General features: G+C 37.7%; 5 protein-coding genes across 9 annotated transcripts; 2 read left to right on the forward strand and 3 right to left on the reverse strand.

Annotated features, from left to right (window-relative positions):
* The first annotated feature begins 38,945 nt into the window (after positions 1-38,945).
* LOC127091403 (uncharacterized) lies at positions 38,946-42,841 on the forward strand. Its single transcript, XM_051030033.1, has 10 exons — positions 38,946-39,087; positions 39,482-39,562; positions 39,748-39,867; positions 40,007-40,074; positions 40,337-40,445; positions 40,536-40,604; positions 40,750-40,807; positions 41,129-41,364; positions 42,305-42,356; positions 42,454-42,841. The coding sequence occupies exons 2-10, from the start codon at positions 39,560-39,562 to the stop codon at positions 42,519-42,521; spliced, it is 783 nt and encodes a 260-aa protein (XP_050885990.1). The 5' UTR covers positions 38,946-39,087; positions 39,482-39,559; the 3' UTR covers positions 42,522-42,841.
* LOC127091402 (uncharacterized) lies at positions 38,973-105,130 on the forward strand. 3 transcript variants are annotated; one of them, XM_051030032.1, is made up of 10 exons: positions 38,973-39,087; positions 101,771-101,851; positions 102,037-102,156; positions 102,296-102,363; positions 102,626-102,734; positions 102,825-102,893; positions 103,039-103,096; positions 103,418-103,653; positions 104,594-104,645; positions 104,743-105,130. In XM_051030032.1, the coding sequence occupies exons 2-10, from the start codon at positions 101,849-101,851 to the stop codon at positions 104,808-104,810; spliced, it is 783 nt and encodes a 260-aa protein (XP_050885989.1). In that variant the 5' UTR covers positions 38,973-39,087; positions 101,771-101,848; the 3' UTR covers positions 104,811-105,130. The 3 variants fall into 3 exon arrangements, with proteins under 3 accessions (XP_050885989.1, XP_050885986.1, XP_050885987.1); XM_051030029.1 differs by lacking the exon at positions 38,973-39,087 and adding an exon at positions 101,227-101,376; XM_051030030.1 differs by lacking the exon at positions 38,973-39,087 and adding an exon at positions 101,328-101,476.
* On the reverse strand, positions 45,610-48,525 carry LOC127091401 (protein LEAD-SENSITIVE 1-like). Of its 2 annotated transcripts, XM_051030028.1 has the most exons (4): positions 48,295-48,459; positions 48,116-48,189; positions 46,618-46,693; positions 45,610-46,471 (listed from the first exon to the last, which is right to left on the reverse strand). In XM_051030028.1, the coding sequence occupies exons 2-4, from the start codon at positions 48,125-48,127 to the stop codon at positions 45,771-45,773; spliced, it is 789 nt and encodes a 262-aa protein (XP_050885985.1). In that variant the 5' UTR covers positions 48,128-48,189; positions 48,295-48,459; the 3' UTR covers positions 45,610-45,770. The 2 variants fall into 2 exon arrangements, with proteins under 2 accessions (XP_050885985.1, XP_050885984.1); XM_051030027.1 differs by lacking the exon at positions 46,618-46,693 and having other exon boundaries at positions 48,295-48,525.
* LOC127091398 (uncharacterized) lies at positions 69,249-76,145 on the reverse strand. Its single transcript, XM_051030023.1, has 3 exons — positions 75,413-76,145; positions 73,522-73,586; positions 69,249-71,144 (listed from the first exon to the last, which is right to left on the reverse strand). Exon 3 carries the CDS (start codon positions 71,096-71,098, stop codon positions 69,395-69,397), a length of 1,704 nt encoding a protein of 567 aa, XP_050885980.1. The 5' UTR covers positions 71,099-71,144; positions 73,522-73,586; positions 75,413-76,145; the 3' UTR covers positions 69,249-69,394.
* Positions 105,131-107,898: 2,768 nt separating the features above from the next.
* On the reverse strand, positions 107,899-110,814 carry LOC127091399 (protein LEAD-SENSITIVE 1). 2 transcript variants are annotated; one of them, XM_051030025.1, is made up of 4 exons: positions 110,584-110,775; positions 110,405-110,478; positions 108,907-108,982; positions 107,899-108,760 (listed from the first exon to the last, which is right to left on the reverse strand). In XM_051030025.1, the coding sequence occupies exons 2-4, from the start codon at positions 110,414-110,416 to the stop codon at positions 108,060-108,062; spliced, it is 789 nt and encodes a 262-aa protein (XP_050885982.1). In that variant the 5' UTR covers positions 110,417-110,478; positions 110,584-110,775; the 3' UTR covers positions 107,899-108,059. The 2 variants fall into 2 exon arrangements, with proteins under 2 accessions (XP_050885982.1, XP_050885981.1); XM_051030024.1 differs by lacking the exon at positions 108,907-108,982 and having other exon boundaries at positions 110,584-110,814.
* Between the last annotated feature and the right edge of the window lie 33,365 nt (positions 110,815-144,179).

The raw sequence follows: 144,179 nt of genomic DNA on the forward strand, positions 1-144,179 counted from the left end.
AAGATCTTTTTAAAGACTTTAAGCTCTTTCTACTATGAGAGGACGATAGTTAGTGCTCCCTCATACTTCACTGAAATGGTGAACATGGGGATGAGGCTAGAGGAAGAAGTCCGTGAAGGACGTCTGGCCAAAGATGAAGGCTCTTCTGTAAAATGTTATGGGACGTTTGCAAAGAAGAAGGAGGGAGAGGCATATGTCGTGTCCTCCCACGTCAAGAGAAGACCATCTGTGAAAAGGAAGACTGTGCGCCCTGCCAGTAACCAGCACCAGGTGGCTCATATAGCACCTGCCTTCAGGGAAACCCAACATTATCAGTAACAACAACATCAATAATATCAACAACAACACCATCGTCAGCAACAGCAGGCCTACCAGCCTCGAAACAACAACAATACCAACACTAGCTATGATAGGAAGAGGGTCACTTTTGATCCAATTCCAATGACATATGCTGAGCTTTATCCTTCATTGATAGACCGGAAGCTGATTACTACACGTGACCACCCGATGTACCGACCAACCCTCAGTGGTGGTATAAGCCAGAGCTTCATTGTGTATATCATTCCGGTGCTCCCGGACATGACATGGAGAACGGTTATCCCCTGAAGACCAAGGTTCAAGACCTTGTGAGGAGCGGGATTTTGTTTTTCGAGGATGTAGGTCCGAACGTAAAGAAGAACCCATTGCCCGAGCATGGGAAATCTGTTGTTAACATGGTCCAGGGTTGCCCTGGCAAGTACAAAGTCCGGTATGTCAGTCATATCAGACAATCGTTGGTCGAGATGCACAAACTGTTATGTGGATACAATCATTATGAGCATGACCATGATAGTTTCCGAGTGTGCACTGTCAACGAGAGAGGATGTCGCCAAGTCAGGAAGGACATCCAAGAGATGCTGGATCAGGGTGTGATCGAGATACTTCAGAATCGTGATGAGGATGAAGTGAATGTTATATCGCCTGTATTCAAAATACCAGAACCTGTTGTTGTCAGATATGATGGCAGCAAGAAGAAAGTTTCTCCATCTCTTATCATCAAGCCAGCAGGCCCTGTTCCGTACTCTTCAGACAAAGTTGTTCCCTACAGATATAACGCAGTTGTGTTAGAAGATGGGAAGGAGGTGTCGTCGCCCTCCACTTATGTTACAAGCATATCTGATGTCAGTGGTGTGACCCGCAGTGGTCGTGTTTTCTCGGCGCCGCCGAAATCCCAAGACGACATGAGAAGAGGTATTGTTGATAATTCTGCCACCCCTGTGGGTACTTCTTCTTCTCCGAATCTGGCACTTGTTGTTGATAAACCTACTAAAGCTCCTGTCCCTGTTGGCCAGAATGGCATATTGAAAGAAGACTGTGATGAGATGTTGAGGCTCATCAAAAGGAGCGAGTATAATGTTGTTGATCAACTGCTTCAAACTCCATCAAAGATATATGTCCTATCTTTGCTGATGAATTCTGAGCCACACCGCGAAGCTTTGCAGAGGGTGTTGGACGTGGCATATGTGGATCACGGTGTCACAATTGAACAGTTTGATAGCATTGTTGCAAACATAACTGCTTGTAACAATTTGAGCTTTTGCGATGTTGATCTTCCCGAGGAGGGAAAAGACCATAATTTGGCTCTACACATTTAATGAACTGCAAGGATGATGCCTTGTCTAATGTGCTGGTAGAAACATGATCATCGCTAAATGTGTTGCCAAAATCCACTTTGGCGAAACTTTCATACCAGGGGCCTCCCATGAGGCAGAGTGGAGTGGTAGTCAAGGCTTTTGATGGATCCAGAAAAACTGTGATTGGCGAGGTTGAGCTCCCAATCAAGATCGGACCTAGTGATTTCCAGATCACTTTTCAGGTTATGGATATCCACCCATCATATAACTGCTTGCTTGGAAGACCATGGATTCACGAGGCAGACGCCGTGACATCCACCCTACACCAAAAGTTGAAATTCGTTAATAATAAGAAGTTGGTGGTGATAGGGGGAGAGAAGGTTATCTTGGTAAGCCATTTGTCTTCCTTTTCTTATATAGATGCTAAGGATGAGGTTGGGACTCCGTTCCAAGCCTTATCAATTGCTGAGCCTTTAAGAAAAGGAACTTCTTCATTTGCGTCCTACAATGATGCGAAGTTGGCCATTGAGCATGGCGTAACTACTGGTTTAGGACAAATGATTAAGCTGGAAGATAATAAATCCTGGGCTGGCATATGGTATTCTTCAGGAACTTTCAACGAGCATGGGCTGTTTTAGAGTGGAGGTTTCATCCACACAGTCGAAGACCAAGAGGCTGCTGCTATAGTGGAATATGATGTAGAGGAAGATTCTGGCAACTTTGTCATCCCAGGAGGAGTCTGCAATAATTGGGTCATTGTTGATGTTCCAACAGTTGCCCATAAGTCCACGTAATATGTTCACTTTTGTTTAAAAACCCTTCTCCCATGCCAAAAGGAGAAGTGATGGCATTGTTGACACATTAATACAATGATATTCATTCAATAATTACATGTTAAATGTTTATTTTTCCAAATTATTTTCCCTTTTTGCTTTTTTGCATGAAATTGGTGATCACTAAAAAAACCCTAAAAGAGAATAAAAACAATCTTTTCATCTGCATAATGATTTGCTTTGTTTGAAATCTGAAATCTCTTTTATATCCAAAATCATTATGCATGTTGATCAAACCCATTGAACATAATGATCCAACACCATCTCCCAACTTTGAGTTCCTTGTATTTGAGGCAGAAAAAGATGATGTTGAAGAGATTCCTAATGAGATTACCTGTCTGCTTGAGGACGAGGAGAAGATCATTCAGCCGCATCTCGAGAATCTAGAAACAGTCAACTTGGGGTCTGAAGATTGTGTTCGTGAGGTGAAGATTAGGGCACTTCTGGAAGAGTCTGTAAAGAAGGGGTTGATTGAGTTGCTACGAGAATATACCGATGTCTTTGTCTGGTCATATGAAGACATGCCTGGTCTAGATACTGATATTGTGCAACATTTCCTGCCTTTGAAGCCTGAGTGTGTGCCTGTGAAGCAGAAGATCAGAAGAACTCATCCTGATATGGCAGTGAAGATTAAAGAAGAAGTTCAGAAGCAAATTGATGCGGGGTTTCTGGTGACTTCTACATATCCTCAATGGGTGGCCAGTAACCGGTAATACCTCGTTTTGTCGTTTCCTCAGCTGAGTCCCTTAGTGGATTTCCCCGCCTGAGTCCGGATTTTTATCCGAAGTATCCTTTGTGGATAGTTTTGTTGTATTGGTATATTCACCAATACATGCATCTTTGCGTCAGCTCGAGTCTTTCCATTTATTTATTTTTCATGGAATCCCCTCGTGTCTCCCAGCAAGTTTCAAGGCGTGACCTGCTCACGCATTTTATTCCCTTTATCCCCTCAGAGTCTCTGTCTCCCAGTGAGTTTTCCTTATGGAATGTATTATACTCCCGCGGACTTTTAGTTTCTCCTGATTTCTTTTTCCTTTGTGGCTATATATCCCCACAAAGTATTAACTTTTGCATGCATATATCTGCATCATGAGGTCTCTTAGGGACCAAAATTCGTCTCTTTGTTATTATTTAAGCCCATTCTACCTCGTCGAGACGAATATTTTAACCTTCATATCTCCGGCTAGAATAACCTTAAATGGGGGCATCTGTAAGACCCTAATTTTGACCCTAAGATCCCTCATGGTATCATAACATTGCTTATTGCATTTGCCTCAAGGATCATAGTATCTTGGTGTTGGTGTAAGCCTTAGAGGCCAATACTTTTGGTACTTGTATCGAATTATTTATTAATAACTAAAAGGCTTTTTCTTTATTATGTTTGTTTAATAAAGTCCCTAGAATAGCTAGTCCGTTTAATGTATCAAGTATGACTTAATCATGAGATCACATTAAACATAAGAACACTATTCTTAAAGTATCCATAGTCGATCTTTATTGTGAAGTGGGATAACATTAAAGCATTAAGACTATTATGTTTGTAGACTGATGATCACATCTCATGGATCATGTATAAAGAGTTATCAAGTCTCAAACATAGGTATGAATATTAAGAGTAATACTTATACCGGATTGACCCGCTATGAGAATACTATATAGAAAGTTATGCAAAGTGTCATAAGTTATTCTCATGGTGATAATGGTGTATACCACTCTTCGACCTGAAACCACTGTGGACCCTAGATGTAGAGTCGAGTGCTTTATTGCTGATCCAACATTGTCCGTAACTAGATAACCATAAAGACAGATGATGGGTACTCCACAAAGCATGATGAGGGACATGAGTGTCCTAGATGGAATTTGCCCATCCTGCATAACAGGATAAATGTCTATGGGCCCAATATTGAACTGGACAAGGATGACACGGTTTATGCCTTTGTTCAATATAGACATAAGGGCAAAAGGATAATTATACACATAATTATTATCACAGAAGGACTTGTCAGATCACATGACATTTTCGTGTCTTGGGTAGCAGTGATGTGTTGCTAGATACCGCTCACTGTTTATTATGTTAAATACGTGATTTAATATAATTGCCAACGCCGCGAAAACCTATAGGGTCACACACAAAGGACGGATTGATGAGAGATAAAGTAACTAAGGAACACCGTAGGGTACGGTGCACTTAAATGGAATACGAAATATGGTAAGGTACCACACGCTTAAGTGATTTTGGGCATATTATAAGATATGGGGCAAAATACACTTAAGTGGGCTTTTTAGCTTGAAGCCCAAACAAGTGGTTCTATAAATAGAACCCTTGTGAGAAGCATTGAGAGGACTCCTGCTAGAATTTCATTTCTCTCTCTCTCACTCAAAGCCTTCATTCGTAGCAGCTAGCACTGAGATTGAAGGAATCTGTTTGTGTGGACTGAGTAGAGGCGTTTTCATCGTTTAACGTTTGTGATCGCCACAAGAGGTAACGATTCTATCACTGATCATGCCCATTCGTAAGGATCACTAAATGAAGAAATTTTTAAATTCCGCTGCGCCTTGGATGGCAATTCTCCTTCAGTGGTATCAGAGCCACTTACGAGACCATGAATCTGATAACTGTTTATTTTCTGTATTAATACGATTAAAGACAGAATGAATCAAAGATTAAATTGAGATCGATCAAGTTATATATATGATATAAGTAATCCTGATGCAAAATACATTATATATGATATAGTGTTCTCGTTTCGTTCATTCAAACACTCAATGGTTGTTTTCCTTTGAGAGATCAATGGTCGTTTGCTTCTTGATCGGACATTAGTATGGTGAAGCAATGACGTGTTGATCAATCATACTGAATCAACAATCTAGATGTGTTTGACGGTCTGAAATTGGTGCATTAGGGTTAGTGACGGCACAAGGGTTGTGTTGTCAGAGAGTTATGCGATTGGGGTTGTGACTACACAAGAGTTGTGCTTTCTAACACTTTTTCAAACAGTGTTAACCGATTAAAGCATATGGTTAACCGGTTAACGCAAGACGGAATACTGTTTTCTAAAGGATTTTCAAACAGTGTTAACCGGTTAACGCATTTGGTTAACCGGTTAACGCAAGACGAAATACAACTTTCTAAGTTTTTCAAACAGTGTTAACCGGTTAACATATTTGGTTAACCGGTTAACGCAAGATAGAAAACAAATTTTGAACAGATTTTCAAACAGTGTTAACCGGTTAACGTATTTGGTTAACCGGTTAACGCAAGACAGAAAGAAAATTTTCTAACAGTTTTTCAACAGTGTTAACCGGTTAACGCATTTGGTTAACCGGTTAACGCAAGGTAAAATTCACCCGTTCAGCTAACTCTGCGTAATGTGATCGGTCATCGAGATTTAATTTGGTTTTAATTGATTAAAATAATTAAAATTGATAATAATAATAATGTGTTTACTATTGTCTTGTGGTGATCGGTTATGGCCTTAGTTTTCTTTTATTTTATTTTGGGTTTTAAAATACGACCTGCGTGTCGTGCCTCTCTTTTAATCTCCCAATGTAACTTCTTTTCTCATCTCACTCCCTCGTATGTAAAACGAGTTTCTTTATGTAATGTAATGTAATGAAGAAAGCAAAGAAGTTAATGCCAAAGAAGGACAACCTTGAAGATCTTGCTTGGGGAAGCTTAGATCGTTATTAGGTTAGCTTGGGTTCTCTCATTGGCTTGGGAGAACAACTGCGCTAGGGGCCATAACTGTTTCATTACGTATGTATGTATGTTGATGCATGTGAGAGACGATTTATATGATAAATAAGCCGGTGAGATCAGAAGAATTGCAATTCCCTCAAATTAAATATTAAGTTTATGCTTTCCAAATTTTAACACTCATCAAGACTAGTATCGGATAATGTAGGTTTCGCCTACGCGAGGTGGATGTTCTATATTAGTAATGTGCGATGGGATAATTGTAATATCCAACTGTTAAAACATTGGGTCAAACTTAACTAAACAAATTATAATAATGTTATATATGTTTGCTTTCCAAGTTTTAGCACTCATCAAGACTAGTATTGGATAATGTAGGTTTCGCCTACGCGAGGTGCATGTTCTGTATTAGTAAGGTGCGATGGGATAATTGTAATATCCAACTGCTAAAACGATGGGTCAAACTTAATTATAATAATATTATATATGTCTAGAAGCAAGAGTTGGGAATGATCCATATGATGGATTGGAATAAGGAGTTATTCACCCAACTGAAATTTTCGAGAGTTGTATGAGATACAATTGGAAGGAGTTCCTACCTAAATAACCTAGTTTTGTGTAATCCGCCTACGCGGACTTAGAACAAAGTGAAATATGGATCTCGACCCACTAGAAAATCTTCCAACGGGATTTTCCGAATCAGATGATGAGGGTCATTTGTTTTGAGTAAAATAGTGGGAGCATATTTAATTAAAGGCCTAATTAAATATGTCAATGATACTTATATTTTCAATAATCCTTATGTAGATTACCATGACAACAAACACCTCTAACAACATCTTGCGATCAATCCTTGACAAAGAAAAATTGTCTAGGCCAAATTTTCTGGATTGGCACCGAAACCTGAGGATTATCCTCAAACATGATAAAAAGTTGTATGTCTTGGAGAAACCTGTTCCTGAAGAGGAACCTCCTAGTTCTGCACCTAAGGCAGAAAGAGATGCTTATAAGAAGCATGTCGATGATGCCGATGAAACTGCTTGTCTCATGCTAGCTACCATGAACTCAGAATTGCAAAAGCAACATGAGAGCATGGCAGCGTTCGATATGATCGAACACCTTAAAATGCTCTATCAAGAGCAAGCAAGGCATGAAAGGTTTGAAGTTTCAAAAGCCCTTTTTCAAGGCAAGTTAGCTGAGGGAGCCCTTGTAGATCCCCATGTGCTCAAGATGATTGGGTATGTGGAAAACCTTGAAAGATTAGGTTTTCCCCTCGGAAAGGAACTTGCGACTGATTTAATCTTGCAATCGTTGCCAGATGGATTCAGTCAATTTGTCCTAAATTTCAATATGAATGATATGGACAAATGTCTTCCTGAATTTCTAGCCATGTTAAGAACTGCTGAGCATAATCTGAAGTCGAAAGGGAAGTCCATTCTGATGATCGGAAATGGAAAGAGACAGAACAAAAGGCCTACCAAGCAGGGTGATAAAGGGAAAGGCAAGGAAGTTGCCAAACCCAAACCCACTGATGCTGCTTTGAAGCCTAGTGGAGGCATAGCAAAATAAGGCACCTGCTTCCATTGCGGTAAGACCGAACACTGGAAGAGAAACTATCCAAAGTACCTAGAAGATAAGAAGAATGGAGTAGAGACTTCAAATTCAGGTATTTTTGTTATTGAAATTAATTTATCTACTTCTGCATCATGGGTATTAGATACTGGATGCGGTTCTCACATCTGTACAAATGTACAGGAACTAAAAAGGAGTAGAGATTTGGCAAAAGGTGAAGTCGACCCACGAGTTGGCAATGGAGCAAAGGTTGCTGCTTTAGCCGTAGGAACTTATGTATTGACTTTACCTAGTGGTTTAATAATTCAGTTAGAGAACTGTTATTATGTACCTGCAATTAGCACGAATAGTATTTCCGTTTCTTGTTTGGACAAGTTTGGTTTTTCATTTATAATAAAGAACAATTGTTGCTCAATTTATTTGAATGATATATTCTATGCTACTGCACAAATGAACAATGAACTATATGTCCTTGATCTTGAAATGCCTATTTATAACATTAATACTAAAAGGATGAAACCTAATGAGTTAAATCCAACTTACCTTTGGCATTGTCGATTAGGCCACATAAATGAGAAACGCATTTCCAAACTCCATAAAGATGGACTCTTGGACTCCTTTTGATTATGAATCATATGAGACATGTAGATCTTGTTTAATTGGAAAAATGACAAAGTCTCCATTCACAGAAAAAGGTGAAAGAGCTAATGATCTTTTGGCCCTCATACATACTGATGTATGAGGACCACTGAACATACCAGCCAGAGGAGGTTTTCAATACTTCATCACATTTACTGATGATTTCAGTAGATGTGGTTATGTGTATTTAATGAAACACAAATCAGAATCCTTTGAAAAGTTTAAGGAATTCAAGAATGAAGTACAAAACCAACTAGGTAAGAATATTAAAACTCTTCGATCAGATCAAGGTGGTGAGCATTTAAGCCTAAAGTTTGATGACCATCTGAAAGAGTGTGGGATCCTATCCCAACTCACTCCTCCTGGAACACCCCAACGGAATGGTGTATTTGAGAGAAGAAATCGAACCCTGTTAGACATGGTCCGATCCATGATGAGTCACGTCGATCTTCCAAACTCCTTTTGGGGACATGCACTATTGACAGTAGCTTACACACTTAACCGTGTTCCATCCAAAAAGGTTGAGAAGACACCATATGAGATATGGAGTGGTAAGAAACCACATATGTCTTACATGAAGATTTGGGGTTGCGAAGTTCATGTGAAACGACAAATTTCAATTAAGCTTGAGCCCAAATCTGATAAATGCTTATTTGCGGGGTATCCTAAAGAAACAAGAGGGTATCACTTCTACAATCCTTCTGAGGTAAAGTGTTTGTCGCTCGAACTGGAGTTTTCCTAGAAAAGGATTCTATTTCCAAAGGAATCAGTAGGAGGAAAGTAGAGCTTGAAGAAATTCAAGAATCACAAAGCATCGATACACCTATGGAGGAATTAGAGCAAGAAACACAAACAGTTGTGGAAGAGCAACCTGCTCAAGTAGAACAAGACCAGCGTAGGTCAGGCAGGATACGTCACCTACCTAAGAGATATTGATATCTCATAACTGATCAAGGTGATGTATTACTCATGGATCAAGTACGAACATGAGCCCTGTGTCTACAAGAAGGTTAGTGGGAGCATGATCGTTTTCCTGGTATTATATGTAGATGACATATTACTCATTGGAAACGATATCCCTACCCTGCAACAAGTAAAGTCTTGGTTGAGGAAATGCTTTTCTATGAAGGACCTAGGTGAAGCAACCTATATATTAGGAATCAGAATCTATAGAGATAGATCACAAAACTGCTTGGCCTAAGTCAGAGTACATAGACAAAGTGCTGAGACGCTTTAATATGAATGATTCCAATGGTTATGTGTTTTGCTTAAATGGTGGCACTGTGAGCTAGAAAAGTTCAAAGCAAGATGCAGTTGCTGATTCTACAACCGAGGCCGAGTATATTGTTGCCTCAAGTGCAGCAAAGAAAGTTGTTTGGATCAAAAAGTTCATTAGTGAACTTGGCATAGTCCCTAGCATTGTGGATCCCATTGGTCTCTATTGTGATAACAATGGTGCTATCGCACAAGCTAAGGAGCCTAGATCTCACCAACGATCAAACACATACTTAGGCGTTATCACCTCATCCGAGAGATAATAGATAGAGGAGATGTGAAAATATGTAGAGTACCTACACTTGACAATATAGCTGACCCGCTGACAAAGCCTCTTGCGCAGCAGAAGCATGATGGTCATACTAGATCTATGGGCATTAGGGGTATGCCTGATTGGCTCTAGTGCTAGTGGGAGATTGTTGGTGTAAGCCCTAGAGGCCAATACTTTTGGTACTTGTATCGAATTATTTATTAATAATTAAAAGGCTTTTTCTTTATTATGTTTGTTTAATAAAGTCCCTAGAATAGCTAGTCCGTTTAATGTATCAAGTATGACTTAATCATGAGATCACATTAAACATAAGGACACTATTCTTAAAGTATCTGTAGTCAAGCTTTATTGTGAAGTGGGATAACATTAAAGCATTAAGACTATTATGTTTGTAGACTGATGATCACATCTCATGGATCATGGATAAAGAGTTATCAAGTCTCAAACATAGGTATGAATATTAAGAGTAATACTTATACCGGATTGACCCGCTATGAGAATACTATATAGAAAGTTATGCAAAGTGTCACAAGTTATTCTCATGGTGATAATGGTGTATACCACTCTTCGACCTGAAACCACTGTGGACCCTAGATGTAGAGTCGAGTGCTTTATTGTTGATCCAACGTTGTCCGTAACTAGATAACCATAAAGACAGTTGATGGGTACTCCATAAAGCATACTGAGGGACATGAGTGTCCTAGATGGAATTTGCCCATCCTGCGTAACAGGATAAATGTCTATGGGCCCAATATTGAACTGGACAAGGATGACACGGTATATGCCTTGTGTTCAATATAGACATAAGGGCAAAAGGGTAATTATACACATAATTATTATCACAGAAGGACTTGTCAGATCACATGACATTTTCGTGTCTTGGGTAGCAGTCATGTGTTGCTAGATACCGCTCAGTGTTTATTATGTTAAATACGTGATTTAATATAATTGCCAACGCCGCGAAAACCTATAGGGTCACACACAAAGGACAAATTGATGAGAGATAAAGTAACTAAGGAACACCGTAGGGTACGGTGCACTTAAATGGAATACGAAATATGGTAAGGTACCACACGCTTAAGTGGTTTTGGGCATATTATAAGATATGGGCTAAAATATACTTAAGTGGGCTTTTTAGCTTGAAGCCCACACAAGTAGTTCTATAAATAGAACCCTTGTGCAGAAGCATTAAGAGGACTCCTGCTAGAATTTTGTTTCTCTCTCTCTCACTCAAAGCCTTCATTCGTAGCAGCTAGCACTGAGATTGAAGGAATTCGTTCGTGTGGACTGAGTAGAGGCGTTGTCATCGTTCAATGTTCGTGATCGCCACAAGAGGTAATGATTCTATCACTGATCATGCCCATTCCTAAGGATCACTAAATGGAGAAATTTTTAAATTCCGCTGCGCCTTGGATGGCAATTCTCCTTCACTTGGCTCCTTACCCTATGGTGGGACTTGTGTGAGTTGGTTTGAGACCACCAAGCATGCTTGAATTGTATATTATTGCTTTTATTATTTTGTTTACTAACCAAAAGCACAAAAATATGTCACTAACTTGTTTTGTTTTGAAGCTTAAGCAGTCATGTGATCCAAGGCTCATAGGAGGCTCCTATGCCCAAAGAAGTGGCTAAATGAAGATGAAAGCAAACATGACAATGGATACCAAAGCTATCAAACATCATATATGCCTCCCAAGTATCTCAATTTTTCATATTTGATCAGGATAAACCAAGGGGCTTGAGGATTGTTTCCCAAGGAAACCCTAATTCAACTGTGTATTGACTGTGCCTTGCTCATGAAGCAACCTCAACCCATGATCAAATTAAATCAAGGGAAGTTATTTCATTCATCATTTTATGCATATATGGGCCTATGTGAGTATCCTCAATCATTTATTCATCAAGATTTGAAGTTTGGACTTGAGAAGTTGACCAGTCAAATCATCTGACTATTTTGAAATCCACTGAGACCTAACTTTTGATTTGTTTGTCAAATTAATCTGACCCCAAGAGAACAAATGTTCTTAAGAACCATATGAACAACTTTCATGTTCATCAAAAATCCATTTGAAACTTGGAAGGTCATCATTCATTTCAAAAACATTATAGGTCATTTTGACTGAAACCCTAATTTTGGATCAATTTCCCAAGGACATAACTCCTTCATCTTTAATGATTTTGAGGTGAGACCAAGTTCATTGGAACGTTTAAGATGTCTACTTAAAATGTTATGTTGGACAAAATTTCATAATCCTAAAAGAAACACATGTGGTAATACAAAACATTATAGGTCACTTTGGACCAAAGCCATTGAATCTTGAAAAAGTCCAACTTCAAGTGCCCATAACTTTCTCATCAAAACTCCAAACGATGCAAAATTTAAGTCTAAATTGATTGTCTTGAAACTATCTACAACCTTTATGTTATAGTTTTTTCCATTTGAATCTTGCATCATTTAAACATAAGGGCTTGAAGTTGGTCCTTTCTGGCAAATTTTTCAAATACAGGTTTTGTACATCAAACTTCATGGCCAGTTTTCACAATGTTCCAAACTCCAAATGGATTTTTGTCCAACATAGATTTTGTTCCTTATGTCAAGACCTTTCCAACCATTACTCACATTTCTATGTTTGGATTTTCCAAATGGGACTTTCTAAGAGATGAACTTTTGTGACCATTTATGCATTTCATAGTGAAACCTTCATGCACAAGCAAATGTCATTCAATCTGCATGTCCAAACTTGCTTCAAATCATTTTAGCATTCATTTGCAATAGCTTTTGGGACTCACATGCGCCTGTACAGGCCCATGCATGGGGGACCCAATTCTCATGCACACGAGCTTGTCACACACTCCTTGCAGCTGCAACTATAAATAAGCATGCTCACTTCATTCAATTCTCAACCTGAAGGCGCCTGAAACCCTACTGGAATTGAATCCTAACCTCTCACCAAAGGAATTTGAATTTTCACTTCTCTTTTTCAACTTTGACTTTCAACAACATCAGTTGAATTTCAATACTAATTCCTAAGCCTAACTCTCATATCATACATCAAGATCGAGCTGCAAGCAAGAGATTGGTTGGATCGTGCTCATCAAAGTTGCACTTCAAAGGTTTCCCTCTCAACTGTTTTGCTTCGAATCTCACTATATATTATGCATTGCTTGTGTTGGTTTGGTTTTCTGAAGTCCTCATGTGAGAGGCAAGTCGATGGTGGCTTTAATTTTGTGAATTGTTGAACTTCAGATCAAGTACCTGGATTTTCCATCTCTGATTTCTCCTTCCATGGAGATCTAGAGCACAATCCAAGGTTACAGGGGTGATGTATATCACCCCAGCTTTAATTTGGTATAAGGATCGCTTATTTTGGTTGAGGTTGCAAAACTTGCAACTGGTGGCCGGATTTAGTGAGCTCGGCGGAGAAGACGGTGGTTTCCACCACCGTCCCCACGTGGATGGTCCCTTGGATCCATTAGCCAAGATCTAATCCTGACCTTTGTTATGTTTAACTTCATTTAATTCATGATACATCGCGCTTGACTCATGTACATGGTAAGCGCGCGCCTCTGATCCGTTGATGATGTCCACGTCAATTAATGAGATGGATCGTGCGCCTCTGGTTTTTTCTATTTTATTAATTTCTGTTTTATTTTATTTTATTCCATTTATTTTCAAAAATTCATAGCTTCTTTATTTGGAATCACAAAAATATGGGACCAATTGCAAAAAAAAACTCTTAAAGTCTAGTTTCATAATTTGATTTTTAATGATTTTTGTGATTCCATTTAATATTTTTTGTGAATTGTTTTGTTTTTAATTGTTTTTAATTCATTTTAAATACTTTTAGATATTCAAAAATGCCAAAAATATTTTCTTAACATCTTTGGATGATGATAAGTCTATGAAAAATATTCTCATCAATTTCTTAATTGATTTGAGATTTATTTGAGATTTTAGTCCAATTATGTTATTTTTCTTCATTTTTAATTGTTTAAAAATAGTTTCTGTTTTCAAAAAAATGTTGAGAAAATTTGTCAAACCTTGTTTGACCATGTTAGACTTATGATGATCCAATTGGACTTATCCAAGTTGATTTGAATTGAATTTGAAGTTTGACCTTAATTTGTTCATTTTATTTCATGTATTATTTTAATTCCAAAAAATACCAAAAACATGTTTGACCTTTCTTGACCTCTAATTTTCATTTCACTTTTGTTTACCATTGATTGATGTTGATTCCATTTATGTTTGATTAATGTGTTTTGATTATGTCATTTAAATTTCCATTTTGTACATTCTATCTTCATCTCATTTCTTCTTCTTTTTCTTTTGACCAATGAGTTAATGATTTGTGGTTAGCTGATCGGTCACCATTTCCATTGAATTCCCACCGTTAATCCGACATATTTTCATCACTTTGGTAAGATTTATGTTTGTTTATAGTTGCTTCAGAGTCATTTATCATGTTTTGTTGGTTTGGTATCGCGTTGCATTTGATTACAAGTTTATGTAAAAAAAGATCTCTTTTACGCTTCGTTTGGTAGTGTTATTGTTACAGGCCATTGCACAGGTTTAAAAGCATTAATAGTGAAGTTATGGATACTCAGAAAGGCAAAAATATGAAGAGACAGCAGGTCAACACAGGCACCCGTGTGCTACAACACTGCCCGTGTTGTTGGTCAGGCAAAATAAAATGGGAGAAGAAAAACAGAGATCAACACGGGCACCCATGTGGTGACACACGACCGTGTTGTTTAAAACAGTGCATTAACACGGGCACCCGTGTGGAGGAACACGGCCCGTGTTGTTGCCTCTGTAGCTTGATTTGAAGATGCCTATTTTGGAGAGCACACACGGGCACCCGTGTGTACACACACGGCCCGTGTTGTTGGGCGCGGCTTGGAAACCTAAACTTTTGCTTTGTGAACCTATTCTGCTCATTAAGGGTAGTTTGGACCTTTTGCTTGGAGGAGATTCATCTGATGCTATTAGAAGGCTTGGAAGGGAAAGGGGAAAACACTCTTTGACGTACGAAAGAAAACACGGCATTGAGAAGATAACTACTACGGAGGATTCGAAGACGGCGAGATTCAAGGGTTCCGACCATTGAAGATCCAAATCTCCTAGTTCTTTGTAATGTCTAATTTTCATACTATGATTTCGTTTCCTACTATGAGAGGCTAAACCCCCTATGTTAGGGGGGTGGTCCTGATTTGATCGTATGTTATGAATTTGAACAAATGATTTCCTTATTACTATGTTACTTATTTCAATTCAATTGTGTGATGTTATTATGCATTTGTATCGGACAAATGCAAATTGATCTATGACTATCAATAACAGGATTGTGATTGTTAGGGTTTTCACACAATTAGGTTTATGATTGCATCATCTAGGACTAGTAACTTTTGTAAGCCACCGCAAACCTTGATATTGTTTATGATTAAAACCAATGATTAATTGAATGGACATTTGAGTAAGAATTGGTAGTTTAATAGTTTCTTCCTTACGGACTTAAGGAAGAACATTCTGAGGTTAGGTAATTGAATGTGTCATATGTATTAAGGAAATCTTGACTGAATTCATAACTGGTTAAATCAACCACTTCGCCTAGCATGCTTTAACTTAATCAATTACATTTTTACTGTCTTTTGTGTTTATTGTTGAAATTTCTAAAACAACCAAACCATTATATTTTTGTTCTGATAGAATCAAAGTTAAATAAGTATTTCCTACGCAATCCCTGAGATCGATACTTGGAAATAAAACTCCTTATTACTACATCGGAAAAAATAGTACACTTGCTATTTTTCCGATCAAGTTTTTGGCGCCGTTGTCGGGGATTGCCAAAATACATATTTTAATTTCTATTCTATCGAAATTTTGTTGCTCGCCAACCAAAATTTTATCTGTGACAATTTTGTTATTCAATTCTAATCTTTGTCTAACTTGTTTATGCGAGGTAAGGCCTCAACGGATTTTCCTTTTGACGCAGATCCAGAAAGAACTCTTCGCGCTAGGCTAAGACAAGCTAAGAGAGAAAAACTGGAATTAGCAGAGAAAGCTGAGGGGGAAGTTGTTTCAGTGCACTCAGAGAATTCAGATTCAGACGCGGAAACAGTTCCTGAAATCATGGCTGCTAATCCACCACCACCACCACCAGAGAGACTCCTCGGTGACTATGGTGGAACAAACACCCCGGGTGGTCGTATGACAATTGTCAACCAACTGGTTAATGTGGAAAAATTTCAGCTGCATCCCAGCACCATTAATCAACTCGAAAGATGATCCTTCTCTGGAAGAGTGAATGAAGATGCCAACAAGCATCTGCAAAGATTTTTAACCATGAGCACAACACTGAAAATGCATGGACATAGCGAAGAAGCAATCCGACTTCGTATGTTCCCATTCACTTTAGCAGATGAGGCCGAAGAGTGGTTCTATTCCTTACCTGCTGGTAGTATCACTACATGGGAGCAAATGGAAACAGCATTCTTGCAGGAGTATTTTCCCGCATCTGTGTCATTGCGAAAAAGATATGAGATCCTAAACTTCAAGCAGAAGGAGGGTGAGTCACTAGGAGATGCCTACAAAAGATTCAAGAGAATCCTAGTGGCTTGTCCTACTCACAACATGGATGAAACTGAACAGATGCAAATGTTTGTCAATGGCCTTCGAATTCAAACGAGACAAATCCTTGATTCAGCAGCTGGTGGCTCAGCCAACTTTGCAACAACCACCAGTATGAAGAAGATAATTGAAGCTATTGCCTCGAACGAGCATTTGGAGTTATATAACAGGGTATCAAGCAAATCTGCAGTTATTGACTTGAAGCTTGAAACAAACAAACAAGTGAAAATTGAAGAAGCTGTTGCTACGGAGGTAGAGAAAAGGTTGAAAGCACTAAACATAGGTGCTCAGAAAGTGGCTCAAGTGCAACAGGCACCGAGTGATGTGTGCGGCATTTGCAATGGACCATACAATACTGTTCATTGCTTTGCAACACCGCAACAGATAGATGATATAAAGTTTTTAAAGCAAAATAACCCCTACTCCAACACATACAATCCGGGGTGGAAGAATCATCCCAACTTTGCATGGAAAGATCAAAGAGGGAACGTGCAACTGCAGGCATCAATATCAAAATCAATATCAGCAGCAGCAACAACAGGTACCTAAGAAGGCAGATTGGGAGATCGCAATTGAAAAGATGGTAGCTCACAACATCCAATTCCAAGAGGAGACTCAAAATAATCAGAAGAACACTACAACATCCATAAAAAATCTTGAAATTCAGATGGGTCAAATTGCTCAACAGTTAGCCTTAAACTCCCAGGCACCTGGCATGCTTCCCAGTGGGACAGTCGTTAATCCCCGTGATCAAAGTCACATTAAAGTTGTGGTCACCAGAAAAGGAAAAGCTAAGGAACTACAAGTTGACGAACAAGTCGAAGAAGATGGATCGTTGGAAGTTGACTTGGAGATTAGAGAAGAGCCAAAACAAACTGAAGAAGTGGTGGTGAAGCCGACAAGCCAGCAAGAGAAACAAAAACCAAAGATCATTCTTCCTTTTCCGACAAGAACAAAGAAGAAAGATCTCCATGATTTTTTTTTTGAGAAATTCTTAGAATTATTCAAGAAGCTCGAGATCAACATACCTTTTGCTGAAGCTCTGGAACAGATGCCGATCTACGCCAAATTCATGAAAGACATCATATCGAAGAAAAGGTCGATCGACGGCGAGCCAGTCATGCTAACTGAAACTTGTAGTACTATTTTGCAGGGCCTAAAAATTCCGATGAAGAAAAAAGATAGAGGTGCAGTCATTATTCCTTGTACCATTGGAGACAGATCATTCAAAAAGGCACTGATCGATTTGGGAGCAAGTGTTAGTCTAATGCCCCTCTCGATTTACAAAAAACTTGAGTTAGGGGAGGTTCAGGATACTCGCATGACACTGCAGTTTGCGGATCATTCTATGAAGAGACCCTATGGTATAGCAACATATGTTCTGATAAATTTGTATTCCCGGTGGATTTTGTGATACTCGAGATGCCGGAAGATGAGGAAATTCCTCTCATATTGGGAAGACCGTTCCTTGAAACTGGAAGATGCATGATAGATATTGAGGAAGGAACCATGACCCTCAAAGTTTATGATGAAAAGCTCAAAATTGATGTGAGGGATACTATGAAATTCAAGGATGACGAAGGGGCGAGTAAAAGTATTGAAGTGTTAGATACAGTTTTTGCTCAATCTATGCAGATTACAACACCCAAGCTTCCTTTGGAGAGAGTTTTGAGTTTATCTATCGTTGAGGGTACTGAAGGAATTGATGAGAAAGAATCCGAAGTGGTAGCAATGTTAAAAGAACAACCGCCTTGGGTTCGTTCCCGACCGCAACGGTGGGAAGAGCTTCGACCTAAAACATCTCCAGAATCAAAACAGGATATAAAAAAAGGGATAGAGTTGAAACAATTACCAGAACATCTCAAATATGTCTTTCTTGACAACCAGGAAAAATATCCAGCAATCATCCATTCAGGTTTGAGAGAGATCCAAGAAGGAGAGCTAATCAAAGTCCTCAAGAAATACAAGGGTGCTATTGGATGGGCGATGGACGATTTGAAAGGAATCAGCCTGACACTGTGTATGCACAAGATTTTGATGGAGGATGATCAGAAACCGGTCGTCCAACCTCAAAGAAGACTGAATCCAGCTATGAAAGAAGTCGTTCGCAAGGAGGTTGTTAAACTTTTAGATGCGGGGTTGATTTACCCAATATCTGACAGTTCGTGGGTGAGCCCAGTTCATGTGGTACCAAAGAAGGGAGGGATAATAACTGTGATAAAAAATGAGAAAAATGAGTTGATCCCCACCCGTACTGTTACAGGTTGGAGAGTTTGCATAGACTATAGAAGACTGAACACTGCAACAAGGAAGGACCATTTTCCCTTACCTTTTATTGATCAGATGTTGGAAAGATTGGCAGGTCATGAATTCTATTGTTTTCTGGATGGGTACTCAGGGTACAACCAAATTGCTGTGGCACCTGAGGATCAAGAAAAAACAGCGTTCACATGCCCGTATGGAATCTTTGCTTATAGAAGAATGTCATTTGGTTTATGCAACGCACCTGCGACATTTCAGAGGTGCATGACATCCATATTTTCCGATATGCTTGAGAAGCATATGGAGGTGTTTATGGATGATTTTTCGGTTTTTGGATCTTCTTTCGAAAATTGTTTGTATAATCTGTCACTTGTGCTGGAAAGATGTTAACAAACCAATCTAATCCTGAATTGGGAAAAGTGTCACTTCATGGTGAGAGAAGGGATAATACTAGGTCAAAAAATTTCCCATAAAGGAATAGAAGTTGACAAGGCAAAAGTGGAAGTGATCGCCAATCTCCCTCATCCTGTGAATGAGAAAGGTATACGGAGTTTCTTGGGACATGCAGGATTCTATAGTAGGTTCATCAAAGATTTCTCTAAGATCGCAAAACCTTTGACTAGCCTGATTGTGAAGGATACTCCGTTTCTGTTTGACAAAAAGTGCAACGAAGCCTTCGACACTCTGAAAAATAAATTGGTGTCTACTCCTATAGTGATCTCGCCTGACTGGTCTCTACCCTTTGAGATAATGTGTGATGCGAGCGACATAGCAGTAGGGGCAATCTTGGGGCAAAGAAAAGACAAATTCCTCCACGTCATCTACTATGCTAGCCATGTGTTGAATCCAGCCCAGATGAATTATGCAACCACAGAGAAGGAGTTACTGGTTGTGGTTTATGCCTTTGACAAATTTCGGCAATACTTGTTGGAACAAAGGTAATTGTTTATACTGACCATGCTGCTTTGAAATATCTTTTTTCTAAACAGGACTCGAAGCCAAGGCTGCTCAAATGGATCTTGTTGTTGCAAGAATTTGACCTTGAAATTCGAGACAAAAAGGGGTGTGAAAACACCGTTGCTGACCACCTATCTCGAATGTCCCCGATTGAAGAGACGGAAGAAGAACATCCCATAAAGGACGAGTTTATAGATGAAAGAATCCTCGCGGTGGTGGGTGTTCCTTGGTTTGCTGACTACGTAAACTACCTGGTGGGTGGTATAATTCCTGACGACTTTGATTATAACAAAAAGAAAAAGTTTCTTCATGATTGCAGGTTCTATTTGTGGGACGAACCATTCTTGTATAAGAAAGGGGTAGACGGACTGATTCGTTGATGTGTCCCTGAGGAAGAACAAAATGAAGTCTTAAAGGCATGTCATGACTCAGATTATGGGGGACACTTTAGTGGAGACAGGACAGCCGCAAAAGTCCTCCAATCAGGGTTGTACTGGCCTACATTGTTTAAGGATGCCCAAGTCATTGTGAAGGAATGTGACAGATGCCAACGGACAGGGAATATTTCTAGGAGGAATCAGATGCCTCAAAAGGGCATGCTTGAAGTGGAATTATTTGATATTTGGGGGATAGACTTTATGGGGCCATTTCCACCCTCATTTGGAAAAAATTATATTCTGGTGGCTCTGGACTATGTCTCCAAATGGGTGGAAGTCGTTGCCCTCCCTTCTAATGATGCGAGAGTAGTGGTAAACTTTCTCAAACAAAACATCTTCTCAAGGTTTGGTGTGCCTAGAGCACTTATCACTGATGAAGGAACACATTTCTTGAATAAGCTCATGGAGAACTTATTGAAGAAATATAATGTGAAGCACAAGATTCCCACACCATATCATCCCCAAACGAGTGGGCAAGTTGAAGTGTCTAATCGGCAAATTAAATAGATTTTGGAAAAGACAGTGAATGCTTCAAGAAAAGATTAGGCGATCAAATTAGATGACGCTTTATGGGCGTACCGAACCGCTTTCAAAACCCCAATTGGCATGTCTCCGTATCAACTGATTTATGGTAAGGCGTGTCATCTTCCTCTGGAATTAGAGCACAAAGCCTTTTGGGCATCCAAGTTCTTAAATTGTGATCTTGCAAAAGTCGGTGAATCCCGAATTCTTCAACTTCACGAGTTAGAAGAATTTCGTAATCAGGCATATGAGAATGCAAAGATGTACAAGGAGCAAACACAGAAGTGGCATGATCAGAGAATCCTCAAGAAAGATTTCTGGGAAGGACAACTGGTATTGTTGTTCAATTCGAAGCTCAAGTTATTTCCTGGGAAATTGAAATCAAGATGGTCCGGGCCATTTGTCGTGCATAAGGTCTCTCCCCACGGAGCAATAGAGATTAAGAACCAAAACAATGGGGATATATTCAGAGTGAATGGCCAGAGGCTGAAGCCCTATTACATAGGCCAAGAGTCTGGATTGATTGACCATGTGCGCCTCGCCTAATGAGGTGGACAACCGTCGAGCCATGCGACGTTAAACGAAGCGCTTCGTGGGAGGCAACCCACTTGTTCGATTGTTAACTTATTTTGTTTTTTTCTTTTCTGTGTGTGTGTGTATGAAACGTTGTTGCAGGTAAGGAGTGGAACTTGGAGAGTATAGTCATAATCACCTCTCAGCGAAAGGATACCATACATATGAAGCATAGCAGAATTCAGAAATTGAGGAAAACAGGTCATCCACACGGCCACCCGTGTGGTGACACACGACCCTTGTTGTGCTGCAAGAGGGAATACTGGGCATCCACACGGCCACCCGTGTTATGACACACGGTCGTGTTAATTAAAACAGTGGATTAACACGGGCGCCCGTGTGCAGGAACACGGCCGTGTTAATTAAAACAGTGAATTAACACGGGCGCTCGTGTGCAGGAACACAGCCGTGTTGTTCTTAACGGGTTGATTTTTGAAATTTTGTGATTTTGGGTACTTTTAATGTTGGGACCCACTTGATATTACATCTCTTCCCCACCACTTATTCTCACTTTTTCTATTTTTTGAAAGCTTATCTCTCCCTCTTCCTCCATTGTTAACCTAGCCTCCATCACTTTAAGCTCCACTTTTCTCATAGCTCCACTCACTTTAACCTCATCTCACCTTCACGAAAATCGTTCCTCTCGCCGTCCTCTACACAGTGACGGTGGCAGTTTTCACTAATCTGTTCTTTGGATTTTGAGAAATTTTTTGCAGGTACCATTATGCCCCCAAAGCGTATAAGCAAGGAGAAGGATGTAGCCACGTCTTCTCGGCCAAAGCAACGGGCTAGACGCTCTCCGAATCCTCATGGCATTTTGTTTGAACAACCGAATCATCAAGAGAGGTATGTGATTCTCGTTAAACGTAAGCTCATTCCGACACGATATATGTGTGATGCTACACTAGATGAGTTAGGTTTAAAGGAAGAGGTGCACTGCATGTTTCACAACATCGGTATGTTAGAATTCATGCAATTCGAAGCACCGACCTTCGCTCGTATCACACTTGAATTCTTAAGTACGGTTGAGTTTAAGACGAGGAGAAGGTGGGCAGGTTCAGAGATGGAATTTTATGGTCAAATTACTTTCCGATTGTTCGATGAAGATCACGAGTTATCTGTTGAGGAACTTGGGAGTATTCTGAGACTCCCGGTATCTGGACCCGGAACCCCTCCGGACACTTTTTCAGCAATTGATTTCTGGAGGGCTATTACAGGTAAAACTGGCTATAACCCTAGCTTGGGAAAAGCTTCTGGGATTCATAACCCTTGCTTCAGATATGCACAAAAAGGGTTAGCCTACACCTTGTTCGGACGGGGTGATAGTACCGGGGTCGCTGCTAAGAGAGAGTTATTTTTTCTTCATTGCATGGCCCACAATGAGCGAATCAATGCAGCTGCTTTCGCCGCTAATCATTTGAAGCAAGTTGGCCATGCAACTACCGGTGATATTTCTGTGGGTGGTATGTTCACGCAGATTGCGGGCCACTTTGGGTATGATCAACTCTTGCTGGAAGAAACTGCAGTGGTGGGAAAGACTAAGATCGACATGCACATTCTAGTCAGTCAGCAAATGATTGCCATCATGCCGACTCATTACTCTCTGGTGATTCACAATGTGGAAGTGCTCGCACTACCAGCACCTGGTTCCATTAGCATTGTAAATGTTGCTAACTGGTTGTATACAGGTTCAGCCCCATCTGTAGGGGACGATGCTCAGTTTGACCATGACCTTTCAGGTGAGGAAATGGAAGAAGATGAGAGGCCAGTTACCCATGGTATGCCACCCCCACATGATTCGAGCCTACATGGTGAAGGATCCTCTTTTATGTCTCAGGACCAGTGGGGTTGGCTCCAAACTGAGATGGGAACTCTCCGCACCGAGCAAACCAGACAAGGTGCGGAATTAGACAGACAGGGTGTGGAACTGTTCCGACAAGGGACAATCATGGATGACATGCAAGCCATGATGCAACGTCTGATGTTGCATTTCCCGCACGATCCTCCGCCTCCTCCACAACAGTGATCACTGTAAGTCCCCTTCGTTTTTGAATTTAAACATTGAGGTCAATGTTTAGTTCAAGTGTGGGGGTGGGGGGGGGGTTCTCTTTTCATGTTTTAATTCTCTTTCAATTTGTTTTGTTTTTATTATGTTATCGTTATATTAGTGTGTTTGTTTGTTTTGTTTGTTTTCTTTTCTTTTGGACTTACTGTGTGTACAGAGTGATGAGAAACGGTTGGACGATCCCGGGATCAATGGTAGTGGATGAATGACACCCCTCAAACTTAGGCTGATAAGGCACCCCGGAAGTTGATGCAACCTTGAGAAAATAAAGTCGGACACAATTTGGGGACACCGGACCAAGAGAGCGGTATGGAAAAACCAAGTCAGAAAAGAACCACATAACACGAGGAGGCTTCAGAGCTTGCAAAGCTAACCAACATGGTGAGATCACAAAAAGCCAAACATTGAATATCAGCATGAGAGTTCAGCCAGGTATGACTCTATCACTCTGATTTTGCGTATGTCCTTTTGACACGTCACAACATGATAACACACACTGAGGCAAGTTGTTTGTTTAGCCAGGGCCTTTCTAGCCATCCTTATCTGTATGTTTCCCTTCGTGAACCCCGTTGAGCCATAGCCTTTTGTTCATCATAAACCCATGTTAACCACTAATCATTCATTCCTTACATCACTTGGCATGATTGTTATGAGTTGCAAGATGTGCATAAAGCTAAGTTTGAGGTACTAATCTAGAAAGATAGGGAAAGTGCATAATAAGAGATCATACAAAAAGAAAAGAATTGTGTATGTCCAAAAAGAAAAAGAAAAAGAAAAAAAAGAAAAACAAAAGAGAAAAAATGCACTTGCCGAGACTTAAGACTCTAACACCTATAAAATGCTCGAAAAATTTGAGTAGAAAAAGAGCCAAAAGAGTGAAATTAACCCCCAGAATATACGTGATGCACGAGAAAAAGAGAAAGAAAAATCACACAACATGACTGCCGAGTTCAAAACCCTTTGTTATCCATTTTTTTTTGTTTATCCCACCGTACCCAAGCCCCGTTACAACCCAAAAAGACCTCGTAAAGTGTGTGGAATCTGCTGTTGTCGTGACATTAGAATGTATTCAAATTTAAGAGTTTGGTATTGCATACTGTGCTGTGAGTGTACAACCCTAACCATGAGAGATGTTGTGAGTGTGTGAAAAGCTTGCAGGTGACGAGGCTTCTGATGTGGAAATGTGGCAAATTGTCTGAGTCGGAGAGACCTGAAACTCGATTGGAAAGGAATAACACAAATTGTGAAAGACTAGGTTGCATTGTGGAAAATGAATTCGTGGGTGACCTTTGTTTGGACTCAATACATCATTTGAGGACAAGCAATGAGACAAGTTTGGGGTTGTGATCGGTCACCATTTCCATTGAATTCCCACCGTTAATCCGATATATTTTCATCACTTTGGTAAGATTTATGTTTGTTTATAGTTGCTTCAGAGTCATTTATCATGTTTTGTTGGTTTGGTATCGCATTGCATTTGATTACAAGTTTATGTCAAAAAGATCTCTTTTACGCTTCGTTTGGTAGTGTTATTGTTACAGGCCATTGCACAGGTTTAAAAGCATTAATAGTGAAGTTATGGATACTCAGAAAGGCAAAAATATGAAGAGACAGCAGGTCAACACGGGAACCCGTGTGCTACAACACTGCCTGTGTTGTTGGTCAGGCAAAGCAAAATGGGAGAAGAAAAACAGAGATCAACACGGGCACCCGTGTGGTGACACACGGCCGTGTTGTTTAAAACAGTGCATTAACACGGGCACCCGTGTGGAGGAACACGACCCGTGTTGTTGCCTCTGTAGCTTGATTTGAAGATGCCCATTTTGGAGAGCACACACGGGCACCCGTGTGTACACACACGGCCCGTGTTGTTGGGCGCGACTTGGAAACCTAAACTTTTGCTTTGTGAACCTATTCTGCTCATTAAGGGTAGTTTGGACCTTTTGCTTGGAGGAGATTCATCTGAAGCTATTAGAAGGCTTGGAAGGGAAAGGGGAAAACACTCTTTGACATACGAAAGAAAACACGGCATTGAGAAGATAGCTACTACGGAGGATTCGAAGACGGCGAGATTCAAGGGTTCCGACCATTGAAGATCCAAATCTCCTAGTTCTTTGTAATGTCTAATTTTCATACTATGATTTCGTTTCCTACTATGAGAGGCTAAATCCCCTATGTTAGGGGGGTGGTCCTGATTTGATCGTATGTTATGAATTTGAACAAATGATTTCCTTATTACTATGTTACTTATTTCAATTCAATTGTGTGATGTTATTATGCATTTGTATCGGACAAATACAAATTGATCTATGACTATCAATAACAGGATTGTGATTGTTAGGGTTTTCACACAATTAGGTTTATGATTGCATCATCTAGGACTAGTAACTTTTGTAAACCACCGCAAACCTTGATATTGTTTATGATTAAAACCAATGATTAATTGATTAGACATTTGAGTAAGAATTGGTAGTTTAATAGTTTCTTCCTTACGGACTTAAGGAAGAACATTCTGAGATTAGGTAATTGAATGTGTCATATGTATTAAGGAAATCTTGACTGAATTCATAACTGGTTAAATCAACCACTTCCCCTAGCATGCTTTAACTTAATCAATTACATTTTTACTATCTTTTGTGTTTATTGCTGAAATTTCTAAAACAACCAAACCATTATATTTTTGTTCTGATAGAATCAAAGTTAAATAAGTATTTCCTACGCAATCCTTGAGATCGATACTTGGAAATAAAACTCCTTATTACTACATCGGTAAAAATAGTACACTTGCTATTTTTCCGATCATTAGCCTTGACATATGAGTGGCTTAACCTTCTTTGATCCAAATCAAATTCAACTTGATCAAAGATCAAGTGAATTGCTTTGTGTCCAAGATAGGTTGCTTCTTGGTCAAGCAAAGAACCTGAAATCCATACAAGGTCATTCTTCTTTTCTTTTGGCATGACAAGTTGTAGGAGCTTGGCTTACTAGTCATGATCTTTAACTTGTGTTTATTTGCCTATAGTTTTATTGACCGGCCTCATATAGGTGTAACTACTACATTAGTCCACTTACGATTGCTTAACATAACGCTAAATTGCCTTATGGCACACTAACACTAACTACTAATTACTAACTTTTAATTCAAGTATTTAATTCTTGCAATTTACTTTAATGCAATTTAATTTCTTGCTCATTTATTCATATTGTCTTTTCCCTTTGCTCATTTGAGCTCATGTTTATGTTTATGCCATTTTCCTTTTGCTCACTTGAGCACATTATTATGTAAATATATTATTGCCTTGTGCTTGTTTTATTTTTGTTTGTGTGAACCCAGTGCAAAAAGGAGAAAGGACTCAGAATTAGGACCTTATCTATGCTTAATGGAGTTCAAGAGCAACTAGGCCTCATGCCTTTAGAATGTTAAAATTGTTGAAGAGCAACTAGGCCGCATGCCTTTAGAATGCTTAATCTTGAAGTTGACTTGAAAGGACCCCTAATCTAAACTCTCTTTGTCCATTCCTCTTATTGCATTGTGAACTTTTTGATTGTTTGTTCTTGTGTGATAGGTGTAACACCCCTTTTTATACCCCAAAATACTTAACATATAATCAGAGTGAATAAGCACGCATATAACAAAAGGGCGTCACGTCGACGTTTTCAAAAACTAAAAGCTTTCAAAAACCAACATCATTCATCATCAATATACAATACACCTGGTCATTTAAAATAACACATTTCAAATATCATGAATATTCAAGAATATGCGTTCACAGCGGAAAATAATGAATACTCATGTATTTCATAAAATGATTCATGTCCCATACCATGATCGTCTCTCAATAATCTCCTCAAGATAAAATAAAACCATATCCAGAATATTTGGCATTATGGCCTCTCAAACAGCAAATTGCAAATAAACATGTTCACAAGTAATAACATAATACATATCCAAATATAAGACATAAGTTTAATACTACTAATCTACCCAGTGTTACATGACCAGAGCATTGACTCACTACCTAGTCTCTAAAGCAAAACACAGAAACTCTCCGGCTAAATTTCGAGTGAGCTACCGTCCACTGACTTCAGCAATACTACTCTTGAGTATCTGCACGATGCCCATGTAGAGGCAACATTCAAACAGAAGGGTGAGAATTCGAATCATTATGAAGAAGTATAATAAAGCATAATGATTAAATCAACACTTAAAGAATTCATCACACTTTGTATAGCCATGTAAATAATACTAACCAATATTTATTTCACATGTTTCAAGCATACATCAAAACTCAAGGAGTATAATATTAGAATCCAATGTTATATTTCCAAATATACACATAACTATAATTATCACATAATCACATATTTCACCAAGTTATGTATCCAAAAATCACCAAATTCAATTACCAAATCTCATACACACATAACAATCACATCAATGCATATATTCAATTATCACATAACTCTAATGTGACTCAATGCAAGACATGTGACTCTATGCATGTGGTACCGCAATGTGAACCCAACGTTTCACCGCTTTCCGATTCAATATCTAGAATCCAAGTCACGCTTCTGATCCGGACAAGATCAAAGCCACTACGTCTATTTCCCATTTAAGGATCAACGTCTTCTACGCCTATTTCCATTCAAGGATCAACGTCTATTACCATGTGAACCCACGGTTTCACCGCTTCCACCATAAAGTCGACCATGCCATGAATGAATGTACAAATACCAACAATATATGCAATTAAGATCATCTCTACCATCTTAACATTCCACATATAACCATAATTCAACTCTATGAATTATCCACCAATGGTACGTATACACATTCATAACGATATACCATTCACAAATATAGACTATTTATCAAATACGCGCACTTAGATTTTATTTCAAAATGGTTACAGCACTTAAAATCCTCAATTTTTCCCTTTTTCAACAGTGGTAACCGGTTAACACATTTGAGGTAACCTGTTAACCAGAAACCAAAACTCAATTACTAGGCAGATTTTTCAGCATGTAACCGGTTAACACATTTTGGTTAACCCGTTAACCAGAAACCAAAACTCAATTGCTAGGCAGATTTTTCAGCATGTAACCGGTTAACACATTTTGGTTAACCCGTTAACCAGAAACCAAAACTCAATTGCTAGGCAGATTTTTCAGCATGTAACCGGTTATCACATTTTGGTTAACCCGTTAACCAGAAACCAAAACTCGATTGCTAGGCAGATTTTTCAGCATGTAACCGGTTAACACATTTTGGTTAACCCGTTAACCAGAAACCAAAACTCAATTGCTAGGCAGATTTTTCAGCATGTAACCGGTTAACACATTTTGGTTAACCCGTTAACCAGAAACCAAAACTCAATTTCTGGGCTCCTATTTTACATGTAACCGGTTAACACCTTTGGGGTAACTGGTTAACACGGTGTAAAATCTGGATTTTTCTTAACATTACTACAGTATAAAACATCAAAATTGGATTCTCCACTTATCCCTCAATTTCACTCATATATCAGTTCCAAACACAATTAACCACCACAAATCACAGATTACTCATCAAAACCTAACAATTTCAAAACCATAAAAATTAGGGATTTCAACCTAAACATATTTCTACGCATTGACCCAATTATACTAACCCATAATAATAAGGATTCTCCCCCTTACCTCTTCAATTTTCTGAAAATCCTAGCTTCTCCCTTGTTCTTCCCCTCTTCTCCTTACTTTTTCCTCTTTCTTTCTCTGTTGCCTTGAAAATGACCAAATGAGTGTTACTTCTCACTCTCCTCACCTCTTACTATTCTAGTATTATGTTTGGGCTTAAGAAATTGATACCTCTAATTTAATTATTATACCCAATAAGACATAGTATTATAATAACTCTATTTAGTTCAAATAAATTAAACCAACACAATATACACACCAAGTTAATTAATATAATCAATTATTATACTACCTAACAACCAATTAATTAATTAACACTCCAAATAAATAAAATAAAATATAATAATAATATAAGAAATAAATACTAAAAATTGGGTTGTTACAATAGGGATCCCAAACTTGAGCTAATTAGAAGGACCATTGTCATAAGCATCCAAGTTAAGAGAAAGACAAGTCAATTGAAAGATCCTAGGAGCTTGATTGAATATTTGTTTGATTGCTTGAGTTAATTGCTAAGTCCAAAGGAAAGGAGCAACTTGAATCATCTTTATGATCTCAAGAAAGGAACTCCAAGGGTTTTATTCTCTTCCCTCATCTTTGCATGTTTAGGACTAGCCCTTCTCTTCTTCTCTCCACTTTAACCCAAGCCAAACTAATTTTGTGCAAATATTAACATTGTTTTCAAAAACTAGAAACCTAGGCATTATGCCTTTGATTTTTAAAACTCTTTTCATAATACTTATTTTGAATTGAACCTTAAGTCAACTTTGACTTTATTTTGTTAATACTTCTACTTTATAAATACAACTCACTCAAATTATTTTTGTGGTTCCAATGACCACCTTTGTTAAAACTTTTCATGAACATTAGCCATAGGTTTGAGTTATCTTAGTGGTTGATGTAAACCTCACCTTATCCTTAGTGATTGGACTATAAGTCTTCCATACTTATTATAGGGTGGATCCCTCACTAGTATGTTGAAGCTCTCCTCACATGGTGGATTGTGGTTTGGGTTGAGTTTTCTCCCTTTGATAACAAAAGACCTTAAGGCTTTTGACCAATCAATTCACCAACTTATTTTTTGAGATTTTTACCCCGAACTACGAGGTTTTGATCCTACCTTTGTGATGGTACGTAGGCAATGGGTTTATTCATTCAAACAACAAAATTGTAAATAATTTGTATATTCTTTTCTCATCTCCCCAATCATGTTTGCACAAATATTTTCACAAATACCAACCTACAATGCACTTTGCAAAAAGGGCTCCCTTAGAGTACTAAGGATGTTTTGGGTGCTTAAAACCTTCCCATTGCATAACCAACCCCCTTACCCAGATCTCTGACATTTTTATTAGTTTTTGATTTGATAAAACTTCTCGGTTTTTGTTCGTTTTCTAACCTTTCCTTTGGATAAATAGAAGTGCGATGGCGACTCGAATTATATGAGTTACTTTTGATTTAGTCAATAAATCTAAAGGTAACGAATACCCCGCTACACGTAGTTCTGGGTAGAAAAATGTTTGTTTGTTGGTCGATTTTAGCGAAAGCTATAATGTATTAATCGACGAAAAACATTGTTTTACCCAAAATAGATGAGGAGAAGACGTATACCACACATTAAATGGATTTACAAATCAACATTCGAAAAAACGTCATTTATCTCAACTCAACAATTATGGACGAAGCATTGTTTTACATCATCTTAAGACAAGATGTCTTTCATTTATGAAAAGGTTTTAAAGATCAATCGCATGGCGGTGAAAAAGAGTTTGATTAGTTGGATGTATTTTTGGGTTTGAAAGACGAATATTTATGACTTGCAAGCTCTTACAACTTGGGTCTAATACTCGGGACTACGTCTGGACCTTTCACCCAGGTAATCTTTTTCTTTCAATTTTATTGAGAGAAGACGTTTGAATATTTACAAATATTTTTGAAAAGAAGACGAATACATATAGCTTACAAGCTCTTACAACTTAGGCCTAATATTCGGGATTACGACTGGATATTCCATTCAGGGTAATCTTTTTCTTCATATTTTATTTAGAAAAAGACGTTTGAATATTTACAAATATTTTGAAGAGAAGACGAATACATAGGGCTTACAAGCTCTTACAACTTGGGCCTAATATTCGGGATTACGACTGGATATTCCATCCAGGTAATCTTTTTCTTTCAATTTTATTGAGAAAAGAAGTTTGAATATTTACAACTATTTTGAAGAGAAGACGAATACTTATGGCTTGCAAACTCTTACAACTTGGGCCTAATATTCGGGATTACGACTAGACCTTTCACCCAGGTAATCTTTTTCTTCAGATTCACTTAAGAAAATGGTTTGAAATTAAATTAAAAATGATTAATGTACAAAGGTTTGAAATTATTAAAAATTAAGTTGGTATTGCTTAAAAGCTCATTGTAAAAAGACCCAAGAGTAAGCCATAGGACAGAAAACCGACCGAAATCGAAAGACAACCGAATTTAGCTATAAACTCACTTAGAGTGGATTAATGCATGAATCACTCTATAAGAAGTCAAGCAACAAAATTTATGCGTCTAAATGATTTTCAAAAATCAAATTGAATTTTAACTCCGAGATCGTAACGCAATAATAAGTCAAACATCAATCAAGCACATTATTATTATTACATAAGTGTAACAATTTTTTACATCAACTAAAAATAATTAAAAAAAGAAAACCAACACATCACACACATGTTGTCAACAATAAATTTGTATTGCTACAAAATCTACATAAAATTAAAAATAAAATGAAAATATATAAAACTCAAAACTGAAAATGTATATATATAAACTAAAAAAAACTAACGTTATATATATAACGTTATACCATAAGACAGAAAGATGTATATATAAATTAAAATCTAAATCAAACAAATATACATATAAAACTTATATACTGACTATCAAGAACAAATATATATTACTTAGAAATAAAAGTAGGCACATGTATATATTTATGTAAAAAAAAACTCACAATCAGACCATATATATATATATATATATATAATATATATATATATATATATATATATATATATATAATATATATATATATATATATATATATATATATATATATATATATATATATATATATATATATATATATATATATATATATATATATATATATATATATATATATATATATATATATATATATATATATATATATATATATATATATATATATATATATATATATATATATATATATATATATATATATATATATATATAAAAGATTCAAATCTAAAAGAATATAACACACCAAAAAAAATAACACAGAGTCCTAAAGATGATATTGGGATCATTAGTGGGATGCTGAATAACGTTAAGGTTAGTGGTTCGATGAATTGAAAATGAAGAGATTGGGGAGATAGAGAGGATAATGAAAAGAAGAAGAGTTTTTCTTTTTACCGAAAATTCAACATAAACAAAATTGAAACTGACGGAGAATATTGAGTAAGAGGATTAGTGCGCCGTCGACTGCTTTTCTTTTTTTAAGATCCCCTTTTCTCATCGGTCACATATAAATATATAGTAGGGACTAGTTAGGGTTGTGTGAGTTTTATAATGACCAAAAAGTCATTAATGAGTATTATTAGAGTAAAAATGAGTTAGAAACATATCAAATTAAAAATAAAATATTAATTTAAATAATCAAACTAAATTCGAAACAAAAATATAGAAACTTCTATTTATTTTTTATAAACATGTTGATAAAAAGATAAAAATAAAAAGACTCAAAATGAATAAAATAGGACGTAAAAGTGCTCGAAAAATTAAAATGAATGCCCCAAAGTGATCAGTGCGAAATAAACTTATTGGAAAAATGCAGCGTTTCTTTTAATTTTGAAATAAATTTTGACTGGTTAAACAGGCTCGAGCTGATCAAAAAGTTGCCGAAAAATTAGCTGAAAAATAAATCGAGCATACCAGATTAAACTATGCGAAACATAGATTAATAAAGTTGATGTCTGGAAGCTTGATTTTAAAATTTTTTGTCCACTAATTTGCGCACATCCGTCGATTAATTTAACAGGTTTGCCTGTAGATCCAAAAAAATCATTTCGACTGATATTCTAGGCACTATGCGGTATGGAATGCATGGTATGCTATGTAGAGATGCAATAACTATGATGAATGTATTGAATCAGCGATTCAGGGTCAAAATTGGGGTGTGACATTATGGCATCAAAGATTAGGACATATCTCCATAGAGAGAATTAAAAGGTTAGTAAAAGATGGGGTACTTAATACTCTAGATTTTACTGACTTTGAAACTTGTGTTGACTGCATTAAGGGGAAGCAGACCAACATGTCTAAGAAAGGTGCCAATAGAAGTTCAAGTATATTAGAAATAATTCATACAGACATATGTTGTCCTGATATGGATGCACATGGTCAGAAATATTTCATCACTTTCATAGATGATTACTCACGATATATGAATATTTATTTTCTTAACAATAAATATGAAGCATTGGATGCCTTCAAAGTCTTTAAGGCTGAAGTTGAGAACCATTGTGGAAAACAAATAAAGATAGTAAGATCAGATCGGGGTGGTGAATACTATGGTAGATACACTGAGAGAGGACAAGCACCTGGTCCATTTGCTAAGTTTCTTCAAGAACATGGGATTGTTGCCCAATACACCATGCCCGACTCTCCGAACCAAAATGGTGTTGCAGAAAGAAGAAACCGAACATTATTGAACATGGTGCGGAGTATGCTTAGCAACTCTAATATTTCTAAATCATTGTGGAATGAAGTACTAAAGACGGCTGTGTATATTCTAAACCGGGTTCCATCTGAGGCTGTCCCCAAGACACCATTTGAGTTATTTAAAGGATGGAAGCCGAGTTTACGACATATGCGCGTTTGAGGATGTCCGTCTGAGGTGAGGATTTATAACCCACAAGAAAAGAAACTAGATCCGATGACCATTAGTGGGTATTTCATTGGATATGCTGAAAGGTCTAAAGGTTATAGATTTTATTGTCCATCTCATACAACTAGGATTATGGAGTCAAGAAATGCAAAGTTTCTTGAAAATCATTTGACTAGTGGGAGCGATCAAATCAAAAATTCAATTTCTGTGCATGGTCATATAGAGTATGAACCTTCCACTTCAAGTAATAGATTGGTTACTATTTACAATATCCCTCAAGTTCAAATGGATGTTGATCAACCAATCATCGAGACTCCACAAGCTACTGATGATCCAGTAAATCAAGTTGGTCATCAAGATGAACAATAGTTGAACAACAAGATCCACAAGAAAATGTTGATCAAACATTAAGAAGATCTACTAGGACAAGAAAATCAGTTATTCCTAATGATTACATTGTGTATCTACAAGAATCTGACTATAATGTTGGAGTTGAGAATGATCCTGAGAGCTTTAGACAAGCCATGAGTTGCAAAGAGTCAAATTTGTGGTATGATGCCATGAATGATGAAATGAATTCCATGAAAAACAACAACGTATGGGATCTTGTAGAGTTACCTAATGGGGCAAAGGCCATTGGTTGTAAATGGGTCTTTAAAACCAAGAAAGATTCATTAGGCAACATTGAAAGATACAAGGCCAAACTCGTTGCTAAGGGATTTACTCAAAGGAGGGAATCGATTACACTGATACTTTTTCTCATGTATCAAAGAAAGATTCTCTTCGTGTCATCTTGGCATTAGTTGCACATTTTGACCTTGAGTTGCATCAAATGGATGTGAAAACAGCCTTTCTTAATGGTGATTTAAAGGAGGAGGTTTATATGAAACAACCTGAAGGTTTCTCTTCTAATAGTGGTGAGCATTTGGTTTGCAAGCTTAAGAGATCCATATATGGGTTTAAATAAGCCTCTCGTCAATGGTATCTTAAATTCCATGAAACGATATCCTCATCTGGGTTTATTAAAAACCCCATGGATCAATGTATATACCAGAAGGTCAGTGGGAGTAAAATTTGTTTTCTCATTTTGTATGTGGATGACATACTACTTGCAACCAATGATAAAGGTTTTCTACATGAGGTGAAACAATTCCTTTCTAAAAACTTTGATATGAAGGATATGGGTGAGGCATCTTATGTCATTGGCATTAAGATCCACAAAGATAGACTTCGAGGAATTTTGGGTCTATCACAAGAAACCTACATCAATAAAGTTTTAGAGAGATTTAGAATGAAAGATTGTTCACCAAGTGTTGCACTCATTGTCAAGGGCGATAAATTTAATTTGAATGAATGCCCTAAGAATGATTTTGAGCGGGAACAAATGAAGAACATTCCATATGCTTCTGTTGTTGGAAGTCTTATGTATGCTCAAGTATGCATAAGGCCCGACATTGCATTTGCTGTTGGAATCTTAGAAAGATATCAGAGTAATCCAGGTATGGATCACTGGAAAGCTGCAAATAAGGTGTTGAGATATCTTAAAGGAATAAAAGATTACATGCTAATGTATAGGCAGACGGACAATCTTGATGTGATCGGCTATTCAGACTCTGACTTTGCTGGTTGTGTTGATTCTCACAAATCAACATCAGGATATAACTTTATGATGGCTGATTGAGCTATTTCATGGAGAAGTACTAAGCAAACCTTGGTTGCTACTTCTACTATGGAAGCCGAGTTTGTCTCCTGTTTTGAGGCTACTTCTCATGGTGTATGGCTTAAGAGTTTTATTTTTGGGCTTAGAATCATGGATTCTATTTCTAAACCTCTGAAGATTTTTTGCGATAATTCAGCAGCTGTCTTTATGGCTAAGAACAATAAAAGTGGAAGTCGAAGCAAACACATCGACATAAAGTATTTAGCCATTAGAGAAAGAGTTAAAGATAAAATAGTAGTTATTAATCATATTAGTACTGATTTAATGATCGTTGATCCTTTGACTAAGGGCATGCCACCAATAAAATTTAAGGATCATGTAGAGAAACATGGGACTTGGGTCCTCCTTATGATTGTATACATACAGTTTATTAATAAAACTCTTATATTGTGATGTTTTCTCATTTTCATGCGCACATCAGTTTGAGAAAATATGTTACATATGGACCAAGAGTAAACATTGGTTTATTCATCAAGTTAGTTACCATATTACAGATATATACTTGAAAATAGACATGTTGTAATACATATATGAGACTACTCACTTTAAGAGGGACTATCTATATGATTCACATATTTATTTCTTGAGTAAGTTTTTCATGACTCATTTATGTCAATAATCAGTTCTATGGACCAAGTGGGAGAATGTAACGGTTTCTTATTTTTATTATAATAATCATTAATAATAAAAAACTAATTTTAATGTGGTCCATAGTTTTGGGATTTTGGTTCTGAAAATGGTATGATTTATTTTGGTTTTAATGTAAATTGATATGACCATTTAATTGGGTGGTAATGAGTTTTAATGGCTTTAAATTCTTGATGGTAGAATCAAGCCTATAAATAGTCTTTGGTCCCCAAAGCTTTCTCTCATCAGAAAAGAAATACACCATCCATATTGAGAGAGCAAGAGCTTGGAAGAATCAAAGGCAGTGCACTCACAACACTGCAACAATGGTTGGAGGTAAAACCTCTAATTCTATTTCCGCATTTTGTTTTATTGATCTTGTTGTTCTTTTGTTATAAGGAACATATGATCAATATATATATTAATCTAACAGTTAGACGATTGATTATGTTGTTATTATGTCAGATGGCTGTTATGTTGCTATTATGTTAGGTGGTTATTATGTTGTTATCATGTTTGGATAGTTATTGCGTTGTTGCTCCATATTGATAATTGTGATGTTGCTATTATATGTGGGTAACTGTTGTGTGGATTATGTGGAGTTGTGTTGTGGAATGGGTGATGTGCATGTGATAATCTGATGCTTACTTATTATCATGATTTCCTTTATATAATTGTGATATCTCACCCCTTATGTTTGAATGTTGCCTCCACGTGGATAACATGCAAATAATCCGCAGTAGGAGCTCAAATGTGAGTGGAAGATGAAGTTTTCCATTTTATTTTAGTGTCGGCGTCTGCTGTGATGTGTAACACCGAAGAATTTGGAATGCAGTGTCTTTCGTTATGTTTTAACATTTCTTATAATAACATGTTATGTTGATGTTGGATATGTGAGTTAACTGTTTGTTATTGTGTGTCCGCTGCTATTTAATAACAGTTAACATTCAGACATGTAGTTATTACTATTATTTTTATAAATGTCAAATGTTACACGTCTTTTCGATTGAGCATGTTGATTGTATGTTGTAGTGTAGTATCTCAAATTGCATGTTGAATTATTTTACTCTGATAGATGTTTTAAATTTATGCGGGGAAATTTAGGGTGTTACACTCCCTATTCAGAAGAGCAACCCTTATTTTCGGAGTCAGCAAACGACCGCATAAGTGACGCACAATCATCTTCCGTATTGTCATCAGAAAAGAGAGTGTCAAAAGAGGAATCATTGGAGAAAGCTCACCATCCAGAAAATCCTTAAAATATATCTCTAAATCAGAATCCTCAGTTATATATATATATATATATATATATATATATATATATATATATATATATATATATATATATATATATATATATATATATATATATATATATATATGACCTCATTGACTGATTTATCAATGACTAAGTGAGAAGGATTTGGGCTAGAAGATACTCATTCCCTAACTAAGGAAGGAGAATCATCACTCCTAGAATGGTTAGACAAACTTATGGGACTATCACTCATATTGACTATGATAAATGAAATGCTGAAGATATAAAAAAACTTACGGTAAATAGGGTACCTTAGAGAATTAAAAGTTGACGGAAAAGGTGAAGTTCAAGTGGGAGAATGGAAGTTTCGTTCAAAAAATAACAATCACTCTGGGAGATACTCCCGGGAAGGAAGAAGGAGATACACTCACAAGTTGAAACTTATTATCAAAGGAAGCAAAAAGTTATCTAAAAACTCGAAAACCCTTATATATAAATGAAGGCAGCCAACATGCCAGACCAGCAGGAGCGGGAAATTACATGACCGACATTTGCTCTTAGGGAACATAAACAAACTCAAGTGCACTACAAGGAAACGTCATGCCCTAAGCTGATAATCTCAAACCACATGTCAAGAAAAATCGGTGAAACGTTTGATGATGGGAAAATATTTAATGTGCTTGTTCCTCACTACTTTTGCAACTGATCAAAAATCTCTCACTTCTCTCTAAGAGCTAATATCATTGCTAGAGTTTGACCACAACTTCAAAGACTTCCCTGACTAATTTACGCCCAACAAGCCTTAGGGGCAACTATTATGGGTTGGTCAGAGGGCAAAAGAAAATGCCCAATCAGATGTAAGCCCAAATCCAAGTGATCCAACGTATGAAATCATCACATATAAAATTCAAAGTACACTTTTATGATCTTCACTTTTTACTATAATTATTTTGTACTCTAAACTGACTTGAGCGTTGAAGTGATAATGTTGCAGATCCATCCCACACCACCGCATCAAAAATCAACCTCACCAATTCATGGTCCTCTATTATCGTTCCACACGAAGTTTGATTTTCCAACGAAACTTATATTAAAATGAATTTCCAACAATTAAATTATTAAAAATATAACATAAATAAAAAAGAGAAAAAAGAATATGCACCAACAGTGTAAAATATTTTTACACTGTCAACCAATCACGGACGTGTATCCCGCTAAGACACACGTTTAATTTTAAAATACTGATATGACATGACAGAATGTTATAATTCTATTAGATGATAATGTAAAACTAGTTTACACAGACAATATTAAATCTTTAATCTCAATAAAAAATATATTACGAAGAGATTAAATATATAAGAATAAACAAAACTTAAGGTAGTGAAAGAAAAAAAATCTTGATATTTATATTTTTCTTTTCGCATATTTAATTCAAAATATTAAAAAAAAAAGTATAAACCCTAAATCCGCCTCTCATCGCAATCCTCTTCAAGCTAGTTTTGCACAGACTAGCGACTCCGCCACCGCCAATCACAAAGGTACTCCCTTTTCGCTTCATTCTTGTAGTATTATTCATCAATCGTTAAACCTAATCCTCAAATTTCTTCCACTTGTATCTACCGTTCCTCAAACCTCTAGGTCTGTGAAACTTTCATTTGCTTTACGCGATTTCTCTGCTGCCTATCTAATTCATTTTTTCTCTGCATTTTGAATTTCATTTTGATATGGTTAACATGACTGCAGTACCGTTCTGTTGTAATATTTGCATCTATTTCATTGAACTTGCAACCCATTTTGCTTTGTTAATCGGTTATGCTCATTCTGTGATTTGTTAGTTTCCCTTTATTTTGTAGAAAATTTTGAATCTTTTTGTTCATTTGTTGTTCTGGTATTATGCTATTATTGATGGTTATAATGACATTCTTCATTCAGGTGAAGCAAGTTCTTCAAAGTTTTCCGCACCAGCTTTGTTTTTAGTAGTTACTTGGAGTTAATTTTCAACAGACAAAGATGGTTGGTTTACTTTCTCCCTTAAATTGTTTAAGATTTCATTCGAACTGACTAATTTGATTGCTCGAGTTTTCGTACCTCTTTATTGGTAGCTGTCAATGTTTTTTGAATTTCACAAGTAATTCTTATTCACCTTTTATATTTTATGTTGTTTGTTTATAGTTTCTCTTGTTTTTGTGTCATTTTAGCCTCAAGGAGATTATATGGACCGTTGGAAACGGGATTATGGCTACCGTCTTGATCACTTTGAGCGCAAACGCAAGAAGACGGCTCGTGATGTTCATAAGCACTCTAAAACGGCCCAGAAGGTTTCGCCGACCCCAACTACCTTTTTGTCCCTCTATCTATAAAATGTTTTAATTAAAATTGTTTTTATTGAAACAAGTTATGTTTTTGTATATTTTGTCGTAAATCTGTACAAGTTTCTGTTTGATTTTTTCGGAACAGACTCTGGGTATTAAGGGCAAGATGATTGCAAAGAAAAATTATGCCGAAAAAGCTCAGATGAAGAGGACGTGAGTTTTCTTGCCGCCTCTTTATCTTGTTACTTTTTTATCCTTGCTTAGCATCTAAAATTTTAATTTTAATTTTAATTTGTTATATTCCAAGTCTTCATGTCAAATTTTTTGGGACTTGATTTCTTTAATCTGGATTATTTATGTTTATTCAAGAGTTGTTGGTTGTTAATAATCAGCACAGTAGGTTTTCATTGATATAGATTTGTTGAATTGTTGGTTAATTGTATGAGAGGATTATTTCACTCTTGTCTGTCAACAGTTTGGCCATGCACGAAGAGTCAACATCCAGGCGCAAGGCTGATGATAATGTTCAGGAAGGAGCTGTTCCTGCATATCTTCTGGATCGTGAAAACACGACCAGAGCGAAGGTATATTATTCATGCAGTATTAAAAGACAATTTTGGCTCTTGATTCTCTTTCACACTCTTGGAAGTAATGTGACTATTTTATATCTTTAGATTCTCAGCAACACCATTAAGCAAAAGAGGAAGGAGAAGGCTGGGAAGTGGGATGTTCCTCTACCTAAGGTGAGATTGCATTCAATACTTTAATTTGCTTCCAATTCCCATTCTGCAATTTGCTTTTCCTTTAGGAAGGAAAAGAGCAGGGGAGGCAGGAGGAGATCTTCCTCTTTGAGTTATAACGTCTATGTTTGACTTTTCATTTCCTCAGGTACGTCCTGTGGCTGAAGATGAAATGTTCAAAGTTGTCCGCACTGGTAAAAGAAAGAGTAAGTATTACATTTATTGCTTCTGGTATTATGAGATTAGCGTTACATGATTGAAATATGTCATTTGTTATATTCAACTTCTCAACTACATGATTGCCATTTATTTTTCTTATGCATATCATGCACCTTTATCATTCTTTGTTTTCTCCCCTTAATTGATGTATCCAGGAAGTCTATATTTTCTTGCTTCATTATAGTGCCTTTATCATTCTTTGTTTTCTCACTCTAATTGATGTAACCAGAAAGTCTATATTTTCTTACTTCATTATGGCGCCTTTCTCATACTTTGTGTTCTCCCCTTAATTGTTCACCATTTTGCAGCCAAGCAATGGAAGAGGATGGTTACAAAAGCTACATTTGTTGGACCCGGTTTTACCAGAAAACCCCCAAAATATGAGAGATTCATTCGTCCTACTGGATTGCGGTTCACTAAAGCTCATGTCACTCATCCAGAACTTAAATGCACATTCAATCTAGAAATTATTGGAGTGAAGAAAAACCCTAATGGCCCTATGTACACCTCTCTTGGTGTCATTACCAAGGGATCTATAATTGAGGTATTTATGTTTCCTGCTCTTGCTCTTCCAAGTAAAGGTTATTTTAATCACAAATTAAAGCATTGAAGTTGATCCCACTTGAACTTTTCAATTATTGATCTGCAATTTGTTACTAGGATTTAGTAAGTATCTGGCATTTTAAAATAGAAAACTAATTCTATCTTCCCATGTATTAACAACTCGTGCTTGTGGATATTAATGTATTCAGAGTAGTCAATAGCGGAACGGAGGCCGACTGCTATGGGAAGAGCCTTAGCAGTGCAGAACACTGTAGCGACCGCCTTAGGGTAAATAGTGGGTAGCGGGCTGGAGCGGTTCCCAACCCGGGGTGGTTTTTGTCCCACTATCCTTTTCCCCTCCTAAAAACCAAAATTACGTCTTAAATTTAAAATGTTAAGAGTAATTTTGGGTTTTTCAATCAAATTTGAATTGAGACTCAACCCTAACCTTCCTTCACGGACGTTTCACTTCAGTCTTTCTAAAGAAAAATCACAAGTTCCTCCTTCACCTCTCTTTGCACTTCGTTCTTCCCTGTGCACTTCATATATTTATAATTATTATTATTGTAGTTTGTCCAAAAAATAATCAAATAGCGGCCATCCCACTATCTTTTTTCTCAAAAAATTGTGGTAAATTTCTCTATTTTTTTTCTCTCTACTCCACTTTATCCAAAGACCTCCCTTATCTCTCTGCTCCAAAGTCACGAAGAACTTCAGACCAAACCAAAATTTGACATCCATAAACTCGACTCATCAAACAGAAGTGGCCTAACAGCATAAGCTAGTTCAATCACTTCTGAGCATGCATCCTTCTCATATACTAGGTTCTTTCTTATACAGAAGTGGCCTCCATTTTTAAAACTTTGGGGGTAGATGTGTAAGTATTGTCCAGATCAATCACTGATATATGCTCATCATTTTCTTGCTTACTGCAATTTCAGGTGAATGTTAGCGAACTTGGTTTGGTTACACCTGCAGGGAAAGTTGTGTGGGGTAAGTTTATTTGCTACTAGCATTATGGTTTTGTCATCATGACTTAAATTTTAACTGATATTGATGTATCTTATTTTTGTTTTTGCCATGAGTGCAGGTAAATATGCCCAGGTTACCAACAACCCAGAAAATGATGGTTGTATAAATGCGGTTCTACTTGTTTAAAGTCAGATCAAGGATTGTAGAACAAGTCCCGCCCCCTTGTTTTTTCTAGTCTCACTTATGATTATACCACCGGCCGCCCTCAAATGTTAGATTAAAGCTGTACTCACCGTTTTTGATACTTTAGATTTTGTCTGGAAACATGACAAATTTTTGTTGTTTGGATTGGGATACTGAATGTTGAAGAATATCATTCTTCTCTTTATTTGGATAATCAATGTAAAAGTGATCAGCTCTAGCACTTTAAGGTAGACTATTGACAAGAATCAGACAATGTTTTATGATTAAGTAATATTTTATTAGCAAGACTTCAAGTGGCTACATTTTTGTTGTGCGAATAATGTTTTCATTGTCATGTATTGCAAAATTTAAATGATGAACCATTAATACATTTGTTAACACGTGATAAGAATGAATATTTGTCTTGAAAAAATTGTTTGGTTTTCAATATTACGTTAGTTGATTTTCCTTAATTGGACACTAATAAAATTTATGGTATCAAGGTGGATCTCTCCAAAGCCTACTAACGGAGATACAATTTCTCCAAATTTATTTGTGTTTTGTTTAGGTAAATTGTCTCCAAATTTATTTGTGTTTTGTTTAGGTAAATTGTCTTATCTTATTTCGCATGTGGCGGTGGAAAGCTCTTAAGGTGGGAAGGAGATGTCTTGTTATGTCTTATGTTAAGGTGGGAAGGAGATGTCTTGTTATGTCTCATCTTATGTTTGCGAATGACTTATTATTGTGTGGGGAGGTTACAGATATTCAAATAAATCATGTTCATATTTTGGATCAGTTTTGTAGAATGTTTGGCCAACAAGTGAATGTGTTATTCGTGATTCTGGTTTTAGAAAAACAAAATATTTGTTTGTCTTGTCTTTGAGTGGTAGAGCGCCGACGAAAGAAGAATATTGCTATATCATTGTTCATGTTAATTCTAAGCTCACATTTTCGAAGGCTAACCAATTGTTGTTTGCAGGGATGGTAATTTTAGCAATTCATTTGTTGTTTCACTAGGGAGCATTGAACATAGTGAGATTTCTTTTCTAGAGCAACCTCTTTGTGAGACACCACATATCCACCCAAAACCTTAAGGTAATAGGTGAGTGGGTTCTCTCACTTATATATGCTCAAGTCTCCACATTATCAATCAATGTGAGGCTATTATCCACACTACTCACACTTGACATATTCTCAGATGTTATAAATAAAGCTTGCTTTTTTAAAATTGGGGTGGAAGCTTCAATCTGAATGTCGAGATTTATCGCGTGAGGTGCTTTGGGGAAAATACCGTCATAGTGATGTTCTTTAAAAGGTTAGTTTGAAGCCTTCTGACTCAAGTCTTTGGAAAGGAATTGTTAAGCTGTGGCCTAAGCTCAATGAGAATTGTTTTTGGTTTATTGGTGATGGTAAAACAGTGGAAGCTGGACGAGATTGTGGATTGCACCAGGACTAAGGATTATTGATTTAAATATCCAAATTCCAAGTGCTTTACAACATGCTAATGTTTCAGAATTGCTGAATGTAGATGGTGAATGGAATTGATCCTTGTTGGATCATTGGCTTCCCGTGGATGTTTTGAGACAATTTGCATGCATTTTTCTTCTTTATGATGATGCAGGTCTAGAGCTGGAATAACAAATGGTAGACACGATTTTCCTGGGATGGACTATTGAAGGAGAGTGGAAGGATTTTTGGCCTATAACTTGTCATTGTATTTGGGGTTTTTGCAATAAAGAAATACAAGAAAGACTACTTCAAGAGACCAACTCAGTCGAATAAAATTTGTTCATTTATTCTCGTACACTACAAAAATAAAAGAATTACTTAAATATAATTTTTCTTTTAAAACTTGTAATTTTCGTGTATATTATATGTTTAATTTTAAAGAAAAATTTGTATCAATTAATGAAGAGAAAAGAATAGTTTTAATATGACCATTTACAAACACTTATATTTCCAATAGGATACAACTTTTTTTACAATTTTTTTACATTTCAAAATATAAACAAATAAAACATAATAATACTACCAATGACTTAAATACAACTTTTGTCAAAACATAATATTAATTATATTTTGGAAATTCTCCAACATGATGTTCCAATTTGTCTCCAAATGCCCTAGATAAAATGTACAATTTGTTTTAATGGAACTTAAGAAAAAGGCCGTTTATATTTATTAGCAAAGTGACAACAATCACATTTAGATTTTGAATTATTCAAATACATAAGGAAATACATTAAACATATGTTTGAGTACATCATATGGGTGATATACCTATGGTTCCAAAGTCTAAAACTATTAGAAACAACATAATTAAAAGAAATGCTATCAGCATTTTTTATTGAAGGCCACAATTTGTTGAGGGGATTGATAAAAATATGTACAAGTTGTTACTGATTTTAGTGCATGAACAACACTTGATTGAAAATCTAAAGCTAATTGACAATTAAGAGACGTAGAAACTTTGCAAGCATAACTTAAGTTGTAATTAATCTTAGAAATATAAAGTTATTAGGCATATTGACTTTGATAGGCTTAATTTGATGACAGGAATGCTCAGCTCAATATTGATTGATCGATCAAAGATACAACTCTAAACAACTAGGACCGATATCTTTGAAAACAGGTGTGTCACATGTCGGTATCCGACACTTATATAATACCGGTATGATGTGTATTATAAAAGTCAATTAAATATAAAAAAATCAAACAAGTATCTTTAAAAAATTGATTTTTTTTCTTTGCTTTGACACATTTTGAATCGATGTCCAATATCTGTGTGACACTTATATAACACGTGTTCAATAATTCAGACAAGTTTTCTTCAAAAATAGTATGTTCTTTTTTCCTCAAACACACTTTATACAATTTTTTAGACAAATCTGATACACTATTAGAAAGGTTAAAGATGTATGGAATCATTGTTATCAATGAAAAATTAAAAGACATTAATTTTGATTTAGAATATTTTTAATTCTTTTGATATTAGATGAATAAATAAAACCCAAATACTATGATATAACTCTGTATCGTGTCGCTGTATCCATGCATCATATCAACTAACAGCTATATCATGTAGACAAACTGAAAACAATGACTTGTAAATTAACTCAAATATCTTGTAAGTTATACAAATTCAAACTACTAAAAATATTTCAAATTGCTTAAACACCCAGATGCTTAAAATATCACTGCCATATACTTGAAATTCAAAGCAAAACATACAATTATACAAAGCATATTTGATTATTGACTAATAATCCGAGTAGATTGAGGTGCAAGATTCATTGAAATTTGAGGCTCAACAACTTGCAGTAAACCAATATTCAACCTACTTGTCAAATCTTCCACTTGTATTTTCACAACATCTCTCCTCATTCCGATGTCAGCAGCATACCTACTAGCACAGTAAACTCCGACCGCAGTTGCCGCCATTCCATAAACATTTGTAGTCACTAGACGAAGTGGCGTAGATAGAACAGCAGCAAGAGGTCCACCTATGATGGAAACTGCTTGACCACTCTGCCCGATTGTTCCTTCGTTGATAACCACGAGTCCGGTTTTGCAATAAATGGCGAAGTCTTCACAGTTGCTCTTGAATATGTTATAGCAACGGAAGCCGTTTTCGAGCAAATACTTAGCTCGATGAACTACGGTATCGTCGTCATCAGAGACTGCAAGAGTGCATGTTCCACCGCGTGCTTTTGCGAGGAAGAGAGCTGGGGAGACGGCATACTCAAAACGATATAAGACACCGCCGGATAGAAAGCAATTCATGCATGAGACGACGACACCATGCTCGTCTTGGGCTGTTGTGCAACTTGGGCAAATTTCTCGGGATCTGGCCGGGCCGGAACTGGTGAGGAGAACATCGAGAACGGTACCGGTTCCTACTTCTTGTCCACGTCTGGTGAAGTGGACGACTTTGTCATCACCAACATAAATGCCTGTCATTCATTTCAGTTCACAGGAGAAAATCCCAGCATTAAAAAGATAGTCTAAAAAATGAGGCATAGTTCAGTTTTGATGCTTATTTGAAGTGCATGAAAGTGCATGAAAGGGTGGAAATAGGCTTGGCCGAACTAAGTCTGACCTACTAAAATTTCGAAGCTTAAGTCTGGCATGTAGCCTGTCAAAGGCCTACTTTTAGGGGAGGGATACATTGATAGCTACATAAATTCAACATCGTTAAAATGAAAAATAACAAATCTGCAAACAAGCTCATAACATCCATGTTAATGGGATAAAACGGCAAAATCAAAATGCTTATAAATGTGACAAAATACGAATAACCCAAATAACCATGTCTCTGGATCTGTCATGTTGATGACAAGTGAACTTTTTTCAAAAAAATAAATTAAAGAGGCTGTATAGCATAACAAGGGTAAGGTAAAAGGATATGACATGGTTCTAATGTATAAAGATACCAATCAGATTACAAAATTGATAGCAGCAAAGCATGTAAATATAAGAGTTGATAAACCATGATAGGTTTCCTTCTTACTCCCTCCCTCCGTCTCATAAAAAGTCTCCGTCTCAAAATAATTGCCTCTTTATATACAAATGCATCATTTAATATTATTTTTTCACTACTATACCTCTATTTATTACCTTTCACTTTATTCAACTACACTATTGACTACAATTATTAAGGGTATTTTAATAAACAATATTAATTTTATCATTAAAATCAACACATCTTATCATTTTCTTAAGAGCCACTTATCGATCAAATAAGACACTTCTTATGAGACGAAGGGGGTAAGTTATATAGAAATCTTCAAATAGAGAGAATCTTAGGAAGATCTATAGTATGGAATGCAGAGTAGTCAATAGCGGCCAATACTGGCACTAATCCGCTATAGCGGAGCGAAGGCCGGCCACTGGGAAGGGCCTTACCAGAGCAGCTCCCGACCTGGAGCAGTTTCTATTCAGCTATCCTTTCCCTATCTGAAAAATCAAAATTACCCCTTAAATTTAAAAGGTTTTAAGGATGATTTTGGGTTTTTCAATCAAATTTGAGTTGAGACTCAACCCTAATCTTCCATCACCGACATTTCCGCAAAGCAAAATCACAAGTTCCTCCCTCACACCTCTCTCTCTCTCTGCACATCGTTCCTCCCCTGCACCTCATGTTTATAATTATTATTCAAGTAGTTTGTCCAAAAAATGATCATATAGCGGTCATCCCGCCCGCTATACACTATCATGCTATCCCATTTTTGAGGTTACACGTTCCGTACCTCTATCCGGGATTGAACTACTCTGATGGAAAGCGCTATATAGTAGCTATGTGGCTCAAGTCTTCAACTACCAAATCTACTGTTTTTCCAGTGGTACATGTTGAATATTTACAATGTCTAAAAAACTACATAAAGTTTCAACAAAATCACGGTGACACATGATTATAGCAAATTCACCCAATAACAACAACACAAAATTCTTCACTTAATAAGATCAATTTATATATCCTCTAAAACTCTTAGCATCTCTTACTTCTTTGAACTACAAACATGAATTGCAAAATAACACAAACAAAACAAATAATTGAAAACTAAATAAAACAGAAAAGAGAAGAAAAAAGAGAGAACCGTGATGAGCATATATATAAGCAGTTCTCCAAGAATAAATATGATCGCCTGCTTTCAGGCTCTCCCTAGTTACCCTGCACATCCATTTTTTCAAACACAAAAAAACAAAACAAAATCTCACTAAGATTTTTCAAAATGTTGTTTTGCAAAACATAGGAAGAATCGAAAATTAAGAATACCTGTTGGAAAGTAGCCCCATTTTTCCTCTCTTCTACAGAGCAACTTGATTCCTTTCCTTCGCCAATATTCCTCTCTTCTACAGTTGTATCCTTTGCTGGATGTAGATTCATTGAAGTAAACTTACATTGTAACGTAAACTGTTGAAATGTTTTATGTGAAATGACGATTGTGTCCTTCGGGGGATGCTTACTTCGCCGTTAAGGAAAAGAGAAGATGCGTGACGTGGAATTGAATTACGAGAAGTTGCGCAAAGATGGGTTGTCTTAAACACGACCACGTGGCAATGAAATTTTTATCTTTACTTTAATTTTTTCATATTCGTCAAAACGTGATTATATGTGTTGGCATGAAATTTTTACTTGGTAAAAAACAACTTAACGCTGGATTGAGAAAATATTGAGTGTTAATATGATTGACATATGCCGACACTAGTGGTATATCGATTAGAGCATTTCGACTTGTATCTTGAGATATGATTTGGAAGAATCTCAATAACAAATATTGAGAAATGAGTTGGAGGAATCTTAGGTATAGATATGGATAATCACTCGACATCATGTCGAGGTTGAGACCTTTGACGAACTCAAAAGACTTGAGGAAACCAAAGACTGAAGAAGGGCCTTAACGCTATCAACAACTGCCTTCGACGAGCAGAAAATTACTACTCGCTAAAGAGAAGTTAGAGAATGTGAGATAATGGTTTTTAGCAGTTTTCAAGCACTGACGGCGTGACAATGCATTAGAGGAATAAGTTGCATGTCTTTGAAGACGTGCCGATTCTTTAGGAGTGAAATGTTGAAACAACTTGTTTTAGTTTAGTATATATAGCAGACTCATATGTTGTAATCAAATTCACAAAATTTATATACTTTCTCTATAGAATTGGAGTACCCAAGCCAAAATGTGAAATAGTTTGTGAGTAACATGTGAGTCTGCGTCCCTTTTATTGTACTACCTTTATGTTTCCTTAATTGAAACACCTTTTCTTTTTGTCATTTACTGCATTCATCTCATATTGTTTATTGCAAAGTTCCTTTACTGCAATTCAAGCTTTATTGTCTTTAAAATTTGTCTTTATCCTGTCTGTACACAGACATTCATAGTCACTTCATATACATATTTTCTTGTAAATGTGTTTCCATAGAATTGCTCCATAGATTTTTCGAGTTAATCTCACAAACTTTCAAACTCGTGATTGTTCGCTAAAAACACATGCGAACAAATTGACACTCATAGTGAGACTATTTTGTGCAAAAATATTTTTCTTTTATAAGAAACTATCCTATTTTACAAATTTTTTTCATTGTGAAATGTTTTCAATGTCCAGAGTCATATGCGTCTAAGAAATGGTAGGATCTTAGAAGAAATGGTTAACCCAAAAATATTTCTCGTGCTCTAAATGATGCTCCAGACCCTGAACCAACAATCACCATGACAATTGGTACAACAGGAACAACAAACCCTATCGGAGTCACATGCTCAGTTCTATCTCCGGTAGCGAATTTGACGTCAATACTAGGAGTAGTAGTTGCTTTATCGTCGGTAACAAGTGTACCAACCTCACACATGCCTACTTTGATAGTTAGGGAAACCCTAATCTCTCTTATGTTCCAAGTTTCACTTTACCCAAAACAACCACCCCGTCAACTAGAAATTAGCCTCTAATGAAAGCATGTTGATTAGATGAAATAATATTATCCATAACAATATCAAGTATATAATATAACACTTTAGCTATCGGCTTGTACAAACACGTAACTAAAGAAATGGGTCTTGTTTCGGGCCGGCCAAAGGTCCATTAATCTCACCCACTCCATTTAGCCAAAAATATAAATACATTTACAAGAGGGTTTCAGGTACACACTTTCGAATATCCATTTTGTCATACTCTTCCTACATCTTGAACTGACTTGGGTGTTGGAGTGCTAATCATGCAGTTTCATCTCGCGCCGATGTAAAGGAGAACGAAACCACCTTTCAAGATGAGTATTATCGATCATCCTTCATTTCTGGTTCCTTCGTGGAGTTAGATCATCCATTTCTAGTTCCCGAAAGGAATTGTGGCGCCATCTTTATTGTCCTACCCCAAAATTTGACCAACATATTCGTCCTTACTACAGACTTAGGATGCAAGCCACTAATGTATTTAAATTCCCATTTATGCCATCTGGTCAACTCCAATGACCTAAAAAGTCAAAGGATGACCCTTTTAACTTTTCCAAACTATTGATCCTATTTTCGGGTAACTAATAGGCTAACATTGTCATTAGATAATGAGGGTTATTTGGTTTCTTAATTTTTGTTTAGTATTAATTAGGTTTTTAATTTTTTTAGGGATGGTATTAGGGTTGATTGGGCTTTGATTAACATTAGTAAAATTATTCAAATTTTATTAATAAAATATCGAGATTATTAGTTTAAGTTTCTCTTGTTCAAATTTCTTGGATTAATTTGGTATTAGCAAGGTTAAGTTGGATACTAATTTATGATTAGATCAATAAAATGGCGATTAATTTAGGTTATTAACTTATTTAGATTTTTAATTGATTAGATTAATAAATTAGTTAGTTTATTATTAGATATGAATTAAGTCATACGTTTAATTGATTTGTTTTAGGGTTAACTTCCTATTTAATTATTTTTTTTTTGTTTTTATTGGGCTCTTGCTTCAATTTGGAATTAGGTATGGCCCAATCCGGCACCCACATCAATTTGGTCAAGTGGATGGCTCAAATTATAACTGGGTCAGGTAGGACCCATGTCCATCCAAATCCGGGACAAAACCCAAAGCCCGAGTTCACCCATTTCTTCCCCAATCTGAAGCCCTAAGTCTGCACAGTGAAGAGGCAAAAACGGATAAAGGCATCAAAATACAAAATCAATCAAAACTTTCTATTGCTGAATACAAATACATTTGAATTACTGATTACAATGGAAATCAGACTAAATACATCACACTAATTTGTTACATTTCAAAACCCTAATTCTATTTTCAGACAATATCAAAACCTAATCAAAATTACAATTAAGCTGAATCAATCAAATTAATAACTTCCTAAAACTACAAATCTAAATAAAACATAAAAATTAAGATTAATCTATATCAACCTAATATTAAAATAAAGATGGGGGAGAGAACCCTAGATAAAAACTTCATTGCCCGCTGTTGTATTCCTCAAACACCACCAAAGCTTTCAGATTAGTACTTAGGGTTTTTTAGTGAAACCCTAACTCTCTGAGCTAAGCTCCATTCAAACCTCGTAAAAACGGTCAAAAGAAACAAGGAGTCGGAAGGAGAAATAGATAGGGATCGAGGAGAGGAATTCAAAAAAGAAGTGAGATTTTTACCTGTTACCGGAGAAGACCTCATCTCCCAAAGTTGGTCCTCATTTTTGTATTTCGATGCTTGAATTATAGTTTTGATGGTTGAATAAGGATCAGAGGGTTGTGATTTAGGGTTTGGGAAATGTTTGATGTGTTTCTGGGTAGATTCAGAGCCAATCTGAGTTATGTTCAGGTCAGGGTTGGAGGAAGAAGATGAAGACTCATCTTCTTCGGGTTATGGTTATTAAGAGGTTGTTAGGGTTTATCTGAACCTAGTTAGGGTTCTTAGGGTAAAGGGCTAGGGTTCGTCAAGGGAACCCTATGGTTCTTGGGTTAGGGTAGGGTTCATAAATTTCTGGGTAGGGTTTGTATTAGGGTTCTTGGGTTTAGGGGTAGGGTTCTTAGGTTTGAAGGGTTCTGGGTAGGTCTTCATCATCCGGATGAACACCAGTTGAAGATCCCGGTTGAACTTCAACCAGAGTTCTAGAGGTTACGATAGTTCTGAGAAGGGAGACAGTGATGGTCGGTTTCTGGGGTGGATGTTCTTCATCTTCATGTTGAACATGAAAAACAAGGTTGAAGGTGGTGGTTCCGGGAATGTTTAGGATGGAAGAAAGGGTGGTCGAGAAAGCAAAGGGAAGAGAGAAGAGAGAGGCTACGAGAGAGAGAAGTTTAGAGAGAGAAAGAAGAAATGAAAGTGAACCATTTCTGAAGGGACTAGGTTCTTAAACCTCGCCCCTGGATCTACCGTTCCCCCACACACGTCCCCATCCAGAGCCATCAGATGAGTTGACCTTGACTCATCTGATGAGGCTAAGTATACAGTGCTCTTTGAGTTGACCTAAGATCCTGCCCTTCCATTTGGTTGCCTTTACATCCAAAGGCCATAGGCCCATTTTGTTGACCAAGTGGTCAGCGCATCTAAAACCGTCAGTAGAGAGTCAACCCTGAACTCTCCTGAGTGCACCATACGCCCTATTGGGCTTCTTACAGATTTGGGTCTCTCCTCCATTATTGTTCACACCCCCAACAATGGCCCAATTGCTAATCCAATATAAAAGACACCCCCTTGTTTTAATTTCTTTTTAGTTAATTAATTACTTAATTAATTATTAATTAAAATTTATCTATTTAATATATAGGGTTAATTAAATTAAAATAAAAATTAGTTTTTTTTTGTCATTTATTTATTCATGATAATTTATTTTGATTAATTAATTATAATAGTAATATTTTAATTAATTAGGGTTATATCATTATTAGGGTTAATTAAATCAGGAATCGTGGGATATAATTAGGGATAATTCCTAGGATTTTAAGGGATAAAAATAGGATAAAATAGAGATAAGGGATATATCTAATTACATCTTATTTAATTTATTTTTCATAATTAAATTAAACTACATGTTCAAATTAACGGGATAAGGATATGAGATACAATTTGGGATAAAACTGAGGGATTTTCAAAGGTTAAATCAGGATTAAAACTGAGATAAAGGGGTTATATCTAATACATAAGTATGACTCCTAATTTATTTTCTTAAATAAATTAAAACAATTTTTTTTGCAAGGGATAAAGGGATAAAATCAATTCAAACTCACTTCAAATCGTAAGACATCTACCCTAGTTTATTGAGGCACTTTCTAAAATCATTTCCCCTCTCCCCATCCTTGAGAACTTTGAAGGGATAAAAACCAACCAACCAACATTTTGAAGAAGAACTACGGTACTTTGATCCTTCGCCTAATGCGAAGGTACGTAGGCATAAAGTTATAAACTCTAGCGAGTACAATTATAAAAAACCTTTTTGGGCCTCCCCGTTAATTCTAATGAAATGCTTTGGTAAATATAATAAATGATTAATAGTTAATTAGTAATCAAGCAAACACCTTAGAAACATACACTTGCCCTAGAATTGTAGGAGGATCTCATTGAATACAATGGAGGTAAGGGGTGCCTAACACTTTCCCCTTACTTAACCGACTCCCGAACCTAGTCTCTCACCATTAGTCATTAGGTTTTACCATTATTTTCCTATTCCTTAGGAACGAATAAACGATGGTGGTGACTTTGTCATTTTTCCATTCGTGATAGCTGGCAACTCTGCTGGGGAAGTTCTTATACTTTCCCTAAAGAGAGTCCATCATAACCTCCGATTTTAGGGTTTGTGTGTTTCCTTGTGTCGCATCCTGCGAAAAATCAACCGGCGAGACTCAAAAATAAAACACACACAGAGCCGCCACTAAACGTTATTTATCCCAAGATAGGGAAAGGAAACGCTCAGAGAAACCTGGAAAGACATGGTCTCGCGACCAGAGAGAAAAGGTTCGGGAGTCGGTTACGCGAGGGGAAGGTATTAGCACCCCTCACGTCCTAGGTACTCCTAGGGATCCACGTTCTAGAAAGATAAGGTTGCTATAAACATACATCACACACATACACAGGGAACGCAGGTGAAGTTAGGAGGAACGGCTCGATAAGGCATCGCACCTTATGCCTACATATCTTGTCTGGAACAAGAATCAGAGCCACTGTAGTTCGGCTTACGCACGCCAAACAACACAAAACAATCATACAAAGGGGGTGGCAAACATGGAGCCCGACAACCACTGGATGGAATTACGTCGGCATCCGAACCAAAACACACTCAAAAGGGCAAACGTGGAGCCCGACAGCCAATCACTGGGCTTACGTCAGCATCCGAACCCAAACATACAGTCAGATAACAAGTAAACACACAAAATAAATACAGGTTGCCCGGAGTGGTCTCGCACGACCACCTGCCTACATACCTCGTCTGGCACGAGGATCAGGGCGATGTAGTTCCCCTGAAAGGGACTGAATTGCTAACCAGAAACCGGGGAAAGATACACAACTAGGGAGCTGAGACTCGAGCCTAATGTTGTCATGCATCGTTAACCCTAAGTTCGGTTTTCTATCCTACTTGCATAAGCAAACTAACCTAACCAGGAAAGAAGCTAGCACACAAGCATACAATCATATATCATCAAATGAGAACAGGTATCCCAAACAAGCATGTCAATCAGATATCCACATAACACGCACTATAGCCAAACAAGGGGCTCAATCAATCAGGTTTGACCGCCGAAGCGAGTCGTCTGTACAGGCTGGTTTTGCTCTTAACCTTGCCATTACGAGGCTAAGGTGAAGCAGATGAAAGGATGAAGTGAGGATCAGACCTCACGGCTCTTATCCCTAACCAGGGAGAGCTGACAAATGAGCATGGGTCCAGAATAGGGGAACCCTTCTATACTCGATGACTCTGACTCAACAGATCTTGGGCTTTTGATCTCAATGCTACAACCATGTAATGGGAGCAAGGAGAAGACTCACTGAATAGTGGGGGACAGGTTGCTTGTCCCTACCTTCCACCAATTGCCTTACTCGAAGGGCTTTTCCTGCTTGGCTTAAAAATAAACATACACAAGCATTGCCTCTTAAGGAGGACTTCAGACATTTATTTGCCCGGCCCGGTAGCAGCCGGGTCTCCAGACTACATGAAGTCAAGAAGACCTACCTCAATGCAAGTTGCTTAAGCAACGCAAAGCAAAAGTTCGCAAGGAATTGAGCAACTAAAGGTACCTGTACAAAAGTCAAACAGAATCAGCATCTACTTTCACAAACAGACAACAATATAATGATCAATTAACCAAGTACAATTATACTCATAATGAGATGCATAGCACAAGGCTCACATGCACCAACATCCTACAAAACAAATACATTAGTCATATGTGTCAAGTAACACAATCCATAATGTGGAGCAAATCTCCTTAATCATTATCTTTAACCTGAAAAGGTACAATCACACTCCAAGGTAAGTACTATGACCACTAGGACTAGCCTAGGGTCAAAAAGATGGAAAAATCCTAAAACAGCAGCCAATTCATGATGAAAACCAAGTAATATCAAATACAAAGGGATCCCAATTGGTCCCATATTCAAACTATGTTCCTATTTTAAATTATGCAACCTAGAAGGCAAATGAAGCAATGTTGAGTCTCATACAAACAACCAGCAAGATCATATCCAACCACATGTCAAAAAGGATCCAAAAAAATCCACAAAAATTCTATCCTAACCAGAAGGCATTCAACAAGTCACCTATTAAATTTCAAGTCATTTGGCCTAATAGATCAATAGGAATTAATTAAACATGGTACAGCATGCAAAAACTACATCAAATGAAGTCAAAATTTATACACCAACTTCAATCTAATGGTAAACAGCAATGGTGCATCATAAATCAGTAGGACCAAAGCCAAAAGCTACATTAATGTGTCAGGAATTATGCTATAAATTTTCATGTCCATTGGATTAATTATGAGGATATGGCAACATAAATGCTAAAGGTTATACCTATGGAACTCTAACATGCTAGGCAGCAAGAAAAAATATGAATCAAATCGAAAATGGATTGCAAAAATCCACAAAAATTATCAGTGATAGCTAACATGTTAAACAAACTTCACGCAAAAAATTAGGGCCATTGGCCAATGGGAAGCATGGTAATCAATTTGGTGAATTCAGCATACCAAACTATGTCACATATGTACATATCCAATTTCAATAATTCATACATAACTAACCATAGGCTAAAAAAATTATGAAATCTATGTCAAAAAATCCAGAAGGATGTCTAGAACAAGTGTCTCAATTTTCAATTATTTTGGATATAGCATGTAGTTTCTATAATTAAAATGATAAAACATATGGAAATATGTATACATTAGAATATCTCTAGGTCAATTTACATTTTTTCCAAGCAACATTTCCTTTTTGATTTTTATAAAATAATAGGGAAAAAATTATGATTAACAAAAAAAAATATGGTATTTTTCGGATTAATTTTGAGCATTATATGGATTTTGTAAGTTTGTTAGATTTATTGAAATTTATTTAATTTGTATGTGGATTAATTAATTAGTGGTACAGTAGATCAATTAGCAGCAACGTTATTACATAATGCCAAGCCAAAACGAAGTGTGTCGTTTTAATGATGTGGCAGCATTCTAGTGGACGAGACCGGCGAAAACACAAATTTGAAAACGGAAATGCATGCTGAAGGATCAAACAGAAAGCCAATCCAGAAAATTCTCTTCTTCTTCGCGCAGCCGGTGTGTTCATCGCCGGCGAATTCGGTTTTGGCCAAATCTTAACAGAAATTCACAATATCCATACCGATCGAAGCGGTTTTTTATCAGGAACACAAATATGCAAACAATTTCTGCTATCAATTCGTACACAGTGCAAATCGACGGAAATGAAAAAATGCTTCGAAACTTCAATTGTAGATTACGCACTCAATTCGCAACGAAAACACAAACCACAAATGGATACATTATCTACAAGCTCTACTCTACACAATCCCTATCACAATTTGACCGATTATTAGTTTCGATTTCCGACCTTTTCTTGATGAGCAGTGATGGCGGAACCGTGCGATCGAGCTTCAAATCGCGAAACAGAAGCAAGATGTCGGTTCAGAAGGTTAATGAAGATGCTAATCCAGCTCCAGCATAGTTGCATCAAGCGATTTCTTGAACTGCAATTTGACGACGCAGGTTTTTTCACAGCAAGAATCAGCCAAGGCTTTGTTTCGATCTCCTTCAACAGAAGCGAAAATGGTACCTGCAAATTGTGATCTAACAGAAAAATCGCACCAGGAATCAAAGAATCTTGATGGATTCTTGGTGAGAAATCAAAAAAGTGAATATGCCAAATGTGAAAAAGTGAGAGAAAAATGAGAGAATTTTCTGAGATTTTCTGTTGAATTGTGATTTGTGATTGCAGAGAAAATGTGATTAGCCTCAATTCTGTTAGAGTTTTAGTTTATATATGGAAACACTAATCCAAGTTTAATTGAAATTAACAAAAAAATGGATGATTAACAAATATGCTTATGTGCATTTTTGGATTTTTTTGCCTTTTTCTGTTAGATGGAAATTGAGATTGTGAAGAACAAAAAATGATTACCCTTGATTCTGTTATGGATTTAAGTATATATATGTAGTACTTAATCCAAGTTTAATTTTAATTAAGCAAAAATGGATTAGTAACAAATATGCTTATGTGATGCATTGGCCTTTTGCTCTTGAAATGGTTAGAAACACCTTAGCAGCAAATTTACACCTTGAACCAATTGCAAATATCATTTTGAAGCTGATTGCATTGGTCTCACTTTCAAATTCCTCATACTTTCCAATTTCACCATGTGATGGCTTAAGTGTCCATTTTTCCAATTCATTTTCAAACCCAATTCTCAAACCACAAGGCCTAGGCAAGTTGTGAATATTCCAACAAATTTCAAATGCCATTTGTGAGGTGTAGAAAAAATCCCCACTCAAAAATTCCAATTATTTCACAAGTTGGACGATTTTGCCCCTGGTTCATTTAACAGTCCAGTTGAAATTTGACCTTTTGCATTGAGCAATTTTGGAAAAATCCAATTATGCACCATGAAAGTACATATCAAATGGAGTTTGTGCATATAAAGAACTTGCAATTTGGACAATCCATGTGGTAGTTATGGCCTCCTGATTACGGGTCTTTTCCGAAATTCACTGAACCATATCTTGCAAACCGTACATTGGATTTTCAAGTTCTTGGACTTTTTGGAAAGGTGAGAACAAGATCTACATCTGTCATGTTGAACAATTTTTCATTTGAAGCTTCCTTGGACTTCTGTTTTTGAGGTCAAAACTTTCCATTTTTGGAAACTTCAGTTACAAGTCACTTGCTATTTTTGGCAGTGTTTGTCCTGACCTGATTTTCTTCAATTTTAAGCTTTGAGATGTCATTTAACACTTGTTCCAACATGAATGAAGTGTGTCTAACTCATTTCCACCTCCAAATTCACCAGATCATGTACAGTTGACCACAGTTGACTTTTCAACTGACAGATGAATCAGGCAATGCACAGATCAATTTGAACCCCAATCTCCAACTGAAATGGCTCAAGGGTGAAACCCTAGCCTCAATAATCACCATATAATCACAAAATGATCCTCATCTCCTTCAGAAACCTCATCTCCTGATCCAGCCCTGATTGGCCCAATGCAACTGATTAGGGTTGACCAGTGGTCAAAACCCTAATCTCAAGGAATCTTCTTCAATCTTCTGATGACATCCAACCATGATGATGATGTATCAATTCAATCAATATGAAGACCAATACCCTTGAGAATCATGAAACCCTAATTCACGGCCCAATCCTCAGATGGCCATGATCAATCAGTACAACCCTAGGCTTGCATTTTCTGACTTCCTCATCTCCTGATCAAGACTTGGGAGGATAGCTTGCATAATGTAACCACATGATATGCAACATGAAATGCCTAAAGTCCTAAAATGATATGCAAATATGTTAATGCTAATCCCAAGAGAGGAGGGCAAATTTTGAGGTGTTACAGCTGCCCCTATTCAATCCACTGTGAACCTGTCGATACGAAATAGCCTCGGCTTTCGGATGATCAGGATGAAGAGTGATTGAATACCAAGAACAGGCGAACAATTTGCACTCTGATGGGATAATAATTAACAACGCCTGTCAGCATCGGCGAAGAAACGAACTTTGAACAAAAATCCGTCTGGTACGGAGAAAATCGGTCTGAACACCGCACATCCCCTCGGGAGTATTATTCTTTCTTCTTATTCTTTTCTTGAACCCCGAAATATTCTTTATCTTTTTTCATTTTCTTGAACCCCGAAACTTTTGATAATTCTTGGTCTGAAAACCCCTTCGGTCTGAACACCAGGACATCGGCCTGATCGCCACTTCGGTCTGGATACCGCCTCGGTCTGAACTCCGGGAAATTGGCCTGATCGCCACTTCGGTCTGGATACCGCCTCGGTCTGAACTCCGGAAAACTGGCCTGAATACCACAAGTACATCAACCTGATCGTCGGAAACTTCTTCGATCTGAGAATCGGAAACTGGGCCTGAATACCACAAGTACATCAACCTGATCGTCGGAAACTTCTTCGATCTGAGAATCGGAAACTGGGCCTGAACGCCACTTCGGTCTGGATACCGCCTCGGTCTGAACTCCGGAAAACTGGCCTGAATACCACAAGTACATCAACCTGATCGTCGGAAACTTCTTCGATCTGAGAATCGGAAACTGGGCCTGAACGCCACTTCGGTCTGGATACCGCCTCGGTCTGAACTCCGGAAAACTGCTAATCGCGTAACGTCCTCTGATTTTATTTCCCTCTCCGCCCGACGGAAACATTTCCTCCAATATCGCACTACTGGGGAACATTGCTGATCTGACGTTCTGATGCTAGACTCCTCAGAATAACACCTTTATCTTTCAGCAAAACCACCCCTCAAACGGTAACCACGGTTTGGGACTAGCTTATGCTTGCAATGATGCATGATTGATTTTTCTGCGTAATGCTCCATAAACATGGAAATGCTACGCGATTATTCATTTTTTATGCAATATGCCATGCTATTTTTTCATGATGAATGCATAAAAAGAAATATCCCCCTCTGGGGAATCCTCTGGGGGACACGAGACTCTCTGCTGAGGCTCTCGTCACTGCTCCGATTTCCACCCTGCCGGGGAATAGTACTGCTGCTGGGAGAATGCCACCCTTGCTGGGGAATACCTCCTTTGCACCCAACCCTCTCGAGGACCTGCTGGGGCAGAAGAACCATCATCGCGCTCTGTGGGGATACCACAATCTCTTTGTCTTGCTGGGGATACACGCCCCAACTCTGCTTTGGGAACCCTCATCGATACTCCCGCTGAGGAAATGGGCAATCTTCAACCTACCGGGGATGACCATCCAGACCATGCTAGGAGAAACGACTGTTACTCCGCTGGGGATTACCCATGCAATCCATAGGTAGAATCGGCTCAGCTGGGGATGCAGAAATTTGTCCACTACGGGAACTTGTCCAATCCACTGGTAGGATGAACACTGTTGGAGATATATTTCTTTGAAAAAGACCCGCTCCACTCGGGGAGAAACAACCTTCAGACCTGACCGCTGAGGAAACACCGTTGTAAACCCGCCGGGGTATAACCATACTGACTCGTCTGAGGAGCTAGTCCCCGGATTCTGCTTAGGGACTTAGCTGGGAAATAAGAATTCTCGGACTCATCCGGACCTTTTCTGCTCCATCATCTTGTATTTCAAGCCGCTCCGTGCTCGACGAGAACGTACTCCTGGGAATTATACAGAAATTTCAATTTTCTGACTTTGAAGAGTCTTCTTGGTTAATTCCAAAGGTCGTCGGACGTCTCTCGTCGCCTCTTCGTCGCCCTCCTTTGTGCACTCGTCCCTGATCGAACTCTGCGGGGAATTACAAACTTTCAAATCTTCCGATTTTGAAGAGTCTTCTTGATTATCATCAAGGATCGTCGTACGCCTCAACGCCTTCGTCATCTTTCATACACTCGTCCCTGACCAGACTCTCTGGGGATTTCTCTTGTCAAAGCTTCCACATCACAACCTGCAAGTGAGTGAAAAGTATCTACAGTTCCTGCAAAACAGATCGTTAGATAAAACCGTGCCCCAGGCGCGTCAAGATTTCAACATTTGGGTCACTCAACCTTCCAAATAAGATTTCAAGCTTCAATCTTATAAACATGCATTGGAAGGAAACCTGTATGTTTTAAAAATGCAAGATTCTTTATCAAAAATATCTGGACGTTTTCGCAATCAAAGCGGTAATGAAAAACAAAAACAAAATTATTTGACTGAATATGCATTTTATTGATTGGAAAAGTGTGGCTCAAATGAGCAATACAAAAGGAAGCAATTCCTGAAAAGAGGTAATTGCGCTCAAAAGGGAAAATCTATCCTAATGGCAATGTGAAACCCGTGATCTCATCAAGTTCCAACTCGGTTACACCCCATATGTCCTCAGACTCTCCATGCTTTCTGCCTTCTGAACAAGACAATTCTGACTGATCCCTACCGGGTATTATCCATGATGCTTTAAACCAAAGCGCAAACGATCATGCTAGGACGCAGTTGTTCGTTTCAATCCCTCTTTTGCCTGGACCGCCCTTTCGGGTTTTCAGTCCACCGGGATACCCCTTTTTGCCCAAGTCGCCTTTTCAGGTCTTCGACTTGCCGGGTGTACAATTTTTTCATTTTATATCCCTAACTTTTGCCCGAACCTTTTTTCTGTTTTTGGTTCGCCGGGATGCCCATTTTTGCCTGGACTATTTTGTTCTTTTCGTCCAGCGGGTCAATTATACGAAGTATTTTTTAACTGCGTCCGCATTCACAGGGGATGGAAAATCCTCACCATCCATGGTCGTTAACAACAAGGCTCCACCAGAGAAAACCTTCTTGACCACTAACGGACCTTCATAATTCGGTGTCCATTTGCCCCTTCGATCGTTTTGAGGAGGAAGGATCCTTTTCAGCACCATATCACCCACGTGATACACCCGAGGTCGCACCTTTTTGTCAAAAGCACGCTTCATCCTTTGCTGGTATAACTGCCCATGACAAATGGCTGCTAGCCTCTTTTCTTCAATTAGGCTCAACTCTTCATACCGGGTCCTTACCCATTCAGCCTCTTGCAACTTCACGTCCATCAGGACTCTCAAAGAGGGAATCTGAACCTCAACAGGTAGTACAGCCTCCATCCCATATACCAACGAGAAAGGAGTTGCCCCAGTAGATGTGCGTACCGACGTTCGATACCCATGCAATGCAAACGGCAACATCTCATGCCAATCTTTGTAGGTTACCACCATTTTCTGCACAATCTTCTTTATATTCTTGTTGGCTGCCTCAACCGCCCCATTCATCTTCGGACGATAGGGAGAAGAATTGTGATGCTCAATCTTGAATTCCCGACACAGCTCTGCCATCATCTTATTATTCAAATTAGAACCATTATCAGTAATGATTCTCTCGGGAACCCCATATCTGCAAATGATGTCTCTCTTGAGAAATCTGGCTACAACCTGCTTCGTCACGTTCGTATAAGAGGCCGCTTCTACCCACTTGGTGAAGTAATCAATAGCCACTAATATGAACCGGTGCCCGTTCGAAGCCGTAGGCTCTATCTTTCCAATCATATCAATGCCCCACATAGCAAACGGCCATGGAGACGACATTAAGCTCAACGGATTTGGAGGCACGTGCACCTTATCAGCATAAATCTGGCATTTATGACACTTCCGCACGAAATTAAAACATTGGGCCTCCATTGTCATCCAATAATAACCTGCTCTCAGCAGCTTCTTCACCATTGCATTCCCACTGGCATGGGTACCGAACGACCCCTCATGAACCTCTTTCATCAACTGGCTTGCTTCTGCATTATCAACACATCTGAGCAAGACCCAATCAAAATTCCTCTTGTACAAAACTCCATCCTTATTCAGGTAGAACACCATGGCTAACCTCCGCAGAGTCTTTCTATCTTTCTTCGATGCTCCCTCAGGGTACTCTTGAGTCTCTAGATAGCGCTTGATATCATAATACCACGGTTTCTCATCATCAGAGGCCGTATCAACAGCAAACACATAAGCCGGTCTATCCAGACGTCCCACTTCAACATGGGGGAACTGATTCCACTTCTGCACCTTAATCAAGGCGGCCAGAGTAGCCAAAGCATCTGCCAAAGGATTCTCCTCTCTAGGCACATGATGCAACTTCACCTCGGTGAAAAACGTCAACAATCTCCTCGTATAATCTCGATACGGAGCCAAATGAGATTGATGCGTATACCATTTCCCGTTAACCTGATTTATCACCAGAGCTGAATCTCCATATATCACAAGGTTCTTGATTCTCAAATCAATAGCCTCCTCAATACCCAATATGCAAGCTTCATATTCAGCTACGTTGTTGGTACACTCAAATGTTAGCCGGGCAGCAAAAGGAATATGGGATCCTTTCGGCGTAACCAAAACAGCACCAACACCGCTTCCATTCACGTTAACGGCCCCATCAAACATCAGAATCCATTCGGGTTCAGGGTCAGGCCCCTCCTCTGGGATTGGTTCCTCGCAATCTTTCGATTTGAGAAACATGATGTCCTCATCAGGGAATTCAAACTTCATCGGTTGATAATCATCAATAGGTTGCTGGGCGAGGTAATCAGACAATACACTCCCCTTAATTGCTTTCTGAGAGGTGTACTGAATATCATATTCAGTCAAAATCATTTGCCACCTCGCAACCCGTCCGGTCAATGCTGGCTTCTCAAAAATGTACTTGATCGGATCCATCTTGGAAATCAACAAAGTGGTATGAACCAACATGTACTGCCTTAGTCGGCGAGCAGCCCAGACCAAAGCACAGCAAGTTTTCTCGAGCAGTGAATACCTTGTTTCACAGTCGGTAAACTTTTTGCTAAGGTAGTATATGGCATGCTCTTTTCGACCAGACTCGTCATGCTGCCCCAATACACACCCCATAGACCCCTCGAGGACTGTCAGGTACAGAATTAACGGTCTTCCCTCAACAGGAGGCATCAAAATCGGAGGCTCCTGCAAATACTCTTTTATCTTTTCAAATGCCGCTTGGCAATCATCATTCCACCTGACCGTTTGATCTTTTCTCAACAATTTGAATATCGGTTCACACGTGGCTGTTAAGTGAGATATGAACCGTGAAATGTAGTTCAATCTACCTAAGAAACCACGAACCTCCTTCTCTGTTCTCGGTTCAGGCATTTCTTTTATCGCTTTTACTTTTGCAGGATCAACCTCGATTCCTTTCTCACTTACAATGAACCCCAGCAATTTACCGGACCGCACTCCGAACGTGCACTTATTCGGATTCAACCTCAGTCTGAACTGTCTCAACCGGTCAAACAACTTGGCCAAATCTACCAAATGCCCCTCTTCTGTCTGGGACTTTGCTATCATGTCATCAACATAGCATTCAATTTCATGATGAATCATATCATGAAACAAAGTCACCATAGCTCTCTGATAAGTAGCACCGGCGTTCTTGAGACCGAATGGCATCACCTTGTAACAAAAGGTACCCCACGGTGTAATGAACGTTGTTTTCTCCATATCATCTGGCGACATTTTGATTTGATTATAGCCAGAAAAGCCATCCATGAAGGAAAACACCGAGAATTGAGCTGTATTATCTACCAACACGTCAATATGAGGTAATGGAAAATCATCTTTCGGACTAGCTCTATTCAGATCTCGGTAGTCCACACACATTCTCACCTTCCCATCCTTCTTCGGGACTGGCACAATGTTCGCAACCCATGGCGGATAATTAGTGACAGCAAGGAAACCAGCATCCCACTGCTTCTGCACTTCTTCCTTAATCTTCATCGCCATATCAGGTCGAGTTCTGCGCAACTTCTGCTTCACTGGAGGACAATCTGTTCTCAACGGTAGCTTGTGCACAACAATATCGGTATCCAACCCTGGCATATCTTGATAAGACCAGGCAAAGATGTCGACATATTCTTTCAACAATGCCACCATTCTGCTCTTGACACTTTCCTCCAAAGCAGCCCCGATTTTCACTTCCTTCTTAGCCTCGTCGGTACCCAGATTTACAACCTCTATCTGTTCTTCATGCGGTTGAATCACCTTCTCCTCTTGTTTTAACAACCTGACTAATTCCCCTGGCAGTTCACAATCTTCTTCGTCTTCTTCTTCGGCAAGATAGATCGGATTGTCGAAGTCATACGAGGGTGTAACAGGATCGTTATCAATGAGATCCGGAGAGGAATGGCATCTGCATGAATGTTGATTCATGCACTGCTTTAGAACCGGTGTGAGAAATCGAAAAAGAAAAATGAAAACATTGCCATTTTTATTTGTTTTTAATTTTTAAACTGCAAAATAAATGAAAAACAGGGAACACCGCTTTTGACTAAAAAACATCCTTTTATTAATGATGCAAAATTCTGCAAATTTAAACATGAGGAGGCCCTTACAATGGACCATTACGTGTCGGGCAACACGCATGGTTTGCATGCAAATAAGAAAGAAAACAAGAAAAATATTACTCTTCGAGGAGAGTGACCCGGATGATTTCTTCGGCCTTCCAGTTGTGGATTTCCATCCCTGGTTCGCACGGCGTTATCCACCGGTCCATGTCACAGTCGCTGTCAGTATCTTCACCCATCGTGCAGATGTGGTCTGGATCTAGCATTCCAGCACTGGTGAAAGTCACAGGCACACGACCCCCTCTTCCTCGTCCCAAGCCTCGGCCCGGTTGATATCCAACCCCAAAACGGTCTTTCTTCTCAGGGACCTCCATTATCCTGCCCCAGCCTGGAGCTTCTCCGCTTTTGACCACCTCAGCAGCTTGCTTGTATGAAGCGATGGATGGTTTCTCTTCCTCTTGCTTGGCGAACAAAGCATTCTCCACCCTGACGGTTTCAAATGCCTGACTCGGCGTTTCCCATATCTCGCCGTCCATCTCAACATACTTGAACGAAGACAGGTGGCTGACAAAGATGTCTTCCTCTCCGCAAACAGTAACGACTTGGCCTCCCCAGACATACTTCAGCTTCTGGTGCAAAGTCGACGTAACTGCCCCCGCAGCATGAATCCATGGGCGACCCAACAAGCAACTGTAAGCTGGTTGGATGTCCATAACATAGAAGGTTGACTTAAACACCTCCGGGCCAATCTTCACTGGCAATTCCACCTCCCCAAATACGGCCCGTTTTGACCCATCAAACGCCCGCACAATCAAATCAGTCGGGGTCAAAATCAGCCCATCACAGTTTAACTTTGCCAAGGCCTTCTTAGGCAACACATTCAACGAGGAACCGGTATCAACCAGCACATGCGAAAGCACGGCTCCTTTGCATTCCATTGCAATGTGCAAAGCCCGGTTATGATTTCTCCCATCCACGGTCAAATCCATATCAGTAAAGCCCAACCCATGGCTGGCATGCACGTTGGATACGACCGTCTCCAATTGGTTAATTGTAATCTCTTGAGGCACATAAGCTTTCTTCAATATTTTCAACAAGGCTTCCCTATGCCCCTCTGAGCTCAGTAACAGTGAAAGAATGGAGATTTTGGACGGAGTTTGCTGCAAATGATCCACCAGCTTGTACTCTGACTTCTTGATGATCCTCAGAAACTCTTCAGCTTCATCATCAAATTTATTATCCGACCCCGCAGGCGCCGGTGTCATCACAGGAGTACTACCATTATCCACCACAGCCTTTCCCTTTGCCCTGGCTAAAGCCTCGGCCTTTTCTTTTTTCTCTTTTTCTTCCTCCCCCCTCCTCAATGCGTCGGGAGCAAACAACCTACCGCTGCGAGTGAAACCGCTGGGACCGGCCTTATCCACCTTTAGCACGGTGGTTTCACTAGCAGATTGTTCTTCCAACCTCTCACCATTACAATATACCTCTCCCCCATAATGCCATGGCACGGCATCCTCTTTGTCGTATGGAATCGGCCCAGGTACCGTGATGGTAACTGGAGCCTCCTCCACCAGGTTAGACAAATCAACCGGGTCATAGAAAATGGTTATGGTGGAGACCTCTTCCTTCTTTCCTTCAGTCCTCTCGACCACAATCTCACCACCGTCCATCAGACCCTGGACATGCTTCCTCAGAAGCTCACAACCATTCGTAGAAATAGTGCACTCAGCACACTCAAACCCACAGCCCGGGTAAACCCCATTCATCAGCAGTTGTCTTTTCAACTCAACCAAAGGCGTCTTCAACTGATCGACCTCAGACAGCCCCACTCTATCTTCCACAGAAATAGCGTTTACTCCCCTCTGACCATGCGCAGGCATGGGATTTGCATTTACGTTGGGAGAAGGCGCAAAGTTGATTGCTTTGGAATCCACTAGGTCCTGGACTACGTGCTTAAAAGCTTTGCAGTCCTCAACATTATGCCCGGGCGCACCCGAGTGGAATTCGCACTTAGCATTTTCATTGTAACTGGGCGGCCTCTGATCAGGTCTCAAAGGCGCCAGCGTCCTCAGTTGCACCAGCCCGAGATCCAGAAGCTTCTTCAACAGAAACGAATAAGTCACCGGAGGCCTGTCGAATTGTCTATCATTTGCTCTGCCCCTGACCTGGTATCCAGCCCTCTGGGGCCTCTGTTGGAACGGTTGTCTTTGTTGCTGCTGTTGTGCTGACTGAGACTCAGCAGGAATTGTTACTGCAGCATTGTGCTGGAAGTAACGGTCCCTACTGGGTCCGCGCTGTGTATAAACTGCACTGGTGTCTCCTTCCTTCTTTCTCTGACCGTTATTACCGAACGGTTTCTTCGTTCCTGAAGAAGACGCAGACGCACCACCCTGGATTTTACCCAGCTTCAACCAACTTTCGATTCTTTCTCCTGCCACCACAATGTCAGAGAAATTGGTGACAGGGCAACCCACCATTCTTTCTGCAAACGGCCCCTGCAGGGTCCCCATGAACAAATCGGACATCTCTCTGTCCACCAGAGGAGGTTGCACCCTTGCAGCCAGTTCTCTCCACCTCTGCGCATACTCCTTGAATCCTTCGTTATGCTTTTGAGACATACCCTGCAGCTGGGTACGACTCGGAGCCATATCAGCATTAAATTGGTATTGCTTAAAGAAAGCATCTCCCAAATCTTGCCAGCTTTTGATATCGGACGATCTCAACTTGGTGTACCATTCCAAGGAGCCTCCAGACAGGCTATCCTGGAAAAAGTACATCCACAGTTTTTGATCCGCGGTGTATGCCGAGATTTTGCGGACAAATGCCTGGAGATGAGTTTCCGGGCAAGAACTGCCATTGTATTTGTCGAACGCAGGCGCCTTGAACTTCTGAGGAATGACAATCCCCTCCACCAGCCCCATGTTGGACATATTTACCACCCCAGGCGTGGCATAGCTCTCCAGCACTTTGATTTTCTCAGCCAGCAGCTGGATTTCCTTATTCTGAGGAGGAATGTCGTAAGGCACAAAAGGCTCATTTCGCATAGAGAACTGGTCAGCCTCTCTATCTTCCTCCTGATCTTCGTCAAACCCATAAAACGGAGGCACAAAGTTGTCTTTCATATTCTGACTAGGCCCAGGTTGACCAGCAGCACCAGCATTATTCACCAGACCAACTGTTGTCCTCTTTCCACCATCACGAGATCCCTGCCCCTGGTTGGAGACTCCATCCAGGTTGACCCCACTGTTCTGAGCAGAAACCCGCTCGAGTTTCTCAACTTTATCTGCGAGAGCCTTCTGACCAATGGCAAAACCTTGCATTATATTGATCAGTTCGGTCATTTTCTCCTTCAGTTCCAGCATATCAGCACTGGGAAGCTCCATGAGTCTGGGAGTGTTTCTTCTTGTGTAATATCGGTGAGGGCGAGTTGAGTGCAGGGGTACTATTCTTCGAGCGCGAGCAATGGTTCCTGTTTACAAACAAGCACGTTAGTAATAGTCACCTGCAAAATAAAACACAAGTTATCATGATTAATGCATGTATGCAGTGTCTATCCATATGAAGGACACTTTGTCTCTCGACCCTGGCATCATCGAGACAAATAATAAGCCGGCATTAACATTCTGATTAGCAGTGTTTGATTTTGTTGTGCAGATCGGAGATATGTGATTTAGCAAGAATACCCCCAACCATGTGTGTGCTTGTGTAAGTGCATACGGTAAAGCAAATAAAGCTTGTCAACCAATCACTGAATAGAAACCATCATATAGCAAAAGTGCACAATCAGTGCAATAGTCATACATCAACCAGATAAGGTCAGATACAATCCTCAAGAATAGGAAAGAAATACAGACAAGTGAATTCCGTCAACAAGCCTGACGGTAATTCACAACGAAAGAAAGATCTAACTGGATGAGGGTCCCGCAGATGGCCCTATCTCGCCCTCCATCCTCGCGAACTCTGCGGCGAACCCGAGCTCTATGTTCTCCTGCTGTAGTCTTCCAACTTCCTTCTGATGAATCTTCATCTGTCTGAAGTAGTGGTCTCTCTCTGCCATGTAATGATCTCTCTCGGCCCTGATCTTTGCTTTCTCCGCCTCCCACTCTGCAGCGAGGACTCTGGCTCTCTCATCCCTCTGATCCCTGACTAGGATTTGCCTCTTCTTCTCATCTTCTATCACCTTTGATGCTCTGAACAGCTTCTCCTTAGTGATATCATGCTCCTTTGCTGAAGATGCCAAAGCCTGACTAACCTTCCCATAGTAGGCTGTATCCATCTCAAATCGCTTGGTCTCCAAAGCATGCCGCTTATCCTGATCTTCCATCTTCGCTTTGAGCTCCTGATTAGCTCTCTGAACCCGAGCAACACTCATCTCCAATTCCGTCTTCTCTGCAAGTAGCTGGTCTCGTTCCCGCTTCATCTCTAAGAACTCATCCATACTAACAGTAGAAGGAGTCTCCTCAACCAACGGATACCACGGATCGACCATAGGAAATGGTAGACAAGTAAGCTCCACTCTCTTTCTGAGCCAATCATCGAACGGAGGAAAAGATCTGTTGTTAGCTCTACCCCAGGAAGCCTTGCCCTTCCTCTGAATGCTGCGCCATGCATCGGATACCTGCTTTACCCTATCCTGGTTACCCTCAACCGGGAAGTACACAGATTCCTGAATCTCACTCTTGTACGGTGGAAGCTCCATAGCGAATCCCATTTGCCTCTTAAGAAGTGTCGGGTTGTAATTGATGCAACCCTGAACCCCTATAAGCGGCACATTAGGAAAACCCCTGCAACTGCAGATAAAGTCCTGTCCAACTCCACTACTGTGAGTCCAATCTATGTCCTTAGCCCTCAAGCCCATCAGTTTGGTCGCCCAAGTAACATTCTGGCCCAGAAGAACAAAAGCACCCTTGGATGGTAAGTAACCCATAAACCACTTGACCAATAACTGCGCGCAGCATCGAATCAAACCCCCACGCCTCTTCTCATTCCGGTTATGAACCGAATAATAGACATCTCCAATCAATGTAGGGATAGGATTCCTTCGAATAAACAGGCGGATGGCATTGATATCCACAAAGTTCTTCTGGTTGGGAAACAAAATGATCCCATAAATGCTCGCCGCAACCAGAGCACAGACAGCTTCCCAATTCCCCAATTCTGACTGCTCTTTAGCCTTAGCCTCTAGGAAACTCAGATGAAAACCAGGCAGCTTACCCTTCTCCTTCAGATTACTCTTCACTTCCTCTGGACTCAGATAGAAAGCACGGGAAATCCCACCAATATCAGGTTCTTCCTTAGTAACACGGAAAGGAACTTGATCCCTGATCTGGATATTCAAAATATCAGCATAATCTTCCAACATCGGCCCTAGCACGTAATCTGGGAAGACGAAACATCTCAGCTCGGGATCGTAAAACTGAAGTAGAGTATGGATGGCGCTCCTGTCTCTGTCCATGAGCCTGAAAACCATCTTCAGAATACCCCCATACACCGCACGAAACAACCCCACATGGTCAGGAGTGATCAACGCTATCATATCCTTCAGCACACTGATATCCGGGTCAAAGAAACTGTAAGCAACATCATCCTTCAAGCCGGGTCTTCTCATCTCTGAATAGAAAGTCTCTCAGCCAAGATCTCGATCCAAAGGGTCCCTGCATATGGGTAAACATGTGTTAGATGTAATTAATGCAAAATGCAATGATGCTGATGAATGAATGCAATGCGTTGCCATCCTCCAAGCCATCTGGTCATCTGCACTGAATCTGGGCTCTGAACTGATCATAACCATCTGAGGAATACACAATCACAATTCTGACCCACGGGTTCCGAAATAAACGGAAGACAGATACATCATCATCACCACTGGTCTCTGATCAGACACACCATCACCATCTGAATCGGCCCAGGGAATCCGAAATAAACGGGTCCCCACTGATAAATATCTCGGCCCGGGGAATCCGAAATAAACGGATCCCCACTGATAAATCACGGACAGCACTCCGGCGTCACGGCAACAAATAACCATAAATCCGACTCATAAATATGTCTCTGAATCACAGCTCAAAAAGTCACCATCTGATTATGCATCTGAACAAATCAACCTCCCCTCACAGGTTAATTCTAAACAGGTCATCCTAAGGCGGATAATAGTCTCAACGATCGGGCGGAGATACTCAATGGGTTTGCCCTTGCGGGTGTGCCATTGTAGCTCCCTTAAGATCGTCTAAACCAAAGATCCGGGAAATGATCGGTCATCAGAGTCAACAGCCCAAAAGAGATAACCCAACCAAAGTGGAGAACCCCACTGGAAGAGCACTTCTCAGATGAACCTCGTCCGACTTGTGGTATGTCACGTCGCAACAATATGCCCAACCGACACATGAGCGACATGAGACCACGCTAATCCTAGGTGTACACTCGGGCCTGGGTTTTAGCCCCACTCAGAACACCCACCCCACACAACAAAACCACCTGCAGAGGACAGCAACAACATGATAGTATGATGCATGCAAACATTTAATGCAAGTATATAAACAATGGTTAGTATAATAAATGCAATAAATAAACAATACAAGCAACCAAACCTATACTAAAGCGCTAGGAGAGACTCGCTTAGGGACCATGGACCAGCATAGGTCAACATGCCAGAGTCCCCAGCAGAGTCGCCAGCTGTCGCATCCTGCGAAAAATCAACCGGCGAGACTCAAAAATAAAACACACACAGAGCCGCCACTAAACGTTATTTATCCCAAGATAGGGAAAGGAAACGCTCAGAGAAACCTGGAAAGACATGGTCTCGCGACCAGAGAGAAAAGGTTCGGGAGTCGGTTACGCGAGGGGAAGGTATTAGCACCCCTCACGTCCTAGGTACTCCTAGGGATCCACGTTCTAGAAAGATAAGGTTGCTATAAACATACATCACACACATACACAGGGAACGCAGGTGAAGTTAGGAGGAACGGCTCGATAAGGCATCGCACCTTATGCCTACATATCTTGTCTGGAACAAGAATCAGAGCCACTGTAGTTCGGCTTACGCACGCCAAACAACACAAAACAATCATACAAAGGGGGTGGCAAACATGGAGCCCGACAACCACTGGATGGAATTACGTCGGCATCCGAACCAAAACACACTCAAAAGGGCAAACGTGGAGCCCGACAGCCAATCACTGGGCTTACGTCAGCATCCGAACCCAAACATACAGTCAGATAACAAGTAAACACACAAAATAAATACAGGTTGCCCGGAGTGGTCTCGCACGACCACCTGCCTACATACCTCGTCTGGCACGAGGATCAGGGCGATGTAGTTCCCCTGAAAGGGACTGAATTGCTAACCAGAAACCGGGGAAAGATACACAACTAGGGAGCTGAGACTCGAGCCTAATGTTGTCATGCATCGTTAACCCTAAGTTCGGTTTTCTATCCTACTTGCATAAGCAAACTAACCTAACCAGGAAAGAAGCTAGCACACAAGCATACAATCATATATCATCAAATGAGAACAGGTATCCCAAACAAGCATGTCAATCAGATATCCACATAACACGCACTATAGCCAAACAAGGGGCTCAATCAATCAGGTTTGACCGCCGAAGCGAGTCGTCTGTACAGGCTGGTTTTGCTCTTAACCTTGCCATTACGAGGCTAAGGTGAAGCAGATGAAAGGATGAAGTGAGGATCAGACCTCACGGCTCTTATCCCTAACCAGGGAGAGCTGACAAATGAGCATGGGTCCAGAATAGGGGAACCCTTCTATACTCGATGACTCTGACTCAACAGATCTTGGGCTTTTGATCTCAATGCTACAACCATGTAATGGGAGCAAGGAGAAGACTCACTGAATAGTGGGGGACAGGTTGCTTGTCCCTACCTTCCACCAATTGCCTTACTCGAAGGGCTTTTCCTGCTTGGCTTAAAAATAAACATACACAAGCATTGCCTCTTAAGGAGGACTTCAGACATTTATTTGCCCGGCCCGGTAGCAGCCGGGTCTCCAGACTACATGAAGTCAAGAAGACCTACCTCAATGCAAGTTGCTTAAGCAACGCAAAGCAAAAGTTCGCAAGGAATTGAGCAACTAAAGGTACCTGTACAAAAGTCAAACAGAATCAGCATCTACTTTCACAAACAGACAACAATATAATGATCAATTAACCAAGTACAATTATACTCATAATGAGATGCATAGCACAAGGCTCACATGCACCAACATCCTACAAAACAAATACATTAGTCATATGTGTCAAGTAACACAATCCATAATGTGGAGCAAATCTCCTTAATCATTATCTTTAACCTGAAAAGGTACAATCACACTCCAAGGTAAGTACTATGACCACTAGGACTAGCCTAGGGTCAAAAAGATGGAAAAATCCTAAAACAGCAGCCAATTCATGATGAAAACCAAGTAATATCAAATACAAAGGGATCCCAATTGGTCCCATATTCAAACTATGTTCCTATTTTAAATTATGCAACCTAGAAGGCAAATGAAGCAATGTTGAGTCTCATACAAACAACCAGCAAGATCATATCCAACCACATGTCAAAAAGGATCCAAAAAAATCCACAAAAATTCTATCCTAACCAGAAGGCATTCAACAAGTCACCTATTAAATTTCAAGTCATTTGGCCTAATAGATCAATAGGAATTAATTAAACATGGTACAGCATGCAAAAACTACATCAAATGAAGTCAAAATTTATACACCAACTTCAATCTAATGGTAAACAGCAATGGTGCATCATAAATCAGTAGGACCAAAGCCAAAAGCTACATTAATGTGTCAGGAATTATGCTATAAATTTTCATGTCCATTGGATTAATTATGAGGATATGGCAACATAAATGCTAAAGGTTATACCTATGGAACTCTAACATGCTAGGCAGCAAGAAAAAAATATGAATCAAATCGAAAATGGATTGCAAAAATCCACAAAAATTATCAGTGATAGCTAACATGTTAAACAAACTTCACGCAAAAAATTAGGGCCATTGGCCAATGGGAAGCATGGTAATCAATTTGGTGAATTCAGCATACCAAACTATGTCACATATGTACATATCCAATTTCAATAATTCATACATAACTAACCATAGGCTAAAAAAATTATGAAATCTATGTCAAAAAATCCAGAAGGATGTCTAGAACAAGTGTCTCAATTTTCAATTATTTTGGATATAGCATGTAGTTTCTATAATTAAAATGATAAAACATATGGAAATATGTATACATTAGAATATCTCTAGGTCAATTTACATTTTTTCCAAGCAACATTTCCTTTTTGATTTTTATAAAATAATAGGGAAAAAATTATGATTAACAAAAAAAAATGGTATTTTTCGGATTAATTTTGAGCATTATATGGATTTTGTAAGTTTGTTAGATTTATTGAAATTTATTTAATTTGTATGTGGATTAATTAATTAGTGGTACAGTAGATCAATTAGCAGCAACGTTATTACATAATGCCAAGCCAAAACGAAGTGTGTCGTTTTAATGATGTGGCAGCATTCTAGTGGACGAGACCGGCGAAAACACAAATTTGAAAACGGAAATGCATGCTGAAGGATCAAACAGAAAGCCAATCCAGAAAATTCTCTTCTTCTTCGCGCAGCCGGTGTGTTCATCGCCGGCGAATTCGGTTTTGGCCAAATCTTAACAGAAATTCACAATATCCATACCGATCGAAGCGGTTTTTTATCAGGAACACAAATATGCAAACAATTTCTGCTATCAATTCGTACACAGTGCAAATCGACGGAAATGAAAAAATGCTTCGAAACTTCAATTGTAGATTACGCACTCAATTCGCAACGAAAACACAAACCACAAATGGATACATTATCTACAAGCTCTACTCTACACAATCCCTATCACAATTTGACCGATTATTAGTTTCGATTTCCGACCTTTTCTTGATGAGCAGTGATGGCGGAACCGTGCGATCGAGCTTCAAATCGCGAAACAGAAGCAAGATGTCGGTTCAGAAGGTTAATGAAGATGCTAATCCAGCTCCAGCATAGTTGCATCAAGCGATTTCTTGAACTGCAATTTGACGACGCAGGTTTTTTCACAGCAAGAATCAGCCAAGGCTTTGTTTCGATCTCCTTCAACAGAAGCGAAAATGGTACCTGCAAATTGTGATCTAACAGAAAAATCGCACCAGGAATCAAAGAATCTTGATGGATTCTTGGTGAGAAATCAAAAAAGTGAATATGCCAAATGTGAAAAAGTGAGAGAAAAATGAGAGAATTTTCTGAGATTTTCTGTTGAATTGTGATTTGTGATTGCAGAGAAAATGTGATTAGCCTCAATTCTGTTAGAGTTTTAGTTTATATATGGAAACACTAATCCAAGTTTAATTGAAATTAACAAAAAAATGGATGATTAACAAATATGCTTATGTGCATTTTTGGATTTTTTTGCCTTTTTCTGTTAGATGGAAATTGAGATTGTGAAGAACAAAAAATGATTACCCTTGATTCTGTTATGGATTTAAGTATATATATGTAGTACTTAATCCAAGTTTAATTTTAATTAAGCAAAAATGGATTAGTAACAAATATGCTTATGTGATGCATTGGCCTTTTGCTCTTGAAATGGTTAGAAACACCTTAGCAGCAAATTTACACCTTGAACCAATTGCAAATATCATTTTGAAGCTGATTGCATTGGTCTCACTTTCAAATTCCTCATACTTTCCAATTTCACCATGTGATGGCTTAAGTGTCCATTTTTCCAATTCATTTTCAAACCCAATTCTCAAACCACAAGGCCTAGGCAAGTTGTGAATATTCCAACAAATTTCAAATGCCATTTGTGAGGTGTAGAAAAAATCCCCACTCAAAAATTCCAATTATTTCACAAGTTGGACGATTTTGCCCCTGGTTCATTTAACAGTCCAGTTGAAATTTGACCTTTTGCATTGAGCAATTTTGGAAAAATCCAATTATGCACCATGAAAGTACATATCAAATGGAGTTTGTGCATATAAAGAACTTGCAATTTGGACAATCCATGTGGTAGTTATGGCCTCCTGATTACGGGTCTTTTCCGAAATTCACTGAACCATATCTTGCAAACCGTACATTGGATTTTCAAGTTCTTGGACTTTTTGGAAAGGTGAGAACAAGATCTACATCTGTCATGTTGAACAATTTTTCATTTGAAGCTTCCTTGGACTTCTGTTTTTGAGGTCAAAACTTTCCATTTTTGGAAACTTCAGTTACAAGTCACTTGCTATTTTTGGCAGTGTTTGTCCTGACCTGATTTTCTTCAATTTTAAGCTTTGAGATGTCATTTAACACTTGTTCCAACATGAATGAAGTGTGTCTAACTCATTTCCACCTCCAAATTCACCAGATCATGTACAGTTGACCACAGTTGACTTTTCAACTGACAGATGAATCAGGCAATGCACAGATCAATTTGAACCCCAATCTCCAACTGAAATGGCTCAAGGGTGAAACCCTAGCCTCAATAATCACCATATAATCACAAAATGATCCTCATCTCCTTCAGAAACCTCATCTCCTGATCCAGCCCTGATTGGCCCAATGCAACTGATTAGGGTTGACCAGTGGTCAAAACCCTAATCTCAAGGAATCTTCTTCAATCTTCTGATGACATCCAACCATGATGATGATGTATCAATTCAATCAATATGAAGACCAATACCCTTGAGAATCATGAAACCCTAATTCACGGCCCAATCCTCAGATGGCCATGATCAATCAGTACAACCCTAGGCTTGCATTTTCTGACTTCCTCATCTCCTGATCAAGACTTGGGAGGATAGCTTGCATAATGTAACCACATGATATGCAACATGAAATGCCTAAAGTCCTAAAATGATATGCAAATATGTTAATGCTAATCCCAAGAGAGGAGGGCAAATTTTGAGGTGTTACACCTTGGTTTGCTTTTATTTATTTATTTATTTATTTGTTTTATTGCTTCTAATTTACTTATTTTATTTTATATATTAAACTCTCATATCATTGGTTAGGATTGATACTATGTGAGAAGCTAAAACCCAGACTTGTGAAAAAATAATAAGGTTAAGTAAGGGGTTGTCCTGTCTTGGCCACTGGGGTTCTCATCCCATGGGGTCTTTGATGACGATCCTGTCTAGAGTAGATCAATTCAAAAGATTTATCACGAGAAGGCCAACACTTCTTCATGATGGAACTTTGAATTTTATCCAAGACTCTAGGGCCCTCTTTTAGAACATCCTTAAATCGGGGTGACCTTATGTTATCAACCCGCCAGGGCCGCTACTAAGGTCCCACCTAGGTGAGACTTATCCTGAAGGATTACCATAGGAAGGCTTGCTCCTTCTCATGGTAAAACAAGGGTATAATCCATGACTTTAGGGCTATTATCTTACCCAAAGCTTTATATCCTACAAGTCAGGGGATTGGGTAGTCTAACCTTAGATCCAACCCAATCTTAAGAAGTTTACCCAATATAAGGCATACTACATGATTACCCCAACCAAAAAAAACTTTAAAGTTAGAAGACATTTATATCATCATGCCATTAGCATTAAAATAAACCTTTTGCATATATTTACCATCATTTGGGGAATTTCAAAATCTATTGTAGGTACTTGGTGGAAATGAATAAAAGGACAACCCTCTGTATCAAGGCAACCATGCCAGATCTCCAAAGCTTAAAGGTTCTTCAAGGGCTGATGCCCAACTCCATCCAGAGAAAGTTCACACTCAAATATGGGGGTATTCTTGGTCTCTTGAGAGTCCCTGTAAAGGTATAGGGAGTCACTGCCTTGGCTTAATTATATGATCCACCTGTAGTGATTCTTGTTTCAAGACTTTCTCCTAGCCCCCAAACTAGAAGAGTTTGGGTTATACTTGGACATACCAAAAGATAGAAAGGGACCCTACATGGGAATGGGGCAAAAAGTAAATCCTAAGGAATTAGTTGTGACTTTAGTGATACCCACTGAGGACCTTCTGTCACACTACAAAGAAGACAGAGACATCCAAGGTCTCAAGAGAAGTTACTTGGAAGGGGAAGCCTGAAGAATGGTTGGGGAAGAAAAGTGGGGGTCTTATGTTGACGTCTTAGCTTTAATAATGTTTGGGATAGTACTCTTCCCTAATGTGAGTGACTTTGTTGACGTCGTTGCTATCAACATCTTTGGGGTTGTGAAGAATCTAGGGGTAGATCCAGTACCCGTTCTACTAGCTGATGTATATGACACCATGAATATCTGCCACAGTAGAGGGGGGATCATTACTTTGTTTCATTCCATTGTTGTACCAATGGTTTTCCTCACACCTTTATAAGGACATCTATATGATAGAGACCAAGGATAATCATGATTGGGCTCAAAAGCTTATGTCCCTCAATGAAGGATCAATCCTCTAGTACCCGAAGAAGACAAATGCCAGGGATATAATTATCAATTGTGGGAATTTTCCAAATGTACCCCTTATTGGTTCCAAAATATGCATTAATTACAATCCTGCATTAGCTCTAAGGCAATTGGGTCACCCCATATGGGAGAGGCCTGAGAAAGACGAGTTAGAGGAGTCTATCTTGCATGGTGGAGAGACTTCACATAAAGAACTGCTTAGGAAAGTTACTCGTGCATGGGAAAAAGTGAATGTCAAGGAAAAAAAGCTAAAGAGGAAGGATACTTCATCCTAAGAATCCTACACCCATTGGGTTAAGGAAAGGGTCTGTTTAATTAAGTTGCCTTTTCTGATTGACCCAACTTATGTCCCATACATGCCTGGTCCTTATTGAGTGTCCATAGAGGAGGTTGATCGTCTCAAAGCCATCATTTCTAGGCTGGAACAAGATAAGTAAAGCTTAGAGAATAGTCTTTATAACGCGACCTATGAAAAGAACTAGATAAACTACGATCTTGAGCAGAAGGACAAACAACTCCTTGAGAATATGGAGGAACTCTAGGCCGAAAGAAGCAAAATACAAAAGGCGTTGGGAGGTTTATTCAACGCCGAAGTTAACATTGAAAATCTCAATGGTAAATTAAAGAAGGCCCAAGCTGAAGGTAAGAGGTGGAAGAGGTTATGGGAGTTAGCCGTATGGGAACAATAGGAATGGGAAAGTACTATAATGAATCAAATACATAGATTCGAAGGGGCACTTGCAAAATCCCAAGCTATTGTTGCTAGGCAACGACAATTAAGGATAGAATCTGAGAAGATGTTGCCACTTAATTGGAGGAGGATCTACCAAGAGCTCTTGAACCTTAGAGAGAAGGTGCATTTTCAAAATCAATATCACAAAGTCCTGACATCCTATGTCACATAGTTAGAAGGAGAAATCCATTACCTAAGGGACCTCTCCACTGCCGCTTAAGTCATTGTCTAGGAACAACGTGACCGAGCTGAAGCATTGAGGGTTGAATATTCCAATCTGGAAAAGTTTCCTAACAATTTAGTTTGAGACATCCCTAGGATGTAAAGAGCTAATGGTGTTGCAATCTTCCACAACACTCCCCAAGAAGTACTTGAGTTCATCAGGTTATGTGATGTTATATTGAAAGAGTTTAAGTCCCAATTAAAGAAAGCCATGGAGACACCACTCTATTTTTTGTTTTCTTTTAAGAATTTGTCTTTATGTTTTTATTTTTTGATGTATTTTATCAGTGGCCATCATCCCCATACAATCTTTTGCTTTGGATTTATGAATAAAGTTATTTTTATGGTATCTATAATTGTGTTCGTATTCCTAAAAAATATGCAATAACAGATTTTGAATGTTCCCCGAAGAAATAAGAACAAAGCATTTTTACATGCATCATCATGCACTCATACACACTTCATATGCATTAAAAAGAAAACAAAATCATTTTTCTCATACTTTCTCCGTAGTATCTTAAAACGTGACAACCTGACTCTCCAAACTCGAGCTCAACTTAAGAAGGCCATGGAGCAACTTGAACAAAACTAGGCGGAAATTAGGGTGGATATGGACTCAGTCAAATGGAACATAGAGGAAATGAAGGACAAGATGGATCAACTCACGAGACCCATTACTAACATGTTGGCAAGAGAGGCTGAGACTGATAAAAGGAAGGCTTCTTCCATGTCTATCCCTCCACCTGAGGAGGGTAACCCTCTACAAGGATTTCCTTTTGACATCCAAGGGGGGGGGGGGGGAGCCAAGGATGGTACCCTTCACCCTGAAGGGTCTATTCCAACCCTTGTTCATAATGGGGCATCTCGTCCTGTACAAATTCCTATTCCGCAATACAACTATATAGATCTAAGCCAACAATATGAGGAGGAAGATACTATGGGCATGGTCCAGGGAAGAAAACCAACTACTCACTCTATTGTTACTATTGGGGAAACAAGAACTGAAGACAAAAATAAAATCCTAGAAGAAAGATTGAAGGTGATTTAAGCTTTCAGTATCTTCAGAGTTGATGTTATGGGGATGTGCTTGGTACCGGACATTGCTATGCCTCAAAAGTTCAAAACTCCTGATTTCGAGAAATATAAGGGTGTCAGTTTCCCTAGGAACCATCTCAGGATGTTCATCAGAAAGATGGTTGCCTACGCAGAAAATGAGAAACTAATGATGCATAGCTTCCAGGACAATCTAAGTGAGGCATCCCTAGACTGGTACATGCAGCTGGAAAGAACCCATGTCAAGACTTGGGAATACCTAGATAATTCCTTCTTAAGGAAATATAAATATAACCTGGATATGGCTCCCAATCGCATGCAGCGCTAGAATCTGTCTCAAAAAGGCAATGAATCCTTCAAGGAGTATGCCCAAAGATGGAGAGAACTGGCTTCCCGCGTTCAACCTCCACTCTTGGAAAATGAGTTAATTAACATGTACATGGGCACCCTGCAAGGCCCTTACTATAAAAAGATGACCGGTTTAGTATCTACCGGATTTACTGACTTGGTAATGATTAAGGAACGGATTGCGAATGGATTAAAAAGCGGTAAAATTGGAAAACCATCCTCAAATCCAAATAGTAACAAGAGGTACTCCTACGACAACAATTTGAGAAAAGGCAAGACCAATGTTATCACAATCGAAGGAAGTTCACAGGTGCCTTACAATTCTTACATAGATGCGGTAGGTCCTGATCAGTATCCACAATAGGCATACTATAGGCCTCAAGCACAACAGGCTAGAGCACCACCTTAACAAAATCAACAAAATGGGTACGCCCTAAGGGATCAGCAAAGACCATGGAAGGAATTGGACCCCATACCTACAACATATACTCTGGTCTTGCCATTCTTAATTCGAAAAGTATTGGTAGAGATTAATCCTCTAGCACCTCCGCCAAATCCTCCTCCTCGTGGTTACGATGCTAATGTCAAGTATGACTTCCACGTCAGATCACCAGGACATACTACTGAGAAGTGTTTGGCACTCAAGTTCAAGGTACAAGACTTATTGGATCGCAAAATGATCTCTTTCACTCCAAAGGGTCAAAATGTGAAGGGAATTCCAATGCCAGGACACAGTGGTCCAACTATCAATATGGTGGAAGGACTAGAATACAATGTTTTGACCCAAATGGTAGATCAAGTGAGGACTCCCATATCAAGGATACATGAAAAATTTATCGACTACAAGGCATTTGAAGAGTTACGTGCTAACTGTAAAATCTTCCTAATCAATCCAGACAAATGTGGAAGGATGAAGGAGTGCCTGTAACAAATGATGAATGAGGATTTAGTTCAAATTGGGTGTACCAGGAAGTTAGAAGATGTATCATTCATAGAATATCAGGGGCACACACCTTTTGATATCCCTTACCAGCAAATTGAAGCTCCCACTCCATTTCAAATACCGTTTCAAATGTCTTCCCAAATGTTAGTACAAGTACTAGTTCCAGTTTCATCTCAAATTCCATTTCAAATACCAGTAAAGTCAGAAGACCCTATTGTTTTCCATTTTCCTACACCATTCCCATTCGAAAGCACTAAGTCCGTACCTTGGAATTATAACTCTACAAGATATGTAGTAGACAAACCTATAGTACTAGAACTAGCAGTCACTAATATTGATGGAATCGGGGGCATGACCCAGAGCGGAAGAGTGTTTGCTTCCGAGCCATAATCCAAAGGAAAGACACTTGAAAGTTCAAAAGAGAAGGAAGTTGAATCTTCCATGAAGACTATACCTCAAGGAGAAGCCGAGGAATTCTTAAGGTTGATCAGAAAAAGCGACTACAAGGTGGTCGAAAAATTGAGCCAAACACCATAAAAAATATCCATACTATCTCTATTGTTAAGCTCTGTAGCTCATAGAGATTCATTGTTGAAAATATTAAACAAAGCCCATGTCACTCAGGACATAACAGTAAATCAATTTGATGATGTGGTGGCTAATATCACCGCTAGGAGTTGTTTTGGATTTAGTAATGATGAATTACCACCAGAGGGACACGCTCATAACAAAGCTTTACACATATCCGTCAATTGCCAAGATAGTCTTCTATCAAGGGTGTTGGTGGATACACGAATTTCTCTAAATGTCATGCCTAAAAATAATTTGGGAAATCTGAATAATGTAATAACTTCCATGAAAGCTAGTACTTTAGTGGTCAAGGCTTTTGATGGTTTGAAGAGGATGGTAATTGGAGAAGTGGATTTACCAATAACTGTGGGACCTCATGCCTTTATGGTCACTTTCCAAGTAATGAACTTCAATACATCCTACAGTAATCTCATAGGATGACCTTGGATTCATGCCGCTGGAGATGTAGCTTCGACCTTGCACCAGAGGTTGAAATTCATAATTCACGATAAGCTAATAATCATCGAAGGAGAGGAGGACATGTTCGTTATCCACCTTCATCCTTAAGATACATAGAAGTAGAGGGGGAAACATTATAAATACCTTTTCAATCCTTGGAGATTGCAGCAGTCAGTCGAAGAAAAGAAAAATCAATATCCACATGGGAGAAGATACCAAAATTGATCAAGGGTAGAGATACCCAGGGCTGGAGCAAGCTGTTGGAGATACCAGAGAAAAAGGATCGGCTTGGGTTGGGTTACAAACCAACTAATGAAGGAGTTCAGAAGACATACTAGAAGAAACTTTGTACACTTCAAGAAACCTTCCACGGTGAGGGATATAGGGATGAAGATCAAGTGACTGCGGTTAAAGAAGAAGAAAAAGGGATATCCAACTTGGTGTGTCATTGTTTACCAAATATAACTCTCAACAATTGGAAGGCCATCGGGATCCTGAAGATGATTTCCAATTTGAAGTAATTTACTATTTTAAAAAATATATTAATAAGTCCTTTGTTATGCCCAAGACAAATGGACAAGCTTTGTAGGGGCCCCCTTTGTTTCAATTACTTATTTATGAATAAAATTGCAATTTTGTTTTCAATTAAGATCTTTTTCTTTCATTTTAAAAATTCTTTTCAAAAAATAGCAATACCCTTCCATACTCTTTCATTTCTATAAAATCATTCGAAAGATAATAATAGATAAAAATCTTCCTCATGCAGATTAATGAATGAACCTATTGAAAATGACACCGCTATAATCCCTTATAACTTTAACTTCCCAATTAACCAAGCGAAAGAAGGTGATGAGGATGATTGTGAACTGCCAAAAGAGTTAGCAAGGCCGCTAAAACAAGATGACAAAGAAATTCAACCTCATCAGGAACCAGTGGATGTGATCAATCTAAGGACTGAAGAAAACAAGAAGGAAGTTAAGATCGGTGCTTACGTAAAAGGTGAAGTCAAGAAAAGGTTGATCTAGCTCTTACATGAATACTCAAATGTGTTCGCTTGGTCATACCAGGATAGGCCAGGGTTAAATATGGATATTGTCGTACACAAACTACCGCTCAAACCAGAGTGACCGCCAGTTAAGCAAACATTAAGAAGAACCAGGCCAGACATGCCTCTCAAGATCAGGGAAGAGGTCAGGAAACAACTCGATGTTGGATTCTTAGTTGTTGCAAAATATCCAGAGTGGATGGCTAACATTATTCCTGTTCCAAAGAAATATGGAAAGATTAGAATGTGTGTGGATTATCGGGATTTGAATAGAGCAAGTCCTAAAGATGACATTCCACTACCACACATCGACGTACTGGTAGATAATACCACTCAGTTCAAACTCTTCTCCTTCATGGATGGATTGTCAAATTATAACCAGATAAAAACGGATCGTGCGGACATGGAGAAAACCACTTCTATCACCCCTTTGGGAACCTTCTGTTATAAGGTAATGCCTTTCAGATTGAAAAATGTCGGGGCAACATATCAAAGGCCTATGGTGACCCTGTTCCATGATATGATCCATAAATAAATAGAAGTATATGTTGACAATATGATTTCCAAATCACAGACCGAAGAGGATCACATAGTCAACCTACAAGTTCAAGTTATGTCTGAATCCAACAATGTGTGCTTTTGGTGTTAGATCAGGAAATTTATTAGGGTTCATGGTCAGTCAGGGGGGAATTGAAGTTGATCCCGATAAAGTGAAAGTTATCCAATAGATGCCAGCTCCAAGGACATAAAAGGAGGTTGGAGGATTTATGGGGAGATTTAATTACATTGCTAGGTTTTTCTCACATCTTACAGTTACGTGTGAACCAATCTTCAAGTTACTCAGGAAAAATCAAGCCATTGAGTGGAATGAAGGTTGTCAAAAGGCCTTCGATAAAATAAAGGAATACCTGAAAGAGCCATCTATCTTAGTACCAGCGGTCCCATGAAGACTACTTATAATGTACCTAATAGTACTTGATAACTTTGTGGGATGTGTATTGGGGCAACAAGATAAGACCGGAAAAAAGGACCATGCAACCTACTACCTAAGCAAGAAGTTCACCGATTGTGAATCCCTATATTCACTCTTGGAGAAGACTTATTGTTCCCTAATTTGGGCTGCTCGGAGGCTCAAACAATATATGGTGTGTCATACTACTCTATTGATATCCCTAATGGATCCTATCATGTATATCTTTGAGAAGCCTGCAATAACTGGGGGAATAACCTGATGGTAAATGTTGCTAACAGAATACGATATCTAGTATGTCACACAAAAAGCCATAGAAGGGTGTGTGGTAGCGGATTATCTCACACATCATCCAACAAAAGATTATCACCCTATATAGTTTGACTTTCCTGGCGAAGATATTATGGTAATAAGGTATTGTGAGACCCTAGGTCCCGATGAAGGACCGAAACCAGGATCACGATGGAAATTGGTATTTGATGGTACCTTAAACGCAGCCAGACATGGAATCGGAGCCATCATAACCTCCCCAACAAGGTACCATATTCCCTTCACGACTAGGTTATGTTTTACTTGTACAAATAACATGGTAGAATATGAGGTGTGTATCCTAGGGATCGACGAAGCCATCGATCTAAGAATCAAGATCCTAAAAGTATATGGAGATTTAGCTCTAATCATCAATCAAATCAAGGGAGAGTGGGGGACCCATAATGCTAAGCTAATCCGGTAGCGAGAACACGTCCGAAAGATGATCACTTACTTTGACAAAGTCACCTTCCACTATATTACTCAGGAGGAGAATCAACTAACGAACGTCTTGGCCACTCTATCATCCATGTTTAAGGTCAAGTGGTACAACGAAGCACTGACTATAAGAATTCACTGTTTGGATGAGCCTGCCTATTGTGTAGCCATAGAGGTAGAAGTGCATAATAAACCATGGTTTCATGACATCAAACAATTTCTTCAGAAACAGGAATATCCTGCAAAATGCCTCGACTGGGGATAAGAAGACACTCAAAAGATTGGCTTCCCAATTCTTCCTTAATTGGGAGGTATTTTACAACAGGAATCATGACATGGTCTTACTCAGATGCTTGGACGGGTATGAGAAAGACATGCTCATCAAAGAAATTCACGAGGGATCCTTTGGCACTCACGCCTATGGGCATTCCATGGCTAAGAAAATTCTCTGAGAAGGATATTACTGGTTTACTATAGAAACTGATTGTTTCAAATACGTCAAGAGGTGTCACAAATGCCAGATCTATGCAGATAAGGTACATGTGTCACCCACTCCCTTAAACGTTTTAACTGCTCCTTGGTTGTTTTCTATATGGGGTATAAACATAATCGGGATTATTGAGCCCAAAGATGCGAATGGACACAGATTCATTATCGTTGTTATCGATTACTTCACCAAGTGGGTAGAAGTTGCTTCTTACACCAATTTGACAAGAAAAGTGGTCGCACGATTCCTCAAGAAGGAGATCATTTATCGATACGGGGTTCCTAATAAGATTATCACGAATAATGGGTTGAATCTAAATAAAAAAGCAATGGATGAGTTATGCGAGAGTTTTAAAATTGAACACCATAACTCGTCACCCTATCGACCTAAGATAAACGGCACAGTAGAAACTTCCAACAAGAATATCAAAAATATTATCCATAAGATGGTGAAAAACTATAAAGATTGGCATGAGATGCGCCCTTTCGCTCTACACAGCTACAAAACTTCCATCTGCACTTCAACAGGAGCAACTCATTTTTCTCTGGTATATGGTACCGAAGTTGTACTCCCTGTCAAAGTTGAAATCACCTCCTTAAGAGTCGTGATAGAAACCCAATTATACGAAGCAGAATGGGTACAAACCATGTTTGATCAATTAAACCTCATAGAAGAGAAGCATATGGTTGCGGTATGTCACGGGCAATTATATCCACAAAGGCTAAAGAAAGCATTCGACAAGAAAGTTCGTCCTCGACATTTCGAAGAAGGTGACCTAGTGCTCAGAAAAATTCTACCCATACAAAAGGATCCCCGCGGAAAATGGACACCGAACTACGAAGGATAATACATCATGAAAAAGGCCTTCTCTGGTGAAGCCTTTATTCTCATAACCATGGATGGAGCGGAGTTACCACAATCTATAAACTCTGATGCAGTTAAGAAATATTATGCCTAGAAAAAGAGTATAAAAATCCCGCTAAGTTGAAAACCCTAAAAGGCGACTGTAAGACCCCAATTTTTGCCCTAATATCCCTCAAGGCACCCGTGTGGAGGAACACGACCCGTGTTGTTGCCTCTGTAGCTTGATTTGAAGATGCCCATTTTGGAGAGCACACACGGGCACCCGTGTGTACACACACGGCCCGTGTTGTTGGGCGCGACTTGGAAACCTAAACTTTTGCTTTGTGAACCTATTCTGCTCATTAAGGGTAGTTTGGACCTTTTGCTTGGAGGAGATTCATCTGAAGCTATTAGAAGGCTTGGAAGGGAAAGGGGAAAACACTCTTTGACATACGAAAGAAAACACGGCATTGAGAAGATAGCTACTACGGAGGATTCGAAGACGGCGAGATTCAAGGGTTCCGACCATTGAAGATCCAAATCTCCTAGTTCTTTGTAATGTCTAATTTTCATACTATGATTTCGTTTCCTACTATGAGAGGCTAAATCCCCTATGTTAGGGGGGTGGTCCTGATTTGATCGTATGTTATGAATTTGAACAAATGATTTCCTTATTACTATGTTACTTATTTCAATTCAATTGTGTGATGTTATTATGCATTTGTATCGGACAAATACAAATTGATCTATGACTATCAATAACAGGATTGTGATTGTTAGGGTTTTCACACAATTAGGTTTATGATTGCATCATCTAGGACTAGTAACTTTTGTAAACCACCGCAAACCTTGATATTGTTTATGATTAAAACCAATGATTAATTGATTAGACATTTGAGTAAGAATTGGTAGTTTAATAGTTTCTTCCTTACGGACTTAAGGAAGAACATTCTGAGATTAGGTAATTGAATGTGTCATATGTATTAAGGAAATCTTGACTGAATTCATAACTGGTTAAATCAACCACTTCCCCTAGCATGCTTTAACTTAATCAATTACATTTTTACTATCTTTTGTGTTTATTGCTGAAATTTCTAAAACAACCAAACCATTATATTTTTGTTCTGATAGAATCAAAGTTAAATAAGTATTTCCTACGCAATCCTTGAGATCGATACTTGGAAATAAAACTCCTTATTACTACATCGGTAAAAATAGTACACTTGCTATTTTTCCGATCATTAGCCTTGACATATGAGTGGCTTAACCTTCTTTGATCCAAATCAAATTCAACTTGATCAAAGATCAAGTGAATTGCTTTGTGTCCAAGATAGGTTGCTTCTTGGTCAAGCAAAGAACCTGAAATCCATACAAGGTCATTCTTCTTTTCTTTTGGCATGACAAGTTGTAGGAGCTTGGCTTACTAGTCATGATCTTTAACTTGTGTTTATTTGCCTATAGTTTTATTGACCGGCCTCATATAGGTGTAACTACTACATTAGTCCACTTACGATTGCTTAACATAACGCTAAATTGCCTTATGGCACACTAACACTAACTACTAATTACTAACTTTTAATTCAAGTATTTAATTCTTGCAATTTACTTTAATGCAATTTAATTTCTTGCTCATTTATTCATATTGTCTTTTCCCTTTGCTCATTTGAGCTCATGTTTATGTTTATGCCATTTTCCTTTTGCTCACTTGAGCACATTATTATGTAAATATATTATTGCCTTGTGCTTGTTTTATTTTTGTTTGTGTGAACCCAGTGCAAAAAGGAGAAAGGACTCAGAATTAGGACCTTATCTATGCTTAATGGAGTTCAAGAGCAACTAGGCCTCATGCCTTTAGAATGTTAAAATTGTTGAAGAGCAACTAGGCCGCATGCCTTTAGAATGCTTAATCTTGAAGTTGACTTGAAAGGACCCCTAATCTAAACTCTCTTTGTCCATTCCTCTTATTGCATTGTGAACTTTTTGATTGTTTGTTCTTGTGTGATAGGTGTAACACCCCTTTTTATACCCCAAAATACTTAACATATAATCAGAGTGAATAAGCACGCATATAACAAAAGGGCGTCACGTCGACGTTTTCAAAAACTAAAAGCTTTCAAAAACCAACATCATTCATCATCAATATACAATACACCTGGTCATTTAAAATAACACATTTCAAATATCATGAATATTCAAGAATATGCGTTCACAGCGGAAAATAATGAATACTCATGTATTTCATAAAATGATTCATGTCCCATACCATGATCGTCTCTCAATAATCTCCTCAAGATAAAATAAAACCATATCCAGAATATTTGGCATTATGGCCTCTCAAACAGCAAATTGCAAATAAACATGTTCACAAGTAATAACATAATACATATCCAAATATAAGACATAAGTTTAATACTACTAATCTACCCAGTGTTACATGACCAGAGCATTGACTCACTACCTAGTCTCTAAAGCAAAACACAGAAACTCTCCGGCTAAATTTCGAGTGAGCTACCGTCCACTGACTTCAGCAATACTACTCTTGAGTATCTGCACGATGCCCATGTAGAGGCAACATTCAAACAGAAGGGTGAGAATTCGAATCATTATGAAGAAGTATAATAAAGCATAATGATTAAATCAACACTTAAAGAATTCATCACACTTTGTATAGCCATGTAAATAATACTAACCAATATTTATTTCACATGTTTCAAGCATACATCAAAACTCAAGGAGTATAATATTAGAATCCAATGTTATATTTCCAAATATACACATAACTATAATTATCACATAATCACATATTTCACCAAGTTATGTATCCAAAAATCACCAAATTCAATTACCAAATCTCATACACACATAACAATCACATCAATGCATATATTCAATTATCACATAACTCTAATGTGACTCAATGCAAGACATGTGACTCTATGCATGTGGTACCGCAATGTGAACCCAACGTTTCACCGCTTTCCGATTCAATATCTAGAATCCAAGTCACGCTTCTGATCCGGACAAGATCAAAGCCACTACGTCTATTTCCCATTTAAGGATCAACGTCTTCTACGCCTATTTCCATTCAAGGATCAACGTCTATTACCATGTGAACCCACGGTTTCACCGCTTCCACCATAAAGTCGACCATGCCATGAATGAATGTACAAATACCAACAATATATGCAATTAAGATCATCTCTACCATCTTAACATTCCACATATAACCATAATTCAACTCTATGAATTATCCACCAATGGTACGTATACACATTCATAACGATATACCATTCACAAATATAGACTATTTATCAAATACGCGCACTTAGATTTTATTTCAAAATGGTTACAGCACTTAAAATCCTCAATTTTTCCCTTTTTCAACAGTGGTAACCGGTTAACACATTTGAGGTAACCTGTTAACCAGAAACCAAAACTCAATTACTAGGCAGATTTTTCAGCATGTAACCGGTTAACACATTTTGGTTAACCCGTTAACCAGAAACCAAAACTCAATTGCTAGGCAGATTTTTCAGCATGTAACCGGTTAACACATTTTGGTTAACCCGTTAACCAGAAACCAAAACTCAATTGCTAGGCAGATTTTTCAGCATGTAACCGGTTATCACATTTTGGTTAACCCGTTAACCAGAAACCAAAACTCGATTGCTAGGCAGATTTTTCAGCATGTAACCGGTTAACACATTTTGGTTAACCCGTTAACCAGAAACCAAAACTCAATTGCTAGGCAGATTTTTCAGCATGTAACCGGTTAACACATTTTGGTTAACCCGTTAACCAGAAACCAAAACTCAATTTCTGGGCTCCTATTTTACATGTAACCGGTTAACACCTTTGGGGTAACTGGTTAACACGGTGTAAAATCTGGATTTTTCTTAACATTACTACAGTATAAAACATCAAAATTGGATTCTCCACTTATCCCTCAATTTCACTCATATATCAGTTCCAAACACAATTAACCACCACAAATCACAGATTACTCATCAAAACCTAACAATTTCAAAACCATAAAAATTAGGGATTTCAACCTAAACATATTTCTACGCATTGACCCAATTATACTAACCCATAATAATAAGGATTCTCCCCCTTACCTCTTCAATTTTCTGAAAATCCTAGCTTCTCCCTTGTTCTTCCCCTCTTCTCCTTACTTTTTCCTCTTTCTTTCTCTGTTGCCTTGAAAATGACCAAATGAGTGTTACTTCTCACTCTCCTCACCTCTTACTATTCTAGTATTATGTTTGGGCTTAAGAAATTGATACCTCTAATTTAATTATTATACCCAATAAGACATAGTATTATAATAACTCTATTTAGTTCAAATAAATTAAACCAACACAATATACACACCAAGTTAATTAATATAATCAATTATTATACTACCTAACAACCAATTAATTAATTAACACTCCAAATAAATAAAATAAAATATAATAATAATATAAGAAATAAATACTAAAAATTGGGTTGTTACAATAGGGATCCCAAACTTGAGCTAATTAGAAGGACCATTGTCATAAGCATCCAAGTTAAGAGAAAGACAAGTCAATTGAAAGATCCTAGGAGCTTGATTGAATATTTGTTTGATTGCTTGAGTTAATTGCTAAGTCCAAAGGAAAGGAGCAACTTGAATCATCTTTATGATCTCAAGAAAGGAACTCCAAGGGTTTTATTCTCTTCCCTCATCTTTGCATGTTTAGGACTAGCCCTTCTCTTCTTCTCTCCACTTTAACCCAAGCCAAACTAATTTTGTGCAAATATTAACATTGTTTTCAAAAACTAGAAACCTAGGCATTATGCCTTTGATTTTTAAAACTCTTTTCATAATACTTATTTTGAATTGAACCTTAAGTCAACTTTGACTTTATTTTGTTAATACTTCTACTTTATAAATACAACTCACTCAAATTATTTTTGTGGTTCCAATGACCACCTTTGTTAAAACTTTTCATGAACATTAGCCATAGGTTTGAGTTATCTTAGTGGTTGATGTAAACCTCACCTTATCCTTAGTGATTGGACTATAAGTCTTCCATACTTATTATAGGGTGGATCCCTCACTAGTATGTTGAAGCTCTCCTCACATGGTGGATTGTGGTTTGGGTTGAGTTTTCTCCCTTTGATAACAAAAGACCTTAAGGCTTTTGACCAATCAATTCACCAACTTATTTTTTGAGATTTTTACCCCGAACTACGAGGTTTTGATCCTACCTTTGTGATGGTACGTAGGCAATGGGTTTATTCATTCAAACAACAAAATTGTAAATAATTTGTATATTCTTTTCTCATCTCCCCAATCATGTTTGCACAAATATTTTCACAAATACCAACCTACAATGCACTTTGCAAAAAGGGCTCCCTTAGAGTACTAAGGATGTTTTGGGTGCTTAAAACCTTCCCATTGCATAACCAACCCCCTTACCCAGATCTCTGACATTTTTATTAGTTTTTGATTTGATAAAACTTCTCGGTTTTTGTTCGTTTTCTAACCTTTCCTTTGGATAAATAGAAGTGCGATGGCGACTCGAATTATATGAGTTACTTTTGATTTAGTCAATAAATCTAAAGGTAACGAATACCCCGCTACACGTAGTTCTGGGTAGAAAAATGTTTGTTTGTTGGTCGATTTTAGCGAAAGCTATAATGTATTAATCGACGAAAAACATTGTTTTACCCAAAATAGATGAGGAGAAGACGTATACCACACATTAAATGGATTTACAAATCAACATTCGAAAAAACGTCATTTATCTCAACTCAACAATTATGGACGAAGCATTGTTTTACATCATCTTAAGACAAGATGTCTTTCATTTATGAAAAGGTTTTAAAGATCAATCGCATGGCGGTGAAAAAGAGTTTGATTAGTTGGATGTATTTTTGGGTTTGAAAGACGAATATTTATGACTTGCAAGCTCTTACAACTTGGGTCTAATACTCGGGACTACGTCTGGACCTTTCACCCAGGTAATCTTTTTCTTTCAATTTTATTGAGAGAAGACGTTTGAATATTTACAAATATTTTTGAAAAGAAGACGAATACATATAGCTTACAAGCTCTTACAACTTAGGCCTAATATTCGGGATTACGACTGGATATTCCATTCAGGGTAATCTTTTTCTTCATATTTTATTTAGAAAAAGACGTTTGAATATTTACAAATATTTTGAAGAGAAGACGAATACATAGGGCTTACAAGCTCTTACAACTTGGGCCTAATATTCGGGATTACGACTGGATATTCCATCCAGGTAATCTTTTTCTTTCAATTTTATTGAGAAAAGAAGTTTGAATATTTACAACTATTTTGAAGAGAAGACGAATACTTATGGCTTGCAAACTCTTACAACTTGGGCCTAATATTCGGGATTACGACTAGACCTTTCACCCAGGTAATCTTTTTCTTCAGATTCACTTAAGAAAATGGTTTGAAATTAAATTAAAAATGATTAATGTACAAAGGTTTGAAATTATTAAAAATTAAGTTGGTATTGCTTAAAAGCTCATTGTAAAAAGACCCAAGAGTAAGCCATAGGACAGAAAACCGACCGAAATCGAAAGACAACCGAATTTAGCTATAAACTCACTTAGAGTGGATTAATGCATGAATCACTCTATAAGAAGTCAAGCAACAAAATTTATGCGTCTAAATGATTTTCAAAAATCAAATTGAATTTTAACTCCGAGATCGTAACGCAATAATAAGTCAAACATCAATCAAGCACATTATTATTATTACATAAGTGTAACAATTTTTTACATCAACTAAAAATAATTAAAAAAAGAAAACCAACACATCACACACATGTTGTCAACAATAAATTTGTATTGCTACAAAATCTACATAAAATTAAAAATAAAATGAAAATATATAAAACTCAAAACTGAAAATGTATATATATAAACTAAAAAAAACTAACGTTATATATATAACGTTATACCATAAGACAGAAAGATGTATATATAAATTAAAATCTAAATCAAACAAATATACATATAAAACTTATATACTGACTATCAAGAACAAATATATATTAACTTAGAAATAAAAGTAGGCACATGTATATATTTATGTAAAAAAAAACTCACAATCAGACCATATATATATATATATATATATATATATATATATATATATATATATATATATATATATATATATATATATATATATATATATATATATATATATATATATATATATATATATATATATATAAAAGATTCAAATCTAAAAGAATATAACACACCAAAAAAAAATAACACAGAGTCCTAAAGATGATATTGGGATCATTAGTGGGATGCTGAATAACGTTAAGGTTAGTGGTTCGATGAATTGAAAATGAAGAGATTGGGGAGATAGAGAGGATAATGAAAAGAAGAAGAGTTTTTCTTTTTACCGAAAATTCAACATAAACAAAATTGAAACTGACGGAGAATATTGAGTAAGAGGATTAGTGCGCCGTCGACTGCTTTTCTTTTTTTAAGATCCCCTTTTCTCATCGGTCACATATAAATATATAGTAGGGACTAGTTAGGGTTGTGTGAGTTTTATAATGACCAAAAAGTCATTAATGAGTATTATTAGAGTAAAAATGAGTTAGAAACATATCAAATTAAAAATAAAATATTAATTTAAATAATCAAACTAAATTCGAAACAAAAATATAGAAACTTCTATTTATTTTTTATAAACATGTTGATAAAAAGATAAAAATAAAAAGACTCAAAATGAATAAAATAGGACGTAAAAGTGCTCGAAAAATTAAAATGAATGCCCCAAAGTGATCAGTGCGAAATAAACTTATTGGAAAAATGCAGCGTTTCTTTTAATTTTGAAATAAATTTTGACTGGTTAAACAGGCTCGAGCTGATCAAAAAGTTGCCGAAAAATTAGCTGAAAAATAAATCGAGCATACCAGATTAAACTATGCGAAACATAGATTAATAAAGTTGATGTCTGGAAGCTTGATTTTAAAATTTTTTGTCCACTAATTTGCGCACATCCGTCGATTAATTTAACAGGTTTGCCTGTAGATCCAAAAAAATCATTTCGACTGATATTCTAGGCACTATGCGGTATGGAATGCATGGTATGCTATGTAGAGATGCAATAACTATGATGAATGTATTGAATCAGCGATTCAGGGTCAAAATTGGGGTGTGACATTATGGCATCAAAGATTAGGACATATCTCCATAGAGAGAATTAAAAGGTTAGTAAAAGATGGGGTACTTAATACTCTAGATTTTACTGACTTTGAAACTTGTGTTGACTGCATTAAGGGGAAGCAGACCAACATGTCTAAGAAAGGTGCCAATAGAAGTTCAAGTATATTAGAAATAATTCATACAGACATATGTTGTCCTGATATGGATGCACATGGTCAGAAATATTTCATCACTTTCATAGATGATTACTCACGATATATGAATATTTATTTTCTTAACAATAAATATGAAGCATTGGATGCCTTCAAAGTCTTTAAGGCTGAAGTTGAGAACCATTGTGGAAAACAAATAAAGATAGTAAGATCAGATCGGGGTGGTGAATACTATGGTAGATACACTGAGAGAGGACAAGCACCTGGTCCATTTGCTAAGTTTCTTCAAGAACATGGGATTGTTGCCCAATACACCATGCCCGACTCTCCGAACCAAAATGGTGTTGCAGAAAGAAGAAACCGAACATTATTGAACATGGTGCGGAGTATGCTTAGCAACTCTAATATTTCTAAATCATTGTGGAATGAAGTACTAAAGACGGCTGTGTATATTCTAAACCGGGTTCCATCTGAGGCTGTCCCCAAGACACCATTTGAGTTATTTAAAGGATGGAAGCCGAGTTTACGACATATGCGCGTTTGAGGATGTCCGTCTGAGGTGAGGATTTATAACCCACAGGAAAAGAAACTAGATCCGATGACCATTAGTGGGTATTTCATTGGATATGCTGAAAGGTCTAAAGGTTATAGATTTTATTGTCCATCTCATACAACTAGGATTATGGAGTCAAGAAATGCAAAGTTTCTTGAAAATCATTTGACTAGTGGGAGCGATCAAATCAAAAATTCAATTTCTGTGCATGGTCATATAGAGTATGAACCTTCCACTTCAAGTAATAGATTGGTTACTATTTACAATATCCCTCAAGTTCAAATGGATGTTGATCAACCAATCATCGAGACTCCACAAGCTACTGATGATCCAGTAAATCAAGTTGGTCATCAAGATGAACAATAGTTGAACAACAAGATCCACAAGAAAATGTTGATCAAACATTAAGAAGATCTACTAGGACAAGAAAATCAGTTATTCCTAATGATTACATTGTGTATCTACAAGAATCTGACTATAATGTTGGAGTTGAGAATGATCCTGAGAGCTTTAGACAAGCCATGAGTTGCAAAGAGTCAAATTTGTGGTATGATGCCATGAATGATGAAATGAATTCCATGAAAAACAACAACGTATGGGATCTTGTAGAGTTACCTAATGGGGCAAAGGCCATTGGTTGTAAATGGGTCTTTAAAACCAAGAAAGATTCATTAGGCAACATTGAAAGATACAAGGCCAAACTCGTTGCTAAGGGATTTACTCAAAAGGAGGGAATCGATTACACTGATACTTTTTCTCATGTATCAAAGAAAGATTCTCTTCGTGTCATCTTGGCATTAGTTGCACATTTTGACCTTGAGTTGCATCAAATGGATGTGAAAACAGCCTTTCTTAATGGTGATTTAAAGGAGGAGGTTTATATGAAACAACCTGAAGGTTTCTCTTCTAATAGTGGTGAGCATTTGGTTTGCAAGCTTAAGAGATCCATATATGGGTTTAAATAAGCCTCTCGTCAATGGTATCTTAAATTCCATGAAACGATATCCTCATCTGGGTTTATTAAAAACCCCATGGATCAATGTATATACCAGAAGGTCAGTGGGAGTAAAATTTGTTTTCTCATTTTGTATGTGGATGACATACTACTTGCAACCAATGATAAAGGTTTTCTACATGAGGTGAAACAATTCCTTTCTAAAAACTTTGATATGAAGGATATGGGTGAGGCATCTTATGTCATTGGCATTAAGATCCACAAAGATAGACTTCGAGGAATTTTGGGTCTATCACAAGAAACCTACATCAATAAAGTTTTAGAGAGATTTAGAATGAAAGATTGTTCACCAAGTGTTGCACTCATTGTCAAGGGCGATAAATTTAATTTGAATGAATGCCCTAAGAATGATTTTGAGCGGGAACAAATGAAGAACATTCCATATGCTTCTGTTGTTGGAAGTCTTATGTATGCTCAAGTATGCATAAGGCCCGACATTGCATTTGCTGTTGGAATCTTAGAAAGATATCAGAGTAATCCAGGTATGGATCACTGGAAAGCTGCAAATAAGGTGTTGAGATATCTTAAAGGAATAAAAGATTACATGCTAATGTATAGGCAGACGGACAATCTTGATGTGATCGGCTATTCAGACTCTGACTTTGCTGGTTGTGTTGATTCTCACAAATCAACATCAGGATATAACTTTATGATGGCTGATTGAGCTATTTCATGGAGAAGTACTAAGCAAACCTTGGTTGCTACTTCTACTATGGAAGCCGAGTTTGTCTCCTGTTTTGAGGCTACTTCTCATGGTGTATGGCTTAAGAGTTTTATTTTTGGGCTTAGAATCATGGATTCTATTTCTAAACCTCTGAAGATTTTTTGCGATAATTCAGCAGCTGTCTTTATGGCTAAGAACAATAAAAGTGGAAGTCGAAGCAAACACATCGACATAAAGTATTTAGCCATTAGAGAAAGAGTTAAAGATAAAATAGTAGTTATTAATCATATTAGTACTGATTTAATGATCGTTGATCCTTTGACTAAGGGCATGCCACCAATAAAATTTAAGGATCATGTAGAGAAACATGGGACTTGGGTCCTCCTTATGATTGTATACATACAGTTTATTAATAAAACTCTTATATTGTGATGTTTTCTCATTTTCATGCGCACATCAGTTTGAGAAAATATGTTACATATGGACCAAGAGTAAACATTGGTTTATTCATCAAGTTAGTTACCATATTACAGATATATACTTGAAAATAGACATGTTGTAATACATATATGAGACTACTCACTTTAAGAGGGACTATCTATATGATTCACATATTTATTTCTTGAGTAAGTTTTTCATGACTCATTTATGTCAATAATCAGTTCTATGGACCAAGTGGGAGAATGTAACGGTTTCTTATTTTTATTATAATAATCATTAATAATAAAAAACTAATTTTAATGTGGTCCATAGTTTTGGGATTTTGGTTCTGAAAATGGTATGATTTATTTTGGTTTTAATGTAAATTGATATGACCATTTAATTGGGTGGTAATGAGTTTTAATGGCTTTAAATTCTTGATGGTAGAATCAAGCCTATAAATAGTCTTTGGTCCCCAAAGCTTTCTCTCATCAGAAAAGAAATACACCATCCATATTGAGAGAGCAAGAGCTTGGAAGAATCAAAGGCAGTGCACTCACAACACTGCAACAATGGTTGGAGGTAAAACCTCTAATTCTATTTCCGCATTTTGTTTTATTGATCTTGTTGTTCTTTTGTTATAAGGAACATATGATCAATATATATATTAATCTAACAGTTAGACGATTGATTATGTTGTTATTATGTCAGATGGCTGTTATGTTGCTATTATGTTAGGTGGTTATTATGTTGTTATCATGTTTGGATAGTTATTGCGTTGTTGCTCCATATTGATAATTGTGATGTTGCTATTATATGTGGGTAACTGTTGTGTGGATTATGTGGAGTTGTGTTGTGGAATGGGTGATGTGCATGTGATAATCTGATGCTTACTTATTATCATGATTTCCTTTATATAATTGTGATATCTCACCCCTTATGTTTGAATGTTGCCTCCACGTGGATAACATGCAAATAATCCGCAGTAGGAGCTCAAATGTGAGTGGAAGATGAAGTTTTCCATTTTATTTTAGTGTCGGCGTCTGCTGTGATGTGTAACACCGAAGAATTTGGAATGCAGTGTCTTTCGTTATGTTTTAACATTTCTTATAATAACATGTTATGTTGATGTTGGATATGTGAGTTAACTGTTTGTTATTGTGTGTCCGCTGCTATTTAATAACAGTTAACATTCAGACATGTAGTTATTACTATTATTTTTATAAATGTCAAATGTTACACGTCTTTTCGATTGAGCATGTTGATTGTATGTTGTAGTGTAGTATCTCAAATTGCATGTTGAATTATTTTACTCTGATAGATGTTTTAAATTTATGCGGGGAAATTTAGGGTGTTACACTCCCTATTCAGAAGAGCAACCCTTATTTTCGGAGTCAGCAAACGACCGCATAAGTGACGCACAATCATCTTCCGTATTGTCATCAGAAAAGAGAGTGTCAAAAGAGGAATCATTGGAGAAAGCTCACCATCCAGAAAATCCTTAAAATATATCTCTAAATCAGAATCCTCAGTTATATATATATATATATATATATATATATATATATATATATATATATATATATATATATATATATATATATATATATATATATATATATATATATATATATGACCTCATTGACTGATTTATCAATGACTAAGTGAGAAGGATTTGGGCTAGAAGATACTCATTCCCTAACTAAGGAAGGAGAATCATCACTCCTAGAATGGTTAGACAAACTTATGGGACTATCACTCATATTGACTATGATAAATGAAATGCTGAAGATATAAAAAAACTTACGGTAAATAGGGTACCTTAGAGAATTAAAAGTTGACGGAAAAGGTGAAGTTCAAGTGGGAGAATGGAAGTTTCGTTCAAAAAATAACAATCACTCTGGGAGATACTCCCGGGAAGGAAGAAGGAGATACACTCACAAGTTGAAACTTATTATCAAAGGAAGCAAAAAGTTATCTAAAAACTCGAAAACCCTTATATATAAATGAAGGCAGCCAACATGCCAGACCAGCAGGAGCGGGAAATTACATGACCGACATTTGCTCTTAGGGAACATAAACAAACTCAAGTGCACTACAAGGAAACGTCATGCCCTAAGCTGATAATCTCAAACCACATGTCAAGAAAAATCGGTGAAACGTTTGATGATGGGAAAATATTTAATGTGCTTGTTCCTCACTACTTTTGCAACTGATCAAAAATCTCTCACTTCTCTCTAAGAGCTAATATCATTGCTAGAGTTTGACCACAACTTCAAAGACTTCCCTGACTAATTTACGCCCAACAAGCCTTAGGGGCAACTATTATGGGTTGGTCAGAGGGCAAAAGAAAATGCCCAATCAGATGTAAGCCCAAATCCAAGTGATCCAACGTATGAAATCATCACATATAAAATTCAAAGTACACTTTTATGATCTTCACTTTTTACTATAATTATTTTGTACTCTAAACTGACTTGAGCGTTGAAGTGATAATGTTGCAGATCCATCCCACACCACCGCATCAAAAATCAACCTCACCAATTCATGGTCCTCTATTATCGTTCCACACGAAGTTTGATTTTCCAACGAAACTTATATTAAAATGAATTTCCAACAATTAAATTATTAAAAATATAACATAAATAAAAAAGAGAAAAAAGAATATGCACCAACAGTGTAAAATATTTTTACACTGTCAACCAATCACGGACGTGTATCCCGCTAAGACACACGTTTAATTTTAAAATACTGATATGACATGACAGAATGTTATAATTCTATTAGATGATAATGTAAAACTAGTTTACACAGACAATATTAAATCTTTAATCTCAATAAAAAATATATTACGAAGAGATTAAATATATAAGAATAAACAAAACTTAAGGTAGTGAAAGAAAAAAAAATCTTGATATTTATATTTTTCTTTTCGCATATTTAATTCAAAATATTAAAAAAAAAAGTATAAACCCTAAATCCGCCTCTCATCGCAATCCTCTTCAAGCTAGTTTTGCACAGACTAGCGACTCCGCCACCGCCAATCACAAAGGTACTCCCTTTTCGCTTCATTCTTGTAGTATTATTCATCAATCGTTAAACCTAATCCTCAAATTTCTTCCACTTGTATCTACCGTTCCTCAAACCTCTAGGTCTGTGAAACTTTCATTTGCTTTACGCGATTTCTCTGCTGCCTATCTAATTCATTTTTTCTCTGCATTTTGAATTTCATTTTGATATGGTTAACATGACTGCAGTACCGTTCTGTTGTAATATTTGCATCTATTTCATTGAACTTGCAACCCATTTTGCTTTGTTAATCGGTTATGCTCATTCTGTGATTTGTTAGTTTCCCTTTATTTTGTAGAAAATTTTGAATCTTTTTGTTCATTTGTTGTTCTGGTATTATGCTATTATTGATGGTTATAATGACATTCTTCATTCAGGTGAAGCAAGTTCTTCAAAGTTTTCCGCACCAGCTTTGTTTTTAGTAGTTACTTGGAGTTAATTTTCAACAGACAAAGATGGTTGGTTTACTTTCTCCCTTAAATTGTTTAAGATTTCATTCGAACTGACTAATTTGATTGCTCGAGTTTTCGTACCTCTTTATTGGTAGCTGTCAATGTTTTTTGAATTTCACAAGTAATTCTTATTCACCTTTTATATTTTATGTTGTTTGTTTATAGTTTCTCTTGTTTTTGTGTCATTTTAGCCTCAAGGAGATTATATGGACCGTTGGAAACGGGATTATGGCTACCGTCTTGATCACTTTGAGCGCAAACGCAAGAAGACGGCTCGTGATGTTCATAAGCACTCTAAAACGGCCCAGAAGGTTTCGCCGACCCCAACTACCTTTTTGTCCCTCTATCTATAAAATGTTTTAATTAAAATTGTTTTTATTGAAACAAGTTATGTTTTTGTATATTTTGTCGTAAATCTGTACAAGTTTCTGTTTGATTTTTTCGGAACAGACTCTGGGTATTAAGGGCAAGATGATTGCAAAGAAAAATTATGCCGAAAAAGCTCAGATGAAGAGGACGTGAGTTTTCTTGCCGCCTCTTTATCTTGTTACTTTTTTATCCTTGCTTAGCATCTAAAATTTTAATTTTAATTTTAATTTGTTATATTCCAAGTCTTCATGTCAAATTTTTTGGGACTTGATTTCTTTAATCTGGATTATTTATGTTTATTCAAGAGTTGTTGGTTGTTAATAATCAGCACAGTAGGTTTTCATTGATATAGATTTGTTGAATTGTTGGTTAATTGTATGAGAGGATTATTTCACTCTTGTCTGTCAACAGTTTGGCCATGCACGAAGAGTCAACATCCAGGCGCAAGGCTGATGATAATGTTCAGGAAGGAGCTGTTCCTGCATATCTTCTGGATCGTGAAAACACGACCAGAGCGAAGGTATATTATTCATGCAGTATTAAAAGACAATTTTGGCTCTTGATTCTCTTTCACACTCTTGGAAGTAATGTGACTATTTTATATCTTTAGATTCTCAGCAACACCATTAAGCAAAAGAGGAAGGAGAAGGCTGGGAAGTGGGATGTTCCTCTACCTAAGGTGAGATTGCATTCAATACTTTAATTTGCTTCCAATTCCCATTCTGCAATTTGCTTTTCCTTTAGGAAGGAAAAGAGCAGGGGAGGCAGGAGGAGATCTTCCTCTTTGAGTTATAACGTCTATGTTTGACTTTTCATTTCCTCAGGTACGTCCTGTGGCTGAAGATGAAATGTTCAAAGTTGTCCGCACTGGTAAAAGAAAGAGTAAGTATTACATTTATTGCTTCTGGTATTATGAGATTAGCGTTACATGATTGAAATATGTCATTTGTTATATTCAACTTCTCAACTACATGATTGCCATTTATTTTTCTTATGCATATCATGCACCTTTATCATTCTTTGTTTTCTCCCCTTAATTGATGTATCCAGGAAGTCTATATTTTCTTGCTTCATTATAGTGCCTTTATCATTCTTTGTTTTCTCACTCTAATTGATGTAACCAGAAAGTCTATATTTTCTTACTTCATTATGGCGCCTTTCTCATACTTTGTGTTCTCCCCTTAATTGTTCACCATTTTGCAGCCAAGCAATGGAAGAGGATGGTTACAAAAGCTACATTTGTTGGACCCGGTTTTACCAGAAAACCCCCAAAATATGAGAGATTCATTCGTCCTACTGGATTGCGGTTCACTAAAGCTCATGTCACTCATCCAGAACTTAAATGCACATTCAATCTAGAAATTATTGGAGTGAAGAAAAACCCTAATGGCCCTATGTACACCTCTCTTGGTGTCATTACCAAGGGATCTATAATTGAGGTATTTATGTTTCCTGCTCTTGCTCTTCCAAGTAAAGGTTATTTTAATCACAAATTAAAGCATTGAAGTTGATCCCACTTGAACTTTTCAATTATTGATCTGCAATTTGTTACTAGGATTTAGTAAGTATCTGGCATTTTAAAATAGAAAACTAATTCTATCTTCCCATGTATTAACAACTCGTGCTTGTGGATATTAATGTATTCAGAGTAGTCAATAGCGGAACGGAGGCCGACTGCTATGGGAAGAGCCTTAGCAGTGCAGAACACTGTAGCGACCGCCTTAGGGTAAATAGTGGGTAGCGGGCTGGAGCGGTTCCCAACCCGGGGTGGTTTTTGTCCCACTATCCTTTTCCCCTCCTAAAAACCAAAATTACGTCTTAAATTTAAAATGTTAAGAGTAATTTTGGGTTTTTCAATCAAATTTGAATTGAGACTCAACCCTAACCTTCCTTCACGGACGTTTCACTTCAGTCTTTCTAAAGAAAAATCACAAGTTCCTCCTTCACCTCTCTTTGCACTTCGTTCTTCCCTGTGCACTTCATATATTTATAATTATTATTATTGTAGTTTGTCCAAAAAATAATCAAATAGCGGCCATCCCACTATCTTTTTTCTCAAAAAATTGTGGTAAATTTCTCTATTTTTTTTCTCTCTACTCCACTTTATCCAAAGACCTCCCTTATCTCTCTGCTCCAAAGTCACGAAGAACTTCAGACCAAACCAAAATTTGACATCCATAAACTCGACTCATCAAACAGAAGTGGCCTAACAGCATAAGCTAGTTCAATCACTTCTGAGCATGCATCCTTCTCATATACTAGGTTCTTTCTTATACAGAAGTGGCCTCCATTTTTAAAACTTTGGGGGTAGATGTGTAAGTATTGTCCAGATCAATCACTGATATATGCTCATCATTTTCTTGCTTACTGCAATTTCAGGTGAATGTTAGCGAACTTGGTTTGGTTACACCTGCAGGGAAAGTTGTGTGGGGTAAGTTTATTTGCTACTAGCATTATGGTTTTGTCATCATGACTTAAATTTTAACTGATATTGATGTATCTTATTTTTGTTTTTGCCATGAGTGCAGGTAAATATGCCCAGGTTACCAACAACCCAGAAAATGATGGTTGTATAAATGCGGTTCTACTTGTTTAAAGTCAGATCAAGGATTGTAGAACAAGTCCCGCCCCCTTGTTTTTTCTAGTCTCACTTATGATTATACCACCGGCCGCCCTCAAATGTTAGATTAAAGCTGTACTCACCGTTTTTGATACTTTAGATTTTGTCTGGAAACATGACAAATTTTTGTTGTTTGGATTGGGATACTGAATGTTGAAGAATATCATTCTTCTCTTTATTTGGATAATCAATGTAAAAGTGATCAGCTCTAGCACTTTAAGGTAGACTATTGACAAGAATCAGACAATGTTTTATGATTAAGTAATATTTTATTAGCAAGACTTCAAGTGGCTACATTTTTGTTGTGCGAATAATGTTTTCATTGTCATGTATTGCAAAATTTAAATGATGAACCATTAATACATTTGTTAACACGTGATAAGAATGAATATTTGTCTTGAAAAAATTGTTTGGTTTTCAATATTACGTTAGTTGATTTTCCTTAATTGGACACTAATAAAATTTATGGTATCAAGGTGGATCTCTCCAAAGCCTACTAACGGAGATACAATTTCTCCAAATTTATTTGTGTTTTGTTTAGGTAAATTGTCTCCAAATTTATTTGTGTTTTGTTTAGGTAAATTGTCTTATCTTATTTCGCATGTGGCGGTGGAAAGCTCTTAAGGTGGGAAGGAGATGTCTTGTTATGTCTTATGTTAAGGTGGGAAGGAGATGTCTTGTTATGTCTCATCTTATGTTTGCGAATGACTTATTATTGTGTGGGGAGGTTACAGATATTCAAATAAATCATGTTCATATTTTGGATCAGTTTTGTAGAATGTTTGGCCAACAAGTGAATGTGTTATTCGTGATTCTGGTTTTAGAAAAACAAAATATTTGTTTGTCTTGTCTTTGAGTGGTAGAGCGCCGACGAAAGAAGAATATTGCTATATCATTGTTCATGTTAATTCTAAGCTCACATTTTCGAAGGCTAACCAATTGTTGTTTGCAGGGATGGTAATTTTAGCAATTCATTTGTTGTTTCACTAGGGAGCATTGAACATAGTGAGATTTCTTTTCTAGAGCAACCTCTTTGTGAGACACCACATATCCACCCAAAACCTTAAGGTAATAGGTGAGTGGGTTCTCTCACTTATATATGCTCAAGTCTCCACATTATCAATCAATGTGAGGCTATTATCCACACTACTCACACTTGACATATTCTCAGATGTTATAAATAAAGCTTGCTTTTTTAAAATTGGGGTGGAAGCTTCAATCTGAATGTCGAGATTTATCGCGTGAGGTGCTTTGGGGAAAATACCGTCATAGTGATGTTCTTTAAAAGGTTAGTTTGAAGCCTTCTGACTCAAGTCTTTGGAAAGGAATTGTTAAGCTGTGGCCTAAGCTCAATGAGAATTGTTTTTGGTTTATTGGTGATGGTAAAACAGTGGAAGCTGGACGAGATTGTGGATTGCACCAGGACTAAGGATTATTGATTTAAATATCCAAATTCCAAGTGCTTTACAACATGCTAATGTTTCAGAATTGCTGAATGTAGATGGTGAATGGAATTGATCCTTGTTGGATCATTGGCTTCCCGTGGATGTTTTGAGACAATTTGCATGCATTTTTCTTCTTTATGATGATGCAGGTCTAGAGCTGGAATAACAAATGGTAGACACGATTTTCCTGGGATGGACTATTGAAGGAGAGTGGAAGGATTTTTGGCCTATAACTTGTCATTGTATTTGGGGTTTTTGCAATAAAGAAATACAAGAAAGACTACTTCAAGAGACCAACTCAGTCGAATAAAATTTGTTCATTTATTCTCGTACACTACAAAAATAAAAGAATTACTTAAATATAATTTTTCTTTTAAAACTTGTAATTTTCGTGTATATTATATGTTTAATTTTAAAGAAAAATTTGTATCAATTAATGAAGAGAAAAGAATAGTTTTAATATGACCATTTACAAACACTTATATTTCCAATAGGATACAACTTTTTTTACAATTTTTTTACATTTCAAAATATAAACAAATAAAACATAATAATACTACCAATGACTTAAATACAACTTTTGTCAAAACATAATATTAATTATATTTTGGAAATTCTCCAACATGATGTTCCAATTTGTCTCCAAATGCCCTAGATAAAATGTACAATTTGTTTTAATGGAACTTAAGAAAAAGGCCGTTTATATTTATTAGCAAAGTGACAACAATCACATTTAGATTTTGAATTATTCAAATACATAAGGAAATACATTAAACATATGTTTGAGTACATCATATGGGTGATATACCTATGGTTCCAAAGTCTAAAACTATTAGAAACAACATAATTAAAAGAAATGCTATCAGCATTTTTTATTGAAGGCCACAATTTGTTGAGGGGATTGATAAAAATATGTACAAGTTGTTACTGATTTTAGTGCATGAACAACACTTGATTGAAAATCTAAAGCTAATTGACAATTAAGAGACGTAGAAACTTTGCAAGCATAACTTAAGTTGTAATTAATCTTAGAAATATAAAGTTATTAGGCATATTGACTTTGATAGGCTTAATTTGATGACAGGAATGCTCAGCTCAATATTGATTGATCGATCAAAGATACAACTCTAAACAACTAGGACCGATATCTTTGAAAACAGGTGTGTCACATGTCGGTATCCGACACTTATATAATACCGGTATGATGTGTATTATAAAAGTCAATTAAATATAAAAAAATCAAACAAGTATCTTTAAAAAATTGATTTTTTTTCTTTGCTTTGACACATTTTGAATCGATGTCCAATATCTGTGTGACACTTATATAACACGTGTTCAATAATTCAGACAAGTTTTCTTCAAAAATAGTATGTTCTTTTTTCCTCAAACACACTTTATACAATTTTTTAGACAAATCTGATACACTATTAGAAAGGTTAAAGATGTATGGAATCATTGTTATCAATGAAAAATTAAAAGACATTAATTTTGATTTAGAATATTTTTAATTCTTTTGATATTAGATGAATAAATAAAACCCAAATACTATGATATAACTCTGTATCGTGTCGCTGTATCCATGCATCATATCAACTAACAGCTATATCATGTAGACAAACTGAAAACAATGACTTGTAAATTAACTCAAATATCTTGTAAGTTATACAAATTCAAACTACTAAAAATATTTCAAATTGCTTAAACACCCAGATGCTTAAAATATCACTGCCATATACTTGAAATTCAAAGCAAAACATACAATTATACAAAGCATATTTGATTATTGACTAATAATCCGAGTAGATTGAGGTGCAAGATTCATTGAAATTTGAGGCTCAACAACTTGCAGTAAACCAATATTCAACCTACTTGTCAAATCTTCCACTTGTATTTTCACAACATCTCTCCTCATTCCGATGTCAGCAGCATACCTACTAGCACAGTAAACTCCGACCGCAGTTGCCGCCATTCCATAAACATTTGTAGTCACTAGACGAAGTGGCGTAGATAGAACAGCAGCAAGAGGTCCACCTATGATGGAAACTGCTTGACCACTCTGCCCGATTGTTCCTTCGTTGATAACCACGAGTCCGGTTTTGCAATAAATGGCGAAGTCTTCACAGTTGCTCTTGAATATGTTATAGCAACGGAAGCCGTTTTCGAGCAAATACTTAGCTCGATGAACTACGGTATCGTCGTCATCAGAGACTGCAAGAGTGCATGTTCCACCGCGTGCTTTTGCGAGGAAGAGAGCTGGGGAGACGGCATACTCAAAACGATATAAGACACCGCCGGATAGAAAGCAATTCATGCATGAGACGACGACACCATGCTCGTCTTGGGCTGTTGTGCAACTTGGGCAAATTTCTCGGGATCTGGCCGGGCCGGAACTGGTGAGGAGAACATCGAGAACGGTACCGGTTCCTACTTCTTGTCCACGTCTGGTGAAGTGGACGACTTTGTCATCACCAACATAAATGCCTGTCATTCATTTCAGTTCACAGGAGAAAATCCCAGCATTAAAAAGATAGTCTAAAAAATGAGGCATAGTTCAGTTTTGATGCTTATTTGAAGTGCATGAAAGTGCATGAAAGGGTGGAAATAGGCTTGGCCGAACTAAGTCTGACCTACTAAAATTTCGAAGCTTAAGTCTGGCATGTAGCCTGTCAAAGGCCTACTTTTAGGGGAGGGATACATTGATAGCTACATAAATTCAACATCGTTAAAATGAAAAATAACAAATCTGCAAACAAGCTCATAACATCCATGTTAATGGGATAAAACGGCAAAATCAAAATGCTTATAAATGTGACAAAATACGAATAACCCAAATAACCATGTCTCTGGATCTGTCATGTTGATGACAAGTGAACTTTTTTCAAAAAAATAAATTAAAGAGGCTGTATAGCATAACAAGGGTAAGGTAAAAGGATATGACATGGTTCTAATGTATAAAGATACCAATCAGATTACAAAATTGATAGCAGCAAAGCATGTAAATATAAGAGTTGATAAACCATGATAGGTTTCCTTCTTACTCCCTCCCTCCGTCTCATAAAAAGTCTCCGTCTCAAAATAATTGCCTCTTTATATACAAATGCATCATTTAATATTATTTTTTCACTACTATACCTCTATTTATTACCTTTCACTTTATTCAACTACACTATTGACTACAATTATTAAGGGTATTTTAATAAACAATATTAATTTTATCATTAAAATCAACACATCTTATCATTTTCTTAAGAGCCACTTATCGATCAAATAAGACACTTCTTATGAGACGAAGGGGGTAAGTTATATAGAAATCTTCAAATAGAGAGAATCTTAGGAAGATCTATAGTATGGAATGCAGAGTAGTCAATAGCGGCCAATACTGGCACTAATCCGCTATAGCGGAGCGAAGGCCGGCCACTGGGAAGGGCCTTACCAGAGCAGCTCCCGACCTGGAGCAGTTTCTATTCAGCTATCCTTTCCCTATCTGAAAAATCAAAATTACCCCTTAAATTTAAAAGGTTTTAAGGATGATTTTGGGTTTTTCAATCAAATTTGAGTTGAGACTCAACCCTAATCTTCCATCACCGACATTTCCGCAAAGCAAAATCACAAGTTCCTCCCTCACACCTCTCTCTCTCTCTGCACATCGTTCCTCCCCTGCACCTCATGTTTATAATTATTATTCAAGTAGTTTGTCCAAAAAATGATCATATAGCGGTCATCCCGCCCGCTATACACTATCATGCTATCCCATTTTTGAGGTTACACGTTCCGTACCTCTATCCGGGATTGAACTACTCTGATGGAAAGCGCTATATAGTAGCTATGTGGCTCAAGTCTTCAACTACCAAATCTACTGTTTTTCCAGTGGTACATGTTGAATATTTACAATGTCTAAAAAACTACATAAAGTTTCAACAAAATCACGGTGACACATGATTATAGCAAATTCACCCAATAACAACAACACAAAATTCTTCACTTAATAAGATCAATTTATATATCCTCTAAAACTCTTAGCATCTCTTACTTCTTTGAACTACAAACATGAATTGCAAAATAACACAAACAAAACAAATAATTGAAAACTAAATAAAACAGAAAAGAGAAGAAAAAAGAGAGAACCGTGATGAGCATATATATAAGCAGTTCTCCAAGAATAAATATGATCGCCTGCTTTCAGGCTCTCCCTAGTTACCCTGCACATCCATTTTTTCAAACACAAAAAAACAAAACAAAATCTCACTAAGATTTTTCAAAATGTTGTTTTGCAAAACATAGGAAGAATCGAAAATTAAGAATACCTGTTGGAAAGTAGCCCCATTTTTCCTCTCTTCTACAGAGCAACTTGATTCCTTTCCTTCGCCAATATTCCTCTCTTCTACAGTTGTATCCTTTGCTGGATGTAGATTCATTGAAGTAAACTTACATTGTAACGTAAACTGTTGAAATGTTTTATGTGAAATGACGATTGTGTCCTTCGGGGGATGCTTACTTCGCCGTTAAGGAAAAGAGAAGATGCGTGACGTGGAATTGAATTACGAGAAGTTGCGCAAAGATGGGTTGTCTTAAACACGACCACGTGGCAATGAAATTTTTATCTTTACTTTAATTTTTTCATATTCGTCAAAACGTGATTATATGTGTTGGCATGAAATTTTTACTTGGTAAAAAACAACTTAACGCTGGATTGAGAAAATATTGAGTGTTAATATGATTGACATATGCCGACACTAGTGGTATATCGATTAGAGCATTTCGACTTGTATCTTGAGATATGATTTGGAAGAATCTCAATAACAAATATTGAGAAATGAGTTGGAGGAATCTTAGGTATAGATATGGATAATCACTCGACATCATGTCGAGGTTGAGACCTTTGACGAACTCAAAAGACTTGAGGAAACCAAAGACTGAAGAAGGGCCTTAACGCTATCAACAACTGCCTTCGACGAGCAGAAAATTACTACTCGCTAAAGAGAAGTTAGAGAATGTGAGATAATGGTTTTTAGCAGTTTTCAAGCACTGACGGCGTGACAATGCATTAGAGGAATAAGTTGCATGTCTTTGAAGACGTGCCGATTCTTTAGGAGTGAAATGTTGAAACAACTTGTTTTAGTTTAGTATATATAGCAGACTCATATGTTGTAATCAAATTCACAAAATTTATATACTTTCTCTATAGAATTGGAGTACCCAAGCCAAAATGTGAAATAGTTTGTGAGTAACATGTGAGTCTGCGTCCCTTTTATTGTACTACCTTTATGTTTCCTTAATTGAAACACCTTTTCTTTTTGTCATTTACTGCATTCATCTCATATTGTTTATTGCAAAGTTCCTTTACTGCAATTCAAGCTTTATTGTCTTTAAAATTTGTCTTTATCCTGTCTGTACACAGACATTCATAGTCACTTCATATACATATTTTCTTGTAAATGTGTTTCCATAGAATTGCTCCATAGATTTTTCGAGTTAATCTCACAAACTTTCAAACTCGTGATTGTTCGCTAAAAACACATGCGAACAAATTGACACTCATAGTGAGACTATTTTGTGCAAAAATATTTTTCTTTTATAAGAAACTATCCTATTTTACAAATTTTTTTCATTGTGAAATGTTTTCAATGTCCAGAGTCATATGCGTCTAAGAAATGGTAGGATCTTAGAAGAAATGGTTAACCCAAAAAATATTTCTCGTGCTCTAAATGATGCTCCAGACCCTGAACCAACAATCACCATGACAATTGGTACAACAGGAACAACAAACCCTATCGGAGTCACATGCTCAGTTCTATCTCCGGTAGCGAATTTGACGTCAATACTAGGAGTAGTAGTTGCTTTATCGTCGGTAACAAGTGTACCAACCTCACACATGCCTACTTTGATAGTTAGGGAAACCCTAATCTCTCTTATGTTCCAAGTTTCACTTTACCCAAAACAACCACCCCGTCAACTAGAAATTAGCCTCTAATGAAAGCATGTTGATTAGATGAAATAATATTATCCATAACAATATCAAGTATATAATATAACACTTTAGCTATCGGCTTGTACAAACACGTAACTAAAGAAATGGGTCTTGTTTCGGGCCGGCCAAAGGTCCATTAATCTCACCCACTCCATTTAGCCAAAAATATAAATACATTTACAAGAGGGTTTCAGGTACACACTTTCGAATATCCATTTTGTCATACTCTTCCTACATCTTGAACTGACTTGGGTGTTGGAGTGCTAATCATGCAGTTTCATCTCGCGCCGATGTAAAGGAGAACGAAACCACCTTTCAAGATGAGTATTATCGATCATCCTTCATTTCTGGTTCCTTCGTGGAGTTAGATCATCCATTTCTAGTTCCCGAAAGGAATTGTGGCGCCATCTTTATTGTCCTACCCCAAAATTTGACCAACATATTCGTCCTTACTACAGACTTAGGATGCAAGCCACTAATGTATTTAAATTCCCATTTATGCCATCTGGTCAACTCCAATGACCTAAAAAGTCAAAGGATGACCCTTTTAACTTTTCCAAACTATTGATCCTATTTTCGGGTAACTAATAGGCTAACATTGTCATTAGATAATGAGGGTTATTTGGTTTCTTAATTTTTGTTTAGTATTAATTAGGTTTTTAATTTTTTTAGGGATGGTATTAGGGTTGATTGGGCTTTGATTAACATTAGTAAAATTATTCAAATTTTATTAATAAAATATCGAGATTATTAGTTTAAGTTTCTCTTGTTCAAATTTCTTGGATTAATTTGGTATTAGCAAGGTTAAGTTGGATACTAATTTATGATTAGATCAATAAAATGGCGATTAATTTAGGTTATTAACTTATTTAGATTTTTAATTGATTAGATTAATAAATTAGTTAGTTTATTATTAGATATGAATTAAGTCATACGTTTAATTGATTTGTTTTAGGGTTAACTTCCTATTTAATTATTTTTTTTTTGTTTTTATTGGGCTCTTGCTTCAATTTGGAATTAGGTATGGCCCAATCCGGCACCCACATCAATTTGGTCAAGTGGATGGCTCAAATTATAACTGGGTCAGGTAGGACCCATGTCCATCCAAATCCGGGACAAAACCCAAAGCCCGAGTTCACCCATTTCTTCCCCAATCTGAAGCCCTAAGTCTGCACAGTGAAGAGGCAAAAACGGATAAAGGCATCAAAATACAAAATCAATCAAAACTTTCTATTGCTGAATACAAATACATTTGAATTACTGATTACAATGGAAATCAGACTAAATACATCACACTAATTTGTTACATTTCAAAACCCTAATTCTATTTTCAGACAATATCAAAACCTAATCAAAATTACAATTAAGCTGAATCAATCAAATTAATAACTTCCTAAAACTACAAATCTAAATAAAACATAAAAATTAAGATTAATCTATATCAACCTAATATTAAAATAAAGATGGGGGAGAGAACCCTAGATAAAAACTTCATTGCCCGCTGTTGTATTCCTCAAACACCACCAAAGCTTTCAGATTAGTACTTAGGGTTTTTTAGTGAAACCCTAACTCTCTGAGCTAAGCTCCATTCAAACCTCGTAAAAACGGTCAAAAGAAACAAGGAGTCGGAAGGAGAAATAGATAGGGATCGAGGAGAGGAATTCAAAAAAGAAGTGAGATTTTTACCTGTTACCGGAGAAGACCTCATCTCCCAAAGTTGGTCCTCATTTTTGTATTTCGATGCTTGAATTATAGTTTTGATGGTTGAATAAGGATCAGAGGGTTGTGATTTAGGGTTTGGGAAATGTTTGATGTGTTTCTGGGTAGATTCAGAGCCAATCTGAGTTATGTTCAGGTCAGGGTTGGAGGAAGAAGATGAAGACTCATCTTCTTCGGGTTATGGTTATTAAGAGGTTGTTAGGGTTTATCTGAACCTAGTTAGGGTTCTTAGGGTAAAGGGCTAGGGTTCGTCAAGGGAACCCTATGGTTCTTGGGTTAGGGTAGGGTTCATAAATTTCTGGGTAGGGTTTGTATTAGGGTTCTTGGGTTTAGGGGTAGGGTTCTTAGGTTTGAAGGGTTCTGGGTAGGTCTTCATCATCCGGATGAACACCAGTTGAAGATCCCGGTTGAACTTCAACCAGAGTTCTAGAGGTTACGATAGTTCTGAGAAGGGAGACAGTGATGGTCGGTTTCTGGGGTGGATGTTCTTCATCTTCATGTTGAACATGAAAAACAAGGTTGAAGGTGGTGGTTCCGGGAATGTTTAGGATGGAAGAAAGGGTGGTCGAGAAAGCAAAGGGAAGAGAGAAGAGAGAGGCTACGAGAGAGAGAAGTTTAGAGAGAGAAAGAAGAAATGAAAGTGAACCATTTCTGAAGGGACTAGGTTCTTAAACCTCGCCCCTGGATCTACCGTTCCCCCACACACGTCCCCATCCAGAGCCATCAGATGAGTTGACCTTGACTCATCTGATGAGGCTAAGTATACAGTGCTCTTTGAGTTGACCTAAGATCCTGCCCTTCCATTTGGTTGCCTTTACATCCAAAGGCCATAGGCCCATTTTGTTGACCAAGTGGTCAGCGCATCTAAAACCGTCAGTAGAGAGTCAACCCTGAACTCTCCTGAGTGCACCATACGCCCTATTGGGCTTCTTACAGATTTGGGTCTCTCCTCCATTATTGTTCACACCCCCAACAATGGCCCAATTGCTAATCCAATATAAAAGACACCCCCTTGTTTTAATTTCTTTTTAGTTAATTAATTACTTAATTAATTATTAATTAAAATTTATCTATTTAATATATAGGGTTAATTAAATTAAAATAAAAATTAGTTTTTTTTTGTCATTTATTTATTCATGATAATTTATTTTGATTAATTAATTATAATAGTAATATTTTAATTAATTAGGGTTATATCATTATTAGGGTTAATTAAATCAGGAATCGTGGGATATAATTAGGGATAATTCCTAGGATTTTAAGGGATAAAAATAGGATAAAATAGAGATAAGGGATATATCTAATTACATCTTATTTAATTTATTTTTCATAATTAAATTAAACTACATGTTCAAATTAACGGGATAAGGATATGAGATACAATTTGGGATAAAACTGAGGGATTTTCAAAGGTTAAATCAGGATTAAAACTGAGATAAAGGGGTTATATCTAATACATAAGTATGACTCCTAATTTATTTTCTTAAATAAATTAAAACAATTTTTTTTGCAAGGGATAAAGGGATAAAATCAATTCAAACTCACTTCAAATCGTAAGACATCTACCCTAGTTTATTGAGGCACTTTCTAAAATCATTTCCCCTCTCCCCATCCTTGAGAACTTTGAAGGGATAAAAACCAACCAACCAACATTTTGAAGAAGAACTACGGTACTTTGATCCTTCGCCTAATGCGAAGGTACGTAGGCATAAAGTTATAAACTCTAGCGAGTACAATTATAAAAAACCTTTTTGGGCCTCCCCGTTAATTCTAATGAAATGCTTTGGTAAATATAATAAATGATTAATAGTTAATTAGTAATCAAGCAAACACCTTAGAAACATACACTTGCCCTAGAATTGTAGGAGGATCTCATTGAATACAATGGAGGTAAGGGGTGCCTAACACTTTCCCCTTACTTAACCGACTCCCGAACCTAGTCTCTCACCATTAGTCATTAGGTTTTACCATTATTTTCCTATTCCTTAGGAACGAATAAACGATGGTGGTGACTTTGTCATTTTTCCATTCGTGATAGCTGGCAACTCTGCTGGGGAAGTTCTTATACTTTCCCTAAAGAGAGTCCATCATAACCTCCGATTTTAGGGTTTGTGTGTTTCCTTGGTTTGCTTTTATTTATTTATTTATTTATTTGTTTTATTGCTTCTAATTTACTTATTTTATTTTATATATTAAACTCTCATATCATTGGTTAGGATTGATACTATGTGAGAAGCTAAAACCCAGACTTGTGAAAAAATAATAAGGTTAAGTAAGGGGTTGTCCTGTCTTGGCCACTGGGGTTCTCATCCCATGGGGTCTTTGATGACGATCCTGTCTAGAGTAGATCAATTCAAAAGATTTATCACGAGAAGGCCAACACTTCTTCATGATGGAACTTTGAATTTTATCCAAGACTCTAGGGCCCTCTTTTAGAACATCCTTAAATCGGGGTGACCTTATGTTATCAACCCGCCAGGGCCGCTACTAAGGTCCCACCTAGGTGAGACTTATCCTGAAGGATTACCATAGGAAGGCTTGCTCCTTCTCATGGTAAAACAAGGGTATAATCCATGACTTTAGGGCTATTATCTTACCCAAAGCTTTATATCCTACAAGTCAGGGGATTGGGTAGTCTAACCTTAGATCCAACCCAATCTTAAGAAGTTTACCCAATATAAGGCATACTACATGATTACCCCAACCAAAAAAAACTTTAAAGTTAGAAGACATTTATATCATCATGCCATTAGCATTAAAATAAACCTTTTGCATATATTTACCATCATTTGGGGAATTTCAAAATCTATTGTAGGTACTTGGTGGAAATGAATAAAAGGACAACCCTCTGTATCAAGGCAACCATGCCAGATCTCCAAAGCTTAAAGGTTCTTCAAGGGCTGATGCCCAACTCCATCCAGAGAAAGTTCACACTCAAATATGGGGGTATTCTTGGTCTCTTGAGAGTCCCTGTAAAGGTATAGGGAGTCACTGCCTTGGCTTAATTATATGATCCACCTGTAGTGATTCTTGTTTCAAGACTTTCTCCTAGCCCCCAAACTAGAAGAGTTTGGGTTATACTTGGACATACCAAAAGATAGAAAGGGACCCTACATGGGAATGGGGCAAAAAGTAAATCCTAAGGAATTAGTTGTGACTTTAGTGATACCCACTGAGGACCTTCTGTCACACTACAAAGAAGACAGAGACATCCAAGGTCTCAAGAGAAGTTACTTGGAAGGGGAAGCCTGAAGAATGGTTGGGGAAGAAAAGTGGGGGTCTTATGTTGACGTCTTAGCTTTAATAATGTTTGGGATAGTACTCTTCCCTAATGTGAGTGACTTTGTTGACGTCGTTGCTATCAACATCTTTGGGGTTGTGAAGAATCTAGGGGTAGATCCAGTACCCGTTCTACTAGCTGATGTATATGACACCATGAATATCTGCCACAGTAGAGGGGGGATCATTACTTTGTTTCATTCCATTGTTGTACCAATGGTTTTCCTCACACCTTTATAAGGACATCTATATGATAGAGACCAAGGATAATCATGATTGGGCTCAAAAGCTTATGTCCCTCAATGAAGGATCAATCCTCTAGTACCCGAAGAAGACAAATGCCAGGGATATAATTATCAATTGTGGGAATTTTCCAAATGTACCCCTTATTGGTTCCAAAATATGCATTAATTACAATCCTGCATTAGCTCTAAGGCAATTGGGTCACCCCATATGGGAGAGGCCTGAGAAAGACGAGTTAGAGGAGTCTATCTTGCATGGTGGAGAGACTTCACATAAAGAACTGCTTAGGAAAGTTACTCGTGCATGGGAAAAAGTGAATGTCAAGGAAAAAAAGCTAAAGAGGAAGGATACTTCATCCTAAGAATCCTACACCCATTGGGTTAAGGAAAGGGTCTGTTTAATTAAGTTGCCTTTTCTGATTGACCCAACTTATGTCCCATACATGCCTGGTCCTTATTGAGTGTCCATAGAGGAGGTTGATCGTCTCAAAGCCATCATTTCTAGGCTGGAACAAGATAAGTAAAGCTTAGAGAATAGTCTTTATAACGCGACCTATGAAAAGAACTAGATAAACTACGATCTTGAGCAGAAGGACAAACAACTCCTTGAGAATATGGAGGAACTCTAGGCCGAAAGAAGCAAAATACAAAAGGCGTTGGGAGGTTTATTCAACGCCGAAGTTAACATTGAAAATCTCAATGGTAAATTAAAGAAGGCCCAAGCTGAAGGTAAGAGGTGGAAGAGGTTATGGGAGTTAGCCGTATGGGAACAATAGGAATGGGAAAGTACTATAATGAATCAAATACATAGATTCGAAGGGGCACTTGCAAAATCCCAAGCTATTGTTGCTAGGCAACGACAATTAAGGATAGAATCTGAGAAGATGTTGCCACTTAATTGGAGGAGGATCTACCAAGAGCTCTTGAACCTTAGAGAGAAGGTGCATTTTCAAAATCAATATCACAAAGTCCTGACATCCTATGTCACATAGTTAGAAGGAGAAATCCATTACCTAAGGGACCTCTCCACTGCCGCTTAAGTCATTGTCTAGGAACAACGTGACCGAGCTGAAGCATTGAGGGTTGAATATTCCAATCTGGAAAAGTTTCCTAACAATTTAGTTTGAGACATCCCTAGGATGTAAAGAGCTAATGGTGTTGCAATCTTCCACAACACTCCCCAAGAAGTACTTGAGTTCATCAGGTTATGTGATGTTATATTGAAAGAGTTTAAGTCCCAATTAAAGAAAGCCATGGAGACACCACTCTATTTTTTGTTTTCTTTTAAGAATTTGTCTTTATGTTTTTATTTTTTGATGTATTTTATCAGTGGCCATCATCCCCATACAATCTTTTGCTTTGGATTTATGAATAAAGTTATTTTTATGGTATCTATAATTGTGTTCGTATTCCTAAAAAATATGCAATAACAGATTTTGAATGTTCCCCGAAGAAATAAGAACAAAGCATTTTTACATGCATCATCATGCACTCATACACACTTCATATGCATTAAAAAGAAAACAAAATCATTTTTCTCATACTTTCTCCGTAGTATCTTAAAACGTGACAACCTGACTCTCCAAACTCGAGCTCAACTTAAGAAGGCCATGGAGCAACTTGAACAAAACTAGGCGGAAATTAGGGTGGATATGGACTCAGTCAAATGGAACATAGAGGAAATGAAGGACAAGATGGATCAACTCACGAGACCCATTACTAACATGTTGGCAAGAGAGGCTGAGACTGATAAAAGGAAGGCTTCTTCCATGTCTATCCCTCCACCTGAGGAGGGTAACCCTCTACAAGGATTTCCTTTTGACATCCAAGGGGGGGGGGGGAGCCAAGGATGGTACCCTTCACCCTGAAGGGTCTATTCCAACCCTTGTTCATAATGGGGCATCTCGTCCTGTACAAATTCCTATTCCGCAATACAACTATATAGATCTAAGCCAACAATATGAGGAGGAAGATACTATGGGCATGGTCCAGGGAAGAAAACCAACTACTCACTCTATTGTTACTATTGGGGAAACAAGAACTGAAGACAAAAATAAAATCCTAGAAGAAAGATTGAAGGTGATTTAAGCTTTCAGTATCTTCAGAGTTGATGTTATGGGGATGTGCTTGGTACCGGACATTGCTATGCCTCAAAAGTTCAAAACTCCTGATTTCGAGAAATATAAGGGTGTCAGTTTCCCTAGGAACCATCTCAGGATGTTCATCAGAAAGATGGTTGCCTACGCAGAAAATGAGAAACTAATGATGCATAGCTTCCAGGACAATCTAAGTGAGGCATCCCTAGACTGGTACATGCAGCTGGAAAGAACCCATGTCAAGACTTGGGAATACCTAGATAATTCCTTCTTAAGGAAATATAAATATAACCTGGATATGGCTCCCAATCGCATGCAGCGCTAGAATCTGTCTCAAAAAGGCAATGAATCCTTCAAGGAGTATGCCCAAAGATGGAGAGAACTGGCTTCCCGCGTTCAACCTCCACTCTTGGAAAATGAGTTAATTAACATGTACATGGGCACCCTGCAAGGCCCTTACTATAAAAAGATGACCGGTTTAGTATCTACCGGATTTACTGACTTGGTAATGATTAAGGAACGGATTGCGAATGGATTAAAAAGCGGTAAAATTGGAAAACCATCCTCAAATCCAAATAGTAACAAGAGGTACTCCTACGACAACAATTTGAGAAAAGGCAAGACCAATGTTATCACAATCGAAGGAAGTTCACAGGTGCCTTACAATTCTTACATAGATGCGGTAGGTCCTGATCAGTATCCACAATAGGCATACTATAGGCCTCAAGCACAACAGGCTAGAGCACCACCTTAACAAAATCAACAAAATGGGTACGCCCTAAGGGATCAGCAAAGACCATGGAAGGAATTGGACCCCATACCTACAACATATACTCTGGTCTTGCCATTCTTAATTCGAAAAGTATTGGTAGAGATTAATCCTCTAGCACCTCCGCCAAATCCTCCTCCTCGTGGTTACGATGCTAATGTCAAGTATGACTTCCACGTCAGATCACCAGGACATACTACTGAGAAGTGTTTGGCACTCAAGTTCAAGGTACAAGACTTATTGGATCGCAAAATGATCTCTTTCACTCCAAAGGGTCAAAATGTGAAGGGAATTCCAATGCCAGGACACAGTGGTCCAACTATCAATATGGTGGAAGGACTAGAATACAATGTTTTGACCCAAATGGTAGATCAAGTGAGGACTCCCATATCAAGGATACATGAAAAATTTATCGACTACAAGGCATTTGAAGAGTTACGTGCTAACTGTAAAATCTTCCTAATCAATCCAGACAAATGTGGAAGGATGAAGGAGTGCCTGTAACAAATGATGAATGAGGATTTAGTTCAAATTGGGTGTACCAGGAAGTTAGAAGATGTATCATTCATAGAATATCAGGGGCACACACCTTTTGATATCCCTTACCAGCAAATTGAAGCTCCCACTCCATTTCAAATACCGTTTCAAATGTCTTCCCAAATGTTAGTACAAGTACTAGTTCCAGTTTCATCTCAAATTCCATTTCAAATACCAGTAAAGTCAGAAGACCCTATTGTTTTCCATTTTCCTACACCATTCCCATTCGAAAGCACTAAGTCCGTACCTTGGAATTATAACTCTACAAGATATGTAGTAGACAAACCTATAGTACTAGAACTAGCAGTCACTAATATTGATGGAATCGGGGGCATGACCCAGAGCGGAAGAGTGTTTGCTTCCGAGCCATAATCCAAAGGAAAGACACTTGAAAGTTCAAAAGAGAAGGAAGTTGAATCTTCCATGAAGACTATACCTCAAGGAGAAGCCGAGGAATTCTTAAGGTTGATCAGAAAAAGCGACTACAAGGTGGTCGAAAAATTGAGCCAAACACCATAAAAAATATCCATACTATCTCTATTGTTAAGCTCTGTAGCTCATAGAGATTCATTGTTGAAAATATTAAACAAAGCCCATGTCACTCAGGACATAACAGTAAATCAATTTGATGATGTGGTGGCTAATATCACCGCTAGGAGTTGTTTTGGATTTAGTAATGATGAATTACCACCAGAGGGACACGCTCATAACAAAGCTTTACACATATCCGTCAATTGCCAAGATAGTCTTCTATCAAGGGTGTTGGTGGATACACGAATTTCTCTAAATGTCATGCCTAAAAATAATTTGGGAAATCTGAATAATGTAATAACTTCCATGAAAGCTAGTACTTTAGTGGTCAAGGCTTTTGATGGTTTGAAGAGGATGGTAATTGGAGAAGTGGATTTACCAATAACTGTGGGACCTCATGCCTTTATGGTCACTTTCCAAGTAATGAACTTCAATACATCCTACAGTAATCTCATAGGATGACCTTGGATTCATGCCGCTGGAGATGTAGCTTCGACCTTGCACCAGAGGTTGAAATTCATAATTCACGATAAGCTAATAATCATCGAAGGAGAGGAGGACATGTTCGTTATCCACCTTCATCCTTAAGATACATAGAAGTAGAGGGGGAAACATTATAAATACCTTTTCAATCCTTGGAGATTGCAGCAGTCAGTCGAAGAAAAGAAAAATCAATATCCACATGGGAGAAGATACCAAAATTGATCAAGGGTAGAGATACCCAGGGCTGGAGCAAGCTGTTGGAGATACCAGAGAAAAAGGATCGGCTTGGGTTGGGTTACAAACCAACTAATGAAGGAGTTCAGAAGACATACTAGAAGAAACTTTGTACACTTCAAGAAACCTTCCACGGTGAGGGATATAGGGATGAAGATCAAGTGACTGCGGTTAAAGAAGAAGAAAAAGGGATATCCAACTTGGTGTGTCATTGTTTACCAAATATAACTCTCAACAATTGGAAGGCCATCGGGATCCTGAAGATGATTTCCAATTTGAAGTAATTTACTATTTTAAAAAATATATTAATAAGTCCTTTGTTATGCCCAAGACAAATGGACAAGCTTTGTAGGGGCCCCCTTTGTTTCAATTACTTATTTATGAATAAAATTGCAATTTTGTTTTCAATTAAGATCTTTTTCTTTCATTTTAAAAATTCTTTTCAAAAAATAGCAATACCCTTCCATACTCTTTCATTTCTATAAAATCATTCGAAAGATAATAATAGATAAAAATCTTCCTCATGCAGATTAATGAATGAACCTATTGAAAATGACACCGCTATAATCCCTTATAACTTTAACTTCCCAATTAACCAAGCGAAAGAAGGTGATGAGGATGATTGTGAACTGCCAAAAGAGTTAGCAAGGCCGCTAAAACAAGATGACAAAGAAATTCAACCTCATCAGGAACCAGTGGATGTGATCAATCTAAGGACTGAAGAAAACAAGAAGGAAGTTAAGATCGGTGCTTACGTAAAAGGTGAAGTCAAGAAAAGGTTGATCTAGCTCTTACATGAATACTCAAATGTGTTCGCTTGGTCATACCAGGATAGGCCAGGGTTAAATATGGATATTGTCGTACACAAACTACCGCTCAAACCAGAGTGACCGCCAGTTAAGCAAACATTAAGAAGAACCAGGCCAGACATGCCTCTCAAGATCAGGGAAGAGGTCAGGAAACAACTCGATGTTGGATTCTTAGTTGTTGCAAAATATCCAGAGTGGATGGCTAACATTATTCCTGTTCCAAAGAAATATGGAAAGATTAGAATGTGTGTGGATTATCGGGATTTGAATAGAGCAAGTCCTAAAGATGACATTCCACTACCACACATCGACGTACTGGTAGATAATACCACTCAGTTCAAACTCTTCTCCTTCATGGATGGATTGTCAAATTATAACCAGATAAAAACGGATCGTGCGGACATGGAGAAAACCACTTCTATCACCCCTTTGGGAACCTTCTGTTATAAGGTAATGCCTTTCAGATTGAAAAATGTCGGGGCAACATATCAAAGGCCTATGGTGACCCTGTTCCATGATATGATCCATAAATAAATAGAAGTATATGTTGACAATATGATTTCCAAATCACAGACCGAAGAGGATCACATAGTCAACCTACAAGTTCAAGTTATGTCTGAATCCAACAATGTGTGCTTTTGGTGTTAGATCAGGAAATTTATTAGGGTTCATGGTCAGTCAGGGGGGAATTGAAGTTGATCCCGATAAAGTGAAAGTTATCCAATAGATGCCAGCTCCAAGGACATAAAAGGAGGTTGGAGGATTTATGGGGAGATTTAATTACATTGCTAGGTTTTTCTCACATCTTACAGTTACGTGTGAACCAATCTTCAAGTTACTCAGGAAAAATCAAGCCATTGAGTGGAATGAAGGTTGTCAAAAGGCCTTCGATAAAATAAAGGAATACCTGAAAGAGCCATCTATCTTAGTACCAGCGGTCCCATGAAGACTACTTATAATGTACCTAATAGTACTTGATAACTTTGTGGGATGTGTATTGGGGCAACAAGATAAGACCGGAAAAAAGGACCATGCAACCTACTACCTAAGCAAGAAGTTCACCGATTGTGAATCCCTATATTCACTCTTGGAGAAGACTTATTGTTCCCTAATTTGGGCTGCTCGGAGGCTCAAACAATATATGGTGTGTCATACTACTCTATTGATATCCCTAATGGATCCTATCATGTATATCTTTGAGAAGCCTGCAATAACTGGGGGAATAACCTGATGGTAAATGTTGCTAACAGAATACGATATCTAGTATGTCACACAAAAAGCCATAGAAGGGTGTGTGGTAGCGGATTATCTCACACATCATCCAACAAAAGATTATCACCCTATATAGTTTGACTTTCCTGGCGAAGATATTATGGTAATAAGGTATTGTGAGACCCTAGGTCCCGATGAAGGACCGAAACCAGGATCACGATGGAAATTGGTATTTGATGGTACCTTAAACGCAGCCAGACATGGAATCGGAGCCATCATAACCTCCCCAACAAGGTACCATATTCCCTTCACGACTAGGTTATGTTTTACTTGTACAAATAACATGGTAGAATATGAGGTGTGTATCCTAGGGATCGACGAAGCCATCGATCTAAGAATCAAGATCCTAAAAGTATATGGAGATTTAGCTCTAATCATCAATCAAATCAAGGGAGAGTGGGGGACCCATAATGCTAAGCTAATCCGGTAGCGAGAACACGTCCGAAAGATGATCACTTACTTTGACAAAGTCACCTTCCACTATATTACTCAGGAGGAGAATCAACTAACGAACGTCTTGGCCACTCTATCATCCATGTTTAAGGTCAAGTGGTACAACGAAGCACTGACTATAAGAATTCACTGTTTGGATGAGCCTGCCTATTGTGTAGCCATAGAGGTAGAAGTGCATAATAAACCATGGTTTCATGACATCAAACAATTTCTTCAGAAACAGGAATATCCTGCAAAATGCCTCGACTGGGGATAAGAAGACACTCAAAAGATTGGCTTCCCAATTCTTCCTTAATTGGGAGGTATTTTACAACAGGAATCATGACATGGTCTTACTCAGATGCTTGGACGGGTATGAGAAAGACATGCTCATCAAAGAAATTCACGAGGGATCCTTTGGCACTCACGCCTATGGGCATTCCATGGCTAAGAAAATTCTCTGAGAAGGATATTACTGGTTTACTATAGAAACTGATTGTTTCAAATACGTCAAGAGGTGTCACAAATGCCAGATCTATGCAGATAAGGTACATGTGTCACCCACTCCCTTAAACGTTTTAACTGCTCCTTGGTTGTTTTCTATATGGGGTATAAACATAATCGGGATTATTGAGCCCAAAGATGCGAATGGACACAGATTCATTATCGTTGTTATCGATTACTTCACCAAGTGGGTAGAAGTTGCTTCTTACACCAATTTGACAAGAAAAGTGGTCGCACGATTCCTCAAGAAGGAGATCATTTATCGATACGGGGTTCCTAATAAGATTATCACGAATAATGGGTTGAATCTAAATAAAAAAGCAATGGATGAGTTATGCGAGAGTTTTAAAATTGAACACCATAACTCGTCACCCTATCGACCTAAGATAAACGGCACAGTAGAAACTTCCAACAAGAATATCAAAAATATTATCCATAAGATGGTGAAAAACTATAAAGATTGGCATGAGATGCGCCCTTTCGCTCTACACAGCTACAAAACTTCCATCTGCACTTCAACAGGAGCAACTCATTTTTCTCTGGTATATGGTACCGAAGTTGTACTCCCTGTCAAAGTTGAAATCACCTCCTTAAGAGTCGTGATAGAAACCCAATTATACGAAGCAGAATGGGTACAAACCATGTTTGATCAATTAAACCTCATAGAAGAGAAGCATATGGTTGCGGTATGTCACGGGCAATTATATCCACAAAGGCTAAAGAAAGCATTCGACAAGAAAGTTCGTCCTCGACATTTCGAAGAAGGTGACCTAGTGCTCAGAAAAATTCTACCCATACAAAAGGATCCCCGCGGAAAATGGACACCGAACTACGAAGGATAATACATCATGAAAAAGGCCTTCTCTGGTGAAGCCTTTATTCTCATAACCATGGATGGAGCGGAGTTACCACAATCTATAAACTCTGATGCAGTTAAGAAATATTATGCCTAGAAAAAGAGTATAAAAATCCCGCTAAGTTGAAAACCCTAAAAGGCGACTGTAAGACCCCAATTTTTGCCCTAATATCCCTCATGGCATCATAACATTGCATTTGCAAAGCCTCAAGGATCATAAGCATCTTGGTTCCCCTTGACTTTGGGTGGGACCTCTTGTGAGTGGTTTGAGATCACCAAGCATGCTTGAATTGTATTATTGATTTTCTCATTTTTGTTTACTAACCAAAAGCACAAAAATATGTCACTAACATTTTTTGTTTGTAGCTTGAGCAATCACAAGATCTAAAAGCTTCTAGGTGATCCTTTGTGCAATGATTAGGCCAAGAGAAGATGAAGGCAAGCATGGAAATGGTTCCCAAAGCTCTCATCCATCAAATATGCCTCCCTAGTATCTCAATTCATCATGTTTGATCAAAGCAAGTCAAAGGATTTGAGGTTTGTCTCTCAAAGAAAACCTAATTCATCTATGTACCAAGTGTGCCTTGCTCATGAAGCAACCTCAGCCCATGGTCAAATACAATCAAGGTAAGTTCTTTAATTCATAATTTTATGCATATTTGAGCTTATTTGAGTGTCCTCAATCATCAATTCATCAAGATATGAGTTGTGGACTTGAGAAGTTGATCAGTCAATTCATCTGACTATTGTGAAATGCACTAAGACCTAACTTTTTATGTGTTGGTCAAATGGAGATTATCCCAAGAGGAAAAATGTTCATAAGGACAATATCAACAACTTTCATGTTCATCAACATTTGATTTAAAGCTTGGAAGATCATCTCCCATTCCAAGACATTATAGGTTATTTTGACTGAAACCCTAATTTTAGGTCAACTTCCCAAGAACATAACTCATTCATTTTTTATGATTTTGATGTGGGATAAAATTCATTGGAAATATTAAGATGTCTACTTCAAATTTTATGTTGAACAAAATTTCAAAATCTCAAAGGAAATACATGTGATAATGCAAAACATTATAGGTCACTTTGGACCAAATGCATTGAAAGGCAAAAAAGTATAACTTCGAGTGCCCATTACTTCTTCATCAAAAATCCAAATGATGCAAAATTTAAGTCCATTTTGATTCTCTTGAAAAGATCTACAACTTTGATGTTGGAGGGTTTTTCATTTGAGGCTCGCATCATCAAAACAGAAGGGCTTGAAGTTGGTTCAATTTGACAAAATTCTCAAAGGCATGTTTTACACTATGAACTTCATGGCCTATTTTCATAAATTTCCACACTTCAAATGAATTTTTTTCTCAACATAACATTTTTTTCTAGTGTCAATACCTTTCCAACCATTACCCACATGCTTATGTTTGGATTTTCTAATTGGCATTTTCGAAGAGTTGAAGTTTTAGGCACAATTATGGAATTCATGTTGAAACTTCATACACAAGCCATTGCCTTGCAAACTACACGTCCATTTCAAGTTGTTTGGTCATCAGCATGCAAATACAATTGAGTTTGGGCCTTCTACATGATCATGCAAGCCCATGCAAGGAAAATCCATTTGCCATGCACACGAGCAAACTCACTTGTTCAGCCAATTCCAGCTATAAATACGTGTGTTATGCTTCATTATGAACTAACCTAAAGGCACCTAAAGCTCTGCAGAAATCAATTCCCAACCATACCAAAGGAACTAAGTTCACATTTCTTCAAAATTTCAGATCTGAAATTCAATTGAATTTGGTTGAATCTTCAGATCTAAAGTTCCTAAACCTTCATCATCTAGTCTATTGAAGTTTTGTTTGGCAAAAGGAAGCAAGGAAAGAGACTCAAAGCTCCACAGTTTAAAGGTGTGCATCAACTGGTTTTTTCTTCGAAACTCCTTACTCCTTGATCTATTGGCCTTGATATTGTGTTGTCTGAAGTCCTCTCTATAGAGGCATCATTGTTGTATGCTCAATTTTCAAAATCAAGCAAGTTCATGATGAACACCATCAAGCTTCCATCTCTGATTTCTCTCTTAATAGGAATCTAGAGTGGAAGTGAGTGGTATAGGAGTGATGTACATCACTTCCTCTTTCGATTGATGCCTAGATCGTCCATTTTGGTGAGCATTTGAACCTCTGTGTTTTTTTGCCCTCGCCGGAGCTCACCGGAGAAGACGGTGGCACTGGACACCGTCTCTTTGCCAGATCAAATCTGGACCATTGAATGCGCTTCCCACGATCTAATCCTGGCCCTTGTTATGTTTGACTTCATTTAATGCACGGTACCACGCGCTTGACTCATGTACATGGTGAGCGCGCACATGTGAAGCGTCTGATCAGCCATGTCAATTAATGAGGCTTGATCAGACGCCTCTCCTTTTTTCTGATTTTCTTAATTTCCATTTTATTTTCTTTAATTCCATCTAACTTCAAAAATTCATAACTCTTTCATTTTTATTCTCTTTTTAATTCTAGTTTCTAAAAATGATTTTTAATATTTTTTATTTCATCATTTGATATTTTTTGTGAATTTTCTCTTTTCTGGTTATTTTTAATTCATTTTAAATAGTTTTTGATATTCAAAAAATACAAAAATATTTTCTCAGCCTATTTGAATGATGATGGATCTATGAAAAATATTCTCATCAATGTTTTAATTGATTTGAGATTTTAGTTCAATTAGGTTATTTTTATTCATTTTTAATTGATTAAAAATAGTTTCTGACTTTAAAAAATGCTGAATTTTTTTGTCAAACTTTGTTTGACCTTGTTGGACTTGGGATAAATCACTTGGACTTTCAAAAGTTGATTTGAAGTGATTTTGAAGTTTGACCTTTCTTTAATATTTTAATTCAAGTTTATTTTTAATATTAAAAATGCCAAAAATATTTTGTTCATTTCTTGACTTCCAATCTTCATCTCACTTCTGTTTTTGATTGTTTGACCATGATTCTCAATGTCATTAGTCAACACTTGTTGATTGGTACATTCCATTTCATTTAATGCACTTTATTCTTCTCATTTCCATTATCCATCTTCTTCCATCTTCTTCTTCTTCTTCTTTTCTTTTTGATCAATGAGTTAAAGTTTGATAAGTTAGCATTGATTAGGGAGGCTTAATCTTCCTTGATTCAAATCTAATTCATCTTGATCAAATGATCAAGTGAATGGCTTTGCATTAAGGATAGGTTGCTTCCTAAATCATGCAAAAGACTTAAACCAATACAAGATCAATTCTCCTTTTCTTTTGGCATGGCAAGTTGTTGGAACTTGGTTCACTAATCAAGACTTCTAACTTGTGTTGTTGCCTACATTATTATTGACCGGCCTCAGATAGTTATGACTTCTACATAAGTCCAATTACGATCGCTTAACATAGTGCTAAATTTGCCTTATGGCACACTAATTATTAACATTGACCATTAACCATTAACATTTATTTCTTGCACTTTACATTTATGCAATTTACTATTCTTGTACATATTATTCATTTGCTTTTTCCTTTGCTCACTTGAGCACATGTTTATGTTAATGCAATTTGCCTTTTGCTCACTTGAGCACATAATTATGTATATACTATTATGCTTGTGTGTTGTTTTGATTGTTATGGACCAAATACAAAGAATTGGACAAAAATGGACTTACACTTTAGGACTTTCCCTATGCTAATTTGGAGTCAAAGAGCAACTAGGCCTCATGCCTTTAGAATGCTTAAAGTTTGAAGATGACCTTGAAAGGACCAACTTCTAAACTCTTCTTGTCCATTCCTTGTTTGTTTTGCTAGAATCTTTTGATGTGTGTGTTCTTGTGCTAGGGATTCCACCTTGATTCAAATTGAGGAACCATTGGCATGAGATTCTAAGAGAGAGAGAGATCCAAGATACATTTGGGAGCTTTTCAAGAGTTCATTTGATTGATGATTGCTTGAGTTTATGCTCATGTGATTGCTTATTCCAAAGGATGGGGGCTACTTGGATCATCAATATGATCTCAAGAGAGGAACTCCATTTGTGGTCTTGTTTCTTATTCCTTCTATCTTGTATGTTTAGGACTCTAGCCATTCTTCTTCTTCTCTCCACTCTAACCCAAGCCAAAACTTTTGTGCAAACATTTAACACTTGTTTTCAACATTAGAAACTTAAGCCTTATGCTTTTGATTTTCAAACTCTTCCGTTCATGACACTTATCTTGAATTGAACTTCTAAGTCAACTTTGACCATTTTTGCAAATACTTTTCATTGGTAAATATAACCCATTTCAAATGTCTTTTTGTGGTTTCAATAGCCACTTTCTTAATCAAATTTTTCATAACCTTTAGCTATTAGGTTTGAGTTATCCTCAAGGTAGATGTAATACTCACCTATATCCTTAGTGATGGACAATGAGTCTTCCATGCTTATTATAGGGTTAACCCCTCACTAGCATGTTGAAGCTATCCTCACATGGTGGATTTATGGTTTTAGGCTAAGTTTTCTCCCTTGGATAACAAAAGACCTTAAGGCTTTTGGACCAATCAATTCACCAACTCATTTTGAGATTTTTACCCCGAACTACGAGGTTTTGATCCTAATCTTTTTTTTAAGATGGTACGTAGGTAATGGGTTTATCCATCCAAACACAAAAATGTAAATAGACTTGTATATTCTCTTCTCATCTCTTCAGTCATGTTTGCACAAACAAATTTTCACAAAATACCAACCTTACAACAAGTATGAAAAGGGCTCCCTAGGAGTACCTAGGATGTTTTGGGTGCTTAAAACCTTCCCATTGCATAACCAACCCCCTTACCCCGATCTCTGACATTTTAAATAGTTTTTGATTCGATAAAACTTTTAGGTTTTTGTTCGCTTTCTAACCATTCCTTTGGGTAAATAGAAGTGCGGTGGCGACTCGACTTGTATGGTTTACCTTGGATTTAGTCAATATCTCTAATGGTAACGAATACCCCGCTACAGCGACTTAGGAAAAAATTGGGGTGTCCCGGTGGATTGAAACTTCAAAAAGCAATCCAGGAAAAAATTAGGGACTAGTATAAAAAAACAGAACCCGATAAGTCGAAAACCCAGGAGGGCGGCTTAGGCAAAACATGGTATATCATTTTGGTGGACTAAGACTTGAAAAGAGTAGTCCAGGAAAAAATTAGGGATATCCGAAAGATATGTGACTGCATCATTTCTTCTATCCTATAACAAGAATTCAGATGCGAGTAATCAATTCAATTGTCACCGTCGAAAGCAAAATATTGTGACCTCAAAGACATAGGGATCATAGCACGTGTTGGGTTCAACAGGGACATGAATAAATTTGTTTTTCATTGCCACTTTTAGATTTTCTTAGATTTTTAGTAATCTTTCCTTATGGAAATTACTTCTGTATGTAATATCGCCCATTTATGGGCCAAATCTCAATTAATGAATTTTTTTTAATCTCTTCCTTTGCTTTTCAATTCTTCCGCTTGATTACAAAATGTCAATTATTTATGAATAATGCATTGAAACATTGGACATAATAAAAAATCTTGCAAGAGAAAACATATTTTACTTTGATTTCGAAAATGTCAAAGGGATCATATTCTTCCAACATTGCTTCTCAAACAAAACACAGGGTCCATAAATCAACAACCACGATCTAACCAATACAAAAGTTTCTTCATTTTTCAAAAGAGCAATTTGCATACTCTCGGGTATCAAGAGCACGATGGACTATTCCATGGACATATCAAAATCCTAAAGGTTTAAGGAATCAAGTTGTCACGAAAACACTGGTTCCCACAAAGTCAAACATTGTATACACATATCATAAAAAGAGGCGTCAACCCAAAAACTACACCATGCATAAAACATACATCAATTCAAAATATGTACACCCATAAACATGCATACATATTACATGTCATAGGATTTTTGACCACTCTTAGAGGTTCGATCCCCAATTATACCAACACATTTCCCCAAGTGGGAATACTTATGGGCATTCCCCGGCAAGTAACACTCCCGTAAGAACCTTTTCAACAAAGGACTTCCCTAGAAAGCTTGTTCCCTTTAAGTCCTCTAAGTAATTTATCCGGTAGTAGATCATCATAAATGGTCATCGTCCACTAGTGATAAGGTCTTCACTTCTCACATCCCTGACTCATTAATCTATCTTACATGAGGGATACGTTACATGAAGTACACCAGGGGTAATATCAAGAGATCTTATCAACAGTTTTCTGTTAAAGGAATTCATCATAAGGGTCCGTCAAGGTTATTACGGGGTTCTATAAAGCATTTTTAGCAAAGGGTTTCGTGAAAAGAATTTCATCGGGATTATACCAAGATTTCTGACACCAGTATAAGGGATTATATCAAAGGATCATGTCAAAGGATTTTACCAAAGAATCCTATAAAAGGGGTCCTACCTGAATGGTTATCAAAGGGTTCTACCGTAAATAAGGGGTTTCGCCAGATTTTTTTAAGAGGGTTTATCATGGGGTTTAATCAGGGTTTTTATCATCAGGGGTTCCTTCATGAGATGGCTCAGAGGTCAACGGAGTGTCATGGATTGTCTAATCCTCGCTCATTCTCAGGGTTCACTAACTTCATAATCAAAATTAGGGTTTTCACTTTATATTTAACCATCTCCGCCTAGAGAAGATGAAGGTTCATCATCATCATCATATCAGTCTGGAGCTGGTTAAATAGGGGCAGCTTTCGTACCCCAAATTTTGACCATCATATTCTTCCTTACTACTAACTTAGGATGCAAGCGACTGATGTATTTATATTCCCATACAAGTCATCTGGTCAACTCCATTGACCTAAAAAGTCAAAGGAAGACCCTTTTGACTTTTCGAAACTATTGATCCCATTTTTGGGTAACTAATAGGCTAACATTGTCATTAGATAATGAGGGTTATTTGGTTTCTTAATTTTTGTTTAGGATTCATTAGGTTTTTTAATTTTTGTTTAGGGGTGGTATTAGGGCTAATTGGGCTTTGATTAACATAAGTAAAATTATTCAAATTTTATTAATAAAATATCAAGATTATTAGTTTAAGTTTCTCTTGTTAAAAGTTCTTAGATTAATTTGGTATTAGCAAGGTTAAGTCGAATTATACTAATTTATGATTAGATTAATAAAATGGTGATTAATTTAGGTTATTAAGTTATTTAGTTTTTGAATTGATTAGATTAATATATTATTTAGTTTATTATTAGATATGAATTAAATTAGACGTTTAATTGATTTGTTTTTGGGTTAACTTGCTATTTAATTATTTTTTTTCTTCTGTTTTTATTAGGCTCTTGCTTCAATTTGGAATTGGGTCTGCCCCAATCCGGCCCCTAAGTCAACTTGGTCAAGTGGATGACTCAAATTCTAACTGGGTCATGTAGGACCCATGTCCATACAAATGCGAGTCAAAATCCATAGCCTGAGTTCACCCCTTTCTTCCTTAATCCGAAACATTAAGTTTGCACACTGAAGAGGCAAACACAAATGAAAGCATCAAAACTCAAATTCAATCAAAACTTTCTATTTCGTAGTACAAATACACTTGAATTAATAATTACAATAGAAATCAGACTAAATACATCACACTAATCTGTTACATTTCAAAACCCTAATTCTATTTTCAGACATAATCAAAACCTAATCAAAATTACAACTAAGTTGAATCAATCAAATTAATAACTTCCTAAGACTACAAATCTAATTGAAACCTAAAACCTAAGATTAATATGTATAAACCTAAGATTAAATTAAAGATGGGGGAGAGAACCCTAGAGAAAAACTTCATTGTCGCTGTTGTATTCCTCAAACACCACCAAAGCTCTCAGATTGCTACTTAGGGTTTTTCATTGAAACCCTAAGTCTCTGAGCTAATCTCCATTCAAACCTCACAAAAAACAGTCAAAAGAAACAAGGAGTCAAGAGGATAAAGAGATATGGACCGAGGAGAAGAATTCAAAAAAGAAGTGAGATTTTTACCTGTTATCGGAGAAGACCTCCTCTCCAAAGGTTGATCCTCATTTTTCTATATTGATGCTTGACTTGTATTGTTTGCTTGCATGACATGCTTGTTTGAATATACATGTGCTTGTATAATCTGACAAAGATTTAGGGTTTACATAATGAAATTATGAGGGTAAAGGTTTTTGGGAATTTTGTTGTTTAATTTGTGGTTTTGATGGTTGAATGAGGATCAGAGGGTTGTAATTTAGGGTTTGGGAAATGTTTGATGTGTTTCTGGGTAGATTCAGGGCCAATCTAGGTTAAGGTTAGGTCAGGGTTGGAAGAAGAAGATGAAGACTCATCTTCTTCGGGTTATTTTTCCTAAGAGGTTGTTAGGGTTCATCGGAACCTAGTTAGGGTGCTTAATGTAAGGGGCTATGGTTTATCAAGGGAACCCTAAGGTTCTTGGGTTAGGGTAGGGTTCATAAATTTCTGGGTAGGGTTTGTATTAGGGTTCTTTGGGTTAGGGTTAGGTTTCCTTAGGTTTGAAGGGTTCTACTTCAAGTCAGTATTCAGAGAGTGAAATTCTGGTGTAGTCAGTATTCAGATGTTCTACTTCAAGTCATGACATCTGATCTAACATTGTACCTATTACAGCAAGATAGTTATTAACCACTGTACTAATATGCACAGGTTCACAGATGTCACGACATCTCATTCTATGTCACCCTAGAATGTATGAACCCCTGGTTCTGTGCATCAAGAAGAAGGACTCAACAGAAATCAAACCTAGCACTCACTTCTGTTGTTTTCTTCCATAGTTATCAGCATGATGTCTTACTGTTGTTTGTGGACATCATCTGTTACATTGTTCCCGTGTGTGTATCTTTTACTTGTATTTCCTGACTTAAAGGTTGAACATGTTAACCTAATTTCCACTTATTAGATTACTAACAATTTGGTTATTTGTTAGGTTCATTAATTGTAGGTTAGTAGTTGGTTTCCTGGTTTTTCTCTAAGCTGTTGACTCCCTGAAGAATAGCCTGAGAAAGATACTGAACCAGAAAAACTAATCATCCTACACTTTAGCACCTGCTGTTGGGAATGAATGTCACAACATTCAATTAGACATCCAGAACATATGCTGAGTATGTTATGTTCTGGAAACGTGCTGTGCTAAGTTTGCAATACTGTAAAAGACCAACTAGTCTCTACTTCAGTATCAGCCTTCAGTATCAACTGTCAAAACATCCAGTTTGACAGTTTCACTATGATCCTTCAGCCAGGTCTGTTATCCTTGAAAAGAACAGACTTAAATAAATACTGAACTCAAGTTACCCTACTTATCATTCAGTATGTACTGTCCCTGATGAATGTTACAACTTTCTGGTTGACATTCAAACAGAAGGCTATGTGCCAGGTCAGTTATCATCTTGATAAGCTGACTGGAATACCTGCTAAGTTATGACAGTAACAAATACATGCAGAAGGAAAACAAACACAGGAAATTGTTAACCCAGTTCAGTCCAACATGACTTACATCTGGGGGCTACCAAGCCAGGAAGAAGATCCACTATTAGTAGTATCAATTCAGAGTTAAACTCACCCGTTTACAACTCATCACTTAATCCCTACCCAATGCAATCTATACCTAGGAACTCCTAGATAGAAACCTCCAATTTCCATTCCTATCACTACAAATACAATGTAATGTTAACACACCTTGAACTTGCTTCACAGCTTCATTCAAGAACAAAATCACTCTTGCCTATAGGCTTTGAGTGACAAACTCTCAGGATTTACCACTGAGATACACATGGTAACCTTCCCACAGATTGGGAGGTTTACCTTACACACACCCCTAAAAATTCATTCTCAGAGGCTTACAAAAACTAGGTTACAATCAGCTATTTATAACCTAATCACCCAACTGGATTTGGGCCTTCAGAAATCGCAACAGACTTGTTCTTTGCTGTTACAACTTCAGCAGAAAAATTCTGCTACAAACAAGGTCTTCAATCCTAGAATCTCTCCATATATATCTCCATATTTTGAGCCTATATATCTTCTGATTGAGTCTTCAAGACCTCCACATGGGAGTTAGGATATTCACCAGATATCCTTGCTGATCCCAGAATATATACTGAATTAATTAATTCAGTTTTCTACACATGTGCGATGTCACAGACCTGATGTCGTGACATCGTACATGACATGTTGGTCCAGATGTTGAATTTCTTCAACCCAACATATTAAAACAACAGAGATGATTACATTATTTGTTTTCTAAAATTAATGCCAATCCTAAGGAATCAACAATCTCCCCCTTTGGCAAATTTTAGCTAAAACAAATAAACAGTACACTGGACAAAACATCCCAATTTGAGAATGCTCTTCATCTCCGTCATTGGCTCCACCACCACAAACACCAAAGTTGGTGTACATGGGGAAGAAGAGGAACACGACTCAGTTGTACCAGAACCCTTCCCCTCAACCGGAGAGCTTCCAGAAGAATATGTAATGCTGAGTACATAGACAATGTAACTCAGATCACAAGGCACAACTGTCTTCTTAACTCAGATCACAAGACACAAGTGGTTAGCCCAGTTGGTGGATTTTGTGCCTGATGCCAACTTCTGTTTGCTGCCACATCCATAGTTGGCTTGCTTCTGGTACATTCTCAACCCCAGGACTATATTTCTCTCCCCCTTTTTAGCTAAACATTTGTAAAGGCACCCTTCACAAAACCAGATCCAGGCGCAGCTTGCCCAAACCTTAACATACCCCATGATTCTGAGAATGAAGTGTTTTTCTTGTGAGAGGAAGAGGACTATTGCATCCTTTAAATAGCCCAGCCCGTGCCTAGGAATTTCCGGTAGAAATAAATGCTTGGTCAAGATGCATTTATTTTTGCTGAGAAACAGTCAGAGAATCACCAACAAAATCTCAGATTATCTTTGAATACCTTTTATAGCTCCTGACTGTTTCTTTTCCAAAACAGCCGTTCCAGTGCATGGAGACTATTCCATATATGCAGTCAGACACGTTGCACGCGATGTCTTAACATTTCACGCGGCTTTTTCCTGCATTCTGCTAGTATTCACCATTTTCCAAGGTTCCTGTCATACCTCCAGTAGAGACTTGACATCTGGCACTGATACAGTCAAATTCCCACACTTCAGCAGATGGTTACTCCCCCTGTACCATACAGCTGTAGCCATCTGGCTTATTCGGACTTTCCAGAATTTGACACATCACCTTCATAATTCCTACTGACTTTAAGTTGTAGAAGGAATTAGCAGCATTTTCCAGGGCAATGTCATGACATTCGGTCAGACATTCTTCAGCTCACTCAGCCTTGACACATCATCATGATAGCTGACAAGGTGCCATACCTGGTTATCTGAGTACACATAGACCACAAGCTTGATGATTACTTGCAGCTTCAAGGACAGAACTCCCCCTGTCATGGACGCCCTACTCTCCTCTTGAAACTTGGAGATCACACATGAGCATATCCAACACCCCAAAGTTGGACCTTCACATACTTCCTGATTCAAAGAGAATCCAGACCACTTGATGAATGGAAAACATAAGACGCATCTTCATGTCTTCAAGAGCACACCCTCTGTTCAACCCTCTTAGCTGAACACATTCACACTCTGTGTCAATCTCTCTTCTAACCAGAACAGAAGACCACTTCACTGGATGTTCTAACATCAGTTGGGACATCCTTCACACCAGGACAAGGCACACCATCTGATAGTCTTCAGATACCACTGAGTCTTCGGGTTGATCAAGAAGAACCCAGACATTCATTGGGACACATACATTTTCATCCCATTACAAGAGATCATCTTCCATAGATAGCTTAGAACTCCTACCACAAGCTCCAAGGGATGAATAGAAAGCACCTCCTTTAGTCTTCAACTTACTACTTTTCTACTCAAGAGTAATTTGTCTCAGACTTTCCTCAAGAATAATCAACTGCCATATATTGATTATCTTGATTCATCGAACTCACTTCTGAGGTAACCCAATTGCCACTGGTTGATTACCTCCTTCATGAATCCTCATATGAAAAGGTCAAAAGCTGCTTTTTGACCTCCCCAAGTTTATCAGACTCCTCCCAAAGATATTCTGACCTTTCAAGTGAGACTAGAACTTCAAGCTTTTTGAAGTATCCAATCTACAACCCTGTAGTCCTTTCTATCTCAAGTTGATGTGCCACTTCACCAACTAAGAGTCTGATGTTGAACCAAATGTCACAACATTGTGTTTTGACATCTAGCTGTTGAATTCAGCTCCTTCTTCTGCCACTTGAAAGAGCTTCCTCCCTTCACAGAACAAGAGTTCAATGTTCTCATAGACTTGATTGTGGAACCAAGTTTGAGTAAACAACCTCCATCCTGCAGGTTTGCAGTTAAATCATCCAAGCTCACACCTTGATGAATCCCTGCTTCTTCTCCAAAGACATCAGACACTCTGATGTATGAGTCTTCAGAAGGACCAGTTAGAAACTAACCCTTCAGCTCTACCAAGGATTCCACATCCTAAGGCAAGGCTGTTTCCATGATGTCAAGACTGCTGCCACTTGTTCTTGACTCCACAGTGTGCATAAGCTAATGCACTTCCTTACCTAGATCAGAAATAAACTGATCCAAGTAACCACCATCAAGACTATGATGTCTTATTCTTCTTGTACATACCAAGGCTGAACATGTTTCTTGCCAGGAAACCTTTTCAGGGATCATATGCTTTTGCTGCCACCAAAGAGATAGATCATAAGCCAAAGTACTATCCTTCCTGTGATTCTGCACAGGGTCTTGAAGAAGTGATGTTCCAACATCTTTAAGAACATCCGTTATCTTGAGCTCCAAGGATAATCAATTACACTCTTGTACTTGACACAAGTAGACATTAATCTTAAATCCTTTCCCAATTTTCCTTTCAGATACTTCCACCATAAGAATACTTTGAAGGTACTCTTCTTGTGTCAACATCTTCTGCTTGCAAGCACCTAGACAATTTTGAAAGTCTTCCCAGATTAAATTCACCCTTAGGAATGAGAGAGATGAATTCTTCCTTGCAAATGTGTCACACAACCACCAGAACCCATGTGACACAGGTCAACAGCCAACCAGACCCTAGGCTGACCAGACTTGAGGAGGTTAACCAAAACTCCCCCTCAAATTAACAATCATGGATACTCCACACCAATATCCATGCATTGTACACATATGTCTCAACATGACATACACTATCCCTACCAGTGGCAACTAACTCCTCCACTCACACCAATCAGACTTCAGCTGACCATAAGTACTAATGAGACAAACAACACCAGTCAATAGTAGATATGCATTGCCAGAGCATATTACCTCAACCAACCACTGAATCTTCATATTGTCACTCCTAGTAAGAACTGCCACTTCTGAACGTGGTGTTTGAATACCAAGATTCATGGTTATAACCCCCTTAAATGATATCACAGTCAGGTTACCCCATTATTGACTGCCAACATCCAGGAGACTTGTCTTCCAACACACCATAGTACTTCAGGGAACAACTATCCAACCCTGATCAAACTGCAGGGAGATGCCTAACAGCAGGAGATTGCACAATGTCACATCTCAACCAGCTCAACTTCTAGGGATGACCTTCTTGAGCACACGCCCAGTTGACCCTGCTCTTGTCAACTTAGCACACACAGATGTCTCCTCTTCCAGGTCAGGAGTAGGTTCCAAACAAAATTATCCCATTGTTTGGACCCTAAAAACATCTGCTCTTCAACCAGTAGCTGCATACTTGTTGAACAACATGTTCTAACATCACATAGAACATTGGTTCCATCTCCTTGGAACAACCCTTCCTTGAAGGTCTTCAAGGTCTTCATATACACTACTCAAGAGAGTAAGAGAATCAGTGATTAAGTGACTCTTACCATCCTGAAGTGAGAACGTCATGATGAGTGGACTTGAGGAGACTCAAGTATCTTTGACATCTTCAGTAGATTATGATGAGATCTTGAACACAGCAGCCTTTCATCCACATAAGGAGAAACTACATCAGAGTTTGAGTTTTGCCATGTATTATGCAGCGGAAATCATAATACAACTCAACCTATGAACACACACTTCACCAGATTGGCCTCCAAGACCATACCAGGTTTGAATGTGATTTAGTACTGGCACAGCTGTCCCACACACAGGCCAATTGCCAACCTCCAGAGACAGGTACACACCATTCCTGTCATGAACAGTCCATCCACCTACTTCAAGGGACCATTCAGGGAAAGTACAGAACCTTTCATAGGTTCCAACATTAGTACTACCATAACTCCTTGCAAGATACCAGAAAGTATCACCCATGGATCTCATCCAGAGACAGAACAGGATGCCTGCTCTGATACCAATTGAAATTCTGGTGTAGTCAGTATTCAGATATTCTACTTCAAGTCATGACATCTGATCTAACATTGTACCTATTACAGCAAGATAATTATTAACCACTGTACTAATATGCACAGGTTCACAGATGTCACGACATCTCATTCTATGTCACCCTAGAATGTATGAACCCCTGGTTCTGTGCATCAAGAAGAAGGACTCAACAGAAATCAAACCTAGCACTCACTTCTGTTGTTTTCTTCCATAGTTATCAGCATGATGTCTTACTGTTGTTTGTGGACATCATCTGTTACATTGTTCCCGTGTGTGTATCTTTTACTTGTATTTCCTGACTTAAAGGTTGAACATGTTAACCTAATTTCCACTTATTAGATTACTAACAATTTGGTTATTTGTTAGGTTCATTAATTGTAGGTTAGTAGTTGGTTTCCTGGTTTTTCTCTAAGCTGTTGACTCCCTGAAGAATAGCCTGAGAAAGATACTGAACCAGAAAAACTAATCATCCTACACTTTAGCACCTGCTGTTGGGAATGAATGTCACAACATTCAATTAGACATCCAGAACATATGCTGAGTATGTTATGTTCTGGAAACGTGCTGTGCTAAGTTTGCAATACTGTAAAAGACCAACTAGTCTCTACTTCAGTATCAGCCTTCAGTATCAACTGTCAAAACATCCAGTTTGACAGTTTCACTATGATCCTTCAGCCAGGTCTGTTATCCTTGAAAAGAACAGACTTAAATAAATACTGAACTCAAGTTACCCTACTTATCATTCAGTATGTACTGTCCCTGATGAATGTTACAACTTTCTGGTTGACATTCAAACAGAAGGCTATGTGCCAGGTCAGTTATCATCTTGATAAGCTGACTGGAATACCTGCTAAGTTATGACAGTAACAAATACATGCAGAAGGAAAACAAACACAGGAAATTGTTAACCCAGTTCAGTCCAACATGACCTACATCTGGGGGCTACCAAGCCAGGAAGAAGATCCACTATTAGTAGTATCAATTCAGAGTTAAACTCACCCGTTTACAACTCATCACTTAATCCCTACCCAATGCAATCTATACCTAGGAACTCCTAGATAGAAACCTCCAATTTCCATTCCTATCACTACAAATACAATGTAATGTTAACACACCTTGAACTTGCTTCACAACTTCATTCAAGAACAAAATCACTCTTGCCTACAGGCTTTGAGTGACAAACTCTCAAGATTTACCACTGAGATACACATGGTAACCTTCCCACAGATTGGGAGGTTTACCTTACACACACCCCTAAAAATTCATTCTCAGAGGCTTACAAAAACTAGGTTACAATCAACTATTTATAACCTAATCACCCAACTGGATTTGGGCCTTCAGAAATCGCAACAGACTTGTTCTTTGCTGTTACAACTTCAGCAGAAAAATTCTGCTACAAACAAGGTCTTCAATCCTAGAATCTCTCCATATATATCTCCATATTTTGAGCCTATATATCTTCTGATTGAGTCTTCAAGACCTCCACATGGGAGTTAGGATATTCACCAGATATCCTTGCTGATCCCAGAATATATACTGAATTAATTAATTCAGTTTTCTACACATGTGCGATGTCACAGACCTGATGTCGTGACATCGTACATGACATGTTGGTCCAGATGTTGAATTTCTTCAACCCAACATATTAAAACAACAGAGATGATTACATTATTTGTTTTCTAAAATTAATGCCAATCCTAAGGAATCAACAGAGAGGCTACGAGAGAGAGAAGTTTAGAGAGTGAAAGAAGAAATGGAAGTGAACCATTTCTGAAGGGATTGGGTTCTATACCTCTCCCCTGGATCCCCCGCACGTGTCCCCATCTGGAGCCATCAAATGAGTTGGCCTTGACTCACTTGATGAGGCTAAGTATACAATGCTCTTTGAGTTGACCCGGGATCCTGTCGTTCCATCTTGTTGACTTTACATCCAAATACCATAGACCAATCTTGCTGACCAAATGGTCAACACATCTAACGACGTCAGTAGAGAGTCAACCCTGGACTCTCCTACGTGCACCTTGCGCCCTATTGGGCTTCTTACGAATCTGAGCCTCTCCTCTATTGTTGTTCACCCCCCCAACATTGGCCCATTTGCTAATCCAGTATAAAAGGCACCCCCATTGTTTTATTTTCTTTTTATTTAATTAATTACTTAATTAACTATTAATTAAAATTTCTCTATTTAATATTTAGGGTTAATTCAATTAAAATAAAAATTAGTTTTTTTTGTCATTTATTTATTCGTGATAATTTATTTTGATTAAATAATTATAATAGTAATATTTTAATTAATTATGGTTATATCATTATTAGGGTTAATTAAATTAGGAATCATGGGATAGAGTCAGGTATAATTCCTAGAGTTTTAAGGGATAAAAATGGGATAAAATCGGGATAAGGGATATATCTAATTATATATGTTATTTAATTTATTTTTCCTAGTTAAATTAAATTGCATGTTTAAATTAACGGGATAAGGATATGAGATACAATTTCGGATAAAAGTGGGGGATTTTCAAAGGTTAAATCGAGATTAAAATCGGGATAAAGGGGTTATATCTAATACATAAATATGACTCCTAATTTATTTTCTTAAATAAATTAAAATAATTTTTTTGCAAGGGATAAAGGGATAAAATCAATTCAAACTCACTTCAAATCGTAACACCTCTACCCTAGTCTATTGAGGCATTTTGTAAAATCGCTTCTCCACCCCCGACGTGTCAGAATTTTCAAGGGATAAAAACAAGCAACCAACCAACATTTTCAAGAAGAACTACGGTACTCTGATACGTAGGCATGGAGTTGTAAACTCTAGCGAGTACAGTTATAAAAAACCTTTTTGGGTCTTCCCATTAATTCTAATGAAATGCTTTGGTAAATATAATAAATAATTAATAGTTAATTAGTAATCAAGAAAACACCTTAGAAACATACACCAACCCTAGAATTGTAGGAGGATCATATTGAGTACAATGGAGGTAAGGGATCCCTAACACCTTCCCCTTACTTAACCGACTCCCGAACCTACTCTCTCACCCTTAGTCATTAGGTTTTATCATTATTTTTTTATTTCTAAGGATTGAATAAAGGATGGTGGCGACTCTGTCATTTTTCCATCCGTGACATGTACGAATCGACTTCAAATTCCTATGATTCTCACAAAAGTCACGATTGCTTCGGAAGCACCATCGAACAATCACTGAAGTCCTAGATCCATGTTCTGACGATTCCAGATCTAGATCTATGATTTATCAGTTTCTTACCTCCTCAAGTTACCAAATCAAGGGGGAATTAACTTCCAATTCCTGCGATCTTCGCAGGTTCACAGTCGTTTTCCATCTTCACAGATCCTAACTTCCTCATATATGAAAATCAGGAGCATTTTGACACAATGATGAAGATTTTTCGCAAACAATTTGAATAACTACCATCTCTGCTTCAGTTTTCTACCGTCAAGATCTGCGATTCTCCCGAAAGTACCACAAAATAGATGAAGAAAGTAATTAAGATCCAGATCTAGGTTTACATAAGGGTTTGAATATGATCTTCATGAAAACAAATATGAAGCCTCATGATATACATATGTGAACCTATCGCCATTCGGGCCTCTCGTTGTCACAAGGTGGATCAAAGGGGAAGCCAATGGCAGATAATGCATGTTCGTAGTTAATGGCACTCGGATAACGCCATTTCATAGTTAATGTCAGACACCAATCAAATACAAGGGGAATCCCGTAGATA

Source organism: Lathyrus oleraceus, chromosome 6, assembly GCF_024323335.1.
Source record: "Lathyrus oleraceus cultivar Zhongwan6 chromosome 6, CAAS_Psat_ZW6_1.0, whole genome shotgun sequence".
NCBI lineage: Eukaryota > Viridiplantae > Streptophyta > Magnoliopsida > Fabales > Fabaceae > Lathyrus > Lathyrus oleraceus.

What these genes read in the sequence shown, in the direction of transcription:
- LOC127091401 (XM_051030027.1), bottom strand. Translation starts at nt 48,314, where the DNA reads ATGGGGCTACTTTCCAACAG. An exon ending in ATGGGGCTACTTTCCAACAG is followed by an intron (nt 48,190 to 48,294) that starts GTATTCTTAATT and finishes ATGGATGTGCAG; the next exon opens with GGTAACTAGGGAGAGCCTGA. An exon ending in TTATATATATGCTCATCACG is followed by an intron (nt 46,472 to 48,115) that starts GTTCTCTCTTTT and finishes AATGAATGACAG; the next exon opens with GCATTTATGTTGGTGATGAC.
- LOC127091402 (XM_051030032.1), top strand. An exon ending in GGGATGTTCCTCTACCTAAG is followed by an intron (nt 102,894 to 103,038) that starts GTGAGATTGCAT and finishes TCATTTCCTCAG; the next exon opens with GTACGTCCTGTGGCTGAAGA. An exon ending in CCAAGGGATCTATAATTGAG is followed by an intron (nt 103,654 to 104,593) that starts GTATTTATGTTT and finishes CTGCAATTTCAG; the next exon opens with GTGAATGTTAGCGAACTTGG.
- LOC127091398 (XM_051030023.1), bottom strand. Translation starts at nt 71,098, where the DNA reads ATGAGAAGACCCGGCTTGAAGGATGATGTTGCTTACAGTTTCTTTGAC.
- LOC127091403 (XM_051030033.1), top strand. An exon ending in AAAACACGACCAGAGCGAAG is followed by an intron (nt 40,446 to 40,535) that starts GTATATTATTCA and finishes TTATATCTTTAG; the next exon opens with ATTCTCAGCAACACCATTAA. An exon ending in CCGCACTGGTAAAAGAAAGA is followed by an intron (nt 40,808 to 41,128) that starts GTAAGTATTACA and finishes ACCATTTTGCAG; the next exon opens with CCAAGCAATGGAAGAGGATG.
- LOC127091399 (XM_051030024.1), bottom strand. Translation starts at nt 110,603, where the DNA reads ATGGGGCTACTTTCCAACAG. An exon ending in ATGGGGCTACTTTCCAACAG is followed by an intron (nt 110,479 to 110,583) that starts GTATTCTTAATT and finishes ATGGATGTGCAG; the next exon opens with GGTAACTAGGGAGAGCCTGA. An exon ending in TTATATATATGCTCATCACG is followed by an intron (nt 108,761 to 110,404) that starts GTTCTCTCTTTT and finishes AATGAATGACAG; the next exon opens with GCATTTATGTTGGTGATGAC.